Source organism: Cupressus sempervirens, chromosome 1 (genome assembly GCF_028749045.1).
Source record: "Cupressus sempervirens isolate cs-2001-9-10 chromosome 1, ASM2874904v1, whole genome shotgun sequence".
NCBI lineage: Eukaryota > Viridiplantae > Streptophyta > Pinopsida > Cupressales > Cupressaceae > Cupressus > Cupressus sempervirens.
In genome coordinates this window covers 658,478,330-658,622,508 of record NC_143118.1, presented here as the reverse complement: position 1 = coordinate 658,622,508, position 144,179 = coordinate 658,478,330, and positions in this window count along the sequence as shown.

Below are 144,179 nucleotides of genomic sequence, written 5' to 3'. Positions count from 1 at the left end.
TTTGCTTGGACAGCAAATTTAAACCAACAAGGCCAAGAGGTCCATATTTGAGATGCCAAAGCTTGGAGGGGTCTTCAATCACACTCCTAAGAGTTGATTGCCGATGTACTACTGTACATGTATGCTTGGGAGGTGCAACACTGACTTGAGAAGAGAAACATGTCTCTATCTTCAATAGGAACATCCAGTTCTTTGTCATTTGGACTGCTGCAAGTAATCTGTTACTCTGATTCTTCTCATGAATGACACAATTGTCATTTTCCATCAGCACCTTGTATCCATTTTGAATGAGTTGTCCAACACTCATTAAATTGTGCTTCATACCGGGGGCAAAATACACATTATGTATCTTCTTCTTCTCACCTTGGTGCGGACCATGATCGATCCTTTGCCCACTATGGGAATGGTTCCATTATTTCTCATCTTAATTTTAGACTTAAATATCTTATCAATGAAAAAGAATAAACTTTCATTACCACTCATGTGGTTGCTACAATCACTATCCAAGTAGCATACCTTAAGGCTTCCTTCTTCACCGATGTAACACATGATAAAGGCCGTGGGATTGTTTGCATTTCCTATGTTCACATCAGCCACATTAGCATTCTTCTTTGACTGATCCTCTTGTTTCTTCTAGCATTCACTTGCATAATGTGCATACTTATGATAGTAGTAGCATTCAACATTGCTTTTGTTGGAGTTGTAATTCTTCTTACCTCCTCTATAGCTATTTTGAGAGGTGCTTGCTCCCTCTTGGTTGCTTGCTCTTCCTGAGCTTTCTGCACCAACATTCCTTTCACCATTCCTTCCACGAATTTTTCTTCTTGAGCCTCTACCAGAGCTATTTCTTCCTCTCCCCCTACCTCTTGAATTCTCTTGAGCCTTGAAAGACTGCTCTTGGGAAGTAGTTGTTGATATGTTTATCTAGTGCTCATGGGTCTGAAGAGTTTCCATCAACTCATCCATGGTCAATGTGGCGAGGTCCTTTGCTTCCTCTATGGTCATCACAAGGTTGTCATATTTCTGAGGTAAACTCCTTAGTATCTTCTCTACAATTCTCTACTCTTCATTGTCTTCTCATTTGATTTGAGCTGGTTTATCAAAGTGGAGATTCGTGAGCTGAACTCTACAATAGGTTCATTGTCCTTCATCTGAAGGTTCTCAAACTCTCTTTTGATCATTTGTAGCTTCACTACTCTGACCTTATTAGTCCCCTTGAAGTTTGTCTCAAGGATGTCCCATGTTTCATTTGCACAATTTGCTGCTGCAATCTTGAGAAAGACTGTCTTTGTCATTGCTACCTCAATCAAACTTAATGCCTTAACATCCTTTCTCCTTGACTCTTTCAAATGAGTCTTTTGATTGTTATTGAGGGCAACATACTGAGTTGGGTCTATCATATCATTGAACCCATTAACCACAAACTCCCACAAGTCATTTGCTACTATTATGGTTTTCATCTTCTTTGCCCATGTATCATAATTTTGTCCATTAAAGGACAATGACTACTGCCATATCTTTCTTGCATCTCCTGCCATGTCAAATATCTTAGAAAAATAAATGCTGTAACTCACTATGGATGTGGGGCCTCAAAGATTTGATACCATGTGAGAAATAAAAAATAAATCACTTCATAAAATTTTGCTTGGCAACAACCAATGTCGAGTGACAGAATTGCTCAACACAAGAGGGTTCCGAGTGACAAGAAGATGGTGCCGAGTAAGCTCAGCACATGAAGGAGCCGAGTGACTTGGCACTTAGGGGAACTTGACACAATGTATGCCAAGTGTGCTTGGTAACAAGGGATGTTGAGTGAGCTTGGTCACTGTTGCAAAATAGAGGATGCCAAGTGAGCTCGGCAGTAACAACAGAGAGTGAGCTTGACTGAAGATTAAACTGAGTGAGGTATTTAGCAGACTTACAGTCTGGACTTTTTCACCATTAAAATCAGAGGGAAAAACTTCAAAAAACTTGCAAATATGGAAATCATAAATGCAAAACGTGCAATGTTAAATAGGAGGACAATAGATTGCCAAGTATGCCTACTTACTTGCTTAAATTCTATTCAACAAAACTATTATAAAATTTGGGAGCATTCGGCTTCAACCAGAAAAACGCTAAAATATTCAAACTGATAAAACTTAAAACTTAAAACTTACAGCTCTAATGGAAACATACAACAATGCCTGGAACAATCACTACTTCATAGGTCGAATAAATAAGAACTTACAAAATGACAAAAGGTTTCAACATGTGCTGAAGCTTCCTTCTGCCTTCTGAACTCTGTCTTGATCTACTCTTCTCTGCTCTATGTTCTTGCACTTCTATGCTCTGCTCTCTTCAATTGATCGAATGAATAAGATTCATTCCTTTTGTCTCTTGGCAAAAAATATCTTCCCTCTCATTTCAAAATTTGAACTCACCTACCTGCATTCAATGTTTTTGACTATTGTGCAGACCGTCAGGGTGGTAGGTGGGCATTTGGCTCAAGGGGCAACCATTTATGCGTGAGATATTTCAACAAAATATATCAGTCTTTGAATGGAAATTATGCTTAACGGTTTCAATATGAAAATAATTAAAAAAGCATTGAAATAAGCTACAATATGCTAGGAACCAATGAATCTAAGCTCAAACACTCTGAAACCAGATTGCTCTACAATGAATTAAGTAGGTCAATAACTTCGATGGGCTATGCAACTAATGATGATTATTAAACTTTGATAGTCAAAACCCACAATAAGGCACAAAAGTGGAGGATGCGCTAGTCACTGGAACCTAGGAGCTATGAACTCTAAGAGTGGATGATTAAAAAAATGGTAAAGGTTGTTGTGGCCTAAAACTAGATTGCCTGAAAGAATTAAAATGATGAAAAAAAAAGATGAACATGTATGCTAGGTTTTGCTTGATGTTATTTTGGGGCATGGGCCAATTAAGCAAATACATATTTATGCAATAGTCTAAAACTGTATCGTTTTAATCTCTCTTGAACAACTTCAACAAATTATATCAATGCATAAAAATATCATATCTTCAACAACAATTCAATACAAATAAATTCATTAGACATAAACAACAATTACAATACAAGCATCTAGTTTTCTATCTTAACATTTTTCAGACCTATATGATACTATCCTTCACCTCTAAGCATGTCATTGGAAAAAAAAAAGACATTGAAAGGTTTACAAATCACAATCTGCTTGAAAGTGTTTGCTTCAGAATTGATTTTTTTTTTAATAAGTGACAGACGACAAAAATGTTGGTTTCAATAAAAGCATTATGGATAATTTGTTTATCATGAGACATCTATTTCCTTTGTATAATTAAGAATTGCAATCTAACAAAGTATAACATGATTCTCTAGTAGAATCCAACACCTTTATAATCCTCCAAAATTGTATCTAACATAATCTTCCCCTGCCTCTGCATCTATCTCTAAGAACCAAATAGCTCTTGTAGGTTCGTGCATAAAACTATCACATGCCACACCTTGAGTCTCTCAACTAAGTCCAGGGATGGCTTTCAGGGTAGCTAACACATTTGTAACATCTTTCTTAGTATCCTCTTTATCAACTTTGATAGTGTGAGGCTTATTGATTCTGTCTTGTATCATATGGATGCTTACAAATATTAGATCTAAAGAAGTGACCATGCTTTCCTTCCTCCTCTTTGGCCTCCTTGTTGATGGTGTAAAGGGACTTTTTATAGTGGATGCACTAGATTGATTTGACTACATGAAATCTTCATCTAAATCAACAACTTTCACAGATGTATTAAAATCCTCATCATGATCCAGATCAATGACCTCATAAAAAAATGCCCATCTTTAGTATCTTGTGTCGTTGTTGTTATGTTTCCTTTAGCCATGTCATTCCCCACAATCGCTACTAGATCATTAAAATAGTTGAGTGGTTGCCTCTTGTACACTTTTGAAGTCCTAAATTCTTTTCTCTACAAGTTGGCATAATTAAAGAAATAGGTACTTGTCTTACTTTGTAATTGAAAAATACTTTTAAGAGTATATTACCTTCAAAAGTTCATCCCATACGCTATCCTCAACATCCATGCATTGAGTTGTCTCATTCAATGCAAATCTACTTGTATTTCTCAACTCTTTCATTACTCTATACCCTACCTTACATGTTTTCAACATGCTTTTGAAGTTTTCTTTTCTAGGACTCACTTTAACTCTTCATTGAATCTCTTCTCTATGGCAGTCCACGCTTCTTTCCAAAAATCTCTTTCACCTTTTCTTCCTAGTTGAACTTCCCCAAGGAGAAAATCTAGGAGTTTTCACCCCATCTCTCTAGTCCATACCACATTTTCATTTCTATAAGAAGTAACAATAGGGGTAACAATGTGGGTCATACAAACTTCCTCATGTATGCTCGTCAATAGATTTGTGAAAGACATTTTTACCTCTAAGATAAGCAATTGTTATATTGTTTCAAAACTTCCAATAAAGACCATGCCACATTCACAATATAGATTTTTTAGGGTTTGACAATATATTTTATCTAGGAATAGATGTTCATAAGAAAGTAAGAAGATTGGTTTGAAAACCACAATTATTAGATAATCTGAAGAAAAACTTTGTGAAAATGGAAGCCATCTGTATAGATAATTTGGAAAAACTTTAGTTTTGGATCTGATTTGGATCCCATGCTTTTGAGTTAAGGTATTACCAGGAACAAGCTATTACAGAGGATTCAAGGTATTACTTATTATTTATTTTATTTTAATCGAAAAAAATTAAATATGCTAGTTGGATATGTATTATTGGTTACCCAAACTAGAATAAAGTCAGTAAAGTCAGTAAAGTTAGTAAAGTCTAGAGCTTGAATTCTCTTTGACAAAGGTTGTGGAATCAGGTCAGATGATTGGTTACCATAGTCATATCTATAGATGAAATCTGGAAGTTGGATCAGTCAAGTATGTTTGATACTTTTTTTCACTTCGATATATGCCTTCTAATATTCTTGGTGTACATACAACATACATAGAGATGAATGACAATGAAAACAATGGTTGATGGCCAAGTAATGCTTAATGCTCTAAGACAACAATATCCTTCTTACTTTCAATGATTATGACAAATACATTTAATTAAAAGAAGACTTAAACTAGTACTTTACATCACCTTTTTATGCAACCATTGAGTAGCTCATCTCACTAATTGGAAGTACTTTTTGAATTCAGAATTCTATGAATGCATGAGAGCAACAAGTACCCTACCTATGGTTGGTCTTTGCTGATAAAATTATAGTGGATATTGTTTATATACTTGATTCAATAGGAGTATTAGATTCAATGCTGCTTCTTTTTAGTAGCTATCTTCTTTGTGAAATTATGATATGATCATCCAAAGTGGCTAATCTAATTCACATTAAAAATACACCTTCTTGCAATGTATGATTTGAATATTAGAATTGTGTTTGAAATCTTGTGAGTTGCATTTGTTCTTTAGGACAATGAGTTACAAATGTAGGAAGACTTCTTCAAGTTCTTTATGCAACTTGATTTAGCCAAGACTTATTTGAAGTTTAAGGAGGAGCTTGATAAACTTGTTTAGAGAAAAGTAAGTGCAATGGCTTGCAATTTCTTGAGATAGCCTATGTTCATTGGATTTTTGGCATTGAATTTGATTTAGATGGTTGTAGGAAATAATGACCAAAATTGATTTCTTATTCATCCCAACTTCAGAGTCCAAGTTTGGATATACATAAAGGAGGGTAACATTACTTATTAGCTATCAAAGAGATAGTTTCAAGGGATCAATGTGATGGAAAAATTGTCTTTGGTCCTGAAAGTAAAATAAAATAAATGAAAGCATTTCCCTTGCCATGCTCTTATTTGTAGCATCTCCTGCTAAGCTGCTCTACAAAATAGATCGTGACAATGGTTTTTTTTCTTTAAAAGGAAGCGAAGGGGAGGTGGATGTTAGAAAAAAATCCAAACAATGGACTGCAGAGATGACTATGTTAGTGGGGGGAAGAGATGAGAAAGGACTACAATTCATATAGTACTGAGAACAAAGAGGACCATTAGCTCAGGAGTAGAGAAACCAACAAGATTTTGCATGTGTTGGAAAGTGGAAATATAAAATTTGAGGCTCCTATTGCAAAGTTTCTACTTATCTCAAATAGATCATCAATTTATTGAACTATAATGCTACATAATTTGAGTATCTTTGTAAGATTATCATCATTAGATCTTTCAAGGTTTTTGCTGTTTACCCAATACAAACAACACAAAGATTATAATAGAACAAGCATATTATGTCTTCAATCAACAAAAATAATTTAGATCACTTGAATGACCTAAACTTTATACCCACATATATGATGTACAGATACAATTGTTGGCAAATGTTCCTTAGATGGGAGGTGATCATGCCTACAACTACTTAAAACTATCCAAATTAAATTTCTAATACACACACACACACACACACACACACACACACACACACACACACACACACACACACACACACACACAAATACAAAGAGCCCATTTTTATAAAGACAACCAAGGATTCTAGACAATTGTCCCTTTTATGTCTAGTTGAAGAGTATGAAAGTCTAGTTGCAATAAGAGAGAGAAGAAGAAAATGAGCATCTCAACAAGATACAAGGAATAAGAACAACAATAAATAGTGAAAGTCTATTTAGAATCAAAATTTAATTAAGTACTCAACATAAAAAATACAATGTAGCATCAAATTTGAATAAGATTTAACTCATATTCAAAGTATTGTAGCTGTTCAAAATTGAAGTAAAAAGTGTCAATGTGAGTAAAAAGAACAACTAATGTTGAGATCTATAGTCTTCCTATAGCTTTCATGCTATTTCATCCCAAAAATTTCCCCAATCATCTCTATCTTGCTGAGTCATTCAATAAGTGTTAAGAATTGACACATTTATCCCATCGCGATCATCGTTCTCCTTAATTTCCACATTGGGTGGAACATTGTCCTCTATTGTAATGAAATTGTGTAGTATGCAATATGCCAACACAATCTTTGTTTGATTCATGATATCATAGGATGTTGCATGCCTCAGGATAGGAAAACATTGCTTCAAAATACCAAATGTTCACTCAATCACAATCCTAAGAGAGGAGTGTCAGTGGTTAAATAACTCATGTGTATTTTTCATCGGGTTTGCTTTGGAAAAATCTTTTAGGTGGTACCATGTACACCGATGAGGAACAAGTTAGGAATATTTGTATAGCCAACATCAACCAAATAGAATTCTTTTATACAAAGAAAAAAGAAGTTATTGTAAATAACATAACAAATATGATTTACAATAATCACTATATAATCATTAAAAATATGATTTAATATACCAGGGGGAACTAGTATTGGATCTGATATTGATAGAGCTGAAGCAAGCACATGACTATTTGCAGCTGACAATTCCCAACCAACAAGCATATATTGAAACTTGTAGTGAAATGAATAGACACCATTACATTTAATGATAGGTTGGATTTTCTATTGCGATATTTTGCTTTGTTGTCCACATCAATGGTAACTAGTATATGGGTTCCATCAATTACTCCAATACAATCCTAGCGTAAAAAATATTATTCTCAAACAAGTAGCAAAATACTTATGAATCAAGCAAAAAAATACATGTTAGTAGGAGATTTATCTTGAAGTACAAATCAAAACGGTCCTTCCCAAAAATTAATAAAGCAGTAGTTGGAGAAGGGGGCAAAAAGTAATTGGTATGGAGCGATATAATAGCCTTCAAGACCTTGTGAAGTAGGAACTCACCGTCTCTCCTAAATTATGACCAATCTTAGAATTCCTTATATTGTCGCCAAGGGTATGGAGGAAAATGACTAGTTCTTCTTCCAATTTCATGCTTATCTTTAATGTCTCTTTCTCCCTTAGAATATTGGTGAGTTCGAAGAAATCTTCTCTACTTATGCGCATTTGGTTGTGGCAATCCGTCTCATTGGAATATATAATATGCTTATAGAAAGGAGATGTGGCTCTTCTTTGCTTGTGTGTATGAATTCTAGCATCTTCAAAAGATGCTACTATGAATACTGCAAGGGTGGCAAGCAAAATAACAAGTACACGCAAGATCGTGATCTTCCTAACAATGCTTCATTGAACTTCTATATCATTAGCATGATCCATTGAATGACCTATGACCACATATTTGAGTTCTTGTTTGACATTCCCACATAAAAATATATAAACAATTATAAGAGATATAAAGAATATGCTATGTGATTGGTATCTCTTTGTGATATGGCACATAATGACTTCTTCCATTCAGAAAAATATGCAATGACACCATATCTAAAAAGATATTATATTTCCAAAAATACTTGATATTAGAGCATCTTGGGATACACACATCTTTTGTGGCATGTAAGATCTGTCTTCTACAATATCCTATTGCAATTATTCTATGCATGAAACCTACAAAGTGGTACGAGAGCTAGGTTTGGGCAAATGTGAGGACAAACCCCTAGTTTTTGAAATGTTTGATATTATCAAACTAGTTGCATAGTTCCCACCAAATTTTAATGATTTTAATTGAAGTTATGCTTCAATTATTTAATAAGGTCACTAGTTCCTAAGTTAAGTGACTAATTTTCTATTGATGAAAAATGATAAGTGAACCACTATATTTCCTAAGGTAAAGTTTAAAATTAAAAAATTAAAATCTAAGAAAAGAAGGTATTAGTAAAGGAGAATGTGAAGAGTTTCTCATAAGGTTATAAAGGAGCAACGATAGGCTCATAAGACATTTAATACTAAGTTGAGTGTTCATGTGTTACTCTAATTAGCACAACTACTGTAGAGGTGAAGGTATATATATTTGGCATAAGAATCTCATTCTTCCAGCACTGTGAGATCAAAATTTAGTTGTGTTTACTACCATAGATGCATGCAAAACCATAATAGAGGTCACCCAAAGCATGATGAGGTTTTAAGATACTAGTCATTTTTATTGTTGTTTTCTCAAGCAAGAAGTTCACAATGCAACAACAATGATTCCTACCTAAAACTATGAATCCTATTTGAATTAAAAAGGAACAACATATTTTTAATCCTCGTACAAACATTATGCTTCTTGGCTACTCTTCTACCTATTCGACCACCGTCCATTAATAATACACCAATGCTTGCACCCTTCATAGTTACAATTACTAAGAAAACATGGTAAATAATAACATGGGTTTTCTTTAAACTAACCTTCTGACTGAGTAGGATATCAACTTTATCTCAGTTATTTTCAAATGGGTTTCATCCTATCTTGTTAAAGACTCCTTGGATGAGATGAATGACTTTATGCAACCACTCAATTAATGTAACAGCAAAACCTAGCTTAACCCACTATTACAGTAGTAAAAATATAATTACCAAACATCAGGACAATTCTTCTAAATATTCCTCAAAATACAAAGCAAGCCATTCTATCTCAACTGGAGAAGAATTTAGATGCGGGTTTGAACCATTGACTCTTTTAGATAATTTCATGGTTGGATATCATTATATTCACTAGGTCAAGAATCCTATTTGTTCATCTACTATTATACCCTACATAAATTCCCTTTAGCTTGATATTAAGCTTGACTAGACAAAGCAATGGAACAAAAACATTGATGGCCGTGATGGAGATGAGAAAGAAACATATTAAAGAGGATTGTGTCGAAGTGGGTCCTCCTCCTTGAATTCCTAGGAGCAAGTGCCCCTAGCTTTGCATTGTGTAAGTGGAGTCCTGTTAGAAGAACACCTTGTGGCTTCTGCTAAACAACCGGAGGAAGAGGAATTGTGCATAGAAGGAGATGTGGTAAAAAAAAATACTCCAAAAAAGTTGTATTCATGATGTCCAAGAGCCAAGCCATGAATGAAAACATGTTGTTAGTAGAGAATAAAGAATGTGGGCTAAGAATGGCATAATGCAAGAGGAGATAAACTATAAAAGAGAGAGGACGTCTAAATGGTTAGTTTGGCCAAACTTGTGACATTTAAACAAGCCACTTCAATATGAAAATATGCAAACCCTACCCAAAGTTGAATATGTTCAGACAATAATAAGTATGACTTTAATATACCAGTGAAATTGATCAAAACTGAGGAGGGGGAAAATGATGTACTTGCTATAGAACAAAAATTTGGGGAATAAGGGCACCTTTGGAAATAATGACAACTCTGCAAAATGATGATAAATCAGGAAATGAAAAAAATATGAAAAATGTGCAAATCCCACAAACATAGCCTAGAATATCATACCTAAGACAAACAAAGTTTGCACAGATGAAGAGAGAAAAATCCTGTTGAGCGCCAATACTTGAGTGCCGATATTTGACAGACCTGAGACACAATTATGTTTTGTGAAAAAGTAAACTTAGAATATATGTATTCCAATTACACTTATTTAGGCGGAATAATAAATTCTCATTTTTGGGACAAAATTGGAACACATATTCCTATTCTCAATTCCCATTTGACACACACAAACAAAGAATTGAAATTTTTAAGAATTTATCATGCATATTCCACTCTAATTATCACTTCCAAATAGGCCCTTAAAGTCCTACCTATTTAATCATGTCTCTAACATATCACTATTACTTAAATAGTATAGATAACCATGGCTCCCATGCCATCATGTTTAAACTAGTATAAGAAAGACCAAATTAAAAGACATGTAGGCCTATAAGTATTAATAGAACATTAAACAAATCAAGCATATAAAAAACAAAATGGATATAACTAAGTTTCAATGAAAAAGAGTAATATTTACTATTTGAGGCCATCAAGTAGCTTCCATTTCTTTGGAAGCTTTTGGAGATGGTCTTTTCAATCATCTTGGTCCAAGTATTGGTCTGAGTTGTTCTCTATCTCTTGTTGTCCTTTACCATGCTACTTGATCTCCCTTTTTAGATTGCTTTGGCTAGGCAAAAACCCCATGGTAGCCTTCCTAATTATGCTATCAATTATAACAAAGAATGCAATAACTACCTTTAGTAGACAAGTCTTACTTTTTCAGATCTCTTATTCCCTTGTCTTAATATCTTTCAATCTAACTTGCATATCAACAATTTGAACCTTTAGACAAACACCTTGACATTATCATCAATTTATGTGAACTCCTAGTAGTAGTGTTTGTTCCATTAATTCCACCCCTTCCTCTAACCCATCATTTAAAACATTGTCACAACTATCCTTAATGTCTTCTTCCTTGGTGCTATAGTCTTCATCCTTAGAGTTTAAATAGAGATCTCATTTTTGGAGGCACACTTTTCATCTCATAGTGTTATTGATTTTATCTTCTTTTCAAATAAATTTCCCATTGTATTTTTCAAGCAAGTGACCTAATCATTCTCATTTCTCTTGAGCCTAGGATCTTCTAGGTCAATGGTCATGCTCCTACTTTTGTAGTTTCTTTATATATATTAATTTTCCTAATTTTGAATGGTACTTTCTTGAAGCTAGGGATTTTCTTTTATAACGTTAGACCTTAAACAACACTTTAGGACTCCTCTTTAACTAGGTTGTTATTTGTTTTACTTTTCATTTTACTTGAGACAAATTATCTTTCTAGGGATTGAGGCTTGCTCTCAATTAGCTCAATACAAATCAAGCTAGTAAGGGTATTGAGATTTTCACTAGGGTTCTCATAGTGAGTAAGAAGTCTTCGACATTGAGGGGAATAATGAAACTCATGTTAGTAAAGGGAAAAAAATAGGCCCTAATATAGGAGAGGGGAAGCACCCTTATCTTGCATAGATGGAAGGAAAAAATAGGGCAACCAATTTTTTTTCCATGTCTAATGTGATTGAGAATATAAAAAATGACAACAATGGTATATTGATATGCTAATGTGACATCTCATGACATGAAAACATACCATGACATATGACATAGGAAGGCTAGGGTAGTGATACCGATATTAAATAAAAAAATAGTGTTTTCCATTAAAAAAAAAAAGAACTTCCCCATGAAAGCCTTTTAGTCTTTGGAGCTCTTCTTTTCCACTTTAAGCCCTTCACACTTAAGTTTGGTGGACTCAACAATCAACACCAAGGTAAAAGTTAAATAATGTTTCCAAAAGAAATTTCCCCATTGTGCTATGAATTGCACAATTTGTTGGACAAAAAGCTATTATAGTCTTTTGTAGCATGATAAAACAAAAGCATGCTTGCCTTGTGTTTGACCTCTTTAAAGCCCTTCCCATTTTTCCCTTTTTTGGTTATAAAAAATTCAAGAAATTGAAATATTTGAGGTATTACTACTTGGAATGAGAAATAAAACATGGCCTTGTCTTCAAATTTAGAAATCATAAATCTATACATCATGTAATAGAGGATGATCATATCGACACTGTCATTCACATTCCCATATGTTAAAAGATTCACTTCCATTCCAATTTTTTTGAATCGTGATATCTTTCTAGTGAATTTAGAGGAGATATATGATAATTATGAAAATACCATTGCAAGCATTTCCATAATGCTTCATACTCACTATTATATCATCATCACTTGTGTCAAAGAAAGCCAAACAATATGTTGGCTACCCACCTCACCTAGTAAGGCCTCATCATCTTCGATGTCCACTTCTTAATGTTAAATTTGAAAATCATGCTCTTCATGTAATAAGTAATTAATACTTTTGGTAGGTTTTAGCTCTTTCATTAAGACCCAATCAACATTTCCTAGTCCATAATATGAAAAAAAATTGGATTGAAGGAAACTCTAGACTATATTCTTCCTTTCATTCATTGAGATCCTAAATTTTCAAGGGTAGTCACCTTTTTATTGAGAATGTTCACAATTAATTGAGATCTTTCTTCTAGAACAATTCTTTGGGCTTTGAGCTCCTTTTCAAACCTTGCCATTCCACAAAGGCTTCAACTCTAGTATTGGAACCAATCACAAGATTCTTGCCATATCTTTTAGTAGAGTTTCCTTTGTTGTATCTTATCTTTCCTCCAAATTTAGACATCTATAGATTTTATTGAGAATATAATTCACATTTATTCTATATTTCTTTCAGAGGCTGCCCTTTACCGACTTTTATGAGTAGCATTTTAGTCAAAATGATCTTTATGAGATCCTAATTGATTCTCGCATCTTGTTTTGAGATCTTGGTAGATTGGAATGACTTTGAAGTAGCGTTGGGAAATTTCATTTATATTTTCCTTGATTTTTTATTTGGTAGACTAAAATGACTCCCTATTAGGCCATGACTGATCTACAAAGATCATGTTGTTCCTTTCCTTCTAGGGGCATAGGAGATAAAATGTAGAATTTGATTCGAAAGATCCTAAATGATAGTGTTCTTGAAGGCGCAAAGAATCCAACTATCTACAAAACTTATTGAATGTAAGATAATCCAATTGACTAATACAAAGGAGAGAACACCAAAACAAACATCCCTAGCATAGGGGCATGAAGAAATACATGACCAACGCTTTCTGATTTTTCATAGTATAACAAACCTTTGTTAACAAATATAAACCACATTTTTTTAGGTTCTCCATGGTAATGATATTATGGGTACTAACTAAATAAAAATATTTTATTTTAGGTGTAAGCTTACATTCTAAACTTGTTTCAATCTTGAATATGATTCTTCATGAAGTAGTAAACTAGTTTGATAAAAAAAAGGCCCAAAGGTTGATGCTTCCAAATCCACGTATCCACCCTATTCATAGAGAAAAGGTTACGATCATAAAGAGAGTGTTGTAATAAGAGAACTTCATCCTCCATTCCTCAAATATCAATGTCTCTAGTGCCCTTGATAAATGCAATAAAATATTCCACATTTTTGAATCACCACTTCAGGATATATAATTGTTAAGGAATATGCCATTCTTTTAGATCAAGTGTTCTTTGATTAAGTTAAAGTCTTAGTAGCTGAGATAGAAACATATTTATTCTTAACATCTTCCTAGAATATGGTTATTTTTACCATTTTCACTGATTATCTTTCTTCCCCTTTTTATAATATTTCTTTTTTTAAATAAGTTCTTTCAAACATGAGATCCACTTGGAAGGTATAGATTGCATATGAATTGTCTAGAAGGATTGTTGTTAATATATTTAGACTTGTGATATTACTATCAGGATTTAACTATGTGATTTTTGAGTCAAACTCATTGATATTTAGACATTATAATATATTGTCTTCATCCTATAATATTAACAATGATAAATACTATTTTGAAAAGAGAAGTTATGAAATATAATGTTTTGAAAATCTACTTTTAGGAGCAACATTTTTTTTAGTTTAACTTAAAATTTTCCTTTCCTACCTAATTTTTTTTTGCTTTCTAAAATGTTCAATTAGATTGATCCAAAAGTTGCTACTACAAAAAATAATAGATAATGGAAGTGCCATACAAGAATCCAAAAGAGAAACAAATAACATCCTAGATAATAGTAACTTTGAGATGTAGGGAATAATTAACTTTGAAGAAATAGATTTCACCCTTGTAGTAATTGATATGTTGACCTGAGATCTATAAATAATTATCTAATAGTTCTTTCCATCATTTAGCTTTAGAAATAGAGGCCTCCCCAAAGATGGTATCATCAAGTAATTGCTAATCAAAAGATGAAGATAATAGGGAAGCAACTTTGACCCCTTTGAGGAGTATTAAATCATGATAAACACTAAAAAAATGCACCTTAACCACAATGATAAACAAAGAGATTGTCTCTTTGTCTTATCCCTTGACAACAAGAGAAGTAACATTTTTGGGAGCCATTAACTAGAACAAAGAAATAAGGGGATGTCATACATTCAATGGTCATTTTCATAAATCTTCCCTAAAGCCCTACTTTTTGGAGAATTTCAATTAAAAATTGCCAGACAACTCTATCATAGGATTTTGATATATTTACCTTTAACATCATTCAAACCCTTTTTACTAAATTTTATAGGATGAATCAACTCATGAGTTTTTATAATAACATCCTAAATATGCATTACCTTAGCAAACCCTTTATGATTATGCAAGATCACCCTATCAAGCATAATTTTGAGTTTATTTACCAAAAGTTTGGAGCTGATTTTGTAGATAGTATTGCAAAAGATATAGGTACAATAAAAGTTGAATAACTCATTTCTACAATTTAATTATCCCAAAGAAGACCCAAATACCATTAAACATATAAGAGACAACCGATTCCCAAAAATATTGAGGACAGAAGAGGAAATCTATCATAGTACCTAGGCTTTATTGGCACTAAAGGAGAACAAAACTTTCTTAACCTCTTATAAAGAAAGCATTTTTTTAGAATTATTTTAAATCATGCCTAGTAATCACTTGGTATAACCTCCAATAGCCTCTAAGGATCCGAGTTGCCATCAGGGACATTTGCTTAGAAATCAACAAAAAATGAGACAAAAATGTTTGAGATCTCATCTTCCTCAGTAAAATAAAAATTATCCTTTATCAGGTCTTCAAATTCTATTCTCTATTTTATGTTTCATGCTTAATTGGTGAAAACATCTAGTGTTCCTATCCCCTTTAGTTGGTCATCGAACCCAATCTTCTTGTTTCTAGAGCTTATCTGAGAGTTTTTTCTATTTTGATATATATTTTCTTGAGCTTATTTGAGATTTTTTCCCCTGTGAAAGATTTTTCCAAAGGAGATTTTATCCAACCGTTCACCTTTAATTAACCATTTTTAATTTGTGCACCACTTGATGTTGGAAATACCAACAAGGAAGTAAGTTCTAAGAGGGGTGAAGAGCGGGGGGGGGGGTGTGGTAACCAACACTTTAAAACTTTCACCTTAAAAAAAATTCACCATAAATCCATCTCATAACTTTGCATGTAAACTCAAATAACTAACCATTCATCACATCCATAGCATAAACTAAATCAACACATAACACATAAGATTTTGGTTACCTAGAAACCCTCCAAGGAGAAGGTAAAACTAGGGTGGGGATGACACCCACAAATCTTCACTACTTGTAAAGTGTGGCCAATTATGGCTACAAGGTTTTGACCATAAGTTATGTTCTACCCTGTGAGGGGACCACCCTATTAAAGGCTTACAAAGACTATTAAGTCTCACCTTGTTAAAGGATTTTAACTCACAATTAAGCAAGCACTCAGTTAAGAGATTTACAACAACTCGTTAGGAGTACTCAGTTAAGAAATTTACTCTATATCACCTATTAGAATGATTAAACACCTGATCTTTAGTTAGCACCTTTTTGTTTGATATTAGATCTCCTCTTTGTTGGTTGTATCTTGATCCTTCTAATCAAATCTATCCTTCATAAACCTTTCACTGCTTGTCTATGTTCCTCTAGACTGATTCTGCTTTGCATAACTCTTTCATAGCCATCATAGCCACCATGAATGCCTTATCAACTCTTAGCATCCGTCTCCTCGTGCAATGATAAACTTCTTAGAGTTTTCCTTTCTTAAATAAACATTGGTGGAGACCGATTATGTTAGAATCAATGGCTATGGTTGATCCTTATTACCACCTAATGCTTCCCTTAATCTAATTATTGCATAGGTATTTGTAATATGACTCCATACTTATCTCTTATAATCATGAATTCATGTTTATGGTTACTAGAAACAACTTACATAGAAGTTTATGCCATAACAAATATCTATGTCATTCATTGTTTACTCGACATCAATAGGCTCTAATGATCAGCCTTCACTATGCTTTGAATGCTATAACTCATCTTCTTTAGAACTTGACGCTTATTGTTATTTGACACCTGAACCACTTGGCATATATAGACTACTCAATAGGCACATACTATCTTCTCATCACATACTAGTTCTCAACACTGGCTAGTCATTGTTAGGATTGAACCATAGATAGAAGCAACAATTACATGCAAATATAACCAATAATAGAAAATAATGGATCACATAGAAAAGAAAAAAAGGCACCAAGATTTAATGTGGTTCACCCAGTCCCTGGGCTACGTCCACCAAACAACAAGTTCAATATTTTATGATCTAGTGAATACAACCTGATTACAATCCGTAATCCCTTAGAACTCAATATCACCACAAGAACCAATTTCACATCACAACTTAATGAAAATACCTAACGCTAAGCCCTTTTATAAAAGTAATTTTGTGCTACTTTAGGGTTACAACATGTCGACCAAATAATTTATGAAGTATGTACAGTACTTTTCTAATTAGTCACCACAAACTAATAATCTCCCACTTGGGGATTGATTAGACTCCACACTAGACAACAATCTGCTACTTGGAGACTGATTCTGTAGCAATACTGCTACCACATGGGGATCCCATTGGATCAAACCACCTTGGACTCTATTGTTCTTTTATGCAGGTTCAGTCTAGAAGACCAATTGAAGCTAAAGAGGAGTTCAACGTCTCCCTTGTCACTACCTTTGTAAACATATCTGTTGGATTATCATCTGTATGTATCTTGTCCAACTTTAATTTTCCATCCTCCAAAATAGATTGAATGAAATGGTGCCAGAACTGTATGTGTTTAGTCTTTGAATGCAGAGTTTAATTCTTCACAAGATGAATGACACTCTGACTATCTATAAACAAATAGTTATCCTTCTGAAGATGTCCCAATTCTTCCAAGAAGAACTAAAGCCATATCATCTCCTTGGTTGCCTCTTTAGCAACAACATACTCTATCTCTATAGTGGATAATGCATTAACCTTCTGTAACCTAGAAACCCAACTCACGGCTGCCCCACCAATAGTAAAGATATAACCTTTAGTACTTCATCTGGTATCAATATTCCCTACCAAATCTGAGTCAACATAGCCCTGTAAATTATTAGTGGAGCCCCCAAAGTGTAAACACTTATTGGATGTTCCTCTCAAATATATGAGAATCCATTTAATTACATTCCAATGCTCAATTCCTAGTTGACTCATATACCTGCTAAGACTCCCACTGCATGTGCAATAGCTGGCCTAGTACATACCATAGCATACATCAAGCTTCCTACAACTGAAGCATAGGGTACCTTGGACATCTTATCCTGGGTGAAAGCACAAACCTGTGTCACCATTTGTGATATTTGGAGGGGTTAAGACCGAAATAGTTTCGACCGTAACAGTTATGGCCGAACAAGTTTCAGCCGTACATACATGACAAGTTTCTCCATCGACGTGGCATGCATGGTTACGACCAAAACACTTTCGGCTGAAACGGTTTCGACCGTAACCCCCATGTTTCAAATGACTCAATATATCATAAAAATAGCCAAAAAGTGCTTAACGATAATTTTATACACTAGGGGGTTACGACTGAAACCCTTTCGGCTGAAACAGTTACGATCGAAACAGTTTCGGTCGAAACTACTTATGTGGCATCCTAGGTGGCAGCCACACAAGCAAAAATAAGAACTTCTACAAACTTCTCACTTTGAAGGCCAATTTGACTTACTAAATTGAAGTTTTTTTTAAAACTAAAAATATAGTTTTGTAGGTCTCGGAGTCAAGATTATGATTATATAATTTTTTTAAAATTTTGATTATGGATAATATGCTATAATTTGAAAATAGTACAAGTAGGTATTTTAAGATTCAGGAAGATGTCTATTCAAAAATAAGAAAAAAATAGTAAATCATGTTCAAAAATTATTATTTTTAAATTCTGCACTAGAGGAGAGAGTCTTCTTCAAGAATATGTAATTTATTTTAAAAAATATGTAGATTTGATGGAAAAAGTTTGACGGGAGAAAAAAAAATGTCAATTTCTAATAACTTTGACTTTGACTAGTTATAACTTAAAAAATATTAGCCAAATTTCAATTTTTCTTTTTTGGTGCACTAGGTATACATGTTGACTCTAACATATTCCAAAATTAGACCAAAATATGAACATTTTCATATATTTGTTTGACGGGAAAAAAACTCTATATTTTTAGCATTTAAAAAAATTATAAAATAGACTTTAAAAATTAAAAAATAGATAAAATTTTCACTCAATTTAAAAAAAAAAAATTACAAACATAAACTTCATCTAATTTTACACATTTCATTAGTTTACATCATCTTCAAATTCTAATCACAAATGCCACTTTTATGTCATTAAAGTTGAAGACTTTAAATTCTGATATCACTTCTCCTTTATAAAAGGTGACATAGGTTTGTGCTTTTACCCTCCTCCTCTTCTTGTGTCTTGGGACACATCTCCTTAGTCAACTTCAAATGACCAGGTAAAGGTGTGCTGACAACTTTAGCATTCTCTATAGAGAAACATTACAACACCTTCTCAACATAATCAACCTGAGATAGCGTCAATTTCATGTTCTTCCTATCTTTGCAAATCTTCATACCAAGGATTTGTTTTTCTACCCCCCAAATTCTTCATAGAAAATGCATGTGCTAACTAGCATTTCAACCCCGTAATGTGATCCATGTTAGATCCAACTACAAGCATATCATCAACATATAAACATAAAATAATGTAGCTATCATCATCTGACCTCTTAAAGTAAACACAGTGATCTGAATGACACCTATTGTATCCAAGCTCATGCATAAAACTGTCAAATTTTAGATACCATTGCCAAGGTGCTTGCTTCAAGCCATACAAAATTCTCTTCAATTTTCACATTAAGTTCTCCTTACCTTTTACCTCAAATCTCCATGGCTGAGCCATATATATCTCTTCATCCAAATCACCATAAAGGAAAGTTGTTTTAACATCAAGCTACTCTGAATGCAAATCTTTAGTAGCCACAATACTTAAAACAGTACAGATAGAAACCATTTTAACAACAAGAGAAAATATCTCATCAAAATTAATGCCCTTTTACTGTGTGAATCCTTTTACAACTAATTTGGAATTAAATATTTTCTTACCTCCTTCCTCTTCTTTCAACTTGTAAACCCACTTATTTTGTAAAGCCTTTTTACCTGTAGGCAACTTGCATAAATCCCATGTCTTATTCTTTAGCAAAGAGTCCATTTCATCTTTCATTGCAGAATCCCACTGAATCTTAGTATCCACCTGCACAACTTCATCATAACATTCAGGTTCACCAACATCTGTTAATAAAATAGAATACAAAGAGGGAGAAAATCTTTCTAGAGGTATAATTTGCCTTGTTGATCGTCTAACATGCATTGGTGTGTGTGGTATTTGTTGTTGCGGTTTTTGCACATCATGAGGAATGGATAGAACATCATCTTATGGAGTATCATCCAACACTACATAATCATCTTCTTTTTTCTCATGTTGTTGTAACAGATCTTTGTACAACACTTTCTCATTGAATATGACACCCTTGCTTCTTACGATTTTCTGATTTTCAAAACCTCAAAGCCTATAACCAAATTCATTAATGCCATATCCAACAAATGCACATTTCTTTGACTTAGCTTCCAGCTTGGTTCTATTTTCAGAATCTATGTGAGAAAATGCTTCACAATTGAAGGTTTTGAGAAAAGAATAACTCACCTTCTTACCAATCCATGCTTCCTCTGGAATACCACAACCCAAAGGAGTAGAGGGACCTCTATTAATCAAATATACAATAGTATTGACAGCCTCTACCCACATGTGTAAGGGCAAACCAATGTGCAACCTCATGCTCCTTGCACGTTCCATTATAGTCCTATTCATGCATTTAGCCACTCCATTTTCCTATGGAGTCCTTGGAATAGTTTTCTATCTACGAATACCATTAGTGGAGAAATAATCTTCAAATTCATGATTGTAATACTCACCACCATTATTAAATCTGAGACATTTTAATTTCTTACCAGTCTCATTTTCAACCAAGCATTTCCATTTCTTAAAAGTTTGAAATACATCAGATTTCTGTCTAAGAAAATAAACCCATACTTTTTTAGTTGCATCATCTATAAATGTAACATAATAATGAGAGCCACCAAGGGAAGATACCTGAGCTGGTCCCCATACATCTGTATGCACAAGCTCTAATTTCTCCTTTTTGTTTTCTTTCCCAGTCTTCACAAAACTCACTCTCTTTTGTTTTCCATACACATAACTTTCATAGAAATCCATATTAACACATTTTCAACCTAGTAAAACTTTCTTCAAATGAAGTAATTTTATACCTTTCTCACTCATGTGCCCAAGTCTGTTGTGCCACAACACTATATCAGAATTTACAACATCTATTTGTTCTCCTTGCTCAACTGTAGCAACTGTTCCTGAACATTAATTTTTCTCTAAAAAAATTAAAGTAGAAGGAACAATATGACTTGTACAAAGATATAAGGTGCCTACTTTCACACCTTTTGCTACTACAAGGGAACCTTTTGAAACCTTCCAATTTTTATCATTAAAAGTAACTACACAACCCTCATCATCGAGTTGCCCTATTGAAATTAAATTCCTACTCAGCCTTTGAACATGTCTTACCTCATGTAGTAGCCAATGATTCCCATTCTGCAACCTAATCTTAACTTTTCCCTTTCCAACAATCTGACAGGGTTCATTATCCCCCAAATAAACAAGCCCAAAATCCCCTTGGACATAATCAATGAAATAAAATCTATGAGGTGTAGCATGAAATGAAGCACCAGAATCTAAAACCCATGAATTATCAACACTTTCTAAAGATAGAATCAAAGCATCCTCTTCAAATTTGTTACTTACCACATTTGCCTCCTTGTCTCCATCTGGTTTATCTCCTTCACTTTTCTTTTGAGTCCAACAATCTTTCTTTTTATGCCCTAGTTTCCCATAGTACCAGCAGTCGTTCGGTCCTCTCGATTGAGACCTCCTCCCCTTTGAATTTTCTCTTGATTTTCCATAATTTCCAGAATTAATTCCTCTCTCACTCATTTTGCCTCAACTTTGTGCGTTCAAAGCACTTCTAGATGTATATCTGCCTGAAGATTTCCTATGAGTTTCCTCACTCAAAATAACACCAATCACATCATCATATTTTAGGGTACTAGATCTGGGAACAAAATTACTCACAACCAGTACCAAGCCATTCCAACTTTTAGGCAAAGAACATAAAATCAAGAGAGCCCTAATTTCTTCATTGGAATTGATACCCACATAACATAACTGACGAGTAATAGTATTAAACTCATTTAAATGATCTTTAATAGATCCACCTTTTGCCATTTTCATATTAAATAAATGCTTCATGAGAAATACCTTGTTTGAAGCAGAGGGTTTTTCATATAGTGTCGCTAGGGTTTTCATCAACTCTTTTGTTGTCTTCACTTTTGTAATATTAAATGCCACCGATGATGCCAGGCATAATTGAATGCTTCCAAGTACCATTTTGTCCAACAGATCCCAGTCCTCATTTGACATAGATCCTTGATTCTTGGTTTTGCCTTCCAACGACTTCCATATATCCTTTTGATAAAGATAGTCCTCCATTTGCATTTTCCTAAATTGAAAGTTCCATCCATAAACCTGTTAACCCTCAGCTTACCCTTGTTTGCCATTGCTCCCACTCAACTATGAGACTTTCTTGCAGAGGATAACTGAAAAACAACCTCGCTCTGATACCACTTGTTAGGATTAAAACCATAGACATAAATAACAATTACATGCAAATATAACCAATAACACAAAATAATAGATCAGATAGAAAAGAACACAAGGCACCAAGATTTAACGTCGTTCACCCAATCCCTGGGCTATGTCCACCAAACAAAAAGTCCAATATTTTATGATCCAGTGAATACAACTTGATTACAATCTGTAATCCCTTACAACTCAATACTGCCATGATAACCAATTTTGCATCACAACTTAATGAAAATACCTAACCCTAAGCCCTTTTATATAAGTAATTTTATGCCTTTTTAGGGTTACAACATGTCAGCCATATGTCGGCCAAATAATTAATGAAGTATGTATAGTACTTTCCTGATTAGTCACCACAAACTAACAGTCATATTACTTGACATATACTATCTGGAAACTTATGCTCGACATGCTTTGATCACTCAGCTTGCACTTATTTCTCGACTTACTTTGATCACTCAGCATGCACTTTGCACTCAGCTTGCATTGTTCTTTGCTAAAATATGACTAAGTTTTTTGTCACTATAATGTCAAAATCAAAATGAGATTAACACTTGATACATAGGAATTATGATAAAATCCAATCATGAAGTTTATGTGGTAGGTCTATATTGTTTCATATCTAAAATTGAAAGGGTCATTATGTACACCTACCTAATTTAGTAGAAGGGCATTATGATCAAATCTAGTCCTTGGAAGGGAAACTAGGTAAACTTGTCCAATTTGACTTGGATAGGATGGTTCCATTATAAAATATTAGACTAGGTGATGATAATACCCTATAGATTGAGATAAAGTCAAGAAATATCCCATGTTATTAGAAATATATTCCTCTCCTTCTGTTTCCAAGGGGAACATAGGAGATTTGAAATCCCCTCCTTGCTTCCACATTTTAGTGGAAGAATTTACAAGTAACAGAGGTCAACGAATTCTTATATGAAACATCTAACATATCTTGCATTAGGAGCAAAATTATTTAGATGAATCAACTCTTGACCAGATGGTAAATCACACATCTTGAGTACAACACTATTTATTGAGAGATGGATTTTAGTTCCTAAATGACCAACAGGGTTCCATAAGGTGGAAAAGTCTTGAGAGGCTCCTAGCACATCACTAATAATAGGCCATATTCTTTAATTTTTGTCTCCTTAATCAAAATAGTATTTATCTCTTGCTCCATAAGAGAACATTTTGAAATATGATGTTTAAAAGAACTCTTCAAGCCCCTTATATTCTATGACAAGATCTTAGATATATAGAGTCATCAACCCTTTCTAGAGTTGATAATGTAACCTCACCACAAAGGGAGGCCACAAATTGTGTTTATTTTATTTTCTTCATTGGATTTCAAAGGCCATCTAATGTTTTTCGCCTTCCACTTTGACTTCCTTAAAAACATTCTTATTTTTTATTTCTCTTTGTAGAGATCTAACTATTTTTTCATCTCCTCTCACATATACTTTCTTTTTCTTCTTAATTTTTCCCCAACTTGATTCAATTCCATATCAAAATCCTCTTCAACTAAGCTTTTTTTTTTGTGTTAAATTGAGGTAGAGTTGAGGAGAACCCCATCAAGGCTAAATTCTCCTTAACAACTTTGAGAATATGTTTCCCAATAGATTGAACTTTACTCCCAATATTAAAATGGTAGAAAGAGAGCTCTTGTTTTCTTCATTTCTATTTGATAGATCATGACCAAATTTTTATATACAGGCCCAAAAGAATTAATGATTTTGGTCATTCCCCTTGGAGTGATCACTTCTCCAAAGGCATGCCTTCTAAAAAAGATAAAGTATTATAATTTATCTTATACCTAAGTTTACACAAACATGTGAGAGAAGATGATCCTTTTACAATAAGTTTGGATCAAACACTAAACACTTGTTGATTCCAATTTAGAAATCAAAATGTGAGGTAATCTACAACAAGCATGTTTGTTCATCCCTCCTTATGAAATGCAAAAGTGAGGTAATATAAAAATTAAATCATATAAATTTGCATCCACAAAAACATTACAACTCTTAGTTCCAAGTCTTAGAAACACAAAGAAAACCACAACACTTTGTTAGTTCCAAAAGGTTAGTCCAATATAATCCAAATATAAAAATAATGACTCTCTATTTCAATTGTTGAGGAACATAAAGTGAATGTGCAAATATATCTACTAGATGCATCACTATGTTGAATACATGTGTGGGTTCTGTAAATAGATGCAGAAGTGTAGAAATATAAAATTTTAATTGTCACAAAAATAGATAGTATATACACAAAAATATAGGTCAAATACACAAGATTATAGAGAATATAGGCAGAGAAAATGAAATAGATGTGTAGAAACCCTAGGAAACTAACATACCAAAATGTGGAAAGCCAAGTGCACAAAACTTTGTACATTTTTGGTGTCCAAAAATGTAAATCCAATTTGAAAATCATAAAATTTTTAAAAGAAAAAGAAAAAGAAAAAGACTCCCATCAAGCATGACCAAATGTTGATGGAAAATTTGAACTAATTATTTGGAACCTAGCTAACCAAACCACATGCAATATCCAAAAAGTAATTCCAACATCATATCAATAGAACACTTTCTCTATGAATGCATAATATAAATTAAGAAAACTACATGAAATACACCCACCAAATGCTTGACTCGATTCTTGTCCTATCCTTTAAAATCTTGTATGAAACAATTTTTTCTCTCTAGTTTTTATACACACGCATAAGATGATATTAAAAGAATGGAGTATGATTGATTAGTGCAATGATACTGAATATAAGGGTATGATGCAAGACAATAGCTAGGATGCAAGAGTTCACCACAACCATTCTAGTATACATTAGACCATTATTAGTCAAATGAGAGGAGAAAATATTATTTTATAAAAGTCCTCATAAAAATCAAGGGTGAAGATTACAAGGTGGAAGAATAAATGGATAGGATAAGAGACTAGGTTAAGAGAAGGTAAAAAATAATGACAATAAATGAGATTAATAGGTTAGTACAAATGGAAGGATGTGATTGATTGGTAGGTAAGATATATTAAATTTTGGTAATATATATCACAAGGTGCATTAAAAGTAGACATGCTTTTAGAAATGAAATGGAATAGGTAAAATGAAGAGATAAGCGACATTTGTAACATGCCTACACTTGGCTAAGAACACCATTTTCCATGAGACACATCATATTTTTGTTGTCTTCTTTCATATATAATTAGTGATAAAGTTCAATCATTCTAAGTCAAGTATGAAACTAATTTTTAATATTATAAATCACACATAACTAGTTTATTTTGTGCAAATTTGTTAATGCATTAATATAATTTAACGAAGAAACAAATTGCCACCACTTAGCCACAACAAAATTAGTGCCCATGGTTATTAGTATGGAAGACAATTTGATAAAAAAAAATCTTTGGTTTTAATGCCCAAGAATGTATGCTATGGCCTCCACCTCCATATATGGATTTGGTATTGGGCTTGTTAGATGTGGCTTGGGGTGCATGCCTCCCAAAATACTGCCATTTTCTAGAAATATATTTAGAGATTGATGATTTGAGGTTGACAATACAATGGTATGGAAAGAGTTGGTAGCTTAGGCTTTGAATACTTTGAGTAATGCATGGGAAGATCATGCAAGTGTTGGAGGCAAGCCTAGTTCATTTAAATTATAGTTTGTTCCTCTTATGGCCCAATCTGGAATATGTATCCAAAAGGTTCAACAAAGGATGAATTTTTTTATAGGTGGATGAACATGTGGTTTTTTTCAAAAAGATATCTTGATTGGAAGATCTAGAGGATTTTACGTGAGCTTGGAAGGATTGCATAAATGTATTTCTAACACTTGGCATTCCATTCTATCTAACAATATTCATAATCACCCCTGTGTGAGATTTTTTTTTTTTACTATGGTGAAGGATCACTGAAATATTATACTTGACTAACAAAGGGATTATGATAAACAACAATTAGTTTTAAAATTATGACATCTTATGGGTAAAAACACAATTAGTTGTCACACTTTTATAAAGGAAAATGTTAACAATACTAAATCTTTTTGACTTTAAGGACATAAAAGTGATATTTCCATTAGGAATTTCAAGATGATGTAAACTTATGAAATGTATAAAAAAACATGAAGTTCATGATTATAATTTTTTTGAATAAGAATTGATATGGTTTTAAATTTTAAAAGACAATTTATTGATTTCTTAAAATGCTAAAAAATCAAGGGTTTTGCCTCTCACCAAAAAACTATATGTAAAATATTTTTCAAGTCGAAATTCAAAATATGCATTAGAAGACATGTATATCTATTGCAAAAATAAAGAAAGATTCATTTTTGATCTATAATTTCTGAGTTATAGCTTTTCAAAGTTTAGCTTTTCCAAACTTGATATTTTTTCATTTTCCACCTTCGTTCTGCTATCAAATCTTTACAAAAAAAAACAAATTATACATTCTTGAAGAGGACTTCCTTTAGTGCAACATATAATATTTATATTTTTTTGGATACAATTTACTATTTCTATTGCAAAAATAAAGAAAGATTCTTTTTTGATCTATAATTTCTGAGTTATAGCTTTTCAAAGTTTAGCTTTTCCAAACTTGATATTTTTTCATTTTCCACCTTCGTTCTACTATCAAATCTTTACAAATAAAAAAAAAAAAAAAAAATTCTTGAAAAGGACTTGCTCCTTTAGTGCAACATATAATATTTATTATTTTTTGGATACAATTTACTATTTTTATTAGAATTAATATTAAGTAATAATATGTTAATTTGAAAAAATGACAAATACATTGGAACATAGAAAATAGTTACTAAAGAGACTCCAATAACTTGTTAGAATCATGAAATATAATTTTTTTTAACATAGTAATAAAATATAAATTGGGAACCAAAATAAGATTTACATGATTGATCATGTTATACAAATCATGAAGGCAATAAACCTAGTAGCATGTGATCCCAAGGACAAGTTGTCAATGCAAGTATTGAGGTCTCCTCTGCCAAGGACAAACTACTAATGCAAGTATTGAGGAATACAAATTTAAAACTAATTTTTGCATTAATGAAAAATCAAATAAGAAGGAGAAATGTAAGATTTATGGCTTGTTCTAAAAATAAATGCCTATAAAATCAATATCTATTTTTAAATCTTGATCTTTCCATTAAATTCACCTATTCCCACAATTGTTACTGACCTCAAACCACTATTTATAATTTTCTTTATTAAAATTTAATTTTCAATTCTTCAATTAATCTGAGTAACTTTCAATTATAAATATTTAAATATTTCATTATTTTTAAGATTATCACTTGTAGTTGTTAATTTTTTATTTGAAATAAATAAGTTCACTTAGCAAAAAATTTATGTTCATTATTTTTCTTATATTCATTGTTGAAAGAAGTAGAAGAATACAACATATGCTCAAAAAGTTAAAAACCAAAAATATTTTAGACTCACTCAGAATAAAATAAACACACAAATTGATATTGATTAATATTGCTGCAATTCTATACATTCAATAGTGAAGATATATAGATTCTTTGAATTTCTCATGCAACTTTTCAAAAAAAGAAAAAATAGATGGAATTGCTGAAAGGATAATTTGTATAGAATATATAAACCTAAATAGAAATGAAAAATTAGGTAAAACTATGTACATAATTAAGCCCAAATAGGCAATGAATTGAAAAGAGAGACGATTCAAATTACCGAGTCAAGGAAATCATTAAAAACACACAAAGATGAGTATTTATCCAACCAATGTTTATTTTATGCTAGACGTCATCACTCACTAATTCCATAATTAATGGAGGTAAAAGGAAAAAGACAAGACATATTATTATTCAACCAGATAGGCTTCTTTTCCACAAGATCTAAAGCAAGATCCTACTATAGAGAAGCTTTAAAAAATAGTGGTAGAATAGAAAGCAAATGGCTCTCATCTTCAGGAAGAGTAGTTGAAGCACATTTAAGGGTGGAAAATTGCACGACAACATTGTTCATCTTAATTCTCCTCTCTCATGGGAAATTGTAATACAACAGTTGATTCCAATAAAATATTAAATCATTTCAAATAATAAAATATTTTAATTTTTTTTTTATAAATATAAATCACATTTGTTAATATTTTAATAAATATATTGTTTTCTTATATTCCAAATCTATATTAAATATAAAATTGATTGTAAAAATTAAAATTTATAAATCATTAAAATCTGAAAAATGTTGATATTTGTTGGGATTGAGAGAAAGGGAAGGACAATAGAAAAACAAAAGTATTTTATAAGTATTTTGAATGGATATAGTGATGCAAGCAATCTAAAGATTTTAGTTGTTTTGACTTTCTTAGTATGCACAATAAAGTAAAACAAATAATTAAAGAATCACAAGGTAGGTATGATATTGGTTGTTAAGATATGATATGACAATAATAATTCATTTATGTTTCTACATGAGTAATGACTAAATTTATAAATTTAGTCTTTTGATAGGATTGGTGTCTCATGAATAAAGGTTACATAAATGACAATTCAATTATGATTATTATTATTATAGTAAACTTAATAATCCTGATAACATTTGAATGTTGTTGAGTTTTATTTTATTTTATTTTATATATTTAATATTGGATTAATTTAACAGTTCTTGAATTTTATGGAAATATATGAGATTTTATTTAATTTGAATGAATTTATAATTTATAATTATTAATATTAATTTATATTATGATTCTAATATTTATATTTTTATTATTATAAAATATATGTAAAGACGAAACAAAATAATCAATTATTATAAAGAACATATAAGGGCACAAATACAACTTTGAAAAAACTACCAATTTTTAAGGTTACATCAATTGTTCAATTGTATATATCCTTCTTATTCACATTGACTAAAAAAATAAGTCGGCTACAAAATCACACTTTATAAATTTAGGATTCAACTCTATAGTTTATGAGTCAAACTCATTGACCCATTGCTCATAAATATAAACTTCAAAGTCTCTCGTTAGAATAAACACTCCACTTAGCATTCATTCCTTTTAGGGACATAAAGATTGTACTAAGAGAAAATTTGAGAATAGAGAATAAGAGCATATCTAAGAAAAAATGGAAGCACGCCTTTCTTGAAATGTAAAGAAATGAAAACAATTCATTCATTGATGCTCTATTATTTAAGAAGGAGAAGGGAATGAGGAGGAGGAGGATGGGGGAGATGTAGGTGGAGAAAAAAGGAGAATATGTAGAGAAAATAGGAGGAGAAGTTGAACCAAGATGAAAATAAAAATAATAAATATGAAGCCAAAAACCATGGATGAGGGAAGGTGAAAATAAAGGAGGAGAAGGAGGAGAAGAACAAGGAGGAGGAGGGAAGAATAAAGTGGAAGATGAAGAAGGAAAATAAGAAGTAGAAGAAGAAAAAAGTGCCATGTAGTGGCATGTACTTGTCTTTATAGTGCATTGTAATAAATATAATTTAAACAATAGTTGTCCATTTAAAAAATATACACTTAATAAAGATAATTCAACAATAAATAATAAATAATTACACAATTAAAAAAATAATTCAATAAAGAATGTTTTTCTTGAGAGAAAAATCTTATTTTTTTATTACGACAAAAATATAATTTAACAAAGATTACCCTATGCATCCATATGAAATCATGAATGAAAGTAATTGTGACAAGTTCAAATTTGTAGTAGTTACTATTGAAAAATAATTAATACTTATCTATTATAAAAATAAAAATAAAAATAAAATAATATTTCAACATTGATCCACTTTGAGAAGTAACAAAATTGTCCACCAATAAATATTTGAAAGATATCTCTCAATTCTTCCCATATCAAAGATAAAATTGAAAAACACTTCTAAGAAAATAGGAGATTCAACATATATTTAAAATTTTTCTTACTTGGCTTAAAATCATAGTGTATTCATGAGAAATTAAATTGTAAAATGTTGAAATATATACTACATAGATTAATAATCAACATATTTCAAATATACTTCATTTAGAAAAAGGTCAATCTTGTTGTATTTTTAAATTTTAAATTTTGATTAATTAAAAGCATCACTATATTACATAGGCCTTTTATTTTGTGATTAAAATATATGGTTTTTATAGAAACAATATTGTTTCTCATAGTTGAAACTGTTGGTGTGATTAAATATTCACTAATTACACTCACTTAAACTCACTTAGGATAATGCATTGCATAGTAGTTTGTGATTGAGACACTTAAGAGTTTGCACCTCAATTAAATGCATGGTGTAGGAGAATTCCACTCTAGTTGGTCATAGTTGTTATCTCATTCCACCTTTAGTGCACTTATCTCATTATCATCCTCATCATCTCACATAATTCATTGCATAATGGAGGGTGATCCACCTTTGGTGGACATGTGATTCCACCTTGTGTGGGTGATAGCTTATCTTCTCCTTATCATTGTCTCTTATCGCCTCTCCTATATAAGGAGGCCTATTATATACATTTCAAATCAATCAACTGGAGGTCAATCAAGTCCATTATCAATTATAACATTCTCACATCTTCATGCAATTGTCTTGTCATTCTCTTGTGTCACCTAAAACTCTAACATGGTATCAAAGCTCTCATGGTGTGAAGAATTCTTCTCAAGAAGTGTAATCTTGGCTTGACTTATTGTTGGTGCAACATGTTGCAATTTGGACATCACAATTTGGAGGAGATTTCAGGAGTCCTATTTTGTGACCTTCTATTGTAGGTGAAAATTGGAGCTTGCTAGTGCAAATCAAAGGTTGGCATCATATAGAGGAGGTCCAAAAACCCTTAAATCAAATTTCGTTTCATCCAAATCAGACAATTGAGGCCAAATTTAGAGCCATTTGATTTTTGAAGGGGTGGCGACTGTGATTCAAAAATAATAATTTCAAAGGCGATTTTCAAACAACGATATCTTCCTCATATGGACTCCTTTTTCAGAGCAATTTTTTTTCTTTTGGGGTAGAATTTCACAATATACACAGTGGTGCAGGTGATTTTGGATCTCTATCTCTCAACTATTCTAAAAATTGCAAATCCCATTTTTTGCAACTTTCAAGGCTTTGTTTGGGCACATTCACTAACATTTTCAGGTGCAATTTTTTTTGAAAGTGCATATTTTTCCTCTACTTCTCAGATCTATAATCAAATTTTAGTAATTTGGAGTGGGCATACCATTTTAAAAAATAGGTCTTTTTTGGCTATATTTGCACTTGACGAATACTTGTATTTCAATTTTCTTAATTGAGTAAGTAATTTGAGTTATCAACTTATTTCAGTCATCATTTGATTTCATTATAGAATTTTCAAAAGTTCCATTACTCACTCCATATAACTATCATGAATGGAAACAAGCAATATCTAATTAGTTGATGAGTATTGGATTGCTTAGAATGATTCTTGGACAGGATCTAGAACCAACTGCGGGTGTTGCAGAAATAAGGAAATGGTTTGATCAAAGGGATAAAGAACTTGGTTCTCTTAGATCTACCATCTCTAATGATTTGTTATATCACATTGCATCCTACACACATTCTCATGATGCATGGACTACATTGGAAGGAATCTTTTGTAAACCTGATAGAATAATAGAATTCAAATTGGAGATTGAGCTTATAGGTCCAAGTCTGTGTGATTTTGACAATATTCAAAACTTTTTCTCTAAGTTTAATTCCATTAGATTGGAGCTTTCTAATTGTTGCACTACTAAAGATCACGATGAGCAATTGATATTATCTATTCTTTCCACATTAGGTCCTAAATATTCAATCTTTGTTTCCACATTCTATGCTACTATGGATGCTCTTATTAGTGCATACAAAATGCCTTCTCTTGATAAATTTATAGCTTAGTTCACAAGGGAACAAGCAAAGTTAGCACACATGGGTCAATTGAAACCTTCCAAGTATCAAGCATTGGTTGCAAATGACTCCTCTCCAAAGGCTCGCAAAGGAAAGGGAAACAAAAAACAAAAGGATTCTAAGCAACAGGACAAAGGTGATGACTCTCCTTCACAACATAATAATGAATCCAAGTCCTCTTCAAGAGAGGAAACATCTAAAAGAAAGAGAGATAAATGTGCTTATTGTAAAAAGTTAGGACATGATGAGCATAAATGTTTCCATAAGAAGATTGATGAGTTCACTCACATTCTTCAAAAGAACAATATCCAGTTGCCCTCTTTAGTGTCTTCTCCTTCTTCTCAATATTAGGCAGCTGCTACAACTACATCATCATCTAGAGGCAAAGGACAAGCACTCATTGTTTCCACATATCCTGAGCAAGGTAAATGGCTTCTTGATTCAGGTGTATCACATCACATGACATCTTCTATGGATATGTTTTCTTCTATTGAGCTTTGTACTTCTCCACATATATTGATGGGTAATAATACATACATGAAGGTCTGTGGGAAAGGTTCTATTTGTATGGGAGATGGTACATTTAATGATGTTCTTTGTGTACCATCCTTGACCACTAATCTCCTTTCCATTTACCAAATTACTCATGGGGCACAAGGTCAAATTGTTGAGTTCACTCCTAATTATGTCTACATTAGGGACATGGAGACTAGAGATGTCATAGCTATGGGAGTTGTTGATCATACAACACACTTGTATTCTTTTGCACATTTTGTTGATAATGATGATGATATTCATGATGTACCTAACCCTATATCAAGGGTGAATAATTCATGTGAGGAGAACATTGCACACTTGAATCATTTTGTTCTTGAGACAAGTGTTGAACTTCCTACTCCTCCACCTCCTACTTCTTTAGACATGAGTTCTACTATTTAGTAGGATTATCTTTATGCTTCAGATCTTATAGTGTGGGATCAATTCTTAGATGCTCTTTCAGATCAGTCTCATAATGCAGATTTGGTTAATACATCTGAGGGGGTTTCTCTTCAAGATACTTCTTCACCTTCTTTGGAGATTGGATTTTCCAACTCTTCATGTTCTCTTAGTTTTTCACATCTCATAGGTCAACTTGATGGTGTGACATAATATTTGAGCTTGGAGACACCTATTCAGTCTTCAGAGATGCATACATGGAGATCTTCTTCCTCCTTCCTCACTTTTTACATGGAGTGGCTTCGTCATCTTTTGATGTATTTATCTCTTCCTAAGGAGAGACATGTTTCTTGTAGGCATTGGATTATATTTTTCTTGCAAGTACTCTTCATCTACATTAGAGCTTCTTCATTATGGGGGGGATATCATGTCTCCTTATTTCCTTCCTATGGGAGGATCATTCTTTGTATATACATGATGTATGCAATTTTTGGGGGGTCTTGAGTACTCCATCCATCCATGCATCTTGTTTTCATCTCTCTTTTTGGAGGAGGATTTTTTCCCATGAAGTTTTATCTCTTTATCCACTTTATGAGAGATTACATTTTATGTATTGCATTGCAAATTGTACATGGGTACTTAAAATGGCCTAGTAGCCAGAACCCATCTTGCATTGTGAGTTTAAGTGCACTCCCCTGAGTTACACTGGGGGGGGGGTTGGTGGGGTGGTGGGATGTTGGTGTAATTAAATATTCACTAATTACACTTACTTAAGCTTACTTAGGATAATATATTGCATAGTAGTTTGTGATTGAGACACTTAGGAGTTTGCACCTCAATTAAACACATGGTGTAGGAGAGTTCCACTCTAGGTGGTCATAGTTGTTATCTCATTCCACTTTTAGTGCACTTATCACATTATCATCGTCATCATCGTACATACTTCATTGCATGATGGAGGATGATCCACCTTTGGCAGACATGTGATTCCACCTTGTGTGGGTGATAGCTTATCTTCTCCTTATCATTGTCTCTTATCGCTTCTCTTATATAAGGAGGCCTATTATGTACATTTCAAATCAATCAATTGGATGTCAATCTAGTCCATTATCAATTATAGCATTCTCTCATCTTCATGCAATTGTCTTGTCATTCTCTTGTGGAAGTTATCTTGGTCTTTCATTTGATCCTAGGGGTGTTGTAGAGTCACCTAAAACTCTAACAAAAACTAAATTTTTGAAAGATTCCCATGAAAATAGGATAAGAAAATGGGATATGGAGGAAGCCTCAAAAAAGGGGCCCTGTAACACAAAATGTTTTAGACCAATGAGATTTTAAATAAACAATATTTTTATTTAAAAAAATTAAAAAATTAAAATTTGAACATTACAAAAACTATTATTATCTACAAAATCCAAAAAAATAAAGCCATCTAATTGGTGACAACTTATTGACTAATTTGTGAAGTGAACGCAATAGTATTTGCCTATGGAAAGTACAATAAGAGATGAGAAGCCCAACAAAATGAAGGAGAAGGAGAATAACAAAAAGAAGAAGGAGAGCAAGAAAAAGGAAAATGAGGAGGAAGAGGAGGAGAATGAAAATGATGAAGAGGAGAAAGGGTTTGAAGAAGGAGAAGGAGAAAAAGAAGAAGAACATTCAAAGAAAGAAGAAAAAGAGCTTTCTATGGGTAATTGAAATGTAAAATAATTGATATATAATAGATGAATCTCATCTAAATCAACTGATGATAAAAAAAAGGTAATTACTTTGCAGTATATAAAAAATAAAATTATGATCAAGTTTTACAAAATAAAAACTAACTAACAACATTATATATATATATATATATATATATATATATATATATATATAATATACTATCCACATAATCCTTGCACCCTTCAAAGGTGCAAGTGCTAGTTTTTGTATGATGAAAGTGGTGTACAAACTTTGGGCATTGAGTTTGATTTTAGAGAGTGTTTTTTGTTCGAACTGACTAGTCTCATAGAAGATAGTGAATGTTCAAAGAATACAGTGTAACATAAGTGTATTAAAAGCATGGAAGTGACAAACAATATCTTTCTTGTACAAATGTTTCCTATGATGACAAAGCTCTAATGGTGTGATCAATTATATTGGACAAAGAAGAGTTTCACATCCATTGGAGATTATGGCACCCAAAAATGAGGTTGTAAAAGCTAACCTTCCTTTAATTAAATGAAATATATAAAATCTTAACTCTTAAGGGCCAACAAATCCTTAATAACATTGGGAAAATTAGCTCAATAGGGGCACCAAAAATTTGCACCCAGTAATTGTCACATATTTCCTTAACAAATTAAGATATTTGTGTCATGGAGCGGCTTCTTTATAAACCATTGATTCAATTTGGCCTAGGAGAAAAATGGAAAATATATGTTACATCTACTATGCTGATAGAGTGTGGCATGGTCGACATCATGATTGTACTCTAGACCAATGAGGGGTAATTAAGGATTTGTTCCTAACCAGAGCAGTGACATGAAATAACACATGACAAGATTGATCAAAGTTAGTCAATATATATCTTGAAAACCTTGGCAAGCTTAAGTGAGGAAATAAGGATTTTAGAGCAAGCACGGTCTTAGTAGCTCTAAAGATCTTAGCAAGGTAGGATAGAAACTTACAAGAGATTTACCTAAAACACACTATGTTTTCAATATAGAGGCAAGAAGACAATGACCCCTCTTTTGTATGAGAACATAAGGAAGAAGAAAATAATGTTTTAAAGTAGTTGCCCTTCCTAAATGATTCAATTCAATCAGCTCTCTTCACACATGGAATGATCTATGATAAAACATGCATCATATTGTGGTAAATCATTAATGTGGAGGGACAAGCAAGTTAAGCAGTAAAAACTAACGTGTGACCATACTCTCTTTGATATTTAAAATAGATCTTAATTTCCTCCTCACATTATTGTATTTATGTTGCAAAGCATTTTTCTCAATACCATAGTGTTATGAGGCTAGGTTTTCATGTTCTGAAGGGTTCCTCAATGAATTAGATAATCCACTTCATTACCCGAGTTTTCTATTTTGCAACAATGATTTTACTGCTTCCACTGAGAAATGGGCTTATTGCTTTCTTTCTATAGACAAATGAGCATTTTTTTTTTGAAATATAAAAGTTTAATACACATTTAATGTAGATGGACATGTGGCTGACTTTTGTTGAATGATATATGTACATATGTAATTCAGAAGAATAGGTAACATGCTTTCATCCAATACTATCTATACATATTTTACGACATGTTTGATCTTTTTTAATTTCTTTGTAATTTCTATTAGGAAAAATATTTTTCTCGTCTTTATTGATTGGAGCTAATGAAATCTTAAATAAATAGTACTTTTATCATTAAAAAAATATGCTACAAATAATAAACTTTGGAATAGATTATATAGTTGAAAAATACTAAAATTCTATTCATCAAAATAATAACAAAATATCGCCTATATGAATGCATAAGTATTCCTGTCCATGGTAGAAACTAATAAGATGCCCAAATTCTTCATTCCAAGATCTACAAAAGGGTATTTTTGTTTTTTCAAGTTTATTTATTTGTAATAGGAAAATTGAACATTTCTAATACAAACAATAAATTAATTTATTGTACATATGAGTGTTTTTAAATTACTTTATATATATTTGATCTATTCACATGTGCATGTAGGTGATATTTTTTCTATGGTTGTCGATCTTGGGAATATAGAAGGTGTGGACTACTATCTTCTTAGATGGATAAAATCAAAATCCCAGAACTAATCATAGATGATGATGAACCATCTTATCCAACTAGTTCAGTTGTTATCAAAGGAAAATATTATCAACAACCAAAGATTGACAAAAATAGAGTTCAATTTATTGAATACATGCGTGAGAAAAAAAGTTCTAAATTACACCTGCTTGGTCAAAGCGATAAAACTAAAATTTGAGACAATGCCAAAAAGAGGACATGGAAACCTGTTGGTGTAAATAAGTATTTACTATTTACACTTTACTTAAGTCTACTTAAATTAATGTATTTACATATTAGTTGTCATGCAGACAAAACAATAGTTTGTATTGCAATTGAGCACATGTCGTCCACTATATCTCTTTACAAGATACACCTTTGTATTCTTATCCTCTCATTGTCAAGCACATACATTCATGCACAATGGAGGATAATCCACTCTTGGTGGACATGTGCTTAGTTGTTTCTTATCTCTTTGCATGATGCCTAGTCATCCTAGTTGCCTTTATCTACATGCATTTCTATGATGTATTTATTTGATTATCTGTTACTATTTGATCATTATTGAGATTCTCATTTGATCATCTATCGTCTCTCTTGTGCTATCTCTTGTGCTTCTATATCTTTGCATTGCATTATTGTTTTAGGCAAATTCTTACAAAACCAAAAGTGGAGGTTGCCTATTGAAGAGTATGAAAGATTTTTGGAGATATATAAATATAGTGAGGATCTTGACTATATGTCTCAAGAGTAGTAGGCTATCTATTTATTCTTGTATCTCTAGGGTAAGGCCATGGTAATGGTTCCCACTTTTTGGCCAAGTTTGACACTAAAGTAGATATTTTTAACAGAAACTTGATTTTCAAATTCATATTACGAAAAAACTGTAAAGAATTTTATGATTTTTAGCATTTTCTATCTAGTTTCTAACAATATTTTTTAGTTTTTTTAATAATTCATTTGAAGTCCTTTTTTTAATCTCCTTTGAGAAGCGCTTTATATGAAAATTGATATTTTCAAAAGTGATGGGTGTTTTGATCAACATAACTTCTTTTAAAATAGGACAATTACAAAATTCTTTTTGGGCTAGAATAGTAACACCAATAACTAGCAAGTTTTTTTTTTTTTTTTGTTCAATTTCATAAAAAATTATAGGCTTTATTTAGTGTCAAAGTGACACTAATGATAATTTAGACATAGGTTGCTTTTGATCAATATAACTTGGTTTGTATATATCGAAATGCAATTTTTCTTGACTTGCTAGAAAGCTAATATACATAGCTTTGATGATCATATTTAAAAAAAATAAAATTATTCTTTACTTTTATATTTTTCCCAAGGCTTCAAATGGAGGTTTCTAAAATGATAAAAAAACCTATATTTAATAAAAATAAAAATAAAACATCACAATAAACATAATATATGCTAAAAATATACTCATTGGAAAGCTTATTGAAAGGAGAACACATTTCTAAAATTATTTGGACCTTGTTTGAGCCATCAAAAGAAGAAAATTTGTCATAAATTGAGCATAATCTGAGAAATTTTCATTTTTAGAGGCTTCACGGAAAAATGACTTCATTCTAAGACCATTTTTGGGTCTTTGAGCGAAGCAGCTTCACAGAAAGCCACTTGGGTAGTTTATCGCTTTTCAAGGGGGGCTTCATTTGAATCCCCTTTGGGTATTTCCCGACAACCAAAATTGGCCACGTGGGACAGCCCAGGGGGCTTCGTTCGAAGCCCCCTATATAGCTAATAGGCTTCGGTCAAAGTCTCTTGGCCAACCCTTCCATGGCCGGGGGGCTTCGATCGAATCCCTTTCGCCATGTTGAATGCCAAGGGGTTTCACTTGAAGCCCTTTAGGCACATGTTTGGGTGCCAAGAAGCTTCGAGCAAAACTCTTGGCAATAGTTTTTGGGTGCTATGGGCTTCATTCAAAGCCTCTAGTTGGCCCAAAATAAAATATTTACAATTAATTTGTTTGGTATAAATAACAATTGTAAGCTCATTTTTTAATCAATACATAAAAATGTTAGAAAGAATTCACTATTTTGAAGAAAAAGTAAGAAGACTCAAGACAATTTGAAATATTTTGTTAGTTTTTTGGAGACTAACTTGACAATTCAAAATATTTTGAAAATCAAAGATGGGACAACAACAAGGAAGACAAAGTAAATATGCAAGAAATAGATCAACTAATGCAAAACAAAGAAATCATGAGAACACTTTAGTAAATTATCACAAAAGAAGAGAAGGTATTTACATGTGTAAATTCATATGGACATGTATATTTGCAATTTTATAATTAATTTTCTAAATTTATTCATTTATATGCATGTAGGTCTTAACAAACAATCACGAGATGAGCAAATACATGTTGAAGAAGATTTGTGACATGAAAATCAAGGACATAACTCTCCGGGACATGATAATTCAAGACATGAACCAATGGAACTTGGAGAAGGGTCAGGATCAATTTCTCAAATTGGTATGGATGAACTCATAAGACTAGCCACAAGTGTAAAGAAAAATATCAGTCATAGAAATTTAGATCATTTACTTATAATGGATGTAGATAAATTGAAATCACTTGCTGATATTAAATCATTAAGTCTTTCCAAAAAAATATGTATAGATAAGATAGTAAAAGATATAGCAAGAAATTTGATGTTTTCGAAACACTTGAAAAAACTCATGTACTTGCTCATGTTCTTTTATAGAAAAATTTGGAAGAGTCATTAAAATTGCTAGGTGTAGACACAACATCAAAAAGGAGAAAATTTTCTAGCATGCAAAGTGATATTTTTGAAAATGTTAAGAAAGGTTTGAGATCTATAGGGAAGAAAACACAAAGTAAAGATAAGAGCACTACAAGAAGAGTTATGTTGCAATCTATTTTTGGTAGTAGTATACCCAAAAATAGACAAATATCTTCAATTTCATCACATATTAGTTTTAGTAGAAAAAACATATTAAAATATATTAAGAGAAGAATGGGTTTGGATGATAGCAGTTTGGATCCTCGTTTTGATATGATTGATGATAGAATAAAAAATTTGGTAATATCATTTTGGAATGAAAATACTTGTCCTTTATCAAATACTAGAGATGTTCTCAGACATAGGGTTAGACCTAACCTTTATGAACATCATACAAAACATTGGTTGGACATAACACAACATGAAATGTATGTCTCATTTTCTAGTTCAAATTTAGATATAAAGATTGGGTAGACATTATTTGAAAGATTGAAGCCATATTATGTTAGGAGAAACAAAGTGTTTGAATTTTTTTTTTGTCATTATCATATTAAATTTGATCTCCACTACCAAGTTTATCAAAAATTTATAGAAGAAACTTTTGGTTATGAAAATGCCCCTCCTAGTAGACGAAGTGAGTTCATCTCATCTATTTTGTGTGAAAAAAAGATGATCCTATTGGTCAAATCAATTGCATTAGAGGAATATGTGACACATGATCTAATTTGGCTCTTTTCCCTTTGAATAATGAAGATATTGATGTCACAAAAATGATAGCTTGCAAGGGTTACAAGTATGTAACAAATCAAACTAAATCTGGGAAAGGATAAAAAATATTAGAATATGTTGAAGAGGAGATGACTGTTGGAGCATTTATGGACAAATTTAAAATTTTGATACAACCATATATTCATCATGCATATTTTTAAAAGTAAGCACAACAATTTCAAACACTTAGAGATAACTTCCTACTTGGAACCATTTTATCAGTTGTTGACTTTGCAGAAAACTATTCCTTTGTTCATTAAAAGGCTATTCAATCAGACTACTATTTTTTAGATTAGGTTACTATTATGGTACAAGTGTGCTATCGTCATGCACATTTAGATTTGGATGGTATTCAAAGCACTGTTGAAGAAAAAGTCATCAAAAAAGAATATCACTTCTACATAAGTGATGATAAAGAACATAATATTAATTATGTAGAACATTGTTTGAAGATTTTTTTTGCATATATCAAAGAAAGAGGCATAAGTATCGATAAACATTATGTTTGGACAGATGGGTGTGCTTCACAATTCAAATCATCTCGACCATTTTATGTACTTTGTCGATATCACTGTGATGAAAACATACCACATGTATGGAGTTTCTTTGAAAGTGGACATGGCAAAGGTGGACATGATGGTGCTAGCGCTTGTATTAAACGTGCTCTATGAAAGTATCAAATGAATTATAAGGGAGTTCATATAAATAATGCACATGACATTGTTGAATGGTGCAAGACACATTTTGCATCAAATGAGGTTCTAGCACATCATCAAGAGTGAGTCAAATAGTACCATGTAGGGTCTTTTGGGAGATATCAGGTAAATGTACATACACGTGTATATATATTTTCTCTTAAATCTAATTTAATCTATACACACATGACACATGTGAATATATATATTTTTGTCTCTAATTTTTTTTTTGTATATATATTAAATATGTGTCTTCAGGTGTGGATAGAAAAACTATGCATGGTTGTAAGAGGATAGAAAAAACATGATCCTTACGTTCTGTTATGAGTATCAATCATCGCAATTGGACATTGTACACGAGAGTCTATTTGTGTTTTTGTTGTTGTTGCATTGCTGAGAATTACAATGAGTGCATCAATCAGGATTGTGGATATGTAGGTCTATGGACTTCGGTAACACTTGTTGTTACTGATATAGATAATCGAGATGAAGATGAAAACTTTGATGAAATTCCTTTGATTTCTACTAATTATAATCATATATCTAGATTAGTTCAAATTCGTAATTTAAAAAAAAAAAAAAAAAAAAAAAAAAAAAAAAAAATATATATATATATATATATATATATATATATATATATATATATATATATAAGTCGCAAAGAAATTTTAAAGCTCACAATATATATATGTATGATATTTAAATTGTGTGTATAAGGGAAGTCTTTACAGTTATTGCTAAGCTTGGAAATGTAGGAGTGAGTTACTATTTATTGTGTTGCACTACTGAAAGGATGAAGTTAACTAAACCTGAAGAAAGCGATAGAATGTTATTCCCTATAGGTATGTGTGCATTAAATTAACTAAAAATTATGAGTGTGTTTATATTTAAATGATGAAAAATTATTTATTACATACCTTTGTACATGTGTTAAATTAAATTTGAAATGAATTGTTTGTAGGTTCAGTTGTTTTGGATGGAACATATTATAGGCAATACACATTAGTGAAACATGGAATTCACTTTTTTGATTACCAACCTGACAATAAAGTGCTTCAATATAGTCACCATATTATTGCTATGTCCATTTCTCTACATCCAGTTAAACATAAAGATTGATGTCGCAAGTGGAGATTAGATACCAAGGACCAAGAGAGAATATTAAATGTTCTCCGTGAGCATGTGGAACCACTTGGAACTACTTGACATCTATTTCATATTTGTAGAACTTGCTAAAGATATTTCATATTTCCAAGACTTGCTACATTTAATACTCATATTTTTACTATCACTTAAAGATATTTCATATTTCATATTTAATTTAATCCATTTCATACATACATGTGTATGTTCATTATAAGTGTCTAGAGCATGTGGAACCACTTGGAACCACTTGACATATTTCATATTTGTAGATTTTGCTTTAGATATTTCATATTTTTAGGACTTGCTACATTTAATACTTCATATTTCTAGATCACTTGCTTAGATATTGAATATTTCATAGTTAATTTAATCCATTTCATACATGTACATATATTGAATACTTACATGTGTAACTTGCATACTTATATTGAATACTTACATGTGTAGCTTGCATACTTATATTGAATACTTACATGTTCATTTGATATCCATTTCATATACATACAATATGTTGAATACTTACATGGTCATTTGATCATAGACGTTTAGGAGTTTATTTGTGTACTTACATGTTCATTTTAAATATGAAGTTTAGGAGTCTATTTGTGTACTTATATGAAACTTTTAGGAGTTTATTTGAGTACTTACATCTTCACATGGACCATAAACTAGAAACATGGATATATCACATTTAGATTTAATCATAAATTGAACCAATCATACATATTCACATGTCTGACCATAAATTAAATACATGTATATCACATGGACCATAAAAGAGAAACATGTATACATCATATTTCTAATCATAAATTGAACCAATTATGTACACATGTCTAACCATCAACTAAATACATGTATATTGAATGGTATACACTAGAAATATATGTATGTATGATATTTATAATCATAAATTGAACCAATCATGTACACATGCCTAACCATAAATGAAATACATGTATAGATCATATCCAAAGGTCATAAACTAGAAACATATATGATGATTGAATACATTTCAAACCAATCATGTGTTTAATAAAAAATGAATCATAAACACACATGTATGTCCAAAGATCAATATGTACACACACGCACACGCACATGCACATGCACACGCACACGCAAACACACACACACACGCACACGCACACGCACACGCACACGCACACGCACACGCACACGCACACGCACACGCACACGCACACGCACACGCACACACACACGCACACGCACACGCACGCACGCACACACACACGAACACACACACGCGCACACACACACACACACACACACACACACACACACACACACACAGATTGATAGATATATCTCAAATCATGAATGTTATATGTCTCAATCAGATCAATGATAAAGTAAACATGTGCATGTGTCCTAAACTAGAGAGTCATCCAGATGCATACGAATAGAGCGACCCTCTGATCGAGAATCATGAGGATCATGTGTCTTTGTAGTATCAATTGAAATGTATATATATTATATATATATATATATACATATATATATATATACATATATATATATATACATACATATATATATATATATATATATATATATATATATATATACACATGGGTTCCGAAGTTTCAAATATTTGCATGTATATATTTAAATTTAAATGCATTGAGACAAGTGCACATGTATCTATTAAATTTAAAATAAATTTAAATTTCTATAAATTAAAAATTACCTGAGCACTAGTGGTTGTCACATCCATCATTTTTGTACCCCTTTGAGTATTAGGTGTCGCATCAACAACATCTCTCCTCCCACTACAATCAGAGCCCACACTGGAAGAAGCATGCTCTGCTACCTATGCCTACACAAATATAATTCATTTGGCAATATGAGTACATAATTATAAGTTTGTACATGGAAATTTGTTATTGTAAAAATGAAACTTAAAAGAGGTATACCTAGGTCTGAGGAGCAAGAGGGTCATCAGTGACATGTACGGAGGTGTAATCAATAGAAACTTCATCTCTAATAGTGTCAATCCTCTGAAATAGTGAGGAGTGCAAAAGACTAACAAGCTGGGATGGAAGTGGTGTAGAGTTAGTAGATTGAAATAACATGTCTATTTATGATCCTATGTCACTGGGAACATTAATCTAACTAAAATATCGTTACTACTAATCAAGCATTTCAACTTCATCAATAGAAATAGATATACCTCAACTAACTCCTAAGGTCCCCTCAGGTGGAGCTACAACAGACTGTTGTGCTGAGTGTTGTGCGCTAGAGTGTTGTATAGAGTGCTCAATGCCAAAGTCTTGTGCAAAGTGTTGTGTACTCTGGTGTACATGACTTGATGGCATGTCATGGGATGCTTGAATTATAAGCCTTTGTGGAATCATCTCTGTGACACTATGTAAAGGAATCCCCTATGTATTTGTGATTTATGAATATGCATGTAAAAGATCATCTAGAAGATACAAGGCCATCTCCATATGTCTGTGCTCTCTAGTGAGGCCATGTATATCTACTGTTGTAGGAATACATGTAACTCTATAGATCTCATCAGTGGGCAGTGTAGTACTCAATGATGCCTCAAAAGATGATTTACACTAACTAGGTCTACTAAAAAGATATATGCCCAGAGTGTCAAATGTAATGCTCCTAGCACCAGATACAATTTTTCTTATTCGATCAATTACTTCTCTCTTAGAGGCCATATCAACTCTATCCATAGTAGCAACCATCACTCGAGTCACTGCTAGGGTCCTAGATCCCACCAATGCATGATGATGACAAACACCACGAGTCGCCTCATGGTATGCATCACAATCACAAACTCTATCGTGTCCCTAACCATAATATCTTGGAATATCTAAATAGTTGACATAGTGCCCCAAATAGAACTCCACGTACAACTGTTGGGCAAAATATAATGAAATTTGGTCATTATTAGGATAATGACCATGTGCTATTATGAATCGAGGGAATATCATACAAGCGATCTATGGCACAACACATCTAGTAAGCTGATATGCCTTGACCTTAGTCTTCTCCTTATAAAATGGGAAGACCTCTCATTTGATAATCTCCTTATAAACTAGGCTCTGAACCTGGTCAAAGGATATACCAACCAAGATCTTTGCTCTAAGCTTAGCAAAAATCCTATCTACAGACTGTGGTGTAAATGCAGACTATGATCTAAGTTTTTTAGTAAGCTCCTCAAGACTAGTCAAAATCTGCTGACATATACCTCTATATATATGATCATGAGATTGCTCAATAGTTGATCTTAATCTAGCAGTCTCTGAGTAAAAAACTAGAATATAGTCGACATATCAGGAACGTGAGCCTTTCCTTGTCCTTGTGCCTAATCCTATCCATGTCCCTAATCATGTCCATGACCCTCTCTTTGATCCTGAGGCTAAGGCTGATCGTGGGATGCCATCTACGAGTATGACGTGCAAACTAAATGTTAACTTAATATTATGAGAGAGAGAGAGAGAGAGAGAGCTCAAAGAGGGAGATTTGAAAGGAGAGATAAAGTGTGAGGAGAGAGAAAGTGATGAGAGAGAAAGAAAGGAGAGATAAAGTGTGAGGAGAGAGAAAGTAATGAGAGAGAGAGAGAGAGTTTAAGGAGAGAGAAAGTGTGAGGAGAGAAAATAAGAAGAGGGAGAGAATGTGAGGAGAGAGAGAAAGAGAGTTCAAGGAGAGAGAAAGTGTGAAGAGAGAGAAAGTGCACAAGGATCTAGAGAAAATGATGAGAGAGAAAGAAAGGAGAGAGAAGTGAGTGAGTGGATAGAGAGAGATTTGAAAGGAGAGAAAGTATGAGGAGAGAGAGTGAGAAAGAGAGAGTTCAAGGAGAAAGTATGAGGAGAGAGAAATAGATGAGAGAGAAAGTAAGGAGAGATACTTATGAGAGGAGAGGGAAAGTTCAAGAAGAGAGAAAGTAAGAAGAGGGAGAGAGTGTGTGGAGAGAGAAAGAAAGGAGAGAGAAAGTAAGGAGAGAAAGTTCAAGAAGAGAAAGTAAGAATAGGGAGAGAGTGTGAGGGCAGAGAAAGTGTGATGAGAGAGAAAGAGAGGAGAGAGAAAGTGTGAGGAGAGAGAAATTGATGAGAGAGAAAGTAAGGAGAGAAAGTGCGATGAGAGAAAAAGAAAGGAGAGAGAAAGTGTAAGGATAAAGAGAGAGAGAGAGTTTAAGGAGAGAGAAAGAAAGGAGAGAGAAAGTGTAAGGATAGAGAGAGAGAGTTTAAGGAGAGAGAAAGTGTGAGGAGAGAGAAAGTTCAAGAAGAGAGAGAAAATAAGAAGAAGGAGAGAGTGTGAGGAGACAGAGAACTTGTGTAAGAGAGAAAGTATGATGAGAGAGAAGTGAGAGGAGAGAGAGAGTTCAAGAAGAGAGAAAGTGTGAGGAGAGAGAGTTCAAGAAGAGAGAAAGTGTGAGGAGAGAGAAAGTGAGTTTAGAGAGAAAGTAAGGAGATACTTGTGAGAGGAGAGAGAAAGTTCAAGAAGAGAGAAAGTAAGAAGAGAGAGTGTGAGGAGAGAGAAAGTGTGATGAGAGAGAGAGAGAGAAAGTATGAGGAGAGAGAAATTGATGAGAGAAACTAAGGAGAGAAAGTGATGAGAGAGAAAGAAATGAGAGAGAAGTGAGAGGAGAGAGAGTTCAAGGAGAGAGAGAAAGTAAAGACAGAGATGTGAGAGGAGAGAGAAAGTGACAAGGGAGAAAGAAATGAGAGAGAGAGAGTTCAAGGAGAGATAATGTATGAGAAGAGAGAAAGTGAAGAGAGAGAAAGTAAGAAGAGAGAAGTGAGAGGAGAGAGAAATTGAAAAGATAGAAAGTAAGGAGAGAAAGTGACGAGAGAGCAAAAATGAGAGAGAAGTGAGAGGAGAGAGAGTTCAAGGAGAGAGAAAGTAAGGAAAGAGAAGTGAGAGGAGAGAGAAAATGATAAGAGAGAAAGTCAAAAGAGGGAGAGAGTGTGAGGAGAGAGAAAGTGCACAAGGATCTAGAGAAAGTGATGATAGAGAAAAAAATGTGAGAGAAAGTGTGAGGAGAGAGAAAGCAAGGAGAGAGAAGTGGGAGAAGAGAGAAAGTGACGAGAGAGAAAGTAAGGAGAGAGAAATGAGAGGAGAGAGAAGTGAGACGTGAGAGAAAGTAAGAAGAGGGAGAGAGTGTGAGGAGAGAGAAAGAAAGGAGAGAAAGTGTCAGGAGGGAGAGAGAGTGTGAGGGGAGAGAAATTAATGAGAGAGAAAGTCAGGAGAGAGAAGTGAGAGGAGAGAGAAATTTCAAGAAGATAGATAAAGTAAGAGGGAGAGAGTGTGAGGAGATAGAGAACTTGTGTGAGAGAGAAAGTGCAGGGACAACTGTTAAGAAGGGGGAGAGAGTGCAAGGGGAGAGATAAAGTATGAGGAGATAGAAAGTGATGAGAGAGTTCAAGAAAGGAGAGAGAAGTGAGAGAAGTGAGAGGAGAGAGAGATTTGAAAGGAGAGATAAAGTTTGAGGAGAGAGAAAGTGTTTGAGAGAGAGTTTAAGGAGAGAGAAAGTGTGAGGAGAGCTTGAGAAAGTGATGAGAGAGAAAGTAAGAAGAGGGAGAGAGTGTGAGAAGAGAGAAAGTGTGATGAGAGAGAAAAAGTGAGGAGAGAGAAATTGATGAGAAAGAAAGTAAGGAGATAGAAGTGAGAGGAGAGAGAAAGCAAGAAGAGGGAGAGAGTGTGTGAGGAGAGAGAAATTAATGAGAGAGAAAGTTCAAGAAGAGAGAGAAAGTAAGAAGAGGGAGAGAGTATGAGGAAACAAAGAACTTGTGTGAGAGAGAAAGTGCGAGGAGAGAAATTAAGAAGAGGGAGAGAGAAAGTGGGAGGAGAGAGAAAGTGATGAGAGAGTTCAAGAAAGGAGAGAGAAGTGAGAGGAGAGAGAGATTTGAAAGGAGAGATAAAGTATGAGGAAAGAGAAAGTGAGAGAGCTCGAGAGAGTTCAAGGAGAGAGAAAGTGTGAGGAGAGCTCAAGAAAGTATGAGGAGAGAGAAAGTGATGACAACTTTCTCTCTCACAATTAGATGACAATTCATCAACCTGAGTCCCAATGGAGGCAATGCTAGAGTACATCTCCACACAAGCATCCTCGACTGCAAAATCTCCTACTCCAGTAAATCTCTCCAAACCTTTTGGAAGAACCAAAAGGTTTTGACCCTCACAATTCCTATTACTAGGGAGTTGTTGTTGGTTAGGTGATCTAAACTTATCCACAAATTAGCCCTTCCCTTGGCTTGCATAGTGTAGATAGTCTGTATAATCCACATCATAGCCCGAATAAATTATGCATATAATTGTTTGTATAAATAAAGGGGTACCTCACCCTTTTGTAGCCACATATCATGTGACACAAACCATCTAAGATATATTAATGAGGAAACAAGAGCATCCTAGCACTTTTTCACTTTATAGTATCTTACTACACACATATCTAAGTAATATGGAAACAATATGATCTTAACCATTCGGGTCAAAACATCTGTGTCTTCAGTTCTATATCTCATAGATCCTATGATTATGCAAGCTATATTGGTAAAATATCTCAATTGATGCATCATCATAAGGATTTATGATTCAACCTTCTAAATCATACTCATAAGCTCTATCTTGATAGAAGATAGTCTCTCCTTGTTATGGAGGGCAATGCCATTTTGCAACATCTTCTCTAGATTAGCTAGAGTAGCATATAATACTATGAGAGCATCCTATCTATGGGTATCCCTACTCTTGGAAATACCCTTAGGCGAAACATGTGATGCTCAATGGGCTCCAAACCATTGGATGCCATCATATATGTAGTATGAAACACAAATGACAATAAAATAGATGGACACTACAAGTGTGCACATTTGAATAGATATAAAATAAGAATTGTAAAATTATTTAATTTAATACATGCACACATATATAATGTGCACATTACATCCTTGAACTATATACATTCAAATCATCTAAAATTAAACATTAGAAACTTGAATTTACTCAACCAGAAAATTAAACATTAGAAACAAGTTAAGAAAATATATTATTTACATGCCCCCTAAGACAAATTAAAATAATAATTTTAATTTAACATGTAAATTAGAAATATATATCACCTTAAGACATTCATTTAAAATCATCATTTACATAAATACTATGCTTAAAATAAAAATAAAAATGTTAGTGAAGTGAGAGTGAGGAAATAGAAAATGAGGGGGAAAATGAAGAGAGAGGAGAGTGAGGAAAGATCAAGTAAAGTGAGTGAGGAGAAAGAAAAATTTGAAGGAGAGAGAAAGTGAGGACAGAGAAAACTTGAGGAGAGAGAACAAATTCAAGGAGAGAGATAGTGAGGAGAGAGAGTAAGGAGAGAAAAATTGAGGAGAGAGGGTGAGGAGAGATCAAGGAAAGTGAGTGAGGAGAGAATTTTTTTGAGGAGAGAGAGTGACAAGTGTAGTGCCTACACTAGTTTGCATTTTTGCTATCATTGCCGAACTCATTTAGGCCAGCTTTATGCTTGATGTTTAGTAACATTACTTTTAGATTATTAGATATTTTTTTACATTCAGTTTCTTATATGATGAGATTACTTGGTATTCTATATTTCATGTATGCATGGTGATTATTATAGTGTTTTCAGTTATTGATGATGATTAGTCAGATGGTTTATTATATGTGTTTTCTTATGGATACTTACCTCATACTACATGTGTATGGTGTTCGTGTTTGTTTTCTTTATGTATGGCATTTCTAATGTGGTTAAGGAAGGGAGTCATAGTCACTTGCTAGTTGGGAGCTACACGATGCACCACTTCCTGCCATTGCCTGTTTAGTTTAGAATATTGTGTCTATACATACATGAATTTTATGCAAGTTGTAGGTACCGAGAATCGACATCCTTGAATTTCTAGGATGAGCATACCCTATCGCATTATCTCAATGGTAAGAAAGGGGAGATAAATTCTTTTGTCCAAATCCTAAACCTTTAAGCCATTTGTCCTAATTGAAAATTAGGACAAGTATATGAGTCGAGTACCCTCTGAATGCGTCGAATGACGTTAATTTGTGATTATAACCATTTAGTTTGATTTTGTATATATTTTTCTATGATGGTTTCCTATTTTACTTTATGAGTCTTTGGTGGATTTTCTATTAATTAAGTCTAATTAAAATATTAAATTAATGATTTCATTTAATGAAAAATTATTGACATTTTAATATTTAATTATATTTAGTTAATTGGAAAATTAATTAAATAAAAAGAATTAAATTTGAAGATAAAAGTTATAAGGATAAATTTAGAACATGATAATATTTATTTAATTTAATAATAATATATTTAGAGTTCATTTTTAAATAAATGCTAAATATTATTATTATTTAAGTTAATAAATATTTTATCAATTAAGTTTTGAAAACAAATTAAAAGTGAAAAAAGATATTAAATTATGAAAAAGTTTTAAGTTCCCTTGATTTATGCATGAGATTAACAGAGAAGAAATTAATTAAAAAGATAAAACATGTGAACTTAATAAAGATATTTTAATAAAGTGCACATGAGATTTAAAAGTTAATAAATTAAATAAATTATTTGAAAAGCAAAGTCAAGTGGAAATTAAATAAAGTTATTTAATAATTCATTTAACGTGCATGTGAAGAGATAAGGCAAAGATTAATAAAAATTAATATTGAGTTAAGGGTTGTGAGCAAGGAGTTCTCCTGGGTGAACGCACAATCAATGCCCCAATTTAAGCAGAGAACTCTTTATCACAATTGAGGGGTTCATTTTTGGGAGAGGAGTTTTGGACATGAATTTTTGGGAGCAAAATTGGAAGTGAATTTTGGAAGGGAATTTCTGGGAAAGTTTCAGAGAGAGATTTTTGGATAGAAGCGAATTCTCTCATAATCTTGGGGTGGTTGCATATTAGGATTAGACTCAGGTTGGGTCTTGTGTTTTGATCACTAAAGGAATTATGTTATTCAATATATTCTGTCTACTTCGTGCTTGTAAAAATTTGTTTTCTCAACTTCGTTGTATGAATCTTGCCACCCTTCATTTTGAATCTTTTTCTATTTGATTTCATCTGTAAGTCCAGATTGAAAAACTATTTAGAAGACCTCATTCAACAATTGAAAGAAATTAGAATTAAATCAGGATTTGGGTTTGATTTTGGAAATGAAAATCCTAGATTGAAAATTCAAATGGTTCAGCTTATTTTTCCTATCAGATTAAAATTGCAATCATTTAAAAAATAAATAAATATTTAAATGTGCTTATGAAGGGTGAATTTGTTTAAAACAAAATTTTAAATACATTTAATATAATAGATATAATTTTTTTTTTAAAATTATGGGGGTGGGGTCACCACACCCCCACCACCCACTTATATTAGCGGCTGCGGCTGCTATGACAGACCGTGGGCCTGCCATTGGCAAACCATGGCTGCGAAAGCAGATTGCGACTACCTTTGACAGCCCATGGCTGCGAAAGCAAATTGCGATTGCCTTTGATAGCCCATGGGCCTGCTAAAGCAAACGGCATATGAACATTATGGGATGCGATTTATCATATTTTTTAATTATAATTTAATTATATTGAATTTTAAAATTGTTAAATTTAAATTATATTAAATTTAAATTATTAAATTTATATTATTATTTATTAATGATTTTTAAATTTATATTATTATTAATTATTAATAAATTTTTATTAATTTTTAATTATTAAATGAATTAATGATGAATGCAATATAGTTTTAAATTAATTATTAGTTAATTAAATTAAATTTGATTTAATTAAAATTTACTAATACTGAGATGTAATTAATGAAGTTGTAAATTTAATTATTATTGTTTAAAATAAATAAATAATATCAATTTTAATAAGTTGTAATCACTTTATTTAAAATCGATAATGGTTACTTTTATAACTTAGATAATTAAATGATTACCCTCGAATCGTTCTTTTAGGAGATTGACTTTTATCATGAGGGTAACTTTATATATTTGAGTTGAATAAATGAATGGGTTATTAGGTGGCATAAACTGAGAATTCTTATACACTTGAAACATACTTTGGAAAAGACAAAAATTGAAATCTTAATGTTTAACTCAACTGTGTGTTTTCAACCCAACTATAAGACTATTCTGTTTTGTGTACTATCTATGCATTTAGGGTTTGGGGGTTGATTTAGAGTTGACCAGTTTAGGTTGTTACCAGAGGCTCGGGGGTTGTATGAATTGTGATATTATGATGTTTTGGTCTCAAATTTTTTAAAACCCAACCATGGTAATGTGATGGCATGCTAGATGATGTGAATGGATTATTGATTGTTATTGCTTTCTAGTCTTCTTGTATGAAGCTGAGGTGTATGTTTATGAGATACCTGACTTAACCATTTTTACGTCCTCAATCAGTTATACTTAATTTACTTCCTAGTCGTCGTAATGGGACTGAAGTGTTTGATTGTTCTTGATGATGTCATGTTGTGACATGTTTGACTTGACCATTTTAGAGTCTTTGAGTAGTATTATTTTGGGATACTATTCAGTTGCTCATTGAGAACCGATGGATATTGTGATTTATCATTTGATGCTTTTCAGTTGCTCATGGAGAATTGATGTGAATATTGTGGATTATCTTTTGATGCTTTTCAGTCACTTGTATAGGACTAAAGTGATTTTACTATGATTCTTTGATTTGTGATTTCATGAGCTTAGGGTAAGTTATCTATATGTAGTGTCAGGAAGTGGCTTGTAATGGGGGATGGGAGCCCTAAGTGGCTCTAGGAATAACCCATTGTAAATTGTTTTAAAAAGTGAAAAAATTTACATTAAATAAGAGTAAAATGAACCTAATAAGAGTCTTTTATGTTCTCGCCCATGCCTCGAGTGCTAGTACAGACTAGGATGGGAGTAGAGAGAACGCTTGGTTATGACCTTGCATTCCGTAGTATGCCTTGTTAGTACGAGAGGATACTAGTGGCCGCAGTGAGATCACTAGGGACCCAAGAGTCCTAAGGGACTACTCAGGTAACTTCGAATGTGACTTGTGTGATAACACTTTCCCACTTACATAGTAAGTTTCCTACATGTCTTTGTGTGCCTCTGGGTCTAGATGTTGATCTATGTTGGAACCTTTGAGTTAGTATACTTTTAGGATTTCCTAGAGTTAGACAGTATTTGTGTCCTATGATTTGATATCCTATTTGGGACTTGAGACTATCTTCTCAGCACGATGGGAGTGGGCCATTTAGGTTCCATGCGGTCAGGTGGTTGTGCTTTTTACTCTTACTATTGAGATCCGTCTGTAGTGACTGTGGCTGGAGCTTCTTGGGATGCTTGTTTATCACGATTAAGAGATGTTATTTACTAATGCATTTCCTCATACTGATGATTAGCATGTGATAGGTGATGTTATGTGCTTGTAGGATCATCTTATGCTGTATTCTTGTATGTTAGATTTCCTTATGATTATGTTGTAGTATGTTTAGTAGTGACGTCCCTATTACTATAGTACCAACCATCTTATCGGTGACTTGGGATTATGTATGGGGGATGGCTAGGGCCCATGATGGTCTTATGATGCTATTGACGGTTGGGAGGAACCGTGCAATTAGTTAGATATGTTTTTTTATGATGGATAGTTGTATTTCATGTTGGATGTTATATCTTTTATGATGGGTGGATGTATCATGTATGGTGGATGGTTTCATTTATTTTATTGTACTTGTATCATGGATCTGAGGAGGATGTTGTATTTATATTTCTTCATATGTCTATTCTTTTAGCCTTTCATACCCTGTGACATGTACAATGGATGATTGAACATTCTGGATTTCATTTGCCAAGAGGCATTCAGAACAAATGTATATTATGGATTTTGGACTTTCTAATTATTGTTTCATGTGGATGTGGTAGTTGTTAGACTTAGCTTTAATTAAATTTAAATGTGATTCAACATCATGGGATCCTTAAGGAATGTAACCTGTTTTGTATGCTTTTAGTTGAATGTATGTTATTGCTTCTGCTACTATGTGTTTGATGTGAACAGTTTATCTTTCATGTTTCAAAAAAAAATGTTTAAAAAACTTAGTAAAACTTTAGGTTAATTCTTTTGGATCCCTTGGCGGGGCATTACATCTAGTATTAGAGCTCGAGTTTCTACATTGGGAGCTCTGGGTATATTGGAACACCACTAGTGTGAACTAGTTGAACAAAAATGAAAAAAAATATTAAACTCTTATGCATATCTATTTCAAACTGAAACTTGAACTAGTTGAACTAGAAATAGAACTTAAACTTTTAGTTGTATATTTTTCATACTTCAACACTTAGACTTCAAAGCTGAAATTATACATAAACCTAAATATAGGAAAAATTGAAATTGAAACTTATTTTGTTTGTAAAACATGTATATTTCATCTATGATTTAAGGTAGTACATCATTGATTATCTTTGTGAGCATTATGTTGTTCTTGTTTAGAGAGTTTAGGAGATCTATTTTAGTAGTTGTTAAAAGGGATGAATGTTGGATCAATATAGTTTTTGATTTACTATTAAACCAGAATCATATTGCTCTAAGTGATTTAAAGTAGTATGTGTATGTTTATGATAGCATCTTGTATCTAGTTATTATTGTAGGATGGTATCTGGGGTGAGATCTTCTGTTAGAGGCCATAGCCTAGATTGTGGTGAAGGCCATGGATGAGGTAGAGCTATCAGTTTGCATGAGTCTATCCATGAAGAACCTATCCAAGATGGGAATAGGGAAGGGCATGTCAAAGAGCTTCAAGAAGAGAACCATAGAGAGCAGTAGGTTGTCTCCGAGGAGGTTGATATGAAGAAAATGATGTAGACCATCATTGATCACCTACCTCCTATTCATGATCAGGATAGAGCACATCAAGCAGGACTTGAGCATAGACCTAAGTGTATGAGCTCTCATAAAGCTTGCAATGCATGGCGTAATAAGCACCACCAGCTTCACCAACCATCTTAGGGTATTCCTTCTTCTGTCAGTGGGGGTAGCAATCAACAGTCTAGTGTACCTAGAGTTTAGTGGAGCTTCAATGGAGAGTGTTTCACATGTGGACAACATGGACACAAGTCGTCTCATTTTCCTCGAAGGAAACCATAGCTCTCAGATCAGAGACCCTTAACTTCAGAACCTACGGTTGGCGATATGGGTAGATCCTAGACAGTGTTCTCAGTGGAGACATATCCTCCTACAAGGGAAAGGGTCCAATGGGACCCGCATAGCAAGTCCCTTAGTTTTATCATTCATGTAGGCTTCCAAGAGTAAGCCTAAGTCTAGGGGGGTGGATGTAGTGCCTGCCCTAGTTTGCATTTTTGCTATCATTGCCAAACTCTTTTAGGCTAGTTTTATGCTTGATGTTTAGTAACATTACTTTCAGATTATCAAACATTGTTTTACAATCAGTTTATTATATTATGATATTACTTGGTACTTTATATTTCATGTATGCATGGTGATTATTATAGTTTTTTTTAGTTATTGATGATGATTAGTTAGATGGTTTATTATATGTGTTTTCTTATAGATACTTACCCCATACTAAATGTGTAAGGTGTGCATGTTTGTTTTCTTTATGTATGATGTTTCTAATGTGGTTAAGGAAGGTAGTCATAGTCACCTGCTAGTTGGGATTTGCATGATGCACCACTTCTTGTCATTGCCTGTTTAGCTTAGAATATTGTGTCTGTACATGCGTGAATTTTATGCAGGTTGCAGGTACTAGGTATCAACTTCCTTGAATTGCCAAGATGAGTGTACCCTATCGCATTATCTCAATGGTAAGAGAGGGGAGATAAATTCTTAAGTCCAAATCCTAAACCTATAAGCCATTTGTCCTAATTAAAAACTAGGACAAGTATCCGAGTCGAGTACCCTCTGAATGCATCAAATGACATTAATTTGTGATTATAACCATTTAGTTTGATTTTGTATGTGTTTTTCTATGATGGTTTTTCATATTTTACTTTATGAGTCTTTGGTGGATTTTCTATTAATTAAGCCTAATTAAAAGATTAAATTAATGAAAAATTATTATGACATTTTAATATTTAATTATATTTAATTAATTGAGAAATTAATTAAATAAAAAGAATTAAATTTGAAGATAAAATTTATAAGGATAAATTTAGAACGAGATAATATTTATTTAATTTAATAATAATATATTTAGAGTTCATTTTTAAATAAATGCTAAATATTATTATTTAAGTTAATAAATATTTTATCAATTAAGTTTTGAAAGCAAATTAAAAGTGAAAAAAGATATTAAATTATGAAAAAGTTTTAAGTTCGCATGATTTATGCATGAGATTAAATAGAAGAAATTAATTAAAAAGATAAAACATGTGAACTCAATAAATATATTTTAATAAATTGCGCATGAGATTTAAAAGTTAATAAATTTAATAAATTATTTGAAAAGCAAAGTCAAGTGGAAATTAAATAGAGTTATTTAATAATTCATTTAATGTGCATGGCAAGAGATAAGGCAAAGATTAATAAAAGTTAATATTGAGTTAAGGGTTGTGAGCAAGGAGTTCTCCCAGGTGAACGCACAATCAGTGCCTCGATTTAAGGAGAGAACTCTTTATCAGAATTAAGGGGTTCATTTTTGGGAGACGAGTTTTGGACATGAATTTTTGGGAGCAAAATTGGAAGTGAATTTTGGAAGGGAATTTCTTGGAAAGTTTTAGAGAGAGATTTTTGGATAGAAGCAAATTCTCTCACAATCTTCGGGTGGTTACGTATCAACATCAGGATCAAGTAGGGTCTTGTGTTTTGATCACTAAAGGAATTATGTAATTCAATATATTTTGTCTACTTCATGCTTGTAGAAATTTGTTTTCTCAAATTCATTGTATGAATCTTGCCACCCTTCGTTTTGAATCTTTTGCTATTCGATTTGATCTGTAAGTCCAAATTGAAAAACTATAAATAGAAGACCTCATTCAACAATTGAAAGAAATTAGAATTAAATAGGGATTCGGGTTTGATTTTGGAAATGAAAATCCTAAATTGAAAATTCAAATGGTTCAGCTTATTTTTCCTATCAGATTAAAATTGCAATAATTTTATATATATATATATATATATATATATATATATATATATATACATATATATATATATATATACATATATATATACATACATACATACATATATATATATATATATATATATATATATATATATATATATATATATATATATATAGATATACATATATATATATATATATATATATATATATATATATATATATATATATATATATATATAACCACACCCCCATCGCCCACTTATACTAGTGGTTGTGGTTGCTATGGCAGACTGCGGGCCTGCCATTGGCAGACCGTGACCGCCTTTGACAACCCACGGGCCTACTAAAGCAGACCATGTATGAACATTATGGGATGCGATTTATCATATTTTTTAATTATAATTTAATTATATTAAATTTTAAAATTGTTATATTTAAATTATTATTTATTAATGATTTTTAAATTTATATTATTATTATTTTTAAAGAGAGTTAAATAGTGAGGGAACAAACGAGGGACCTCATTCCTATTAGATTTGAACCTTGATGGCAAGGATAACAACTCAACAACTTAACCATCACAACATGCCATTATTGACAAATTTATAATATTATTAATTATTAATAAATATTTATTATTAATTCATATTAATTTTTAATTATTAAATGAATTAATGATGAATGCAATATAGTTTTTAATTAATTATTAGTTAATTTAATTAAATTTGATTTAATTAAACTTTACAAATAATGAGATGTAATTAATGGAGTTATAAATTTTATTATTGTTTTTTAAAATAAATAAATAAATAATATTGATTTTAATAAGTCATAATCACTTTATTTTGAAATTGATAATGGTTACTTTTATAACTTAGATAATTAAATGATTACCCTCAAATCATTCTTTTAGGAGATTGACTTTTATCATGAGGGTAACTTTATATATTTGAGTCGAATAAATGAATGGGTTATTAGGTGGCATAAATTGAGAATTCTTATACACTTGAAACATACTTTGGAAAAGATGAAAACTGAAATCTTAATGTTTAACTCAACTATGTGTTTTTAACCCAACTATAAGACTATTCTATTCTATGTACTATCTATGCATTGGGGATTTTGGGGGGGTAAAAGCACAAACCTGTGTCACCTTTTATAAAGAAACGTGATATCAGAACGTTACAGTTCAACATTAATGACAAAAAAAATGGTATCTGTGTTTAAAATATGAAGATGGTGTAAACTGATGAAATGTGTAGAATTGGATGAATTTCATGCCTATAATTTTAAAATTTTTTTTTTAGTAAGAAATTATTCATTTTATTTTATTTTCAAGTCCCATTTTTAACTGTAAAAAATATAGGGTGTAGTTCCCATCAAACAAGTATGTGCAAATCATCTTTTTTTGTTCTAATTTGAAAATATCTTATAGATGACATGTATAGCTAGTGAACAAAAAAATAAATACTTATGTTTTATGTATATTTTCTTTGTTATAAGTACTCAAGTTTGACCTTATTAGAATCCAACAGTTTTTTCCTCTTGTGAAAACTTCCCTATCAAATCTATACCTTCTTGAAAAAAAATTATATATTCATGAAGAGGATTCTCTCCTCTAGAGATAAATATAATTTTTTTGTTTTTTTGATATGATTTACTATTTTTTTTTCCCTTTTTTGAGGGAGCATCTTCTGAAATGTTGGAATATCAACTTTTAATATTTTAATATTATAACATATTATAACTAATCAAAACACTCAAAAATTTATATAATGATGATATTGAATCTGAGATCTATAAAAGGGTATTTTTAGTTTTTGAAAAAAAAAGAGTTTTGATAGAGAAATGAGATTTGACTAAAATAGTTTTTTGTATCATAAATGGTGACATAGATCTGTGCTTTTACCCGGGGTTGATTTAGCGTTGACCAGTTTAGGTTGTTACTAGAGGCTCGAGGGTTGTGTGAATTGTGATATTATGATATTTTGGTCTCAATCTTTTTAAAACCCAACCATGGTAATGTGATGGCATGCTATATGATGTGAATGGATTATTGATTGTTATTGCTTTCCAGTCTTCTTGTATGAAGCTGAGGTGTATGTTTATGAGATACTTGACTTAACCATTTTTGAGTCCTCAATCAATTATACTTGGATTACTTCTCAGTTACCTTGATGCGACTAAAGTGTTTGCTTGTTCTTGGTGATGTCATGTTGTGACATGTTTGACTTGACCATTTTGGAGTCTTCGAGCAGTATTATTTTGGGATACTTTCTGGTTGCTCGTTGAGAACTGATGGATATTGTGATTTATCATTTGATGCTTTTCAATTGCTTGTAGAGAATTGATATAAATATTGTGGATTATCTTTTGATTCTCTTTAGTCACTTGTATAGGACTAAGGTGATTTTACTATGATTCTTTGATTTGTGATTTCATGAGCTTAGGGTAGGTTATCTATATGTAGTGTCAGGAAGTGGCTTGCAATGGGGGATGGGGGCCCTAAGTGGCTCTGAGAATAACCCATTGTAAGTTGTTTTAAAAAGTGAAAACGTTTACATTAAATGAGAGTAAAATGAACCTAATAAGAGTCTTGTATGTTCTCGCCCATGCCTCGAGTGCTAGTATAGACTAGGATGGGAGTAGAGAGAATGCTTGGTTATGACCTTGCATTTTGTGTATGCCTTGTTAGTACAAGAGGATACTAGTGGCCGCAGTGGGATCACTAGGGACCTGGGAGTCCTAAGGGACTACTTGGATAACTTCAAACATGATTCATGTGATGACACTTTCCCTCTTACATAGTAGGTTTTCTACGTGTCTTTGTGTGCCTCTAGGTCTAGATGTCGATCTATGTTGGAACCTTTGAGTTAGTATACTTTTAGGAATTCCTGGACTTAGAGAGTTTTCTGTTTTGTGATTTGATATTTTTTGAGACTTTAGACTATATCCTCAGCGTGGTGGGAGTGGGCCATTTAGGTTCGACGCGGTCAGATGGTAGTGCTTTTTACTCTTACCATTGAGATCCGTCTGTAGTCACTGTGGCTAGAGCTTCTTGGGATGCTTGTTTATCATGATTAGGTGATGTTATTTACTGATGCATTTCCTCATATTGATGATTAGCATGTGATAGGTGATGCTATGTGCTTGTAGGATCATCTTATGTTGTATTCTTGTATGTTAGATTTTCTTATGATTATGTTGTAGTATGTTTAGTAGTGATGTCCCTATTACTATAGTACTGGCAATCTTATCGGTGACTTGGGATGTTATGCACGGGGGATGGCTAGGGCCCATGATGGTCTTATGATGCTATTGATGGTTGGGAGAAACTGCACACTTAGTTAGATATGTTTTTTTATGATGGATAGTTTTATTTCATGTTGGATGTTATATCTTTTATTATGGATGGATGTATCATGTATGGTGGATGGTTTCATTTATTTTATTGTACTTGTATCATGGATTCGAGGAGGATGTTGTATTTATATTTCTTCATATGTATATTCTTTTAGCCTTTCATACCTTGTGACATGTACAGTGGATGATTAAGCATTCCAGATTTCATTTGCTAAGAGGGATTTAGAACAAATGTATATTATGGACTTTGGACTTTCTAATTATTGTTTCATGTGGATGTGGTAGTTGTTAGACTTAGTTTTAATTAAATTTAAATGTGATTCAACATCATGGGATCCTTAAGGAATGTACCCTGTTATGTATGCTTTTAGTTGAATGTATGTTATTGCTTCCGCTACTATGTGTTTGATGTGAATGGTTTATCTTTCATGTTTCAAAAAAAAAAGTTTTCCAAACTTAGTAAAACTTTAAGTTAATTCTTTTGGATCTCTTGGTGGGGCATTACGACAGGAGACCTAAAAATGAGTGAGGAAGGAGACAACTTTGAAGAAGAGAAAGTAAGGCGAGAGAGAAATGCAACTTAGAGAGGATGAGGAGAGAGAGAACTTTCTCGAGAGAGCACCAGGTTTTCTAGCGTGAGTAATGAGAGAAAAAATGATGAGAAAGAGTGAGGAGAGTGTGCATGTGAGGTTACAAATGTTTCCTAGTGTTTAAGTTTTTCATGTGAAATTTCACTAAATGTATAATGTTTGAAGTGTTTAAAAGTTTTTCATGTGCAGTTTAACTAAAGGTGTAATGTTTTAAGTGTTTAAGGTATAATGTCTTAATTGTTTAAGGACACAATTTTACCAGATTTAAGTTTTTTTAGTGTATAGAGGTGTATGTAAGTTTACTTAAGGTAAAAATAGGTTTTGAAGGGGCCTCGAAACCCTTTACACCAAAAAGAAAGGTATACCATGAAGCCCTACTAGGTTTTAAAAGGACCTAAAACTAGCTGAACATCTAAACCAGGTTTTACTGGGACCTGAAACCAACAGATGTGTCCAGAAAAAGCAACTAGAAAATACATTGGAACCTAGAAAGTAAATAGATTGGAAAGCAAAGCAACCAAAAAAACCTCCCAGACCAGTAACTAGCAAGCCAGTGCCACAATCCACTTACCACCACAAAAAAACTAGTTAGAATAGGGGAACTTAAGATTTTCCTTTTCATTTGAAGTTTCCCTTATGCGACTGAAGGTTCATATCTAAAGGGGGAGCAGAAGGCTTAGATCTCTTACTCTTAACCGCTATCCACCCATCCTCAATCTTTGCAGCCTCAACAACCAAAGCCTCAGAGGAAATAGAACAGTAGAACCTGAGGGGCGCCGAAGCTGCACCAATCTCCCTATGAGAATCAGACAATAACTGGCTCTTAGAAAGAGCATCCAAAATAGGGGTAGAGACCACCTCCTCTACCACCGGCTCCAAATGTTCGCCAAGAGAGACCTCAGCCGCAGAATCCACAAAAGTATCCAAGGACTGTTTCACTGTATAGTGCTCAGAAGAGGCCCCTGATCACCAAGAAGGTGGTCACCTTGATTTATACTTCCCAACAACACACCTAGTAGCAATGTGACTAGTCAAGTGGCAATTCCTGCAAAAAAAGGGGATACCTTTGAAATCTAGCATTTGTGTCCAAGAACCCCTCAGGGAATCCAAGAAAATTGCCTCAGGGAGACCCTTAGAAACATCCAACTCAACAAGAAAATGTGCACAGGTCGAGTGGAAAATATCAAACGTGTCGGAATCCACATATAAGAAATCACCAATAGCATTCCCAATAGTTTCAAAAATTGAATCATGCCAAAGATGTATCGGGAGATTCAAAAGCCAGACCCAGATAGGGAACTTGTTAAAGGACTCTGAAAGTGGATCAAAATCCATATGCCATGGTTTGGCCATAAGTGGAAATCTACCTTGCCAGGAAAAACTATTATGACACAAAATAATCTTCCTGTCATTAGTACTTTCAAACTTAGCTATAAAGAAGCCTTTCACACATGGAAAGATGTGGACGTTATTGTCTATAAGTGGCACCCAATTCTTGGAGATCCAGTCATGTAGATCAACAAGAGAGGGCCAATAACCCTGGAAGTGAAAAATGGCAGCAAAAGAAGAAAGCTCTTCTGTTGTATGGAAAATATCTTCAACTGATTCTGGGTCAAGAGAAACCTTAATAGGCTTTAAAGCACTTACATGCATTTTATGAGAGGGCTAAGATGAAACAGCATGAGGGAGAGCTCCATGTATACCGGCTTTAAAGGAAGTCACATCTGCAAAAGTCCTTCCCCCCAAACCAAGAAACCCTGAATGAGGAGTAGGAGACCCAAGAACCAAACGAAGGGCAGAAGCCCTATCCCCATCCACAGAAGCCAAGCGAAGTGCAAACGAAGCCCTAACCCCATCCGCAGACCACCCACAAAAATTAGCTCCTCCACCCGAATGACCGATGGGAGCAGAGACCTCTGTGTTATTGAGCGCTGAAGCAGCGAGAGCGCCATGAGCAAGAGATCTAGAATTTCGAACAGGAGATCCAAAATTTTGAATTGGATCCATGAGCGGGAACTTTGATCAGTTCTAAATCTTAAGTTTAAGTTTACAAATGTTATCGTATAGGTTTAAGTTTAAAATTTCAAGTTTTCCTAATGTTTATAAAATTAAACTATTAAAAAAAAATATTTTTCCTATTTAATTAAATAAAAATTTAACATTATTAATTAATTTCAAATTATAAAAACAACGTTCTAACTATTTCCTAACTAAAATAATAAAAAGTTGACATATTTAATTAAATGCAAAGAAAAAGCCTTATTTTAAATTATTATATGAATACAAATAATAAAAAAGGCCTACCTCCTACTCAATTGAATGACCCTCTACCCCTTTTTCTCTTGCTCCTTTAGCCCCTTAGTACACAAATGAGGGGTTGAAGGGTGCAAGTCAAAATTTATAATACCAAGGGGCACTCAACTGAATGGGATTGACCAAGTTCCACTCGATCAAGTACCCCTTGGCACATAAGTGCCAAATGGCACTGGCGTGGACTTGATTGAGTCCAACTCAACCGAGTACTACTCAACTAAGTCTCTTGTGTTAGCTTAAATTGTGAAACTCGTTCATGCACTTACCTTCATGTTTGATCCGTCCACTAAATATCTTTGTGATTTTGATTCTGACAATAATTCTAAACCATCCTTTGTAGCTTTGGTTTGTTTCATATTTTGGAGTCATTTGGAATTATTTAGGGAATTTTATGGAAATTGATGAGGCATTTTCAAAATATTCACATACCACCCATGCTTTCTTACTAGTTGAGATTAACATAACAAGGATTCTCTTAGTGATGATTTCTCTAAGCAAAAATTATGAAAGTTGAAAATATTACAATAGAAATTATGTTGTAGATGTGCTAAAAAAAAGGTATAGAAACAAGGCTACTTGGTGGAAGTATGTCTCTTGTACCATTGCTCAATAGAGAAGAAAGAACTAAGTGTGGTTCAAAAAACTAACATTAAAGCATGAAAGATATTACATAGGGAAGGAAACCATATGCTTTGACCAAGTAAATCACAACATGCACCCATGAATCTAGATGGTTTCCCTTTTCAAGGTTTGATCATTTCAAGATTACAAAATCATCGAGTAAGTATGTGGCTAGGATTGATGAGAGTAAAAGTTTTTGACTCCAAAAGCTATAGAAGAGTATGTACAAAATCTAGTTGGCATTTTAAAAAATTGGGTCTCACAAGGAAAATGAACAATAATGCAGAGAAAGAACAATTTTTTTTCAACATGCATCTCCAAGTATCCAATTTTTATTTTACCCATTAAGGAAATCTAGCACTAAACAATGAAATATGTCATTTGGGAATGGAAGCCATATGCTTTGATTAAGTAGATTGCAACATGCAACTAAGACTCTAGATGGTCCCCTTCCTTTAGGTTTAAGTCATGCTAAGACTACTCGTGTGGCTAGGATTGATGAGACTCAAATATTTTGGCTACAAAAGGTATAGACGAAGCCACATGGAATCCAATTGGAGCTATAGGAAATTGGGGCTCATAAGGAAAATGAGCAGTATTGTAGAGAAAAATAGTTATTTTCATTATGCATCTCTAAGTATCCCATAGTTATTTTATGCATTAATGAGATTTATCATTTCAAGAGGTACGTGGTTTTGTGGGTTAGAGTTGCTTCTTGTTAACAAGTTGAATGTTAGATAACAATAGTTTAGTGGTCTGTGATGTTATTTGGTTTCCAACAATGATAAATTTATTTGAATGTGTTTCACCCTTTTTTTCTTTTACAATATATGGGTGTTGCCTCTAATAGTTATTCACCTACCAAAAAAAATAATTTAATGAAGAATTGTTGTTAGCATTCAACATATTTCACTTTATCATCTTATGAATACAAATGAATATAGCTAGCGCTTGCATTGAGAATAAGTGTAAGGGTATTATCGATAGTTGCATGTGGTTAATCATTTAAGAAAATCCAAATCAAAGTCGATGACAAACATGAATGTGAGTATACAGAAAATGTGATAGTTATAGACGAGTAGCTATCAAGATCAAAGTATGTCTTTGCTTTCCCTTACTATCCACTTTGATAAACTCAGATGATTTTGGAGTATTGGATACTTGGATGTTTTGTAGTATCAACAAAATATGTTGTCATCCATCCATGTTAATTTATAAGAAATCAGTTTCATCTGTTACACCTACTTATCTAAACATCAATAATTCCAAATGCAAAACATCTCAAATGAGTAATCATATACTTTCCTATATGTAGTGCCTGCCCCTAGCTCACATTTCTGTTATCAATGCCAAACTCTTTTAGGCTAGTTTATGCTTGATGTTTAGTAGCATTACTTTCAGATTATCTGATATTGTTTCAGATTCAGTTGATTTATGATAAGGTTACTTGGTACTCTATATTTCATGTATGCATGCTGATTGTCACAGTGTTTTTAATTATTGATGATGATTAGTTAGATGGTTTATTTATCCTATGTGTTTTCTTATGGATACTTACCCCATACTACATGTGTATGGTGTGCGTGTTTGTTTTCTTTATGTATGGCGTTTCTGATGTGGTTAAGGGAGTCGTAGTCACCTAGTAGTTGGGATCTACACGATGCACCACTTCCTGCCATTATCTGTTTAGCTTAGAATATTGTGTCTGTACATGCATGGATTTTATGCAGGTTGCAGGTACCGGATATTGACTTTCCTGAATTGCTAGGATGAGCATATCCTATCGCATTATCTCAATGGTAAGAGAGAGGAGATAAATTCTCAAGTTCAAATCCTAAACCTTTAAGCCATTTGTCCTAATTGATAATTATGACAAGTATCCAAGTCGAGTACCCTCCGAATGCGTCAGATGACGTTAATTCGTGATTATAACCCTTTTGTTTGATTTTGTATGTGTTTTCTATGATGGGTTTTCGTATTTTACTTTATGAGCCTTTGGTGAATTTTCTATTAATTAAGTCTAATTAAAAGATTAAATTAGTGATTTAATTTAATGGAAAATTATTATGATATTTTAATATTTAATTATATCTAATTAATTGAAAAATTAATTAAATAAAAAGAATTAAAGTTGAAAGAAAAGTTATAAGGATAATTTTAGAACGTGACAATATTTATTTAATTTAATAATAATATATTTAGAGATCATTTTTAAATAAATGCTAAATATTATTATTATTTAAGTAAAAAATATTTTATCAATAAAATTTTGAAAATAAATTAAAAAGTGAAAAGATATTAAATTATTAAAAAGTTTTAAGTTCGTATGATGCGTGCATGAGATTAAAATATAAGAAATTAATTAAAAGATAAAATAAGTGAATTTAATAAAGATATATTATTGCATGAAGTGCGCATGAGATTAAATTTAATTAATTGAAAGCGAAGTCAAGTGAAAATTAATTAAAGTTATTTTATAATTTAATTAATTAACGATTGTGCATGGAAAAGACAAAAGAAAGATAAATAAAAGTTAATATTGAGTTAAGGGATGTGAACAAAGAGTTCTCCCGGGTGAACGCACAATCAATGCCCCAATTTAAGGAGGGAACTCTTTATCACAATTGAAGGGTTTATTTTTGGGAGAGGAATTTGGGATGCGAGTTTTGGAAGCAAATTTGGAAGAAAATATTGGAAGGAAAATTTTTGAGAAAATTTTCAAAGAGAAGTTATTGGATAGAAGCGAATTCTTTCACAAATCTTCTAGATGTTGCGATTTTAGCATCAAAATCTAGGTAGATTCTTATGTTTTGAATTGCATAGTTAATTATGATATTTAAAACAAATTCTGTCTTCTGTGTGACTGAGGATTGTAGATCCAAAATTCTCTGTGGTGAACTTGTCAATATTTCAATATTGTAGGTTATTGAATGTATGTTAGTATCCCTGTGTGTTCATGTTTCTCTGTTGTGAACTTGTGAATATTTCAATATTGTAAGTTACAGAATGTATGTTAATATCCCTGTGTGTTCATGGAGATTCAAATTATAGTAAAGGAAACCTTGTTCTATAGATTTTGGAGAATCAAAATTAAGCCGGGAAGGGTTGAATATCACAACTTTCTCTATCAGATTAATGTTGGAAACAATTTTAAATATATATATGCTTTTAGAGAAGGGTTTGTTTTATAAATTTTATATATTATAAATCATATAAAATAAATTAATTTATTATAAAAAGGTTATTTAAATAAAAAATTATTATTATTAAACAAGATTTGATTGTTTATATAAATGAAATTTTATTTAAAAAAAGGTTAATAAATATATATTTTTAAAATATGAATTGGGGGAGGAAAAAGTATGTTTTTGTTTTGTTTATACAAAAAAAATTAAAATTTTAAAGTGGGGCGGGGTCACCACTTCCTACGCCCCACCACCACACTGTCGTGGTAGGTGGTACTGTTGTTTGTGGCAGTAGTAACACTTGCAGCCACAGGGCAGCACAAGCTGGCAGGCCTTTATAAATGCCAATTTTTTTAATTTTTAATTTAATTTATTATTATTATTATTTAAGTTTATTAAAATTAAAATTATATTAAAATTTTAAATTATTATTTATTAATAAATTTATTGATAAATTTTATTAATATTTAATGATTTAATAAATAATTAATGATTTTTAATATAGTTGTTATTTATTTAATTAATTTTAATTAAATTTAATCTGAGTTTGTTTTACAATGAAAAGATGTGAATTTATTTTTATTAGTAATTAATGATATTAATTTTTATTAAAATCACAATTATTTTATTCAAGGATCAATAAGTATTACTTTAATAATTTAAATAAATAGTTATCCTAAATTATTATTGAAATTGATTTAAAATCAAATGAGGGGTAACTTTGTGAATTATTTATGAACAAGAATGGGTTAATTGTAAGGGTTAACTATAAGACTATTTACTTGAACACAAACACTAAAAATTGAAACCTTATTGTTTAACTGAAAACCATGTGTTACAAATCAAACCAAACTATGAGTTTATGATGTTTTCTACGCACTGTCTATGCTTTGGGGTTTTGGGGGTTGATTTAGCTTTAACTAGTCTTTGGTTGTTACCAGAGGCTCGAGAGTTATGTGACTGTGATGTTGTCATGTTTGATTTGATCTTTTTAACCCAACCATGGTAATGTGATGATATGCTCTATAATGAATTTGTATTTAATTTTATGTTATTTCTTTTCAGTCTTCTTGTGTGAAGCTGAGGTGTATGTATATGAGATACCTGAATTAATCATTTTTGAGTCCTAGATCAGTTATACTTGGGTTACATTCTAGTCGCCTTGATGAGACTGAAGTGTTTTCTTTGATCTTGGTGATGTCATGTTGTGGCATGTTTGACTTGACCATTTTGGAGTCTTTGATCAGTATTATTAGGATACTTATGGGTTGCTCGTTGAGAACCGATGGATATTCTGTTTTATTTTTGATGCTTTTCAATTGCTCGTAGAGAGCTAATGTGATTATTATGATTATCTTTTGATGCTTTCTAGTCATTTGTGTATGACTGAGGTGATTTTTATATTATTATGGATTTGTGCTTTTATTGAGCCTAGGGTAGGTTATCTATATGTAGTGTCGGGAAGTAGCTTGCAATGGGGGCTGGGGGCCTTAAGTGGCTTCGAGGGTAACCCATTGTAAGTTGTTTTAATAAGCGAAAAAATTACACTAAATGAAAGTAAAATGAACCTAATAAGAATCAATTGTATGTTCTCGCCCATGCTTCGAGTGCTAGTACAAACTAGGATGGGAGTAGAGAGAATGCTTGATTGCGACCTTGCATTCCGTAGTATGCCTTGTCAGTACGAGAGGATACTAGTGGCCGTAGTGGGATCACTAGGGACCTGAGAGTCCTAAGGGTCTGCTCAGGTAACTCCAAGTGTGATTCATCCGATGACACTTGCCCGCTTACATAGTAAGTTTCCTACGTGTCTTTGTGTGCCTCTGGGAAATAGATGTTGATCTATCTTAGAACCTTTGAGTTAGATTACTTTTAGGATTTTCTTGGACTTAGAGAGTACTTGTGTTATGTGTCCTCAGTGCGATGGGAGTGGGTCATTTAGGTTCCATGCGATCGGGTGGTAGTGCTTTTTCACTCTTACCATTGAGATCTGTCCATAGTCACCGTGGCTGGAGCTTTCTTGTCTGCATATCTTTTCATTCTATCTTGTATCATTTGATGGTTGGTCATATCCTATGTTAGATGCTATTTACTGATGCATTTTCTTATATTGATGATTAGCATGTGATAGGTAATGTTATCTACCTTGCAGGATCATCTTATGCTTTATTTTAATATGTTAGATTTTCTTATGCATATGTTGTAGCATGTTTTAGTAGTGACGTCTCTATTATTATAGTACCAATGATCTGATCAATGGCTTGGGATGTTACACGCGAGGGATGGCTAGGGCCCACGATGGTCTTATGATGCTATTGACGGTTGGGAGGAATCACGCACTTAGTTGTGTTTTATGATGGATGGATGTATCATGTATGGTGGATGGTTTCATTTATTATGTTGTACTTTGTATCATGGATCTGAGGAGGATGATGTATCCTTATTTCTACATATGTATATTCTTTTAAGCCTTTCATACTCTGTGACATGTACAATGGATGACTGAGCATTCCGGATTTCATTTGCCAAGAGGCATTCAAAATAAATGTATATTATGGGCTTTGGACTTTCTATTATTCTTTCATGTGGATGTGGTAGTTGTTAGACTTAGTATTAATTAGATTTAAATGTAATTCAATGTTTTGAGATCCTTAAGAAATGTAACTTGTTATGTATGCTTATGGATGATTGTATGTTATTGCTTCCACTACTATGTGTTTGATGTGTATGTTACTCTTTCTCGCTTCAAAAAAAAAATGTTGGCAAACTTAGTAAAACTTTAGATCATTTCTTTTAGGTCCCTTGACAGGATGCTACACTATATCTATTATGACTGTAGAAAGCTTCCCCTCTTTTAATATACAAGTACGTAACCACTGGTCTGAGTGTAAGTCAAAGAAGACAAAAAGGAAACCACTTGAACATAAATTAAAGGTAGATTCTTAAAAGTTAAATATGTCTACAAATGATAGGAATTCAAAAAGTACAAACAATGAGATGAATAAAGGCAGAGGATATCGTTTATCATACTCAACATTTTGAATCTTGCTGAGTTAAGAAGAATCAAAATAATAATTTTTTAGTGATTTAACAAAGGTTAAATCAAGACTGTTTTTGGTACCTGCAGACGGTGCATCCCCATTGCTTTAACACGCAGATTAGTGTCTACCTACCAACAAATTAAAAAAAATTATATGATTTTTTTAATTAAAGCAAGTTCTTCCTGGTCTATCCATAGTTGAATAAGTGAACTGACTGATAAATGAACGATATGCGCTTCTTGTTAAATGGTCAACTGTTTAGATAGTGTTTAGCTTTTCTTAGTTGTCTAGACTCTACATTACCTCATATTTCATTGCTTATTATTTTCATTAAATGGTGTTTGATCGCCTTCATTATCTTCTTTGGATTTGCATTCTGCAACCTATACGCTTCTCTTAATATAAGAAGCATATACCCTACATCCTTAATTCTTCATTAATTGCATTGAATACTAGATCTAGTCTCAACAGGCTTTTTTCGCATCAAGACATACTATTATTTTATTTTAGCTAAGCTGATCTTTTGACAAGAGATTTTGCAGCTTCTTTGTTTTGTTATTTATCAATTACTCATTTGATTTAGTTAATAAAAATGGTATCATGTAAATCGGTGTGTTTGATGCTTACAAATAAGCTTTTATTTCATCATACGTATCAAGAAATTATTGCTATGTTGCTACAAATTTGTAATCTCTATTATTAATCATCATTGATTATCATGTCAAAAATATGAATGAAAAACTATGAAAAGTCATGACTAGTTTAAGATCATCTTGATAGTGTGGGCTCAATCATATGCACTTCCCTCCAAGTTTACTGATTCAAAGTCAAGATAAATGTTTTTTTTTTCCATATTCAGATCCCCCACAGAGAATTCAAGATCAAGGTCTCAGGCAGAAGTCCTATTTGTTCTTATCAAAAGTAGCAGATCTTACTGGTCTCTTGACCTAATTAGAGAAAAAATAATAGTTTGGGTCTAGTTGGGTGTGAGGGATATATATATAGATTTGTATGTTGGGTTTGTTGCACTGGAGGCATGCAAAGAAGACTTGATTTGTTTGAGTAGAGAAGAGGTTTTCTTATTCTTGTAGTTTCTGGATGAAGAGAGTTTCAAGGAAACCATACACAAGCAAGCTTCTTAAAAGAAAAAGATACCCACCTTCGTCTTATTGGATTTACTTATGTTTTGTTTTGTTTTAACAAACCATTTCTGCCTGGTTGTGATGTTTTTTGTCCATGGACATTATAGATAGGAGCAAGAATATGAGTATATCTGCCTATTTTTCAACATGAAGTACTTTGAGATCAAGTGCAGGCATGAGATTGGGAATTGGCTGAAAGATACCTGAGTTCACCAAGGTGGATGACAATTGATATTCTATGATATTCTAAGAAAACATCATGTTTCATGAGGAAGGAAAATTTTGAAAGAAGAAAACCAAAGAGAGTATGTTTCTCTCGGTGAAAGAAGAATTAGATAAGGTTGAAGCCAACATCAAACTATTGAATAGAAAGAAATATAGATTAGAGGAGGAGCTTAAGCAGGCTGAAGAATGAGAACAATCTTAATATTTATTACCTGCAAAAATTATAAGGAATACGTTGAAGATCGTATAAAGATCAATCAAATATATGTTGTTGTTCGTCATTGAACAAATCTAAGCATAGTAAAATTTTAATATTAAACTTTCTATTGTACATTTATTCAGCCAACTTTCGGTCTTCTTTATAAATAGACATGATCTCAAATAATTATGACTTCAAAATCTTGCCAACACTTATGAATAGAGGTACTAAAATAATATATTTACAAATTTTATCATGATCAAGACATACAATAACAAAAAAAATATAAATTATATTTATTGTCAAAAAAAATTCCTTTATTATTCTAAATATTAAATAATTACAAAACATGATATCTCGATGTTATCTAAAATAGATACAAGAAAAAGGACAAAAATAATATATCATCTCATTCCTCGATTTCATGCTTGCATGGCTAGATGGAGAATGCCACTAAGAATAACTGTGTTTTGGGATTGGAAAAAATTTACAGACTGATATACCTTTATGCTAAAAAGATTATCTCTTAATAGCTCTTTACCTTAGGAAAAAGTTACAAGATCATAAATAGACGTGGCAACATTTTTTTAGCGGCCATGTAAAACTGGTTGTTGGACTAGGAATAGAAAATTTGGAATACTTTTTCTATTTTTCATTTGGTTTGTTAATTGGAATAGGGAATAGGAATACATATATCCATTTTGCTTCTAAAATATGTTTATACCGATTCCAAAAATAGTTGTTATTGGAATAGCCGTTACTATTCCTAATATGCATTCCTATTCTCCATTCTTATGCCTACAACCAAACGGACCACTCGAACTTTTAACTTATAAAGCTCAAAACACACGATTCTCTCCATCCATTCCCCTCAGCCTCCTCAAACAATTTTCTCTGATATCCTCAACCATTGCTCCTTATCAACATCATTTAAGTTGTAAATTTCACATATTCTGAAGACTTGCGTCTTCTCCCAGTTATTGCTAGTCTATTTGCATTCATTTACATTTGTGTTGACACGCTTCTTTGCAATTAAAATTGGACATTATTTTAGGCTTTTATAGTGTAGAATTTATATTTTTAAGTCAGGACGATGAGCTCTTAATCTTTTGAGGCGGCCACTATCATCTTTTATCAAAGTTCTTCGCTATACTACAATTGAATTATTTATCATCAAAGTTTTTCGTTATACTACAATTGAATGATACAGACCATCTTGCCTCCCAACCAAGTGAGAAAAATGAAAAAAGTTAGACATGTGCTTCATAGAAATTTTCCTCCTCACCTAATGTTCCTTCTTCCAATTGGACTTTATCCACTGTTAATTAGATTTTTGGAAAATCCATATCAATTTTAGCCTTTCTTCCATTGTAAATTCAATCTTGTTCAAACTCATACGGTCTCTAAAAACATTAAGATTGGTGAATGTCCTGCAAGAGATTTAACTTTTTATAGTATTTTACATGAATTTAAATGTTTTCTCCCTGTTTACTTCTAAATAAATATTTTAAGATTATTTAAGGATTATGATGACAGTTCCTCTCTTTACTAAATGAGGGGACAGTAAAGAAGAATAAATGGTTACCTTACAACAATTTTTGTCCTTCTAAAACTTTCCAAAAGGTCGACGATTCAAAGATATATATATATATATGGATTTCTTTTGTTTATTCTTGAAATCTCATATATATGTGATGCTGATAGGTATTTTAGAAGTATCCATGTTTATGGTCAAATATTTTTGAAAAAAATTTACTTTGAAGTTTTTCTTTTGCTGGTCACAATTAACTTGTGAAACATGTATTTGTATTTTAATTCTGGAATAGTTGGATAGGTCTTTTAAGTGTAAATTTAGATTTAGGATTAGTTTTGGGTTTCAATTCAGATTTTGTTAATTTTTTTAAAGTTTATTTTAATTGTGTTAGTTAATTTCTTAGTTAAGATTTATATTTTTCTTTGTCAATTTTGTTAATTAGTTAGATTGTTAATTCAATTTTTAACATGGATTATTTTTTCTTTTCAAAATAGTTAATTAATCTAAAATTGATTTTATAAATTAAGATTAAAATTAGTTTTTATTTTTATTTTTTATTTTTGTCATATAGCTGAAGGTCTTAAAAATGATATTAATCTAGTATGTAAAAAAATCAGAAGTAATATACAAGTTATTATTAGTACGATGGCAAAGTACTATTGTGACAATTTTTCAATTTCATGTCTTAAATCCTAATTAAAACTTATTGTTTTTACAAATTTAAATTTATTATTTTGAAAGTTAATTATAAAATGCATAGTTAGATGCAAGTTTTTTAATTATATAATTTCTATAAAATATTATCTATACTTCTATTATATAATATTTTAAGAAACACCATTATATATTATTATTATAAAAATATTATTATTTTTATATTATAATTTTTATTTATAATAGTAAAAATGGTATATATGAATAGAATTTAACTATATAAGATTTGTGTTGATTAAAATATTTTATATACTATGATAAATTTATTATTTTAATATTAGATTTATACTAAAAAATATTAAAATTAAGGCGAGTACTAAGCATTATATGGCACTTGTTATAATAATTTCAATAGAAATCTGTCAAAAGCAATAGTATCTTTTTATTTTTTAATATCTATAACAATAGATTAATAATCAATATATTTGTGATTCCATTGTCGAACTTGATTGCACTTTTTACATATTTCAAATAATGAGAGAGCTATAAAACAATTTACTTTTATCATGAATGTCCTTGCTATCTAAATTTTTAAAAACTATTGTAGATGATATCTAATCTTAAAAAATTATTACAGAATAACCCAAAGTATTTATGACATTTAAATAGATAAGTTAAAATTTGTACCCATTGTCCCCATATGAAGGCTGATATAGAAGTGTCAATAAACAATGAGTCTTGTCTTCCTTTGATGTAAAGTGAAACCCTTTGATTATAATGAGAAATAAAATCATAAAAACAGGATTTTTTTTATCATGAATGTTTCAAATAAAATTATTTATTTAGCATTATTTTAGCTATTTTTACAAGTTCATAGTAAGCAAACATATGATGAGAAATGTATATAAAGAATATATATCATGTTAATAAAAATAAAATAAAAACCTAAAATAATACATAGTTGAATCTATATGCTCTATCAATTTATTGATAAATAGTAGAGATTTTTTAAAAAAAAAACCAAAGACTGAAGCCTATATATAATATATTAATAAAAGCTTGAATTACAATAGAAAAGTGACATGTAAGACATGAAGTTCACACCGAAACTAGAAAAAAAAAAAAAGTTGCAGACTAAAGAGAGGAGGATCCTAGAGAATTTGAAAACACGATTGGTATGACAAAGTATACAAGTGCCAAATACCATAGTAGATAGCTTGATGGAATGTACTATTTAAAATGTATATCAAACCATAAGTATATATGATAAACTGTAATGCCTAAAATAAAAACTAACAAGCAGTAGATTTAAACGATATGAACATAACATCACAAAATTGACGTAATTGGAAAATTGAATGTATTCATCCATTTCATCATGTTGCATGGTAATAAAGGCATGATTGTGCACACATGTCAAGGTTACATGGAAGTAGCGACGAGAGTGAAAAATACAAATCAAGGCTATATTAACATGAAGAGGTACCCTTGTTGACTTGGTCATTAGCACCTGCTTCGGGGTTCACGACATGACTTAACTGCCTCTCGTAGATCTGGGTAAGTCTGGTGTTTGTGACGTTTGTTGATAGCTTGAGCTTTTGACGCAACAACAAACATACCAACAAACCTAACATCATGATTATGTTGTAGAAGAAAAAATAAACCACTCACATTAGTCTTTACAACTTTAGTTAGAGGTCTCCTAAATTCATCAACATTTGCACAAGAACCATGCTGAGGGACCTAAAGTCTAACATTTCCAAAGTGCATTTAATTGCATCATATAGTGAATCAAATGACAGACCTTTACCTAGTTTTTCTATAGGGAATAACTTCCCAATTGGAGCCAAACTAGACCACAACTAGTAATTTTCCATTGCATTAGAGAGGACTGCCTTAGACAACACCCCATCCCTTGTATATTTTTTTTTAGCAAGACTCATAAGTTCACAGATAGATTGAAGAAAATCCATGGCATTTGAAAGAAACATAGACAATAATTGATGAGGATATAAGATTTGTCTTGTAGAAAGAGAGAGAATTTCATCACCTAGAAAGATCCTAATGCTAGAAGTGCATTGTTCACAGTCCATATGAAAGAAGGCATTAAGAGAATTGTTTGAGATTTTACCCATGAAGGAATGAGATGAAGCTTGGAGACATACCGCCACTCTGATGCTCGACTCTGTATATTCCATTCTTTTTGCAAGACAACGCGAGCATACATGAAGCTCCTTGTTGTTTTCATATACTGATTCTGCCGAGCTCATGGTAGCTAAAAATGGGGGTCACACATATGTTACAGGCATAAAGAAAGATAAACAAACATAAAGAAAAATGACGAGATGAAAATGAGACATTGAAGTCCTTAAATCGCATGTCGATGGATACTTGCCACATAAGTCTTGAGTGACATTGTATACCTCTGTTAGTGATCGTGCATCAAAATGTGTGTGAATTGGATGTCATGGCGTGTCCAACTGAAAATGATGCGACAGAATGGTGGAGTCTCTAGCAAGTTTCAAAATTTTGAAATGGATGAAGCTTAAATACAAAGATTTGAATCGTGTGAAAATAAATTCCAACTTAATGCTGATATTTCTCCTCATGAATGGTGGAATAAATTATTCGCCAAAATTCAGGATGACATCACACCATTAACTTTGGGAAGTGGTTTAAATTATTGGAAGAGTCCTTAAACATGACCCCAATCTCATCCATGGCAAGGTTAGAAAATGTTTCTGCTAACATCTTTCCTTCTCTAAAAACATGATCAATTATAACATTTTCCAATGTTGATAATATATTCCATATTGTTTGCATGATATATTTAATTTACCAATTATATGCTATACCTCACTTTACTGAGTGAATAATTATTGTTGAATCACCCTCGATGCAAACATTATTGAGTCCAATAGTTGAGACTGATTGAAGACCATAGAGGAGTACAAGTGCTTTTGATTGATTATTTGTAGCATATGGGATAAGTATGGAAGAACCAATAATCATCAAGCCCTTCTCATTTCGAATGACAAAACCAACACCTGATTTACTTGGATTTCTTCGAGATGATCGATCAAAGTTTAACTTACATATGAAGATGTTGGAGTAGACCACTTTGTTTCATGTTTTTCCTTAGGCTTAGCTCCATCAGAGAAAACCCCAATACCACAAATTACTGCATTATAGATTTATGAATTACTCTTTGATTTAAACTCATAAAATATTCAAGTTAAAATTTACTATAATATATCCATTGTTTCATATATAAATCAATTAACATATTTCTTAGATATTGAAAATATTTCAAAATAAAAATAAAAATATATTAATAATCTATCTTGTTTTAAATTTGACTATAGTAATCCATAAAAACATGTATTCATTTTATTTTCCAAATAAGGGATAAATACTTTTGATTTGTTCACTTATAAATGTTAATATATATATTTTTCATTGTATTTATTTGAGGGTGTTATGAGAGTATCTTCTTTTACAAAATATAAAACCTTTTATATCAACGCGACACTTCAGGTCTAGAATTTATTTTCACCAATTTTGTGGGCTTGCTTTTCATTAGATGATTTTGTTATTAAATATTCAAAATTATATCACACTTGAAAACTATTAAAAGAGATGTGAGGTAGCCAAGGGAAATCTCGAGCTGGTTGGGTGTGGGGGAGTGATAAGGAATCATCATGGTTATTGTATTACAATGGTGGCTCTCCCCTTGGGAACACAGGCTAACCATTTCACCGAGGCAATGACCGCTCTCTAGATAATTAAATTTGCTAAAGACCAAGGGATATCAAAATTATGGTTGGAAGCAGACTTTATGAATACAGTCAATTTTTTTAAAATGGTGTTTTAAAACCATCTTGGAACATTGAAAATATAACTAAGGAAATTATGGATATCCTAAAAACTATGGAGAACTATCATATAACCCATGCTAGCTGCAAGTCTAATATGGCAGTTGATGTCATTGCTAATGTGGTAGTGAGATGTCAAGAGAAAATGACCTGGCAGGGAGACGACAACCTACCAGTGAATGTCATATCATGCATTGATTACGATATAATCAATTCGAAACAAGGAATAATTATTAGTAAGGATGGACACATTTAGAAGTGACATTTTGTTGATTTTGAGATGTAAGGAAGAGAAAAAGAATGACACACATTAATGAACCTGTCTCTTCACAAACTTTCTGGGTCATTCTCATTCATCTTTCTCTTCTCTATTTTGTGAGGTTTTCTGTGATTGCACTCTATCATTCAAGAAGCACATTAAGGCCATATGAGGACAACATAGGCATCGTGAACTATCAAATTGCAAAGAATGGAAGAGGTGGCCGAACGTGTGAGAAATTTTGGAGAGAGGAGGCCTTACGAATTTCATGGTGAGACTTTAGGGAGGCAATCTAAATGCCACCAAGCTTTTTTTGTGTAAGTAGAATGATGGCTCTCTAAACTTAGATGGGAGGAAAATCACAATAACTAAGGAGCTGATCTCTAGGGTGATGGAAAATTTGATCGTTGGCAAAATTTTTTATAGAGATCACAAATTTATGGATGTGACCATTGATGACTTTCATAAAGAAGTCATGTGAGAGTGAGACTTTGGTGAAGCCAGAAGGTGTTGGGTCTCAAAATCGCCTTCCTAATTTGAGTACCATTCCAAGATGAAAAACCCCTTAAAGTGCATTCAATGCATGTGTACCCAGTTGTCTGTTTAAGGCCTAAGAGGTGTTTAATATTTCTAACCCCTTGCATTTAGTACATCCACTCATCTCATGAAGATAAATTGTCATTTTGAGTCATTCTATGAAGTTTTGTTTTGAGTAATGTTCAAATTTGCATTTTTGCCTATGTCAAATAGCGAAAAGAGGCCTAGTTTACATTTGAATATCTCGCACCCCGTAATGTTTGATGACTCACCACTTTCAGAGTGTTTAGTATCCATATCAAAGAAGCTATGTTTCAGAGTTTAAGTTGTTTCAACATGTTTTGAATAGGTTTTTAATCCCTCAAAGTTGGTTGTTTATTGTTGTAATGCTGATGTAAATTGTTCAGAATTCTGGGAGACCCTATTTGACTTGTTATAACTTTGACCCAGTCGACCAAAATAAGATAATTTCTTTTGCATTGCATTCTAGAGATCAGAGACTTACTATGTTTCCATTTTGAGCTTACGACGAATCCATTTGATCAGTTTTCGAATGTGATTCCATATGCAATTTGTAAAGTTTTATTGGTGTTAAGAAATGCAAATTGATGGGCACCCCTGTTAGGGATGTCATAACTCTAAATCTATGATAGGTGAGATCAAATGGATTGTACCATTATTTTCTACTCTAAAAATTTTCTAAGTATGCTAGTTTGCAATTCTTGACAAATCCATTTGCACACTTTCACAGGTCAATTCTGTTTGCAAGAATCACTTTTTTGCCATTATTCCTAGTTCTACAATTTTGAGTAGCCCACTTTGACTACTCGCCAAATTTTCCTTGTTACTCAACATGAGCCCAAATCATAGATTCATATTCTTCCCATGACATTAAACCAATTCCCCAAGTTTGGTACCCCCAAGTGTCAGTTTGCACTGTTTGCAAAGACAAATCCGAACGCGTTTTATGGTTTTCTAACATGTTTGCTTGCAGGTAGTTCTAAGAAGGCAGCTTAGACAGTCAATATCTTTTGATTAAGTAATCATTATGACATGAGATTTGGTAGGGCTCGAGAATGTGGAACAGGGACTCAAAATATCTATTTTCAAAGCCTAGTTGGGTGTTTTGGTCAGTTTTTAAAGCCAGTCAAAGAATCTCTTGGCACAAAATTGATAGTTTTGCAGGAAAGGTTGAAGGCCAGTTTTAAATGATGCAAAAGTGATTGAATTTTAATCAAATCAATATCAGATGATTAATGGGTCAATTTGATGAGTCAGTTGTTTTAGTTCAATTTTTTTTAGCTTGACCCACTTTGGGATTTGACTAAATTCAGTGGCCTAATAAAGCAGTGTGAGTTTCAAATATGTTTTAAAAGCAAAGTGATTGTTTTAACAAATGGGCAAGACTTTGGTTAAGACTTTTGCTAGAATTTTAACTTGCACAGTGTGATTCTAATATGACTTCTAGTTGAGGAGGTCTTTTCTTTCGCCCAGACCATAGTGTCGTGTACAAATTGTGTTGAACATATTGTTTTTCCCATCATGACCTCACCATAGACTGAATACTTCCTTAGATATATGTAACCTTTGCTTATATTTTGAGTATGGGGATAGACATGTATTAAATAAAAAATTGAGTCACTGCTTTTGTATTGTCATAAGTGAGGTGTTCTATTAGAAACATATGAAGTCATGGTCTTAACATCCAGTCATAGCTATTTGCCATTTAAGAGAATGACTTGTTCATTTGAAGCAATTCCATGTGGTGACTGCCAATTCGCAATTACAGATGTATCTAACACTTTTTAAAAGGAGTAGTTGGCAATTGAAGGGTGACATTTTGCTCAAGGCTTTGCACCTTTTACAATACATCCTAAGAGGATTCTCCATGTTATTCATCGAGTTGGGAACCTGGATAAAACCATCAAATTCTACACAAAGTGCTTTGAGATGAAATTACCTCCAAATGGTTATGTGTTCAAGCTTATTCAACGAGCAAGACTTTTTCTTTGTAAGATTACAATACAAAATATATTTTCCCTTTTGTTTTTGAGGAGCACATTGAATCTAATGCGTAAAGTTGTGAAGTAAAAATTGTTCTACTCCAATGTGGCCACACACCTCTGACATCTCCATTATCAACAACAATCCGTGGAAGTGATGCAACTTATGGTGAGAAGAAGATTGTTGGCAATTTTTGAGATGCCAAGTCTAGAAGAAGAAGAGGAAAGGTATTTAGATTAGAAATATTATGATAGAGTGGACCACAGTCTTTCTTAGGTAAGAGTCAATGCACACATACAAAGGAGCAAGCATGGAAAATCATACAAATCGCAAATAAGGGAGGAGGCGTTCAGAGGAAAGTTGGAGAATTCGAGCCCTAAAGCTCCCAAATGGTTTGCTATAGATCAAACTTGTCTCCTTTTATTTTTAACGCTTCTTCTTTTTCCTTTTTTTAAAGTCTATATTTTTTTCTTTATTTGAGTCAGACTTAATTTGAAGCCCTTTATTGTAATCTTCTGCCCTTGGACCGCTATTTTGAGCCCCTTTCTTGTAAGGGACAATATCGATATAGAAGAATTTTTTGAAGGAGCTGCCCAATGGAAGGATTCTGAATATGGAGATTGCTAGCTGGGGTCCTACATCGCATAGCATTTCAATGATTGAGAAGTTGTTGCAAATGGTAATGGGAAATTGTTGACGATAGAGAAAAGAGGAAGAAGATGTCGCGGATGAAAACATAGAGAAAAGAAGAATGCAATTCTAAATTTTAATCCCACATTGAGTGGATAGTGAAACCTTAAGTTGTTTAAATACTAAAGCACTCAAAAACACTAATTTCTTAGAGACACGAACCTTTTAAATGGCAACACAAGTAGCTTGAATTGGGCCCACCATGAGCTGGAGGTGACCATGTAGAAATTTTGAATGGAAAGGATAGTAACAACATGATGACTTGGACCTACAAGACGAACCAAAAGTTGACACATGGTCGTAGAAGAATGAATGGAAGAGTGATGTGGAAAAGGCACTTTGGATGTGTCATGCTTCCTAAGGTGCCAACATGACACATAATGCCACTTGTCACAAAGGTGCATTCTCACATGCAATGTGACAGTTGCTAATAGTGCATGTGGGAAAGCGCCTAGCTGACATGTAACAGCAGGCCCTGGGTCAGCAGTGACATGGTAGGAGCAAAGATTCAACCACTAACAAAGTGCCATGTGGTAGTGACATGGTAGGCACCCTATAGGAGCTGACATGGCAATGATGGGGCAGTTAGGAGGGCCAATGAAATGACGACACATGGTAGCGTGTTAGGTGACTAGTGGAATAGTCAAAGGGTGCCATGTGGCTCCTAGGTGGTACATGACATGGCAGAAGCTGACCAATGATGTGCTACCATGTGGCACTGATGGTCAAATTAGTTTGACCCGAATTAGATTTTGGAGGGAAATATATGGGTATGAAAAATAATTTTTTATTATTTTAAATTTTTTTGGGCATATAGTTGATTTTTAAATCCAAAGGTCTTTTATTCTAAAGTCTAATCTTTAGAAATATTTTAATTTTTGAAATATTAAGTGCAGACCCGTGAGGTAAGTCCAACAGCATGATTTTCAAATAAGGATTCTAGGCATCTTCGATAAGCGGGTATAGGACAATTATATATCGTCAAAATTGAGAGAGAACAAACTTTCTATTTTTGGAGTTTGTTTTTGCACAGGAAGCCATTGGTTCAAGTTATACAAGGTTTTGTCTCAAGTACTTGCTTTTCAATTTCATTTAGCATGGACTATTCAGATTTGATTTCCACTGAAATGGTGAACTGGATGAGAACTAGAGGCAATATAAATGCAGTTAGGAGCATATTCTTTCATCTCCAAATCAGTTTGATGAAGTCATTATCAACATTTTAGATGCATTTAAGATATTTTGGCAACACAAGGGTTTTCATCATTGAAGAAGAGATATTTCGAGTTTGTTATAGATAATGATGGGAATCATATCAGATTTTAGTTATAGAAAGATGATAGATGTTTTACAACAGTAGGGAATGAAGATTCAAGTGGACAAATCTCACTTCCAGATTAGATCCAGGATTTCATTCATTTCCTATATCTTTCTCTTTTTGATTCATTGTAGGGGTTCCAGTTTTTACTGTGAGACCAGATGGTTCCAATTTCTTAGACATTTTTCATTGATGTGATACCATAGGATGGTTCTAGTTAGGTTGAAATTTATTTCATGACTGTGATACCATTCTCTTCAGCATATTTCTCTATTATGAATAGTAGTAGTTAAACTAATATAGATAGTTCTAATCCATTTAGTGGTTTTATGAGTTGTTTACATGCATCTTGAATGTATAGTTTCAAAGAATGAGTGAAATGAACAAGAATCTTCTTAGTTTCATTCTAATTCTCATCTCCTATCTCTATAATATGCAATGTTATGTGGTTTAGGGACAAGGGAATTAGACTTGTTTGGATCCCCTAAAAGGTTGTATGTCTCATATATTTTGCTATTGAAACAAAGAGTCAAGTAAATGTTTGCTGTATTTGACAATGTTGCTAGTTATTTGAGAAGGATATTTCATGAGAATGAGGTCTTTATGAATATCAATTTCTAATTCACAAAGTGATAAGATAGATATGATATCTTGATGTATGTAATATGTCACTAGTATCATAGATGTATGTGTGTGCATTGTGGAACTGCCCAATAGATAAGGCACATATCAGCTACAAGATCAACTTGTTTTTACTATTGCATATTTGGGGACTTGTTGAAATCAATTTTAATCATCCATTTCCTTTTCTGTTTAAGAGTTGAAAGGATTCCCTCACTTAGCTTATCAATTTCTTAGGTCATGTTATTAGCCATTTCATGTCTAAGCTCTTTTCATAAGTACAAAAGATATAAGGGTTCTATCTGCTTTTTTTTAGATTCAGTGTATGCTTTGAATATTGGTACCATATGAAGAATCTATAGGTATGCCTACCTAGGTTTTATAGATCTTGAAGTAGAAGAAGGGTCTAGCCTTATAGTTGGCCTAGTGTTGGAAAGGATATGTTGCAAATGGGAAGTAGCTACCCTAGATGTATTCTATTCTCATTGAGGTAATTTGAAACCATGACATTTCAAAACACCAACATAAGGTAAGACATATATGTAGTGTGAATGCATAAAAAAATTATGTCACTTTTTCATGTGGGATATTATTTACTATGTGACTCTGGATGGTATATTTTCAAGGATATGTTCACACCATTTTGTTCTTTTGAATGTTTTAGACACAAAATTAAGGTTGAACAATTCTATTTTATTTCTTATCTTCTATGAATGCTAGTATTAATGGGGTAAGGGAGAACACTTTGGCTAAACCTCCACTCCATGAAGGCTTAATGCTACTCATTTATGAGCACATTAAAGCCCATTCCATTGGTAAATTTCCTAAGGTGGGAGATACAAAGGATGTGGATGAGAGTGAGTTAGAGCAGTTTTATTGACTTTCTGACACTAAAGACAATGAAGGCTTCCATTCAGAGTTTGAAGAGGTGGTTATAAAAACTAAGGGGAAGGGTAAGTATTTTATTTGTGAAACCCTTGTGAAATCTTTGAAGAAGAATGTGTTTATTGGGAAAAAGAAGAAAAAGAAAATAGAGCTGGATGATGATTTGTATGAAGAGGAATCTATGGATACTGATGAGGATGTTGGATACATCAAGAAAAGTCAAGGTAAGGTGGTAGACAAGAAGAGGAAGGAAATGTAGACTACTAGGACCCCTGCACCCAAGAAACAAGCTAAGGTTTTCCTTTTGTCAAATGAGTATGAGGACGATAGGGATGAAATGAATGTGGATTCTTAGGAAGATGACTCTAGTAAGATGTTAGAAAGTAAATTCCACCAAGATAACTAAAAGGTGGAGAGGGGAGGGTGAATAAGTTATCAAATCAATACAACATTTATCAACCTTATTAAATCTTAAACATGTGATATATATATATATATATATATATATATATATATATATAGTAACCATAAGAAGATACACATACACAATAACATGAGATATGTTAACTAAGGAAACCCTTGATCAGAGGGAAAACCCCTATGGGGATGGAACCTACAAAATAATGTAAGAATATATAAGCTCCTTATAAGAGGATAAACTCTGCTAGGAGCCAATGAAATACATTCAATACACATTGGTCCCTATTAGGAGACTTTGATTCTTTGTTAGGAGACTTTCAATTCCTGTTAGAAGATTCTAACCCTAGTAGTAGTTGTAGAAGGAAGATGGACCCACTATCCAAATAGCTTTAGGGGAAAGATCACTGAACTCACTATCCAACTAGCCTCTGTATTATTCCTTTCAAAATAATAGAAATGAAACCGATCTCAAGAACTCAAACTCTTGCTCTACCCTCTTACCACACCTCTTCCACACTAAAACACTTCTCAGGTCTCAATACAAGATCTCCAACTTTGCATCACAATGATCCCTTTGATTTCTTACTTGCATTTACCAATTTTGACAAATCCAATACAATTCACTCACATCCATATTACAACCAAGGAAACAATCCTTCCTTTATATCAAGTTCTCAAAATAATTCATTGAGTTAGCCTTGAGGCTTGCCAAATTATAATTATAATAGGATCTCATTAAGATAATATAATTCATTACATCTTTTTATGATTATAAAATACTGTCATCTCATAGTCTTCATAACTTCTCACAACTGCATAGCCAGATTCTATCACTATTAATTAGGAGATATAATCTGATCACCAAAAATCACTTCTTAGGAACTCTATCTACAAACTATCTTCTTTAAATCAAAAATAACTTCTACCAGTCTTCAACTTTCTATACACACACTTGACCACTTAGTCAAGATATACCATAGAACATGTCCTTAGTTACGCTTAACCTTATCTTCAATACTCAATTTGTACGATGTCAATCTTAGTCTACTACTTTGCCAATCTTCTTAGTATGTGGACATCAATGACAAACATAGTCATGAATGCAATACATTGTCATGTTAACTATCTCTCTAATGCTCCAACAATGCTAGAATAATACCCCATAGGAATATCATCAATATTCATGCTAACAATCTCCCTCTTTAGCATTGACATCAACATAGATGAAAAATATCTAAGTTCTAGGAATACCAAACATACTGCTCTACTATTGTTGTTGCTCTCATCTTTTCAAATCCTCTTCATCAATCCAATCTACAACTCTTAGGAATAACTTTACATCAATGCTACTTCTCCCCCATTGATATAAATCTCCCCATTCATAGGAGATTCTCTCATATGAACTCACTTATCCCTCATTCATAGGAGATGTTTTTATACACTTACCTCTCCCCCATTGACATCAACAAAAAAGGCATCATTATGTCAATATAATACTCAAATATCTTCAACTAGCTCAAGTGTCCAAAGACACTATTCATTACAAGCCACCAAGAGTCCTTCACGACTCTTCTCAATCAAAGATACTCCCCCATAAAGGAAGCATCAATATTCAATCCAGATAAATAATAGTGCTCTATACCATTGGATTGATGCAATCTCTACATCATCTGCTTTGAAGTAGGTAGGGGTATAACCCCAAGCATACCTTGCAAATACTCAAATGTATCCTTAGGAAAAGGCTTTTTAAATATATCTACAATCTACTCCCTTGTATTAATTAACATACTCCAATCTGACCCCTCTTTATAAATTTATCTCTCAAAACATGATACTTAATAGATATGTGTTTTGTCTTAGAATGTAACACATGATTCTTAGATATACTTATCGTACTTGTGTTATGACAATGCATGATAACAGGTTCTAAAAACTCTATCCCAAGGTAAAAGGACAAAGGTGTGTCACCTTTCAGGCTCACTTATCAGAACAATTGAATTTGAGTATTTCTATCTAAAAATTAATTTTGTTTAAACATATGATCTAGATAAATTCATTCTAGCTAAGTTATATATGTTCTCACACTTTTCTAATTGAAAATGTCTATTAAATGCATGTTTCATACTACTTTGTGTCCAATTACTAAAGAAATAGAATTATTTTAGAAAATTGATGTTTTAATAATCTTACTCTTTTTAATGATATTGCATAAACAACATTTTATAGAGTTCAAAGTTAAGAATATTCTGATATAGAGTTTATAGTGTTTTACTTAGATCTAGGGTATGTGCAGGATCATGGTGTGCCAAAAAGTGGTGATGTGAAAAAAGTGGAGTTTTAAAATGTCTAAAAGCATTTCAAAATCCACTCTGACTTTTTTCCACCCATCTTGATACCAAGGCAAAAAGGTTGGGATACCATATCGAGTATCTGATATGAGATCGAATACCCAAAACCTATGACTAGGAAAAAAAAAAACTACTTTGTTTCACATTACTAATTGAAAATTTCTATTAAATGCATGTTTCATACTACTTTATGTCCAATTACTAAAAAAATAAAATTATTTTAGAAAATTGATGTTTTAATACTCTTACTCTTTTTAATGATATTATATAAATACCATTTTATAGAGCTCAAAGTTAAGAATATTCTGATATAGAGTTTATAGTGTTTTACTTAGATCTAGGGTATGTGCAGGATCATGGTGTGCCAAAAAGTGGTGATGTGAAAAAAGTGGAGTTTTAAAATGTCTAAAAGCATTTCAAAATCCACTCTGACTTTTTTCCACCCATCTTGATACTAAGGCAAAAAGGTTGGGATATCATATTGGGTATCCGATATGAGATCGGATACCCAAAACCTGTGACTAGGAAAAAAAAACTAAAGCAAAACAGGCATTTGCAGCCACAATGTTTTCTTTGCATGTATTTTAGGTATCTGATCCAACTAATTTTAAATTTTTTTAAAATTTTGAATGAATTTTATTTAAAATTAGGTTTTTGAAAATAGAAATTATTGATTTGTTTTATTTTAATTAAAAACTTAAAATATTATTTTGGAATTTAATAGGTATGGCTGACTCGAATGATATTGATTACACCGAGCCACAAAATAATGTTCCTCAAAACCCTCCACCTAACAATCCAATAACCCTTAAAGCTGTCCACCAAACAATCCCCTATCCCCTCAAAGCCCTCCTTGAATTGAAGATTTGATACAAGAAAATCTTACCAAACTAAGGGGTTTGCAAACCACATATAACACCATACCTACATTGGCTCCCATGTTATCCACATTAAAAACCATAGTGGATAATATTCAAACATTTACCAATGAACAAAATGCCACTCTTCACTAGCATGAGCAAATGTATGCCATGTTTGATGATGGGTTGGACTATGATGAGGTTGCAACTCTAAACATAATTAAAGATGATATGATTAACCTTTTTGTGGACCCAAAAATTGATAAACTAGTAAACTACAAAAATTCCAAATTAATCAATTAAATGGTGCACAAATGTGGCTATGTTTATGAACTTTTAGGATTGTTGGTGGATGGTTTTTGAAAAAACTCCACACAACAATTTAGAGGTGTCATTCTATTTCATTATAAAATTGTATGCCAAATTTTTGTTGGGCCTTAAGGTGAACTACTAGTGCACGAGGCCCAACATGGGTGTATGAGGAGGAGCTACTTAGGATAGAACCTTTGTCCAACAGAAGAAAGCCGACACTTTTGTTCCCTCTACTAATGTCTCCCCCCTTCTGTAGTGCAACATCATGATATAATTGCAAAGGTTAGCTCTAAGACTATTAGAGCTATCCATAGATTGAGTAGCCTATTGATATCCCATGATATGTTAGTGTTGCCTCCATGTGTTAATGATATTGGCATAAGTTCATCATCAGTGAGCTCATCACATGTTTGTGTGCCCCATACTTGCATAACATGCAAGAATATTTTTCTGCATCCCATAAGTGATCTTTCTAAGTATCAGTTTGTATTTGAGGAGGATGATACACTAGACATGAATTAAAAGACTAGACACCCTGATGTGAGAGAGGAGGGGCATATAGAGGCGTTGGATCCTTTTGTGTCAATACATGTATATAATTTTTTGTTATGACATATGTGATTTAAAGTTAATCTTTATAATAGAGTAATTTTAACCCATATTGACTTATACATATATGTGATCTTCATTCATGTTTAGTTGATGTCTAAGGAGGAGCTCAGATAGGTTGACAATGTCACACTGTCGACTATTTCATTTGGCCTTGAGACATCTACGATACAATATGTTATGTTCTCATTTTTTCTATTTGATATTGGAACATATATGATTTCTAATCTCTCTTTTCAGTTGCAGGTATCACCTGTTAGTAGGGGGCCGAGTGCGGGAGGTGAGGCACAACCCATTAACAAGGGAAAGGTAATCAAGTTCTTTTAAAGTGATTAAATATCGACACATTCTTGTAAAATGTTTGTACTAATGAAATTTAATTACATTCTTTATTGTATAGAGCATGGCCATTGGTGATGAGTCCAAGCAAATTCGACATCGCAAACCCTCTAACATTTCCATTTGTAGTAAGAGTCCCATCATATGTATAAGTATCATTTATTTTTTATTTTCCTTATTTTTATAAACAAATTCAAAACTGATTTTGAAGATATTAACAACTAGGCTTTTGTATTTCATAGGAAACATCTAGTATATAGGAGGCTAGACATTAGCGTTTTGTATCTTTTCTCATGCATCCATTATAGCTAGAGGAGGAGTTGAAATAGGTAAGTTTTAGTTTGAATTCTTGATTATATGTTATAAATTTAGTATGCTATGAATTATGATGTTAGAGCTTAAGTTGTAGATCCATCTGACAAACATACTTGAACATATACAAGCCACAACCAACTAGAATCTAGAAATCTTGACATATGCGAGGACTCCTGACCGCAACAAGAGGTCGACAAGAGAGGTATTTATGATGAAAGTTTAATACTATAAATCTTCATTAAAAAGGATCATTATGCATTTGAGTAATTTAATTTTAGATATATAGAATCATGTAAATTTAGTAGTCTAACTTTGGATTTTCCTTTTTTGTTTATGTAGAAGGCATCTGATCCACCTAGTTTAGCAAAGAAGCTGCATTTTGATGATCCACCAACATCATAGGATAGTATGGTTTTCATAGGATGCATTGTGAGATATAACATGATGGCATATGCCACATTGTCTATAGAAACATTGATATTATACAAATTTTGATGGCATGATCAACCATATTTTGTATATGGATCTATGTATTTTGATATATATATTTGTGTAATTTGTCTATGGATACATGAACTTTGATATATATATTTGCATAATTTATCTGTGGATACATGTATTTTTATATATAATTTGGGTCATTTATGTACACAATGATACACATATTAATTTAGTATAGTATTGTTCAATTTATCAAGGATCATGTGTATTGTTCATGTTTATGGAGTATGATTCATTTTGATCATGTTTGTATATTCAATTCAAATGCAATAATTTGTTTAACAACCTTTATAATCAAATTTTGATGCAATTTTTAATTTGAAATTATATCTTATATGTTTAATTTGAAATCATCTCTACAATCCCTTCAGATGTCTACAATTAGTGAAATCCATGGCTAGTTTGGTCTTAGGAGCCCATCTTTAGTCTTACGAGAGGTTTTAGTATGTACTTGTTGCAAATATTATTGAGGCTCTATGGTAAAAATAGAGGTGTCACTAGGTTATTTTAGACCTCAACATGACCATCCTGTAGCATTCCACATTTCACCAATAGCCTCCATGAGTTTTGAGTTACGACCCTCGGAAGATTAACCTCCAAATGCACTTAGAGCATCTTGGAGACTCTTCAGTACAAGGTTATCACTTTCCCATTTGGAGCTAATGAAACTAATTATTTGATGCCAAGATTAGTGGTTTCAAAGTTATGCAATGATGCACCAATGAACTAGGCACACTGTAAGTTTTGGCATCAAGTGAGATTGCTATGCCAAATCCAAATGGAATGTGATCTCTCTAAAATGAGATAGGTTATTGTAGACCTTGACATGACCTTCCTATAGAATTTGAAATTTCACTGATAACCCCCATGAGTTCCAAGTTACAACCCTTGCAATATTGACCTCTAAATGCACTTAGAGCATCTTGGAGACTCTTTGGTATGGGTGGCCTCGAACATTGTAGGCTTACTACGGTGGGAAAAAGGTCATCACTAGGGTTCACCAACCTATCCAAAAGTAATGGTGCTGAAAATTTGATGCCAAGATTAGAGGTTTCAAAGTTATACAGTGATGCACCAATGGGCTGAGGCACAGTACAAGTTTTGGTATTAAGTGAGATCGTTGTGCTGAATCCAAATAGAATGTGATCTCTCTAAAATGAAATAGGTTATTGTAAACCTCCACATAACCATCATGTAACATTCATAATTTTACTGATATCCCCCCACTACCTCCAAGTTATGACCCTCAAAATATCAACCTCCAAACACACTTAGAGCATCTTAGAGACTCTTCAAGCCATGAATGTTGTAGGCTCTCCATGGCTAGAAAAATGGTGTCACTAGGGTTCACCCACCCATCTGGAGCTAATAGAACTAATGATTTGATGACAAGATTAGCGGTTTCAAATTTATGTAGTTATGCACTAATGAACTAAGGAACACTGCAAGTTTTGGCATCGAACAAGATCATTGTGCCAAATCCAAATAGAATTTGATCTCTTTGAAATGAGATAGGTTATTATAGGCCTCAAAATCACCATCCTATAGCATTTCATATTTCACCAATAGCCTCACAAGCTTTGAGTTATGACCATCAAAATATCAACCTCCAAATGCACTTAGAGCATCTTGGAGACTCTTTGATATGGGATGACCCTCAACATTGTAGGCTCTCCACAGCCAGTGCATGTAGCCATCTAGAGCTAATGGTGCTAATGATTTGATGCCAAGATCAATGGTTTCAAAGTTATGTAGTGATGCACTAATGAACTATGCATACTACAAGTTTTGGCATCGAGTGAGATCATTGTGTCGAATCCAAACAAAATGTGATCTCTCAAAAATGAGATAGGTAATTTTATACCTTGACATCACCATCCCATAGTATTTGAAATTTCATCAATAGCCCCCATGAGCTTTGAGTTATGACCCTCGAAATATTGACCTCCAAACACACTTAGAGCATCTTTGAGACTCTTTGGTATGTGGTGGCTGTGAATGTTGTAGGATCTTTGCAGCCAGAACAAGGTTGTCACTAAGGTTCACCCTCCCATCTAGAGCTAATGGCCTTGATGATATAATTCCAAGATCAATAGTTTCAAAGTTACATAGTGATGTACCAATGAATTGAGGCACATTGCAAGATTTGGTATTAAGTAAGATCATTGTGCTGAATCTAAACAGAATGTGATCTCTCCAAAATGAGATAGGTTATTGTAGGCCTCAACATCATTTTCTTGTAATATTCAACATTTTATTGATAGTCCCTATGAGCTCTGAGTTACAACCCTTAGAATATCGACATCCAAACACACTTAGATCATCTTGGAGACTTTTCGGTATAGGGAGGCCACAAACATTGTAGGCTCTCCACAGCTGGAACAAGGGTGTCATTAGGGTTCACCCACCCATCTAGAGCTAATGGCTTTGAAGATTTGATGCCAAGATCTACGGTTTCAAATTTATGTAATGATGCACCAATGAACTAAGACACACTACAAGTTTTGGCATCAAGCAAGATTGTTGTGCCAAATCCAAACAGGATGTGATCTCTTTGAAATGAGATATGTTATTGTGGACCTTGACATAAATATCCTATAGCATTCAAAATTATACCAATAGCCCCTTGAGCTCTTAGTTACAACCCTTAGAATATCGACATCCAAACAAACTTAGAGCATCTTGGAGACTCTTCAGTATGGGGTGGCTGCAAACATTGGAGGCTCTCCACAGCTAAAACAAGGTTGTCACTAGGTTCAATTGGCCATCTAGAGATAATAACATTGATGATTTGATGCCAAGATCAACGGTTTCAAAGTTATGCAATGACGCACCAATGAACTAAGGCACATTGCAAGTTTTGGCATTGATTGAGATCATTGTGCCAAATCCAAATGGAATGTGATATCTTCAAAATGAGATAGGTTGCATTCAATGTTTGATTGATAGACCCCACAAGCATTGAGTTATGACCCTCAAAATATCGACCTCCAAATGCACTTGGTGCATCTTCGAGAGTCTTCCATACATGGTGAGTTGTGAATGTTAGGGGCTCTTCATGGTTAGACTAAGGGTTTCACTATGGTTAGTATAAAGTAAAAACATTATAGTTTAGCTCCCTCAAGTTTTTGACATTGGCCATAGTGAAAATTTGGTGTTAGTATTAAGTAAAATCATCATTTTTAAAGGTACCTCCACATTAATTACATTAAGTAAAAACATCCTTTTGCTTAAATTAAATCAACAATTTTACATTCACAATATCTCAAGTGTTTCATCATTATTACATCAATAGACAACTTCCAAAAATAATAGTGTCATAAATCATTGTGTCATAAATCATAGTATAAAAAATAGAATAGATTTTTCTTCATTCTGCTAATTTAGTTTTTATCCTCATGCACGACTACTCTTCATGATGTACCTACATTCCAATATCATAAAAAAATCAGTAAATAATTGTATTAAAAAAGATAATCATTGGTTCACTAAATAATTATGAACAAAAGAACATAAGAAGTAAATATACCTAGTCGAGTGTTCCTGTATAGTCCTCTCTCTATTTTAGGGTCTCCGATAGGGCTTCATGATCAACATTAGTAATGGTAAAAAGTTCTTTTACTTTTGATCTTCCTTGATGCTTCAAAAACTTCATTTTTTTGATATAATAAGATGTAAATATATGAGGATTGTTTTGTGCTTTTGATAGTCTTTGAATGTAGGAATTCCATTCCTTCTAAGCATGTATGTCCGCAACCATATTCTAACAACAATAACTGAACCAGTGGGATATTTGAATCCATCATCATCTTTAATTAGTTGTACAAGCTTTTTTTTACCTCTTACACAACCTGCTAACCAATAATCTAATTTTTCATCATTCCCTTGTGGTACAACCAATGCAAATACATGTCCTGGCTGAAGAAGATCTAAAAGATGGTTATGCTCAACTAAACTTTCCATGTGATCATTTCTAAAAGAGGATATGATAGACAATGGAGTAAGATAATTTGGAGCCTATGTGTCCACCCACTCACTCAACTCAGAGTGATCCCAATTAAACAGAAAACAACTATGACAAAAGCAAGCTAGTTGTTGTGTCCAAATGGTCCATGTACTAGAATCAAAGCTCTGAAATAAATGCAATTTTGATGAATCTCTAACAATAGTACAATCTGATCTATCAACTATGGACTCTTCCTCAACCAACCAAAAGAGCCTATGTACTACTAAATCAAGAGTCCCCCTTGTGATAATGTTGAACTACACCAATCAACAATGATACAAGCATCAAGAAGCTTTTCTCTTGAAATTTTTAATTTCTCTTTAACCCAAGATCTCTTCACACATGCCCCTACTCCATCATTTTCCCCTTTCCCATGGATGGACTCAAAAAAACTCCAAATATGAGGCACCCCTCTCTCTACATGCACACTTATACACAACCAATAAAACATGTGAGCATTCTTGAATTTACTTGTGCAATTGTCTAACCTATTGATATGTCTATCCATAGTAATGTCATGCTTCTATAAGAATTCCAAATAATTCTTAAAACAATGTTGCATAAACTTGTGAGAGTGAGATCTATCATCACTCATGTAAAAATGGTACTCTCTAATATTTTTTTGATTATCTTCCAGACTATTAGAGGCATGCCTATGTGTTATGTGAAAAAAAATAGCAATCTAAATGGAGTTATAATACTAAGATTGTGTCACATTTTAGGGTTTCAATTTGTAGTTCTTAGCAAATTTAACAACTGATATAATAGTGCAATGGGAAAAGTCTCCTTTCACATTCTAAATTTTTGATCTAACTACTGAGACCTATGACTATGCCTTGCATATTTGTAGAAAATATTTGTCTTGAAATATGAAATAAAACTAGCCACACCAATCTATTTTGCAACCAATTCACATCTAGAGCCCTCACCTCTACTATTTAATGTGTATCTCACCATTTCATATACCATTTTTTTCACTATTGTCCTCACAAGATATTCTCCGCACTCATCATGGAAACATGTGTCAAACTTGGATAAGCCACCACATTCTAAACACTTCTCATTAAGCAATCATTTCTATAAAAGAAACAACTGAAACTCTAGGACATTAAAATTGATCTAGGAAGTCTCTTGATGATTTTGGAATCCCATTAGCACCGCAATTCTCTAACATTTCATTACTATGAAAAGTAGAACTGATGGAGTGTAATAGTTCATCGTGCATAGAAAACTCCACATGGTATTTGCAACAACATGTATTTCAAATCTTAAGTGGCACACAGTAAAATGACTTCAAGGATTCAAAAAACCCTTTGTTATATATGAAATATTGGATGACTCTCTCTAAATTATTTGAACAACATAATTTGACTTACTGCAAATAATGTTTAGGATGTAGTGTGTGGTCTCTAATGCCAATTCTCAACTTCAATACGTCTTTAGCATTGGGTAAGACTCTTGAGCTAGAGTGACAAAACTATGTAATTTCTTGCTTCACATCATCGGTTAGCTTCTTATCAAAATGTGGAAGTCTTCCACCAAAAACACACATATCTTTTGAAGAGGGTCATCAATTCTCTCTCATCTAGTAAGTGTTCTTCTCAAAGTAGTACAATTTAGGTTCAAGTCAATAAAAGTTTGTCTTATACATCTACCCTTTTTGAAATGATGACTAACTAAAGATGTTGTAATAACCCTTTGAACATCTCTCTTATCCTTCTCCTTGCTATTTTTCCCAATGCCATTGAGAGCACTGAAAAGATTCTTCACACTAATGGAATTTCTTTTCATTTTCTTAATTACATGGATCTTCAATTTGGAAAGCATAGGTCTCATCATTTGCATCTTTAATAAGTGCATACAAAGTTGGCATTGCTCCACTACTATCTTGTTGCCAAAAAACATCTTATATAGTCTTGAAGCCCAAAACTGAATGGTTCTTTGTGATATTTTTCATTCCAAATTACTAATAATCATTAATCAATTTCAATTATCCATTTTGATGTTCTAGGACCTTCATTTCGGTTATAATTAGGAGATATGTAATTTTCTTGTGCATTTTCATTTTCAACATGGTCAATCATGGCATTTACATTATGAACTAGTAAATTTTCATCCTCCAAATTCTCAATCCTGTCATTGTCATTATCAATTGGTACATTTTCATTCCCCAATTCAACATATTCATTTTTTGACTCTATGATTTCACCTTCAATCAATAAGTGATCAACTTGATTCACATTTAACATACCTTGTCTCTTGCTTCAGTGATTTTCCCTGTCTCTTTCCCCATATGTTGCATTGTCTTCATTGGATGCCCTTCTTTTCTATTTATCCTTTCAATGACTATTACTCCCCATTCAGACAATAATATCGGACACCTAGTCAAATCTTGTAGCAACCTTTTAAAATAATGGGCCCCAAATAAGAGTTTTTTTGCAAACTTGTAAAAAAGCCAAAAAAACAAACATTATTGTTGAGTCTGAAGTGATAGAGAATATTTTAGTGAAAGTCTACCAGTAAAGTTATTCAGATACCCGATCCCATATTAGGTATTCGATTTAAGATCAGATACCAAATATGATATCGGGTACCCGAAATCAACACCCAAAATTTGGAGGGAAATCAATTGGAAAAGTGTGGTAAATCAATTAGTAATATATATTATTATATAAAATCAATTAGTATTATATATTATTATTATATAATAATATAGTAATATATTCTAATTATATAATATAGTAATGTCTTATTATTATTATAGGAATCGATCATATGGCTTGAATGGGGTTGTAGGCTAACTTACGACCCCATTCGACACATTGCATTGTGACATGTATCCTTGATCATATGGGTCAAATGGGGTTGAAGTTTAGCCTACGATCCCATTCAACTTGTTGCATCATGACATGTATCCCTAGGGGTCCTAGGACCCATAGGGACATATGGTAATCGATCATATGGGTCGAATAAGGTCACAGGCTAACTTGCGACCCCATTCGACACATTGCATCATGACATGTGTCCCTAGGGGTCCTAGTGTTAGAGTGGGGTTGTTGTTGCACCAAAATACTGATTTGTCAATCCTTGATACAACCGCTTAATTTATAGTACATAAGAGGTGGTTAAGCCCTTGTCACGAATCTTGAGGGGATCACTAAACATTTTTCCAATAATCTCCCCCTCAGTGTTACCTGATAGTCTAAGGATTCAAACCTGACCAAGCTTTGATACCACTTGTTAGAGTGGGGTTTCCATTGCACCAAAAGACCAATCTATTAATGCTTGATGCAACTATAGACACCCAAAAATTGGCAAAGACATAAACAATGTAATTTTGATCAAAGGACACAAATTAGGGATTAAATCAGAGGGAAACTAATAGACTTTCAAATCAATCAATCAATCAAATATCAAATAAAAAAGGACCTAAATTATTTTTTTAAATGGAAGAGCAATTCATAAATCATAAACTGAAATAAAAGAGGGAAAAAGGAAAAGCCAAAAGTTTGAAAATAAATGGAACAATAAATAAATCAATAAAATCCATTTATCCTCTCAAAAGTGAAAATCCTCCTTTTTTACATTTAAAAGAATTGGAAAAATCCTCTTTTATCCTCTTAAACTATGTCTGTTGGACTCTTCCTCTTGGTGCCTTATGATATTTACAATTTTGCCATTACCCTCTAGTCAAAAGTGAAATCCTGATCTTTACCCCAACCCCTTCTGAAACCCTATAAATAGGAGGGAGATTCAAGAGCAAAAGGACCCAAGTTTTATGCATTTGCATTGAAGGCATATTCAAAGTTGTCATATTTATCATATTAGGATTATTATTCTAGAAAATTTATCTTATTTTAGTCTCATTTTAGCATTGTTATATGGTTCAGTGGAGTCATTTAGCACTTGTCTAGTCATTAAATGCATATATCATAGCATTCTAGGGTTAGAATTGTCATATGCATTTATTCATAGATCTTGCATGCATACTCATAGATCTACATTTTAAGCATACTCCTATTCTAGAACTATCATTGAGATGCTCATCTAAGATCATTCTTATCGATTGTAGTTAGGAAAATATGAGACATTCATAGAGTTTCCATTTTGATAGTGATTTCTTGGGTTTAGTTTAGTTTGTTGTCATTTTATCTACGCTTTGCATTAAAGTCTCATGAATACACGATTTAACCATGTACAAATTTTCTTGCTAATCTTTTCTTTTTCTTTTAGATCTATGTTTTTCTCTAGTTTTTGGTGCATATTTGATTGGTTGTAGGTTCTACAACATTTTGGAAGCTTCATAACAACAACAACAAACTCTCAAAGACTTTCCTAAACGTACAAAGGCCAGATCTATAAGCTTTCTAATGCTACAATGCTTCTAAAATCTATTTTAATGCTTCTGAAAAATCTTTTAATGCATTTAAAGCTTTCTTTAACACATTTAAAAGATTCTGTAGTGCATTTAAAGTTTTCTATAACACATGAAACTTTTTGTAGTACATTTACTAGTTTAGATAGTGCATATGATACATTTTGTAATGCAAATGCTCATTCTTGTAGCGCATTTGATCAAAGTCATAAATTGTTGAATCTGACTTGTAGATCTAATTATTGGTTGCTTATAGTGAGAACTCGTTGATTATTGACATCACACGACAGGAATGAAGACCCTCATAAATGCACCTAGCCTTTGCTAGCATCAAACTAGGTAAGTGGACCTCGGTCCTTTTTAATTCAAAGTGTGACATTTCTAAGTTTGAAAACCTAGTCTAATAAAAATGTTTGATTTCACTGACCTAAATGGGAGTAGGCCTATACTCTCAAATCTTTTGAGTTGATCAAAATGCCTGACCTTCTATAAAGATTGCTTATAATCAAATGAGGAAAGAACCCACACATAGCTTAATTAGGAGCCCATTGTCTTCTGTAGTTAAAGGACTTGTAATTGAACAATTCTGTTTGTTGTCTTTGGGAGGTTAGGATAGTAGGGATATGCTCTCACTCTTTTAGAGTGATCAAATTCCCAAACCTATTTTTTATTTTTCATTTTCCTACTTTCTACTAGGTAAGTTTACTGAGCCATAGAAAGGCTATCTCTCAAGTTGCCCTAGTAGGGCCGATGAGAGGGAACGACTGCCAATCTTGCATTTCCAATCAAATGCAAGCATACCATGTTCAAAATATAGCCTTCCTCTAGTAGTCCCGCAAGGAATTACACCAAACTTCCTTATCATTGGTGGGAAGCTCTCTGTCACAAGAGAGGTAAATCTGAACATCGTTGGTTAAAAACTAAAACCCACTAGTCACCAACTCTAGACAACCTTGTTAGGAAGCCCTTTCTTCCAATTTTCTAAGCTCGTGCAATTTTATATTTCATTATCATTTCTACTACTATTGTGATTGGATGTGTTTTAAAACTTAATAATAAACTTCAATTTGGATCACAATCCTTCCAAAAAGACGTAACAAAAAATTGATATGAAAACTAAGCACAAAACAAGAATGTTGCTAAAGACCCTGATAGGGCATTTACAACTTAAAATGAGCCGTCCATCCATCAATGTATAGATCAACTAGGGGATTTTAGGTGGCATCGTCTCTCATTCCCCCTACACCCCCGCCCCCCCCCCAGAGAATAGTTATCTACTGACCCTCGACTATTAAAAAGGGCGAATAGTAGGGGCCCTTGTTCCATAGTAGGGCCACTAATCCCCTTCCCTTGTTCCATAGTAGGGGCTATTGGGGGTGGGTAGGGAGGATAATAATGTTGCTGCCATAGAATTGTAGGGAACCCATTCTATGATGTATTTGAACTTTGTTATAGTGCATTTGAATTCAAAACAATGCATCTAAACATTTAAATCACGCATTTTCTCTGTGCTACAATGCATTTAATTCATGAAACAAAACATTTGAACATTTAAATAGCACATTTGATCTAAAGAATAATGCCCGATGAATAATTAAATAGCACATACACCAATTGAAATAGTGCATTTGAGAAATCTTTTAGCACATCTGAGAAAAAACCTAAAACAAAGGTTATCTACATACATGACATTTGCAAACAAACAATAGATTCAGATACCCTTTTTCATCATTAACATTTTCCAAGACTAGGAGATTTCAAAATTGATCGTACCCATTTTTGAAACAAACAAAGTTGCAAGTTCCATTCAGAGATTCCTAATTGAATAGTCATTGTTGCTTCACCTTGCATATCAAGCCAGAAATGTCTGGAGACACACATCCATTCCCTACCTAACTTTGTGAAAGTGAGCTCGCCATTATCAATAGTACCAAATACCTTTTTCAAACTTATCTTGTTACTCCAAATGAACCACGATCAACAAAAAACCTCATATCATCAAAATGCATAAGAGTTAGAGGAATCATATCCACATCTCTTGCCATTGCCTAAAACTAGTGTAGCCACAAAACCAAAATGATCACCTATACGAGTGACTACTAGAATAGCCAACAAAATCATCAAACACATGAAATCTCTAGATCTTATTGAACCTTTCACACCAACAGATTTCTCATCAAATATAGTTACCCATGAGTCACCCCTATTCAACCAAAATTCAGAACCTTTTGCCAAAATCGGTTCATCTAACATGTGGTATGAGAAGAGAATCAAAACTAAAATTGAAGATTTTCAGCAAAATCTTGAGCTTGTCGATATCATGGACAAGATACTTGAAAAATACAAAGAACGTTACATACTAGTGTTAGCACAACAAGGTGCAAAACTGCTATCCAACTTTGATATAACCAACCTTAAAAAAGATGAAGGAGAATCACCTTTAGATATTGTCACACAAAAACTACATGACCTACAATTGGAAATGGAAAGGATGAAGTGAGAAAAAATACAACCTGCAAAATTTTTCCTTGAAAAAGTGTGTCCTCTTCCATTCAATAAAAACATCACCTTTCCACCTTTTTCGTAAAATGTGCAGATACCAAAATACAAGTATTTTGGTTCATTAGATCCCCAAGATTATCTTAGACAATTTTATACTCTAAGTATGGAGTTTGTTCAAAACACAATTTATCTAATGCATCTATTTCCTAAAAGCCTTAGAGAGCAAGTCATGGAGTGGTTCTCCAAGCTACCCTCTAACATTAATATCTTTGATCAATTGGCTTCTATTTTCATCACCCAATATTCTTGTAATATCGAAAGGGAAGTAACAATGATTGATTTATGTAACATGAAACAACTTCCTAGAGAATCATTCAAGGTCTTCCTATAGTAATGGAGACACACATTTTCCAAGTATCATAGAGACATCCTAGACAAAGAGAAGACCAACATCTTCATCAATAGTCTCTCTAAACCCATGAACCATTGGCTCCAGCTCCAAGGGCCTAAAGACTTTAAGACTACCTTAGAGAATGTTGCTAAGGTAGAAGTGACCTTGATAAATAATGACATTATTAAATTATCAAAAGATGGTAAGGGTTTCTCAAACAACTCCTCATAAACTCACAATTCATCTGATCAGTCCACCAATAAAAAAGAGTTGTGGTGGAGAAATAACAACAAAAACATAGTCAACAATGCGGTGGTTGAAGCTAACCATGTTAAACTACAAACTCAACCCCATCAAAATCAACAGTATCCTACTATCAATAACACCAATGTGAGCACTAGACAAAACCCACTCAGGCAGGATGATATTCATTCATTCTACCGACACAATCTAGATACTCCTTCAACATCCACACAACAAGTGGTATATAATCAAGCTCCTCCCCCAAGAGGATACCAATATTTGGATATATCTAAATAATATATGCCTATTGGGTTGTCTTACGAGAGTACATTACAAACACTCTTATTTGATGAACTCCCTGTACTCGTTGAGGCCAACCCTATGAACCACAAGTTAAACCAAAGTGGTAGAATGACAAGCATATTTGTGCCTATCACTGAAACAAGAGGCATTTAACCAACAACTATCATGCCCTTAAAAGGGCTATAGAAAACTTTATCAATGATGGAACTATTGAAGAAAATAACCTTCGTAACAATAAAGACTACATGGCCTTTAAGAACCCTTTTATGAGCCATGAAAAGGGTGAATCCTCTAGAGAAAATTAGAATGCACCTTACCGTAATAAGGTTAATTATGCTCATCATTATGATAATACCATTAACACAATCTCTAGATTTGATGATGTTGTGAATGTCATAATAATTAAACATAAAAAAAATCAAAAAAATCATCAAATGTTGTTACCTAAGGTCAAGCCTCTAAATTCATCCTACCAGGCCTCGTAATGGATTTTGATCTTGCAACTATGAGTTCCACCTTACCCAAATACAACTTGGTCAATTAGTTACTCAAGACTCCTGCCCCTATCTTTATTTTTGAATTATTACAAATTTCCCCTAAGAATAAAGAGATCCTCACCAAAGCCTTAGTGCCAAATGACCTTGATGTTAGTATACTTCAAAACATGGTCAGTGACCTTGTTGCCCTTCACTCTGTATCCTTTTTTTCTCAATATAACATATCATCCATTCATCCTCAAAACTCCCCATTGCACATTAAAGTGTTTATTCATAGAAATAGAGTTAAAAGAGCCTTGTTTGACGGTGGAGTAGGACTAAACATTTGCACACTAAATTTGGTAAAAGTCTTAGGGTATATAGAGGATGTTGTCAACCCCAAAAATAAAATTTCCATTAAGGTTTATGATGATGAGAAGAAATCCTCCAAGTGCATACTTATTTTTCCAATTAGGGTAGGTCTAGTTGTAAAAGAAATTGTTTGTCAAGTTTTGGACTTAAAATTAACTTACAATATCCTATTAGGAAGGCCATGGATCCATGACATGCAAGTTGTTCCTTCCACTTACCACCAACATCTCAAATTTCCATACATGGGTCAAGAGGTGACCATACCCAGGGATCACAATATTGTAACTCCCTTATTCCTCATAAAAGGAAAGAAACCAACACCCTAATAGATGACATCATCTGGGCCACATCAATAGACACTTCATGTTCTACTAGCCATGATAATGACCGCTTATCTACATCAACTAAGGGTAAAGAGAAAGTTGGTTATTCAAGTTCTTCCCTTCCTTCACCAACATCATCAAAAGACCCCAAAGAGTCACATTTTGAAGAAATGGATAGACTAGTGAAAGAGTTTGATAGGAAGTAAAAACTATAGTGCAAGGGGGTAGGTGAGTACTCAGTCTAATTATTTGATCCCCCACTTTCTCCAAGATCCCATGGAAAACCATCATCCACCATTAGGCCTTACCATGCACATTTTTTCAAAGCAAGTGGTGTACCTTCAAGGTCCATAGAAGAAATCAGTGAAAAAAATATTGACATCTCCCCTCACCTATATGTAAAAGGTTTTGATTTAATTAAAAAATGGGATAAATGAGAAATGACCCTTTAGGGAAAGGGAAAAACATTGTTGAACTCCTAGTAGCATAGTTTAGGTATAGCAGATCCAAAATAGGGGTGGGTTACAGTGAACAAGACAATGCACATATCACTCTTGAGTCTGGTCCCAAATATAGTGATTCCTCCTCTTCTACCTTAGTGTGGGTGCCTAAAGAAAGGGATAGTTATAACTAGAAAGTGGATGACATTAAAAATGTGAATCTATCCTTCCTAGATTCACATCACATAAGAAAACCACTCATGGAAACCTCTAATAATGAAGATGATGATGATTCCACCAAGTTGGAATTTGAATCATTTTCTAAAGAGTCAATTCATGAAAAAGAATGTGATGTTGTTCACATTCTTGCATCTAATGGTTTCATTACACAAGGATCAACCTCTCCTCCAAACTTAACTTCACCAAGAGCCAACACACATTAGAACAACTCAGAGGTTGATATATAATAGACATGTCTCATCACATCATATGAGGATGATGAACCTATTGAAGGGTTTCAATTTCAAACTCTATTTCCTGACTTCTTTCTAGTAGAAGTCAAAGATGACTACTATGAGCCACTAGCCAACTCTACTTTTCTTGACACTTTAGAGGAAGCACATATTATAGACCTAACTGATACAGTGTATGAAACATCAAATGAGGTGATGATTTTAAACCCTACTGAATCCTATCCATATTATGAACCACTCTGCTTAGTCCATCCTGAGCTTATCAACTAGGATACAATTGACCCTCACCATATTCCCAATTTTGACATTGACCATGATGTCATCTACCGTAATGAAGTTGAACCATCTTGTCCACAAAGAATAAAAGAAATGCACACAAATGGTTTAGATATCAGTCATCTTAGTCATACTAGAACAAACCAAGCCCATCAAAACCTTAATGACCAACATTAGGTTGTAGTCGATCTTGAGAAAAAATAGAAAAAAATAGAAATGATGCATCCAAAGGTGAAAATCCAACTGTGGAACCCATGGATAAGATGATTGATACCTTACCTAAACACTCAAAGGAAATATCATCTATCCCAATTAAACCTACAGAAAAAGTCAACATTGGAACATAACAGGAACCGAGGATCATCCATTTGACACAGTTTTTAAACACAAAAGAAAGAGGTGCATTCATTTGTTTCTTCAAAGAGAGACAAATAAACTTTGCATGGTGTTACACTGACATGTCAGGGTTAGACCCAACTCCAATTCTTCATCACCTCAATATTTCTCTAGAGGCTAAGTCAATTAAGCAAAAGCTAAGGAAAATGCATCTCCACATAGCCCTTCTAGTCAAAACAAAATTAGAGGAATTGCCTATCACCAACTTCATTTGGCCCTTAGTGTATACATCATGGATATCAAACATTGTGTCTATATCAAAGAAAGATGGTAGAATAAGAATCTATATTGATTTCTGGGATGTAAATAAAGCATGTCCTAAAGATGATTTCCCCCTTCTAAGCATCGACACAATTGTAGATTTGATAGCATGTCACTCCATGTTCTCACTCATGGATGGATTTTTAGGGTACAACCAGATTAGGATAGTGCTAGATGACCTTGAGAAAATAACCTTTACTTGTGCATGGGGCATGTTTTGTTGGAATGTAATGCCTTTTTGGCTAAAGAACATAAGGGCCACCTATCAGGGAGCCATGACCATTATCTTTCATGACATGATGCATATTTTTATGGAATATTATGATGATGATATCCTTGCCAAATCTCATATCAAAGAAGAGGATCTCCCTATCTTGGACAATATATTTACCTACCTAAAAGCATTCAAAGTTAGGCTAAATCCTAAAAATATGCTTTTAGTGTGAAATTAGGCAAACTCCTAGGGTACCTAGTTTCAGCCAAAGGGATTGAATTTGATCCCAAAAAGGTATAGGATATAGTCAACATACGACCTCCAAAGAACTTGAGTCAGCTACATTCTCTTCAAGGAAGACTTCAATTAGTCCATCACTTTATTTCCCAGTTAGTAGAAAAGTGTGTGCCTTTCACCCACCTCCTCCACAAAGACATAATTTTTAAATGGGATGATTAGTGTTAGATGGCCTTTGATTTAATCAAAAGTTACTTGATAAATCCACCTATATTAGTACCTCTAGTATCACACAAACCATTGTTGCTATATATTTCCCTAATAGATAAATCAATTGGAGCCCTCTTGGCACAAAAAAATGACTAGGGAAAAGAAAGGGTCATTTACTACATCAGTTTCACCCTGGTCAAGTATGAGCTCAATTACACCTTTATTGAAAAGATTTCTTTAGCTATAATTTTTGCTTCCCAAAAGCTACACCATTATCCTTTGACACTTAAGGTTATGCTTATCCGCAAGGCTGATCCCCTCAAGTATCTTCTCAGCAAGACAACATTAACAAGTAGATTGGCCAAGTGGGTAATGATCCTAAGTAAGTTTGATATTGAGTCTATTGATAGGAAAGCAATAAAAGGATAGGAAATTGTCAATCAATTGGTAGATGTGCTCATAGAGAGTTGGACTCCTATCTTAGCTAATTTTCTAGATATGTACATTCTTAAAATAGAGCCAATATCTTGGAAGTTCTACTTTTATGGTTCTTACACACACCATGGTTTAGGCACTCATATTTTGTTCATAACACCTCTAGGCATTACCATCCCTAAGTCCTACAAACTAATTTTCCCCTACACAAACAACATGGTGAAATATGAAGCCTTTGTCTTAGGCCTCAAACTAGCCTTAGAATAGAAATTAATAGCGTTAGAAGTTTATGGAGATTCTTAGTTGATCATCAATCAAGTCACCGACATGTATTAGACCAAGGATGAAAAGTTTTGTTCACATTACTTTTGAAAAAATTCTCAGAGATAAGAACAAAATAGTAGACACCATGGCCACCTTGGCCTCCTTGCTTCAATTACTAGAGCAACATGAATTGTATGAGTTCTTAGTAGAAGAGTTGGTTCAACCTTCATTTACTCAACCTGATTCTCTCATTATTTTCCATTTAGACACCCTTGATTCACTCTGGTATAACTCCATCATCACCTAGCTCTATGGTAACACCACTCCCTCTAAACTCTCATGAAATCAAAGATGTAATTTCATTCAACAGACCTCACATTACACTTTGGTGGCTGATACGTTGTATGGGAAGGGTCTTGATGGTACATTGTTTCGATGTCTTAAAAAGGAAAAGTCAAGAGTCACTCTACAAGAAGTCCATATAGGCATCTATGGTTCACACTAGCAAAGAAAATTCTTAGGATGGGTTATTTTTGGCCAACCATAAAAAAGGATTCTATCAACTATGTTAAAACTTGCAAAAAGTGTCAAGCCCATGGTAACCTTATTCATGTGCTAGCCAAAGAGATCAACCCTTTCGACACATCTTGGCCTTTTTATCAGTAGGGCTTTGATTTGATTGGAGTCATCCACTCACCTTACTCCAACAAACATAAATAGATTATCACCACAACAGAATATTTCACCAAGTGGGTTGAAGTGGCACCACTTGCCGACTTTATAGGAAAACAAATCTCTTCCTTCATTCTAAACTATATCATTTGTCAGTTTGGCATACCTCATGCCATTCTCACAGACAACACCTTGTACTGTAAAAATCAAATAATTAATGAATTATGTGATAAATTCCACATTATACACCATTCCTCATCGATCTATTATCCCCAAGGCAATGACCAAGTAGAGGCCACCAACAAGACCATTATCAACATTCTTAAAAGAGTTGTCAATGATATTGGTAGAGATTGGCATTTATAACTAAATCTCACCCTTTAGGCTTATAAGATGAGTGTTAGGAAACCTATAGGTGCAACACCCTTCTCCTTGGTTTATGGTTGTGAATCCATTCTTCCTTTAGAGGTTGAGATCCCATCCTTGAGAGTTGCTCTTTGTGATATCCTATTAGATGAGGACTACAGTGTGTCCCATCTAGAGCAACTAGAACTATTAGAAGAACATCAGCATGTAGTGCATGAGCACCTCAAAGTATATCAGAATAGGCTATCAAGACATTACAACAAAAAGGTCAAACCGCATATTTTTCAGGTTGGTGACCTAGTCCTCTGAGAAAACCCTAATAATCAAGATACTAGGGAAAAGAAAGGAAAATGGGCGGCCAATTAGATTGGTCCTTACATCATCACAGAATCTTTCAGGACCAATACTTGCAGACTTTTAGATTGTGATGGAGGTGACCTCGTAGAGCCTATCAACAACATCCATCTCAAAAGGTTTTAATTTCTAAAGCTTTGAGGAAACACCTCATCACCAAAAATACCAAATAAATCAAAATTACTAGAAAACATACAAAAAATAATAAAAAATGGTACAAAAGAGATGAGAAATACCATCTTTCATTTAAAAGGAATGAGAGATAGCACATTTGGACTTCCCTAAACAATAGAAGTCTTTTAAGGCAGAAAGACAATCAAGGCATAACTCAAGCAACTCTCTCGGAGACAAATTTTGCTTGTTTGTGGCTTACCTAGCACAATTGAGTTAATTTCACACATACCCAATTGACAAACACTTATGGATTATAGTTCAATGGTTTCTTGGCTTCAGATACAGTTCACAATAGCAGAGACAATTAGCATAATAGTAATAAAGGGAAGAACAATAAATTAGAAGAAACACAAAATAGATGACGTATTGAGAAATGACAAACATGAATTGTAGGAAAATTAATATACATTTCATATATCCACCATGACCAATAATTCCCAATATCCATTTTAGCCTCCATTTAATCTATTCGAAGTCCCAATGTCCCTTTTGCCACCATCATCTCCAATATAGCTCTTTGAGCCCACTCTTAGCCCTTTTGGCTCACTTTTGGTCTCCTTGACTATTTAGGTGCCTCCACATGGTCCTAGTTATCTCCATATTCCAACAAATCTCACTCACATCCTCGTTCCACTCCCACCAATTTGAAAATTGTCAAAAGCATTAAATTTTTTTTTTATCAAAAGCACTCAAAAATTATCAAAAATTCTCAGAAACATTCAAAATTTGTTTGAAATTGTCAAAAATTGAAAAATTCTTAAAAATTTGCTAAAAAAGTCAAAAATTGTCAAAAACATTACAAAATGGGTAATCATTGCCAACAATAGCCAAAAAATCCAAAAAAATTTAAAACAACCCAAAATTCTAGTCACATAGGGCCCACCTCAACTCAAATAGGCTATTTAATTATTGTTGTATTTTTCAAACTGATGATCCATTGATTTCATGTCGAACTAGTGTTTGTCTATAATTGTTTCTCCTTTAGGACAGGTTTTCGTACCTCAACCAGTTTTATATGAAATCAATGGTGAGGCCCACTATATTGAAAAATGTTTAAATATTTTATGGCTTTATTACCTCTAGCAAAACAATAAAGATTGCCTCAAATGAATTAAGAAGCATCATAGTTATGTCTCGAAACATCCTGCTGGGCTTTAGAAAATCTAGCACAGCATGAATAGCACAAGAGACGCTAGTAGAGTCCACTTTTCTTTCCTCCTATCAAGAACAACACTTCCTAACAAATTATTAGTCTTATTTATGTTGTGGTGGCCACAATTTATCTAGACCCTTTTCAACAAATATATTAATGCTATTTCGAAAGGCCCAGATATAAGTCAAACACTTTCATCATCCCCTCATAAGGGGCACATAATAAGTAAGTGTAAGTTTATGAGATTTCAACAATCTTCTTGCCTTTTCGAGGCCCCTAAATGCCTTTTTAGGCCCGAAACACCTTTTTAGGGCCCATGCACCTTTTTTAAGGCCTTGTTTTGCCTGTTTGGGCCCTCAAGCACTTTTTAAAGCCCAAGCACATTTTTCAAGGCCACTCTTGGGCATCTTTTGGCCATCAATGCCTCTCGTAGGCCCAAATTTTTTTTCACAAGCCTCGTGAGCATTCGTCTCAATACATATCTAGAGAAAAATCCCAACTTTGGTATTAAGCTTTTCTATAAAGGCTATCAATATATATAGAATTGTGCCTTACAATTTTTTGTTTAGCACTTCCTTCTTTTTTTTCCTTAAACACCATGGCTCTCCAAATGTTACACAAGTTTGTATCCATCTTTCATTGAGAGCCCACATTGACATTCAGTTCCCACTTTTATGGAGATTGACACCTTTCCAAATATTTGTAAAAATCCCAAGAACATCCATATATACTCCTAAAAATCTCAAAAACATCCAAATACATTCCAAAAATATCAAAAATAGACATGATAATGTTTGTCTGGCACATTAACATCAACACTAGTCGTCCTTTTACTTGCCACAAAAATAGACACACTTTTATTATACTATGATGGAAACAACATTTTTACATTCAAATCAAATCTATTAGATCATTTGTTATAGCATAGGGTGTTATAGCATAGGGTGTTAGAGCCTCCCTAGAGGAGGTGGTAGCATAGGGTGTCCAATAAAGGGCATTTCTCCAGACCAAATTCTAGAGGAAGGAGCCCTTTTTGTCAATCCTCTACATACCCACACAACACTCATGGGAATTAGAAATCTACCACTACATAATTGTGCATCCAATAGCTATGTGAATTCCCTATCCACAAACTGCATCTCCTCTCATTAGGGAACACCTGATGATAAAGTCCCATATAATAGGTAACTTCTCAGTGTACTTTCGTAGTTGGTAGCATATCCACAAACACATTCTCCACCAACTTGTTTATTCCTGGTATAGTAATCACTTGTTGGGCCACATCCCACTGCTACTGCATTTGATTATTCACCATTCGCCAATGCTCCACATCAACTTTTGTCTCACCCAACCACTACTGCAACTATCTCACCTTTGACTCACTTAATGGTAACTACTCTTGTAGCTACAATGCTAGGGTGTTTGATTTTTCAATTGCCTCCCTAAATGACTCAAACTATGATTGCAGTAACACCAACTTATTTTGCACGCTCTCTAATCCCACTTGTACCATCTTTAGGGATTATTGTAATATATGCACTCATAATCACTCTACTTGCATCCTTGCATCATTTCCCTTTGCCCATGATTGCTCCACCCATATCTCTTCTTCTAATGCTTGTGCACATGCTTGTTCTGTATTCACCACTACTTGGAGCTGTTTTGACTTTGTTTGCGCTCCATCTTCCCATGCCTTCTCCATCAACCCCAACAAAAAGGTGACTTCCTATTCTACATTTTCCATCTGGACTCTCTTAGCAGCCAACATTTTTCATAATTCTTCCGTGCTACTTGATGTTTGACCTTCACTCTCTACCTCCAGACTACAAATTTTTCCTTTCATTAACCCTTGCCCCAAAATCTTGAGACTAATCAACCAGCATACTCCACTCATCACCTCACCCACACTAACATCTTCCACCTCTCTCTAAGATTTTCCTATAAACCTTTTGGGAGAGTCCATCACCCCCACCTCCATCACTACTTCTGACACACTCTTTGCGACTTCGAGTAGACTATTCTCTGCCTACATTTTTGATTCCTCATCCAATACCACTTGCAACACATGTTGTGCTATGCTCCTAGAAAATATCATTAATTCTAACAAGGATGTTTCTTCTACCCTCACCCCAACATCCTTAGGTTGTGCTGGCATCAGTCCTACATGACTTGATTCACCTTTCTCATGGACTAATGCTTGAAGTTCAAATTGATACACTAGTTCCCTGGAAGTTCACTGACTACATTTTTCTCTCTGTCTTGGCCTCACCCATCCACCCTGGCTAACATCACCCTCCTATTATGATTAATTTGATAAGCCTGACATACTTTCACTTCTACACTTCCTTGGACTTCTTAATAAACCCAACAACCATATTATACCCTTCATCGTGCTTTGCTTCATCTGCATGTTATTCTCCTATTTATGATCATCACTTGCCATGACTCATAACTTTTTGGCCTTGTGACACATCCACTCTTTGCATCTTTCCATACTAGTACTAGGTACACTTGCTCCTCAACTCTAACACTTAGACGCCCTGATCCACACTGACACATATCTTCCACCATAATTGCATGATCCTGTTGCTAAATTACTACTGACAGATTCCATGCTTTGTTATCAAAATTGTACGCTAGTTGCTTCCAGGAAGAATTGAACAAACTTGATACTATTTCATACAACTATCAGTATTGTTGGTCCACAAATAATGGTTTTTCTACTATTATGAATTTCTAGTACTTCAATGATGTACTTTACTAGAGGTACCAAGATGAAGTCATGATATTTTATTTGCCTTTGGTTTTTCACTATTTTGTTCCAATGATCCTTTTATTTTCTACATCATTGGTTTCCACCTATAAGTGCCTCCTTTCATTTGGAAGGCCATGTGTACCTCAACCAATTGTGTATGATATCTTAGGTGAGGTTCTTTATCTAACATGCAACTATTTGTTTGCTTGTTTTTTTAATTTATTGTAGCTATAACTTTATGTTCATAGTAGTTTTCATATCTTTCATGTAGATTGTCTATGTTTGGTGGTACTTATTGGTGTAATACAATATTCATGTCACCATAGCTAAGCTAGTGGTGGTTGTACTTGGTCACTTTTTATTAAATGCTCTATGATGACAATTAATTTGCATCTCTTTACAAGTTAGTTGCATTCATTTAGTTTGCATTTTCATCTTGGGTACCTTAAAAACACATCGTTTGCACATAAATCAGGATAAAACACACAAGTATAAACAACATCAATCAACAAAATGGTGAAAACACTTTGAGGAAGGCTATCAAATAATAGGACACGAAACAACATACTCGTGCACAATTAACACTAAACTATTGTGGAATTTATCTCATCACAACACTACCACCTTGCATCATGATTCATTCTCACATATCATTTATTCCAATTATTACATTATGTGACCTTCGAATCTCAAACAATTATGGTCATTAATCTCTCCTATTTCACCTCATACTTCTTTACATGACATCATCTATTATATTGTGTGACCTTTGAATCTCAAACAATTTTGGTCACTATTCATTACACCATTCATCATATTTTATGCATTCACTATTTCACCTATCATTCCTTGGATCTCAAGTTTCATTTGTGATTTTCAAATCTCAAATGATGAGTCCCATCCCTTCACGTCTTTTCATCTCTAGCACAATCATTTCCTTCTATTTTTCTTTTTCATTTGCATCATTTCTCCTCTTCTATTTTTATCTCATTATTATCATCTCATTTTCATGTCTCCTTTACACATTTTATTTTATTTCCTCACACTTCATTTCATTTCATCCATTACATATTAATCACATTTTATTACATCACTTTTCATTACATTTCATTTCATTATATTTCATTCCATTTCATTTCACTTCACCACATTCCATTTTATCACATCACACATCATTTTATCACATTTCATTCCATTACATATCATCACATCATATTCCATTTCACTTCATCCCATTTTATCATGTTTCATTCCATTACATTTTATTTCATCACATTTCCTTTCATTTACACATTACATTTCATTTATCACATTTTCTTTTATCACACTTCATTTCATTACATTTCATCACATTTCATTTTACTGCATGTCATTTCATCACATTTCCTTTTATCACACTTCATTTCATTTCATTTCATCACATTTCATTTTATTGCATTTCATTTTACCACATTACATTTTTTTATCACATTCCATTTTTCATTTCATTTCATTGCAGTTCATTTCATCCATTACATTTCCTTTTTATCACATATCATGATTAATTTACATTTTAGGTCATCACATTTCATTTATTCATTTTATTTAATCACATCGCACCACATTTAATCACATTACATCTCATTTCACCACATTTCATTTCATTTCATTACATTTCATTTGCACCTATTTCATTACATTCCTACCGTTACATTACATTTTCATTCATTCATGCATCTTGTTAATTAACATTTCCTTCGCACATTTCATTAACACATTTCACTCATTCATGCCATTCAACTACTTCATTCACTATCCACATATTATGCTATTCCATATACTATATTAATCATCCACAATGCATCAATATCTACAACTATCATATCAATCAAATCACACCATCACATGCATACATGAGTCCATGATATAACTAGTTCACAAGTATGAACATCAAAAAGTTCAAATATATCATAAATCAATAGATCAAACCATATATCAAAATAATTGCATCAAAATGAATATAAAATGGATTGCATCAAAATAAATATCAAAATGATCACATCACATGAACATAAAAAGGTCACAAAGTACATCCACATGAACATCATTAGGTCCTCATCAATGATACCCATGATATGTAAATAAAAGTGTAATACAACATGATACCCAAATCAATCCCATGTCTCACCATCTACATCATCAATCTGTGGCTACTTTGTAGGTCCCTAATCATTGGGGGCACTCCTCTCATCCTGTAGAGCCTGCTCAGTCACACCTATCAACGATGTGATCAGTTGAGTTGTGGCCATCTGACTAGTCATAGCCCCATCTATCCTCGGTGGTGGTGGCAGCAGTGGTGGCCTCGAAGTCATTACAGCAATGAAAGCTTGTATAGTGCTCATCAACTTTCTAATTCGTGCCTCCATGGCACTCATTCGAGTCTCTATATCTGATGACCCAACTATCCTCTTTGGTGGAGGCTACTCCTGTGGTGGTACTTGCTACTCCCCCTATTTCTATAATCCGTATGCACCTGAAGTCGACACCTATACTCGCTGACTCTATTGCCAGAAAAACTACACATCATTGGATAACCTGGCCCTAACCTGCTCTGTCGAGCTATGCCCAAGATCAACTACTCACTAGCTAGATCCTGCACCACTACTTATACCTCCTCTCATCCTCACTCCATCTTGACCATAGATCCCTCTCTCTACTGGCCTCTATACTGGGCCTTGTACAATAACCCTCGATAGGGGTAAGATTTCTACTTGACCTCTTCCTCTATACCTCCCTTGTACTCTCACTCCACCTCTAGCTCTACCTCTGGCTCTACCTCTGGCTTGACGTTGAACCCTAACTCTCCCATGCCCATCCTCTCCTCCAATTGAATGCTCATCGATACTATGAATAGGCTCTGTTGGATCTGTGTACCTCGGGAATGGGTGCTCTCTAAACCATCATGCATAATCACCCTCCATCCTTGTGTTTTCCTCTCCATCCCTTAGTGCACATACTTGTGGTGTCTCTATCATATACAAAAATGCATCCTAGTAGGCCTTATGCTTGACCCCCATACTGGCCTCTCTAACTATACTTAAGCATAATGCGTTGAACCCTATGGCATGCCCTGTCACCTCCCAAAGTCTCTCATAGCACTCCTGAAATAGAATCTCTCTATCACTAAGGGAACCCATCCAAGCAAATATTTTGGACCAAAGAAATACACCATCTCATCATCATCCTCAACCCATACCTCTGTAAACCTATATGACCACCATATGACCTCATCAAGATCATCCAACATATGGCGCCAATACTTTGTCTTGCCCAGGTGGGGCTCCATGATAACACCTAAATAAGTATATATGTATGGCATGTCTCACGGTCGCTATCACACACAAATTGGCCAAGTGATGGGTAGATGCTCCCATGTCCATAAATGTAACAATATCACCACTGCTAATAATGATGAGGCCCTAGAATATACAACCTACTACAAATCATGATATAAATGGGCCAATATGCAACTGCCCCATGCAAATATCCATGGCTGATCGATCATGTCCTATATCAAATGACCTCATCCAACTAGAAATCCATGCCTTCATCTATCTAGAAACAAAAATCCTCCTATTAGTCCATCCAACACTACTGGCAATGACTCATACTGTAACATCTAAAACCATGATACATTGTCATCACCAATGCTATCATCCCCAAACAAATATTTAAATGCAATATCATCTACAGTTTTATCATAGTACACCAGATCTCCCACTATCAAAATCTATAATAATCAATATACATCCTTAGGAGTCATGGTCATCTCACCCATGGGCATGTGGAAGGTGTTGTGGTCTGAGTTCCATCGCTCAGCCATACTTATCAATGGCACTCTATTCACTCAGAACTGGGGCATCTGTAGCAAATAGGTAAAATTGCATTTGTCAATCACTTGTAGCTCTGTTGTTGCCAATCAACCTTTGGACTCTAATGGCCAAGGATATAATCCTCATACCATGAGCTTTCACCCACGCACCTATTTTCATCAAAAAATCAAATGACAATGTCAATTTTCATCCCAAATGATCATCATACATCAATCTACTATCAATATCTAGCTAATCAACTAATTGTTCTATCTTGGACCTATTAATTGTCCTCCTCTATATCCTAAGCCAGACATGTTTACTTTCCCTACTCTGTATCCTGAGATGGGGCATCATTCTGTGTTTATCTATCATCAAATTGATCTTAAGACATCACTTTATGACTACCTGGTTGCTATTGTTGCTTGTTATGGCATACCACTACTTGATAGACCCATAATCTAGCCATTTGCATTATCTTCCATTCAATAAATGCTTTGTATTCTATTTCTACTACTCAACTCATTATTAGCACAATTTCATCAAGCAAATGCGTTTCAAAAATCATTTGCACTATTTCCTACAACATATGCACTAATACATCCATTGAATGTGCTATAAGAGGCCTATGTGCTATCCTAATCCTTGAAAACACCATTATCATAATCATATGCACTATTAAACATAAATGCACTATCAAAGTATCACTATGCGCAATTTCAATACACATAAATACTATTCGACTTAAAAGCACTAAAATACCTTTCATATGCACTTTAATATGACCTATCACCATGATCTTGTGGACCTGACAAACCCTAAAAGGAAAATGCATAATCTATGTCTCATATGCACTATAGTATACATCATATGCATCAAAAAATTTGAATGCACTATAAAAACACCCATATGCACCATTATTTTACTTTATGCACTAAATCGCTCCTAAGGTAGGGTTTCATATGCACTAATTTATCATGTGAATGTGCTATAATATTTCAGATGCAATAAAAGAACAACTAAAAGCGCTAAAACATCTAAACTACCACATTTACAACATAAATTCATGCAAAATTCAAAAAAACTTAGGTAAAAATTCAAAAATCTTAAAAATAGAGGATCTCAATGACTTATCAGGGCACCATAGTCAACTAGATGCTCGTATCTGCAACCCCTCTTGAATCTATGCTCTCGTAAAGGGACCACCATCCTCACTTGCTCAGAGCTCCAAGTTATAATCAGAAAAGGGGAATGTGAAAATGAAAATTAAAAATGGTCTTTTGACCTATTTAACACCCCCCTTAGGGATTTTTATTACCTTTTCAAACATTAGAAGCCCTTTTTATAATATTTCGACCAAAATTTTCTTGGACATGATTAATCAAACATACCATATGTGATATTTTCCTATCTATTATTTTGGAAATAAAATTGGACCTTCAATATTTTCACACATCAATTTTTCCAATTTCATTTTTGAGGGGGTAGTATATCCATATCAAACTGGGGCATCTAAACTGGAGCATCAAAATTTGTCGAAATATAAAAAATGCTCTATTGTGGCCAAAAATTTTAAACATCAAATCAAACAAAACCAGGGTATCCAAGAAAAACATCACAATATCAAAACTTTGAATCAACAAAATCAACAACAATTAGACATCATATCAAGCTTGAAACATCAAAACACCATTGATTAGACATTCAAACATCAGAATTTGACCTAAAAATAGAGATTCAAGACAATCTTTGAACTAATATGCTTCACATATTAGTTTAAGGAGGGACATTTGTAGACAACCAAAAATTGACAAAGACATAAACAACACAATTTTGATCAAAGGACACAAATTAGGGATTAAATTAGAGGGAAACCAATAGACTTTCAAATCAATCAATCAATCAAATATCAAATAAAAAAGGACCTAAATCATTTTAAAATGAGGAAAAGTAATTGATATCATAAAATTAAATTAAAGAGGGAAAAAGGAAAAGACAAAAGTTTGAAAATAAATGGAACAATAAATAAATCAATAAAATCCATGTTTATCCTCTCAAAAGTGAAAATCCTCATTTTTAACATTTAAAAGAATTGGAAAAATCCTCTTTTATCCTTACAAACAAAATCTGTTGGACTCTTCCTCTTGGTGCCTTATGATATTTAAAATTTCACCATTACCCTCCAGTCAAAAGTGAAATCTTGATCTTTACCCCAACCCCTTTTGAAATCCTATAAATAGGAGGGTGATTCAAGAGCCAAAGAACCCAAGTTTTATGCATATGCACTATAGTCATATTCAGAGTTGTCATATTTAGCATATTAGCATTGTTATTCTAGAAAATTTATGTCATTTTAGTCTCATTTTAGCATTATAATATGGTTCATTGGAGTCATTTAGCACTTTTTTAGTTCATTGTATGCACATATCATAGCATTCTAGGGTTAGTATTGTCATAATATTGCATTTATTCATAGATCTTGCATGCGTACTCATAGATCTGCATTTTAAGCATACTCCCATTCTAGAATTGTCACTAAGATGCTAGTCTAAGAGAATTATTAACGGTTGTAGTTAGGGAAACATGGGAAATTCATAGAGTTTCCATTTTGACAATGGTTTCTTGGGTTTACTTTAGTTTGTTGTCATTTTATTTGCACTCTGCATTAAAGTCTCACGAATACGAGATTTAACCATGTACAACAACTACTCAATTTATAGTACATAAGAGGTAGTCAAGCCCTTGTCACGAATCCTATGGGGAGCACTGAACATTTTTACAACACCTAGGACCTCTAGGGACATATGGTAATCGATCATATGGGTCAAATGGGGTCGTAGGCTAACCTACGACCCCATTCAACACCTTGCATCATGACATGTATCCCTAGGGTTCCTCAAACCCCTAGGGACATGTTAGTTGGTGCTTTGAACATCAATTTTAAACTTGAAGATCTACTCTTTCTAATGGCCTTTCCTTGGTTTTCTTTGATTCTCCTCCAATTTATATTAGAAATGTTGTGTAAAGTTATATTGTGGAAAACAAGTTTTGGATGAAATTTCATGACAATGAACCAAAATATTCAAGCTCAAGGTTCAAGGCTTTCCTTTGTAATTTTGGAACTATATTGAGCTAGTTTCAAAGTGGTTTTGTATCATCTCACACTCATTGAACAAGGTTCATTGGTTTAGAGGTTCAATATTTCAGAGGTTCACAAGTTTAGATTGATTCCATAAGATTCATGGTTCAGAGAAAAAGCTTCAAATGCTAAATATGGGTTTAGAACAAATGCAAATTCATTGGTTTAGAACATATACAAATTCAGAGGTTCAATGACTCAAAAGGACAAAAAAAATTTAGACTCAAATATTGGGTTCAAAGGAATCAATCATAAATGTAATTGTATGATTTGCATTTTACCCGATTTCAAGGTTCTAATGTTCTAAATATAGAATTAGTGGTTCAAGTTTGGAGGAATAATTCATTGGTTCAAAGATGCAAAGGTTCAGAGTTCAAGATGCAAATTTAGGATGTTTCAAAGTCTATCTATATAAATTAGATTTGAATGTTTGAAGAGACAAACTCAAATCACATAATCCCCAACCCCAAGAAATATTGTCACAATTAATATCACTATGAGCATAGTTCAAAGGGTTTAAATCCAAAGGAGATTCCATACCAATCAATTGGTCTTAGTCTAATTGCATTTGTATGAATGGATATCATGATGAGATCATTAGAATTGAAACAAAGTGAGCCACTTATCAAATCAATATAAGTTCTCACATATGGTTGCCAATGGGACTAAAATTTCTCATCATCAAGTGGGATTGAGTGACTATGTATCCTTATTGTGAAATTGTGTCTCTTCTTGTAAAGTGATGTAGAGCATCCTACAAACCAAACAAACAATAGGATCCTTTCTGATCCTTTCATCATTAATTCAATAATTTCATTATATTGGGGCATCTCATGAGGTAAAACATAACATTTTTTAACACAAAAACATCAACCTTTCTCCATTTGCATATCTTGATTTCTATATTTGATTCCATTATTCATAACTTATGTTCTAAACGTCTTCTTGAAAAACCCTCTAGTGTAATTTTTCCAACCTTACAAACATTTCATAATGGAATATTAATCACCATTTACAATATTTTTACCCTTCCTTGGATTTAAAAACATATTTTGACCTCTGACCAATTCATGATCTTACTAGGACAATTAGGAAAAATTGACAACTTTTACAATCTATGACAAATTGGCTTCATAACCTTTACATCTCCACTAGAATACAACATAAATGACTCAAATGGATTTAAATATCTCAAATAAGGAATCTTAACCTTCTCATGTTCTTGTACTTTAGGTGCTCCCGCACCATACTTCCAACCTTGAAAACTTTCCAAGTCTCTTGGAAACATGGAAACAATAACCTACAAAAAAGTCAGACAAAAAATCTTCACATTTTTCTTCACTCAACTTATTTTCCTCTTGTAATGAAATAACTTGCACAATGTAAGAAGTAATATGAAATATTATATAAATAATTGATAATAACTAAGAGTAATAGGCCACTTCGAGGGGGCAACCTCCAAATATCTCCAATGAGAACACACTTCACAATATGATGTTGAAATAAGACTTACAACCTCCTATATATACCTAATTATGCTTAGGTTGAATAGACACAACCCTACATAACGCCTAGGCTGACTTACCTACCTAAATAATAATATAATAATGATAGCATGACTTAATTAAGAGTTAAGATAGCCATAAGTTGACTATTCATAATGCTATATACACCAATATTAAGGGTGTAGCATGCCCCCTCTCTTGAAAGAAGCATTGTCCTCAATGCTAACCAAGTGTGGATTCTTTTGAATGAACTCCTCATCCTCTCATGTGGCCTCTTCAACTAGTAAGTTCTTCCATTGGATGAGATACCAAGTCAGGGTTCTATTCCTCAGCTTCTTCATATGCGTTTGAAGAATGCACTCTGGTTCCAAAATTATTATTCCTTCTTCATCAAGTTCTAGTAGTATTGTTTGAGTAGGAATTGTTAGAGTAAATAATTAATATTTAATTATTTATTCTATTGCTTAAGCTTACTTAGGTCATGCATTCATTTAATATTTTATATTTAATGCATGTAGTGGTTAGTTCTTGACAACTCGAGAGTTTTCTCCTTTTTTAGCATATTCCACTTTTTGTGGATGTGTGCTGAGTTGTCAATCTTATCTTCTACCTCCTTCCAGCTTGTTCTACAAGCTTCCTGGAGCTCTTTATATTCGGGCTCTCTCTCATTGTAATATCAGATCATCATCATATCATTTCTTATTGTAAATACATTTCTTCTTGTGTTTGCATTATGATGGCTCTCATGTCCGTTTAGGGTTTTGCCCATGCTCCATGCTCCTCCCCTTCTATGGCTTCTCTTTGACAGGTTCGCATGCAGGTGATCTTGGCGTCTTCGGAGTTGGCTTTCCTCAACTCCAACATGGTATCAGAGCCTTCCTGCTGCTGCTTCGTTGAAGAAACTTTGAAACCGTGATTTGAAGTCACAAACCCTAGTTGGTTTGTGCATTTTTTTGTCAAATCAGGGGATCAGCAATTTTTGGAGCACTTTCAGCCCAAACGGACATCACCATTGGATCCGAAAGGCCGTTTGCAGTCAGGATTCATATAAAGCTTTTCGTTTTTGGAGACAGGGCAATTTTGGCAATTTTTTGAGGCTTCCAGGGTTACTGTCGTACGGATCGTACGGACGCAGGGCGTAAAATTTTTTTAAAAAAATATATTTCGGCCGCCGCCGTCGCGCCACCGCGGGGCCGCCACCGCGCCACCTGCGCGCCGCCCGCAGCAGCCGCAGCAGGCAGCGCCGCCCGCGCTCCGCTGCTGCCCGGCCGCCTCCTGGCCGCCGCCCTCCACCGGCGGTGCCTCTCCAGCCCGCCGCCCATCCGCTTCCCTCCGCCGGCGGCTCCTCCCGGCTTCGCCGCCCCTGCGGCCACCTCCGCTGCCTCCGCCCGCTCTGCGCCACATCTGCAGGGTTTGCTGACTCAGCACCAGCGGGGGTGACACGTGGCATGGGCGCCACGTGGCACCTTGCCACGTGGACCCGCCACGTCACCCCTGCCACGTCAGCACTGCCACGTGGCACTCTTTTTTTTCTGCGATGGCCACCAAACCGTCAAATTTAGTCGCATGACTTGCTGACGTCAGCGCTGCATCAGCCCTTGCATGCACCTCTCCCGATTGCTTTTGGACCTACTTGTGGTTTTTTGGCCATAACTCTTGCATACGGAGGTATTTTTCCGATCCGAAAGAAGCGCCAGAAAGCTGGTTCCGAGACGGAGATTTTGGTGCAGGTATTTTTAGGTTTTGATGCTTTTTTTCCCTATTTTTTCAGTTGAAGTCCGAAGTCCTATTTTTGACTCCGGCATGCATATCTTTTGCGTCCCATGTCTGTTTTTGGAAAACTTTATATTTTTGGAAAGCTGGTTTTCTCATCTTTTCAGAACTGTCATCTTTTTTCCTCACTTTTGGCCTCTTCTCTTTCTATCATAGTTTTGGCATTTTTGCTCTATGGTGGATATTTTGAGTGTTTTAGGCCCGAGGATCATTTTCCTGGCATGGTTTGCTTTCTTTTCGGCTGTACTTTCTTTTGGTTCAGCTCCTTTTCAGTTCTGATCTTTGTAGCTATCATTTTGAAGCATTTTTTATTTTCGCATTGAGATAAACTGTCACTTTTGTATTTCGGGAGTCATGAACGTTGTTTTGAGTCAAGTGTACTTGCACTATTTCATAAAGCACCATGGGGGGATTATTTGTTTGTTGTTTTAGGCATTCTCCCTTTGTCAAGTGAGTGTCCCTTCCACGACATTAGCCCCATGCAGAGTCAGTTAGACCGTGTCTTTATCGGTGTCTGTACTTCTTTTCCTCTCTCCTCGTTCTTGGTTCGTTTGCAGAAGATTTGGCTCACCTTCTCAGTTGCCTGCCATCACACCTCGTCTGCATTAAGGGGGGATTATGCTGTGTTCTAATGCATCCATGGTTCGATGGTTCGATAGTGTGAACTATGTATTCAGTGGTTGATCCTACATACAAGGCGATTGCAGTGGCTGGCTACCTATGCATTTCGGTGAGATGGATCATCTACCATATAGACATGCTTAGTTCGTGCCTTCTTCTTCCATGGAGGTTTCTTCAGATCAGCAGTTTGGCAGATTTGCGACTTCTTCATGATCACTCATTGTTCCTGATTTAGGGGACATTTTCCCTAGTTGGAGACTTCTTCAGCTCTTCACTGGGTTCTTACCTCTTTTTAGGGGAGGGTTTTTCCCATGTGGTTTTCTCTCTTTCCCCGTTTACAGAGGTTGCATTTTTCTTGCATTGTACTTGGGTACCTAAAATGGCCTCGTTGCCGGGACCCATTATGCATTTCATCTTAGCTTTGTGAGCTTAAGGCATTTCCCTAAGTTGAACTTAAGGGGGGGTGTTAGATTAAATAATTAATATTTAATTATTTATTCTATTGCTTAAGCTTACTTAGGTCATGCATTCATTTAATATTTTATATTTAATGCATGTAGTGGTTAGTTGTTGACAACTCGGGAGTTTTCTCCTTTTTTAGCATATTCCACTTTTTGTGGATGTGTGCTGAGTTGTCAATCTTATCTTCTACCTCCTTCCAGCTTGTTCTACAAGCTTCCTGGAGCTCTTTATATTCGGGCTCTCTCTCATTGTAATATCAGATCATCATCATATCATTTCTTATTGTAAATACATTTCTTCTTGTGTTTGCATTATGATGGCTCTCATGTCCGTTTAGGGTTTTGCCCATGCTCCATGCTCCTCCCCTTCTATGGCTTCTCTTTGACAGGTTCGCATGCAGGTGATCTTGGCGTCTTCGGAGTTGGCTTTCCTCAACTCCAACAGGAATATTCTTCGCAATTACCTTCTTCAAACAAGAAACATGAAAGGCTAGATGTAACTTTTTTGTTGGTGGCAACTCATTCTTGTAGGGAACACTACCAATCTTTTGCATGATTTAGTATGGTCCATAATATATTGGAGACAACTTTTTTTTTGTTGCTTCATTGAGATTTTTTTATAAGGCTGCAATCTCAAGAAGACCTAGTCCCTAACTTCAAAATTTCTTTCATTGCAATGTTGGTCTACTTGTTGATTCATTCAATTTTGTGCCATAGCTAAATTCTCCCTGAGTCTTGACAGTACATGTTATTGATGAAGCAAGTGGTCCTCTACTACTTAAACTCTTGATGACACCTTTAATGATGATGTGATGGAATGAGGATGATATCCATAAAGTGCCAAAAATGGAGACATTTTTGATGAGCTATAAAAAGAAGTATTGTACCACCATTTTGAAAGAAGTAGCCAATCTACCCATTGAGAATATTTTTCTAAAGTAAAACGATGTAGATATCCTTCTAAACATTTATTAACAACCTTAGTTTTCCCATATGATTGAGGATGGCATGAACTATGAGCCAATTGAGTACCTAAACATGAGAATAAATCTTTCCAAAAGTGACTGGGAAAGATAGGATCATGATCACTCACAATAACCTTAGGTGTACAATGTAGCTTTTGGATATTCTCCAAGAAAAATTTTGCCACTATAGTTTTTGTAAAAGGATGTGATAATGTAATGAAATGTGCATATTTAGTGAGGTGATCAACTACTACCATGTGACATTATGACCTTTAGATTTGGAAAGTCCTATGATGAAGTCCATGGATACCTCTTCCCAACATTGGCTAGGAATAGATAAAGGCTGCAAAAGACCTAGTGTCTTAATTGCTTCCCACTTATTTCTTTGACAAACCAAACATTCAACCAAAAAAATTTGAACATCACGTTTTAGCCCTTCCCAAAAAAATCTTACTTGACCCAATGATGTCTTAAAAAATTTTGAATGACCACCAATTGGTGACTCATGTAGTTTTTTGGCAATCTTGTGTTTAAGAGTGTAATTCTTGCAGAGATACAAGTGCTCCTTATACCAAAGAATATCCCCCTTTAAACAAAACTTATTTGAACTGCTAGGGTCACTTTTTATTTGTTGGATGAGATTACTTGTTGCTGTAGACACCTAAAATCATTTAGAACCTAAAGTATTTTTATTTTTTGAAAAAGTCCCTAATGACATCATTATTAATTAATTAATTAATTAATTTTAATGCCATTAAATCCCTTTATCTTAATTAAAAATATTTAATTAAGGAATCCCTCCCAAAAATGTTTAAATCTTATTTAAACATTATTTCCTTATTTATTAATTATTTAATTAATAAATTGACCAAAAATTCCAAAATAAATTATTTATTTATTTTTTGCCCAAAACTTGGCCAATTTCCTTAAGACCACTAACCTCTTCCAAAATCTTCTAATCCTTCTTTAATTTTGATTAAAGGCTAATCCCATCATTTCGTTACCCTAATCCCAACTCAAAATATTTAATTAAGATTAAATACTAATCCTCATGTTTATTAAAAATGTTTTAATAAATATCTCCTCAACCCAAACCTTTGAAATAAATAAACTTTATTTATCCTCATCCTAGGAAGTTCTAGACTCTTCTAGAAAGTCTTCATCCTCATCCTAAGCCTATCTCTAATCCACCATTTAGCCTAATCCACCCCATTCACCCATACTAACCAAGCTTAGCTACTAACTCACACACCCTCATAAATGCCATCCACTTGCCCATCTCTAACATCCCTAATCTAATCCTAAACCATCTCTAATCCTACCCTTAATCATTTGCACAATCCTAAACAAGCTTAAGACTTTCCTAAGCCAAGCCAAAGTCTTCCCTCAAAATATTCCAACCACCAAGCCATAAATGCTCCCACAAAGCCATAAATGACTCTTACAATCCCATTCATTTCTCTTACAAGCAATAATGAGGGTGTTTATGAGCTTTGAGCCTCCTTTGTTGACCCCTCAACCCCTCTTGCTCTAACCAATGACCCTGTGACATGTGTCACTCTCTGATTGGTTGTAAGGAAGCACAATCCATGTGCTCTCCTCTTATTCAATCTAAACCTTTCATAAGCTTTTTCCCATCCTTGCATCGTAGCCCTCAAACCCTCAAGCCCTTAGGCTATAAATTGGATCCCATCCCAAACCATTTTAACACACTCCATCATCCTAAAGCCATAATGCCATTTTGAGAGCAAGTTTCACATCAACCACCATATATCCACATTCAAAATCCAAATCCTCCATTGAAGCTATTTTGAGTATTTGAGCATACATACCTAATCTAAGAAAATAGACCCATCCCTAAAACAAGAGAACAATCTCATTGAGAGAGCCCCTTAATGGCTCACATTCTCATTTTAGTTTTTTCCTCTTTGTCTCACTTTACATTATGTTTAATAAGTTTGTAAATGCTTTTGATTTCTTAATTTAGTATTTTTTGCATACTTATTTCTCATATACATTCTGGCACGCCCAGTGGGACCCCACTATGGGTCATTCATTCATCCATTTCAATCCATTTTTTGTTCTTACAAATTAACGATCTAACGTTTATTGTTGTTTGAGTGGGTTGCAAGGTGTTCTTCTTGTTTTTGTAGGTTGAAGGATGCATTTGGGAAGAAAACATATCCTCAAATATTTAAAAAAAAACAAAAAAAACAAAAAAATTTGGAAAAAAATTGCGTCCATTAGTTTTGTTTATGCACAGTGTCATCTCCGTAGTTTAGCATCTTCGCTTGGTTAACTATCGTCTCTGCCTGGTTAACTAGCATCTTTGCTTGGTTAACTGTTGTCTCCGCTTGGTCAACTGTCATCTTTGCTTGATTAACTGTCATCTTCATAGTTTAGCATCTCTGTCTAGTTAACTATCATCTCTGCTTGATTAACTTTCATCTCCGTAGTTTAGCATCTCTGCCTGGTTAACTATCGTCTCCACGTGGTTAACTGTCATCTTCGCCTAGTTAATTGTCATCTCTGCCTGGTTATCTGTCGTCTCCGTAGTTTAGCGTCTCCTCATTTTAATGTCTCTGCCTAGTTAACTGTCGTCTCCGCTTCGTTATTTTTGCCTCTCTGCACCATCATCATTTCTGTTTTAGCATCTCTATGGCTTAGTAATCTCTATGGTTATTTTAACTTTTGGTGGTTCCATAGAGTAGAGGTTTTTCTAAGCATTTTTACGCCTATGAAAAAGAACAAAAAAAATTGATTTTATTTTCCCCATAGTTAAGCTTCAATTTTTGAGATTTTTGGGTGACTAATCAAATTGGTTTTTTGTGGCTTTGCAGATTGGAGCATCTATGAAACCACTAACCATGTTTCTTGCAAGTTCTCCTTGCATGGTTTAATGCTCTTGGAAAATGAACTTGAAGTTTTAAACACTTGTCTTTGAATGCATGTCGCTAAAATGAACTTGAATGTTTAAACACTTGTCTTTGAATGTATGTCGCTTAAATCAATCTTGAATGCCATGGATTAAAATCAAGTTTTTCTTGGAATGCATGCTTAAAACAACAAACACAATCTTGAATGCAAAGGATCAATTAATCATTACAATATCTCACACTTCATCTTTTGGGGCATAAAAAGAATCCACATTTTAGAAAATTTCTAAGTTATAAAAACAAATAAAGATATTTTTGAGTGATTTTGTTGTTGGACTCACTCTCTTTAATCACCCATCATTCTAACCATTGGTTGCAATATCAGTGTCATATATGGAGATGGGTCTACCTAAGAAGGTGTTAAGTGCTCCACAAAAAAAAAAAAAACTCCACTCACTTGAATTTTTATTAGTTTTTCTAAAATAGAAAATTTCTTGAATGCACATTAGTCTCGCTAACACTTCATTTGGGCATAAAAAAATTGAACAAATCTTGAGGTGGAGAGCCTTTGGGTGCGCGCTTGAAATCGAGCTTTACACACATCTTTGTTTTGGGCTTAAAATAAAATCACACTCAATCTTGAATGCCTTAAAAAAAATCAATCGATACTTGACATGGAGGGCCTCCGAACGCACAGGTTTATTTTATTTTTGACCCTAAATCTTTTTCTTGCTTGCATTCTTCGATCAATTTTACTTTTGTTGACGCTTCAAAATTGGAATAAACATTGTATCTTAAACATGAGTGCTTGCAAAGTCTAGATCAGCACACATACAATCAATTGGTAAAAGAAGAAACGTGTTTTTTAGCCCAAGGTCATCCAAATATTCTCTCCCCTTGTCATCTTTCAAGGCTATCTTGGGTGCATAAGACTAGGATCTAAAACCTTGTTTCTTTTTTTAGGAGGCTTGCTTGGGGATTTCATCACCTCAAGGGATGACCTCAACTCCAGCGTTTTGGTGGAGTATAAAGATCGGGAGGTGAATCCAAAGACACCTCTCTTGGGATCAAAATTTTGTCACTTGGGCTAAGCCTCAAGGAACTTTATACCCTTGAGAAGTGAAAGAGGAGAAGTGGGTTATCGCTCCTCTCGACTGTGTGACATTATTTTGGTTTCATCTACAGATTTGGGCCTCACGTACCTTGGGTATATCGAGGACTCCCTAGCTAAACCAACTGTCAGCCTTGTAGACAACCATCTAGGATGTTAATGTATTTTAAGTGACTACTCAAAACATTTGTAAAACATACACACTCCACGGTGTAGTTACTATCTTTTGAGAATCACAAACTTCTATCTGGTAGTTCCTACCTATTGCTTGATCTTTTACTTGTTGAATGAATATTTTCCAAACTTGGTCAATCCTAGCTTAGGGCACACTTAGCATAGTCATTGCCTATTTCAGAAGTTGAACACGTTGAAGCAAAACAACCAAAATCTCTCAAAGCCAAGCAAATTCAGGAATTTATGTTAGAACAACCCAAACCCAAACAGAAGTTTCACAAATCCAAACTCAAGCCATCTCAAGCATACCAAGAAATTTCAGCCAAGAGAAAGGAAGTAACACCAAGCCTTCGAATTGCCAAACTCCACAAAGCAGAAGACAAAGCTGTCGATGAAACCTGTCAAGATTCTTGGTTAGATCACACTATTAGATTTAGCAAGAATCCAGGAGTTCACTCTACTTATGTCTTACCAACTAGGCATGATTTTTATGATTAGGCCCCCTTGTTTCTCCACATCTTCTTGCATAAGTTTCACTTTAGAGTCATCTTTGTAGGAAAGCCAACCATTCTAGGTTATCCCTTTAAGAATTTTAGCTCATCCATCTTATTTATTTCTTTTCCTTAGAACCAAACCATTTAGCCAACAATCAAAAAATTCACATCCAAGCCTTCAAAATTGTTGTCACCTTACCAAAAGTTTTCCATTCTTAAAATCTTGCAAATCCACCAGTCTCACCGAGGTTATCCCTCTAACAGAGCTTTGTCTAGGGTAATCTAGCCTTGTCACTTGTCATCCCTCATCACCTTAAGCTAAAGGTTGGGATCCACAAGTGATCAATCTCGTGTTTTTCCTAAGGGATCCTCAGTCTATCCTTAAGTTGACACAATCACCACCAAGCTTGCACATAGGAAAGCAGACCTTTCATGCTTTGGCAACATATCTTTGAAGTTAGAATCCCCAACCCAATCCTCCTTAGGTTTGTCACATAGCTTTGCCTCAACCTAGGAAATTATTTGCATAGAAAACCCTTCCCCCTTTGTATCCATCAGCATTGTTGCATCTCATCCCTAGGAACATTTTCATGCCACCTATCACTCGCTTAGCCAAGAAGAAGAAGGAAACAATGGAGCCCTATCATTTGGATCAAAAAACATCGCTCCCCTTGAGCACTCAACCATCTTTTAGCCTAGAGAAAGATATACCATCACCTACTGACATTGAAGCTTTCATGAAACAACCAAGAAATGTAGTCTTGGTGAATGCCATTATAGACAAGAGCAAAGAAACAATCATGGCTAACTTTCAAAGGGATAATATAGGAGCCTTCAACTTTGGAAGACCTCCTCCCTTATCAAATTCATCTCACCCATTGTTTGGGAAACTACCACTCCCAATAGGCTCTTATGATTCAAATTATCCTCAATATGTGCTAAAAGCAGAGCCTCAAGCCAATCCTTTTGATCCAATAGACCCAAACATACCATCTTCCACCCAAGTTGAAATCTCCATTTCGCAAGCCAATCCAGCCACCACTACTCCACCCTTGGTTCATACCTCACCACTCCAAACTATCTTTGCCCAAAACACCTCACCATTAACTCCCTTCACTATTGCTGCTACTGCTCTCCAACCCAGCCTTCCAAATCCACCCATCTCCCAAATCAGTGCTAGCATCTTTGGCCAACCTTAGCAATATACAATAGGGATGCCACCCATGGGGCCAAGTAATCAACCTTTCATCTCCCCTAGCTTATTCACCATAGCCTAAAGCACAATTTCATCATTTCCATTAGGTCCTTGGAGCTCAGTGCCATCTGCCACAAATCCACAAGCTACTACCATCACTCCATCAAGCTATCAAACCCCATCAGTTCCATTTCCAAACTTTCAAATCCCACCACCTCCACCACCAACTAATCCATTACCTCCTATTACCAACTATTTTTCTATGCCACTTCTAGGAGGAAATCCACCACCACCAACCACCAAATACTTGGCCTCTTTTTCCATGCAGATACCTTCCCAAATGGGGGCACAACCCACATATATTGGTCAAACTCCTCAAATCCAAAGTCACGTTCCACAAGCTCCCTGATCCTTTCCCCAAGCTTCACAACCATCTTATACCTTACCTCCACAAAGCAATCCATTTATCCCATAGCCAGCTTATGTTCCTCAATCCCAACCTCAAATCTAATATCAGCAACAAGCCTCGCAACACATGCAGCAATATGTGCCACCTCCACCTCAGTAACTCGGCATCCACCATTTAGTTGTCGAAGCCATGCACAATTCCTATGAGCAAATCCCTCACAGCCATCCATATTCAGTAGCCCCATCTAGAATATACCTACCTCAGGTCACTCCTACATTGGGGGCACCCTAGCCATCATCCATCAATTCAGAATGGGAAGAAATGAAGACAGCTCTAAAAGCCATCCAAGAAGGGAATGATCTGAAGACATTCAAGTTTGAGACTGTGTGTTCTTATCCATTTGATAGATCCATTACTATGACTCCATTCCCCAAGCATTTTGAGATACCCAAGTTTGACAAATTCAGAGGAAAAGGAGATCTGGTCACCCACATCAAAGAATTCTATATGCACTGCCAAGAAATGGCATACAGTGACATCGTCCTCTTGCGCCTCTTTACCAAAAGCTTGGCCGGACCAACTCTTGAATGGTTTTATAGAATCCCATATGGCATAATTAAAAACTTTGCTGAATTATCTGAGGCATTTGTAGCCCAGTATGCCCATCTTGTTGAAACAGAGCTATCAGTAGTTGATCTTGTCCACACTAAGCAAAAAGGTGGAGAAAGCCTTCCTGAATATCTGCAAAGATGGGAAACCCTTACCACCCGCATATCATGCACCTTGCCAGAGTGCCATTTGGTGAAAATGTTTATTGATAATGCCCATCCTAGCTTGGCTCACCATATGACCATGAACTATTTGCAGACCTACAAAGATATCAAAGAAAAAGGAATGATCCTTGAGCAAGTACTCATTAAAGATGGTGTGGTCAATATTTACAAGGAAGCCAACCAAAATCAATCACATTCCAATGACAAGTCTAGGTTTTGGAATAAAAACAAGCACATTGCAACAGATGGGCTTATCGATACAAGACATGTGAATATTGTTGGTCCTTTCCAAAATCAGTCCAACCCACCGTATCAACCAAACAATCAACAAGCTATTAACTACCAACAACAAAATCACCAAAGCTATCAAAGCCACAATCCAGGACCCAACTTTCAAGGGTCTAGCAATCAAGCTAATGCCATCAATGTAGGTGCAGGACCAAAGCCTAAATTCCAACCTGCACCTAGAAACTATACACCCCTTGGTGAGCCATTGGATGTCATTTTTGAGAAATTGACTAAGGAAAGCCTCATCAAATTTCCTCCTACCCAGCACATTGACCCAGGCCAATCCAAAGTTGCATGGTACAAAGACAATAAGTACTACAAATTTCATAGGGTAAAAGGTCACACCACCCTCAGATGCATGAAATTGAAAGATTATGTGCAGGACCTCATTGATCGAAAAGAAATCATCGTTGGTGCCCAAACCTCTCCCAATGTAGGCTTACAAATTTATCAAAATGCCTTTCCTCCTCACAACAACAAAAATCTAGGAAAAGCACCCATCCAAACCAACAACAACAACACCAACAACCACCAGCCAAACCAATAGCATGAGAAGAACAATGACCACACTTCATCCTAAATAGACTATGGTAGCCTCATAGGTTGTATATCTGAGAAAGAGCCTTCTATAAATGTTATCAATATCCAAGGCCCAAACAATGAGTGTGCAGTCACCACTAGAAGAGCGTGATTGAACATCGCAGCCCCATCAATCCCATCAGTACTATCAACCCCAGCATTATCATCAGCTTCGTCCAAAAGCCAATACAATATCTTGGAACACCTTGGGAACATGCCAGCCTAAATCTCCATTTTAGACCTTCTCCACACCAATCCTCTGTATAAAGACATCCTTGACATTGCTCTCATAGAATCTCGTGTCCCTTCAGATATTAATGCGACTAATTTTTGTAATCTTGTTGGACACCTTTCACCTTCATGTGCCCTATCATTCAAACCCACCAACATACCTGTGGTCAAGCTAGATCACACCCTTCCACTTCGCATAGCCATCATGGATCAGCCTTGAATATTTGCACCCTAAAATTCATAAAATAAGCTAGGTATACTAAGGCAAATATCATCAGTGAGGTTATCACCATCAAAGCTTATGACAACTTGGAGTGAACCATAGAGGGGACAGTTTTGCTACCCATCAAGGTTGGGCCGGTCATCCAAGAGATAGTTTGCCATGTTGTTGATCTAAACCTACCATTTAACCTCCTCCTTGGATGCCCATGGATCCATGCCATGAAGGTCATTCCATTCACATATCATCAGTGCCTCAAATTTTTGCATTAGGGCACTGAAGTGACCATCCATGTCGATCCAGAACCCTTTACTTATTGCAATACAATTGAAGCCTCATATACAAACCATTGCCTTGGCATTGAAATTGGCCAATCCATCGCCAATTCATCCAACACCTGTAATGACCCAGAAACCATCCTCGCCTCCACCCTATCTACCATGAAGATCAACAACAAAGGCTGTGGAGAATATAGCATGTCTGATGCATTTGAAGTTGGTGCATTGCCACTTGATCCACACACCCATGGACAACCCACATATCATAAAGCCAAGGAGACTCCACCTCCTCGATACACACAGCTTGGCCCAAAAACCTTTGTATCCCCAAGAATCCCTCTTCATGAGGAGCTCACTCCAGATATCAACAATTGGTTACATAAGGATGCATCTCCAAGAAATCAAGCATGCCTTGATCACTTTAGCTAGAAGTATCCCCAAGCACATAAGCTCATCACTGAAAAATGGAACTATCAAGGTGGTGGTCTAGGAGCAAAGGAAATAGGCATGCAGTGCCCCATCGAAGCACACAAATGGGAAAAGAAGCCCGGTCTAGGCTTTAGCATACCCACAACTGGGGGCACCAATACGGATGGTCATACTTTTTGAACATCCACCGTGACCTTGTAGAAATCAATGACATTCTAGAGGAAGTTGAAAAGAGAGCCTACGATGATATCCTAGACCAAATCTTCCTGGGAGACTCTGTTCTCCAAGAACTATCCATCCATTTCATCAATCTACCACTTGCTCACCCTGAACTCATAGATTGGGACCAACCAAGTGTCATACACATTGATAAGTTCACATCAGAAGAAGCACTTCTAAGATTCATGGGAGCTGAAACTCCTCACAAGAAAACAAAGCCAGATTCTGCCTACATCTATAAGCTAGATCCCAAGGGGTATTTTGGAGAAAATCCCCAACCTAGTTCTAATACACCTAAAACTGGAACTAAGGAAAATTCGAGACTAGCTAAGGCAGCGAAGAGAGCCCCTCAGCAACAAAATCTAGAGTCACAAGCAAAACATGAGGATTTAGCATTACCTCTTCAAGATAATCGACCAGAGGTGTCTTCTATTCTAATTGAGGATACTAGAGATGTCAACATCGGTTCTTCAGAGATCCCTAGACTTGTCCACATTGTTGCATCCCTATTGCAAGACCAAGTTGACCTCCTCTTTGAGGTCTTAAGAGAGAACATTGGTCAATTTGCACGGTCATATCAGGACATGCCAGGACTTGATCCAAAGCTTGTTGTTCATCATCTTACAGTTGATCCAAAGATCAAGCTCGTTAGACAAAAGCTTAGAAAAATGCACCCCAAGGTGGCATTACTGGTCAAAGCTGAGTTAGAAAGAATGTTAGCTGCTAAAGATATCCGTCCTATCGATTACTCAGAGTGGATCTCCAACATGGTCTCCGTCACTAAGCCTTCTGGTGACATCAGAATCTGCACTGATTTTAGAGATCTTAACAAAGCTTGTCCAAAAGATGATTTTCCCTTGCCCAACATAGATATGATTGTAGATCTTATAGCTGGACATGAAATTTTGTCCCTCATGGATGGATTTTTTGGGCATAATCAAATCAAGATTGTAGTAGAAGATCAGCATAAGATAACATTCACTACCCCTTGGGGAACCTTTTGCTACAACATGATGCCTTTTGGCCTAAAGAATGCTAGGGCTACCTATCAAAGAGCTATGAAAGACATTTTCCATGATCTTATCCATAGCATTTTGGAGGATTACGTGGATGATATCTTGGTCAAATCTCATACCTTCATGGATCATCTTGCTGACCTAGAGAAAGTCTTTGATAGGTTAGCCAAATATCATCTCATGCTAAATCCCAAGAAGTGTGTCTTTGGGGTCACATCTGACAAGCTTCTAGGTTTTATAGTTTCTAAACAAGGTATAGAGATTGACCCCAAGAAGGTCAAGGCTATCTTAGACATGCCTCCTCACCAGACATTGCAAAAGCTTCGCACTCTTCAGGGGAAGCTTCAATCTATTTGGCGCTTCATCTCCCAGCTTGTAGATAAGTGTAAGCCATTTGCACATTTACTGAAGAAGGATGAAAACTTCAAGTGGGATCTTTTATGTCAATGCAACTTCGATCATCTCAAGCAGTATCTCGCCAATCCCCCTATCTTGGTTCCACCAGTTCCTAGTCATCCCTTGATATTATACATATCAGCAATGCCTACTACTCTAGGGGCACTTCTAACACATCACGATGACTATGGTAGAGAAAGAGCCATCTACTATATCAGTAGAACCCTAGTTAGTTATGAACTCAATTACACTCCTATGGAAAAAGCTTGTTTTGCAGTTGTTTTCTCAACTCAAAAGCTTTGCCACTACATGCTAAGTCATACCGTCTAGCTAGTATCCAAAATTGATCCTCTCAAGTATATGCTCTCTAGAACATCACTTACAGGCCGTTTGGCCAAATAGGTTATGCTCCTTAGCGAAGTTGACATCTAGTATGTGGACAAAAAGGCAATCAAAGGGAAAGCTATAGCTATTCACCTAGCTGATGCACCTCTAGTAGATACATATCCTTTGATCATAGAATTTTGAGATGAGCATATCTGCCTAATTGAAGAACAGCCCCCATGGAAACTTTATTTTGATGAAACATACACATCTCATGGATCAGGGGTAGGAATATTGTTGGTCACACCTCAAGGAGATTACATTCCAAAAACTTTTAAGCTACAATTCCCTAGCACCAAAAATATAGCTGAATATGAGGCTCTCATAGTAGGATTAAAGATAACCGCAGAATGGAACATCACTGAGTTACAAATCTTTGGCGATTCTCAGTTCATCATCAAGCAAGTCCTAAATGAATATCAAACCAAAAATGAAAAGCTATTATCCTACAAAGAGCTAGTTGATTAGCTAACCCAACATTTTACAAAGCTTTAGTTTACACAAGTGCCTCGAATGCAGAACAAAGCAGCGGATGCTATGGCTACTATTAGATCGCTCTTGGAAATTCCCCAAGTGGCTACATAGTATGAGTTTTGAGTCAAGAAACTCCTCACACCTACCTATGCGAATGATGACTCAAACCATGTTTGCATCTTGGTTGTTCCCAATCCCCTTGGTACCATGAGACTCACACTTACCTTAAAGATGTTATCATATCCCCTCACCTCACACAAACCCAATGCCAAAACATCATCCAAAAATCATCCTATTGTGTCATCATAGAAAAACCCTATATCGTCGGGGTTATCACGATACTCTCTCTAGGTGTTTAGACCAAAACGAGGCCGCAATGGTGTTAAAAGAAGTACACTCCAGACTTTGCAGTGCCCACATGAGTGGTATTGTCCTCGCACGAAAAATCCTTAGAGCAGGCTACTATTGGCCTACCATTGAAGAAGACTCCTATGATTTTGTCAAAAAATGTATCCCATGCCAGCATCACACCAATATTGTGCACGCTCCAGCACAAGATCTACAACCTATTACACCACCTTGGCCCTTTGCATGTTGAGGCCTTGATCTAGTTGGAACTATCACACCTCTTTCATCTGATGGACATAAATGGATAATAATAGCTACAGACTATTTCACTAAATGGGTGGAAGTAGTCCCCCTAGTCTCCGCTATAGGAGTTCAGGTCTCCATGTTCATCTTGTACCACATTGTTTGCCACTTCGGCATCCCATCCACCATCTCCACCGACCATAGAGGTAACTTTGAAAATCTCAACATGGAAGAATTATACACTTCCCTCTGCATCCATCATCGCTTTTCTAGCCCATATTTCTCACAAGGTAACGGCCAAGGAGAGGCAACTAACAAAACCCTCCTCAAAATCCTAAAGAAAGTTGTCAATGATTTCGGCCGCAATTGGCACCTACAAATAAATCTAGCCCTATGGGCCTATCGAACCTCCTTTCATACATCCACAAGAACAACTCCATACTCCCCAGTCTATGGTGCCAAAGTGGTACTACCCATAGAGGTTGAACTTCCCTCCTTGCACATATCTTTGCGAGGGCAAATATCAGATGACAAATACAAAGTAGCTCGGCTCACCTAGCTAGATCTCCTAGACAAGAAGTGACAACATGCCTATGATCACCTCATAGTCTATCAATCTCATCTCAAAAGGAACTTCAATAAGAAGGCACTTCCCCAACACTTTCAGCCGAGCGACATGGTCCTCAAAGAAAATATGAAAGTCCAAGCCGATCGAGAAAAGAAAGGCAAGTTTGAACCTACATTGCTTGGTCCTTATGTTGTCACTACCTCCTTTGGCTCCGGAGCCTATCAGCTATCTACACTGGAAGGAGAATTCTTGAATGATCCTACTAAAATCATTCATCTCAAGAAGTTCTATGCTTGAAGATCCTTGGTATACCTAGCTTTTGAAAAATACAAAAAAATAGTAAAGATAAATAAGCATCCAATGGTGAAAACTTGGCAATTCAGGCGCCTTGGATAGGTACCTTGGTGAAAACATGGTAATTCAGGCACCTTGTGTACTAAGACTAATCCATTATCTATCACTATCCTATCCCTCATCCATCCACTCACCATCCCATAAAACACCTGCTTGTTCCCTTGGTGTTCCAACCAAATATCCAACATCTAATCCAGCTTGTAAATACCTCCTATACAGCTTGTAAATCTTGTACCAAAGCTTGTATCATACCTTGTAAATCTTGTACCATACTTTGTACATCCAAATCTTGTCCAAAACTTGTACCATATTCCAGCTTGTATTATATGCCAAAGCTTGTATCCTAGTTTTTATCCTATCACATGCACACAAAGAATCCCATTTTCCTTAAGCTTTTCACAAAACCATTAAATTATCCAACTATCCATCCAACACACTCTAAAACATTTCCATCTCACAAAACCAAAACATGAACAACCTTGTACATTTGTAACATATCTTGGTCTGTCAGCTTGTACATCCTCTTTAGCTTAGTACCATTGTATCTATCCAGCTTTCATGTTAGTTTATCCTTGATCAACATCTTTCACACATTGCACAACCCTTAGTTAGCTATTCCAATGCATCCTTTAGCTAGATCTCCTGTCACCAAAGTGTTATCCTTCTTAGTTCAGCTTGCCAGATGCATCACTCATACAAATAAACTAGCTTAGGTGCTCTCTGATAGATCCTTGTAGGATATAGCTTTCTTCATGTTCGATCTTGGTCCATTAGTACCTCGTCCTACCCATCTCATTGGCAAATAGTTCTCTTTTGGATTTTCACTTTCTTTTGATTTGGAATCTTCCCTTTTGGGTCTTGAAGTATCTTTTCCCAGCAATCTTTTTGTTCCCTCCTCAAGGTTGCCACGATCTTCTATATCATGGTATGTTGCGAATGGGGCACTCTAAGCATATGGTTTTGATCAAGTCTTTCGTTTGTTTCTTTTTTTCTTGTGGGTTAGCCAGTATCGGTTTCACACTATTTCCTTTGGGTTTCATGTGTGATGCTGGGGCAATCCTTGTGTGTTTGTTTCGAGTCAGTCTGTCAGTCCTCTAGATGGTTAGTGAAACAACCTTGATGTTCTTGGTAACCTTGGCAATTAACCAACAGTCCTATAGAAAATCTAGTGCTCAACTACATGGTGGTACTTCTCTTTGAATTATCCCCTTGCTCAAAAAGCTTCAATGGAATTCCTTCATCTCCATTATTCCCCATCCATATCCAGCATCTGTCTCTCCTACCCCAGCTTATGCATCAGTATCTCTTTGAATCAGTCATCACTCTTAGCTTTAGGGATCCACAATCCTAGTCTTAGGGATCCACCCATCAAATCAATCCACCAAGCCTCATCTTTCGAGATCCACAATCCTAGTCCTAGGGATCTTCGACACCCATCTTCCATCAATCTGACTCTTTGAAATCCTATTGCCTCAGCTTTTATCTCATCCCATCATCCCTTCCCTTATCTTGGATTCCTTTTTATGGTGCTCCTCTCCTTCATCCTCCATCTCTCCTGAAGTCTTAAGCTTATTTACTCTTGTGCCTCTGATTCTCCCTTTATTATTCTCCTGTAGTGAGAGTTTGAGCTAATTTAGCCCCTTCTCTTTACCAATCTAAGTCTCCTTGCTCATCCCGGATTCTTGTATTTTTCAAGAAATTATCGAACCTCATTTTCTCTCCCCGCCGCCTTCTTGATGGGGCATCATGCATTCTATTCTCTCTCTTCTACCTGAGACTAGGGCAACTATGTTGCTCCATAAAGTCATCTTCATGTCATTTATATCTGAACTTCTTTGAAATAGTGTTGTTTCAACACTATGTCAAAGAGGGGCAAAATGTAAACACCTAAAATCCTTTAGAAACTAAAGTATTTTTAATTTTCTGAAAAAGTCCCTGATGACATCATTATTTATTAATTATTTATTTATTTAATTAATTAATTTTTTTTATTCCATTAATCCTAAACAAGCTTAAGACTTTCCTAAGCCAAGCCATAGTCTTTCCTCAAAATATCCCAACCACCAAGCCATAAATGCTCCCACAAAGCCATAAATGACTCTTAAAAGCCCATTCATTGCTCTTACAAGCAATTATGAGGGTCTTTATGAGATTTGAGTCTCCTTTGTTGACCCCTCAACCCCTCTTGCTCTAACCAATGACCCTATGACATGTGTCACTCCCTGATTGGTTGTAAGGAAGCACAATCCATGTGCTCTCCTCTCATTCAATCTAAACCTTCCATAAGCTTTTTCCCATTCTTGAATCTTAGCCCTCAAACCCTCAAGCCCTTAGCCTATAAATTGGATCCCCTCCCAAGCCATTTTAACACACTCCATCATCGTAAAGCCATAATGCTATTTTAAGAGCAAGTTTCACATCAACCACCATATATCCACATCCAAAATCCAAATCCTTCATTGAAGCTATTTTGAGTATTTGAGCATACATACCAAATCCAAGCAAATAGACACATCCCTAAAACAAGAGAACAATCTCATTGAGAGAGCCCCTTAATGGCTCATATTCTCATTTGAGTTGTTTCCTCTTTGTCTCACTTTATGTTATGTTTAATAAGTTTGTAAATGCTTTTGATTTCTTAATTTAGTATTTCTTGCATGCTTATTTCTGATATACAGTTGCAACATCATTTTTCCACTCTTCTTTAGCTTCTACCACCCAATTTTCTTGTAATATTGAAAGGGCACACAATGAGGCTTCATCTTTTTCATCCTTCCTAGAAAGTGCATCAGCCACAATATTTTCCTTCCCTTTCTTGTATACAATTTCAAAGTCATATCCCAACATCTTAGTGATCCATTTTTATTTGTCTTTTGATGATAGTCTTTGTTCCAAAAAATATTTTAGGCTATCATGATCTATCTTAACCTTGAAGTGCTGACCCATTAAATAAGGCCTCCATTTTTTAATTGCATGAAGGATTGCTAGAATTTTCTTCTCGTAAATAGGTTTGAGTTTATTTTTATATTTTAATTGATAACTCTCAAAAGCAATTGGTTAAACTTCTTGCATGAGAACTGCTCCTATCCCATTTCCAAAATCATCACATTCCATAATGAATTCCTTGGTGAAGTATGGAGTGGCAAGCACTAGAGCTGTACAAATAGCCTTCTTCAATTGCTCAAATGATACATTAGCAAATTCAATCCAAGAAAAAGAATCCTTCTTCAATAGAGTGGTATGGGTTGTTTCTATACAACCATAATTCTTCACAAATATTCTATGGTATCTTGTCAATCCCAAGAAACCCCTCAACTTCTTAATAGTTTTTCGAATAGGTCATTCCATGATAGCCTTAATTTTGTTAGGGTCCACCTTTACTACTTCATGTGAAACTGTGTCCCAAATACTCCACCTCCTTAAGACCAAAAGCACACTTGGATGGCTTAGCATAGAGTTGATGATCTTCAAGTAATTGTAATGCTTGATCTACATGTTGCAAATGTTCTTCTTGAGTCTTGCTATAAATTAATATATCATCAAAAAACACCAAAACAAACTTTCTCAAGAAATTCTTAAAAATGGAATTCATCAAAATTTAGAATGTAGATGGTGCATTGGTAAGATGGAATGGGATCACCAAAAATTCATAATGACCCTCATGAGTTTGAAATGTTGTCTTACAAATATCTTCCTCCTTAATTAAAATTGGGTGATAACACAATCTAAGATCTAACTTGGTAAAATACATAGCTCCATTTAATTCATCTAAAACATCATCAATGACTAGAATAGGAAACTTATCTTTAATGGTTTACTTTTTGAGCACTCTATAATCTAGACAAATGCACTAAGTTTTATCCTTCTTACACACCATCACAACAGGTGAGGAGCAAGCACTTTGGCTATGTCTGATAATCTCTACCTCTAGAATTTTTTCTATCTCACTTTTTTGTATGTGTGGGTACCTATAAGGCATGATTTTTTGTGGTTGGCTCCCAAGAACTAATTGTATAGCATGGTCATGATCCCTCTTAGGAGGAAGTCCTTTAGGCATATCTCCAAGAATCACTGAGTGACGATCAATTATTGCTTGTAAATCTAGATGAGTAAGAGAATTAGATTGAGAGACTTCTAATGAACATAGCTAGGCCACAAATCCATCCGCACCTTTCTTAAGAATCTTTTGCATTTGATGAGAGCTTACCATTTGTGGGGATTTTTCCTTCAATCCCCTTAGCTCCACTACCTTTCCTTTTGATTGAAATTGCATGAATAGTTCTTGGAAGTTCATCTCAATTGTTCCCAATGTAGTAAGCCATTGTACTCCCAAAATAATATCTATTGCACCCATGGATATTGCATACATTTGGGTACCAAGTTGATAATCTCCCATGGATAGTTTGATGCTATGACACTTTCCTAAACAAATAACTATGCCCCCATTTGCAATCAAAACTTGAAACTCTAGGGCTAGATATATTTAAAAAATTAAAAGAGTTGCCAAAATTTTGCTTATGAAATTATGAGTACTACCTGAGTCAATCAACATTATTACTTTTTTCTTCTTTAAGAAACCCACTACCTTGAGAGTTTATGGTGCACTGAAACCTGAAAGTGCATGACAAGAAATGATTGGTTGAGAATCATGTGATTCCTCACCTGAATCCCTATCCTCCTCTACTATGGGCTCATCCTCTTCTTCCTCACTTGGACCTTCAATATAGAATAATTTCTTTTCACTACATTTATGTCCTCAACTATATTTATTATCACAATTGCAACACAACCCTTTTTCTCTTTTCTCCTCAATTTGTTGTGGATTCAATCTAGTAGGTTGAGGAAGAGAAGGTGTTGAATATCCTTTTTCTCTTGTCACATTAGCCCCTTGCCTTCTAGGAATCAAGAACTTCTCATCTACCCTACATACCAATATAAAAGACTCATTTACTGAGTTGGGACAAAACATGCGTACCTCATGTTGAATACGATCCTTGAGACCACCCAAGAATAAATCATTCAAGTTCTCCTCTATAATTGCATCCACTCTTAAGGATATATTTTGAAATTTTTGAATATAATCCTTGACTGATCTTGTTTGTTGAAGCTTAGCAAGTTGGCTAAAGAAGTTTTCTATCACACTATTGTTATATTGTGCTTGGAGTTCTTGTATAAAAATTGACCATGATACAGCGAGACCCTTTTTCCTCCTATGAGTACAAAGCCAATGATACCGAATGAATTGATCTAGTTCTAGATATAACAAAGCCATCATGACCTTTTGTCCATATGGCATTTGATGTACTTCAAAAAAAATCTCCATTTGATTTATCCATATTAGAGGATCTTTGTGATCAAATTTGCACATATCCACCTTTGGAAAAAAATTCCTAGATCTTGTAGGATTAATAAAATTTGCATCATTATTAGTCGACTTGAAGGTTTCACCTTGATTACTTGAGAGTTCCTTCCTTGTTTCATTCATATAGGTGCTTAAGATGCTTAGCATATTTGATATATCTTCTTGTAGGTCACACATATCCCTCTTAACCTCTTCCTTTAACTTACTAAGTTCCTCATTGGAACTACTATCCTCTGTTGCTTCCCAATCTTGATATGAGAATTTCCCTGGTGTGCTAGGATTCTTTTTGCCTCTTTTTGAAGGCTTCGTCATGATGGAAACCAATATTTTTGAAATGAATCACACAAATGAAATCTAAATTTTTTGATTTATTTATTTTACTGTAACTTACTAGGGCCAAGATGCCCTTACTCAAAAAAAATCCCAAAAAAATAGCAAATTAGCTATCTTGAGAGAGAATTTTCCTAATTTTGCTATATCTTGCTTATTTTTTTCAATTTCTCCAACCTTTGAAATTGAGGCTCCTCTACTATGCATTCAAAAGCCCAATACAAGTTATACTCCAATTTGGCAGGATGTGAGAGATATGAAGATCTCAATAAATTGTGTAGAAATTGTAATTCTACAATAATTTTCTCAAATTTTCTCCAATTTAGAGGAAAAATCTCATAATTTAGAGGAATTGGAGAAAATTTGAGAAAATTATTGTAGAATTACAATTTCTACACAATTTATTGAGATCTTCATATCTCTCACATCCTGCCAAATTGGAGTATAACTTGTATTGGGCTTTTGAATACATAGTAGAGGAGCCAAGATCATGCCCAATTCCCCAATGTTGAGAAAAAATCTTGCCTCTATGGTGCCAAGATCATGTTCTAATGCCACTTGTAATGAGATAACATGCACAATAGAAGAAATAATATGAAATACTATATAAATAATTGATAATGACTGAGATTAATAGGCCGCTTCAAGGGGTAACCTCAAAATATCTCCAATGAGAATGCACTTCACAATATGATGTTGAAATAAGACTCACAACCTCCTATATATACCTAATTATGCTTAGGTTGAATAGACACAACCCTACATAACACCTAGGCCAACCTACCTTCCAAAATAATAATATATGATAAAATGACTTAATTAAGGATTAAGATAGCCACAAGTTGACTATTCATAACCCTATATTCACCAATATTAAGGGCATAACACCTCTTCATACCTCTATCACCATTATATCTTCCTTTAAGGACACAAGACTGCCCTTAAAATTACCTCCTCAAATACTCCTATCAGTGGAGCATTAATGGATGCAACTTCCATAGTGCCTTATTAGTCAAAGATCCACCTTTACCATGGTGCTTCAAACTCACCAAAACTAAATCTCCATGTGCCTCACCTAGGAGTACTTCACTTTTCCTCTCTCCCTAGTCTCTTGGCATCCACTAGACCT